Here is a 144,179-nt window from a genome sequence, read left to right as displayed (position 1 = left end):
GGAACGGAGAATTAAATAAAGGAGGGAGGAAGGGTGGAGGGAAGGGAGTATGGGAAAGGAGGGATGGGAGAGGATTTAAGGAAGGAAGGAGGGAGGAAAGCCGCTTACTTTGGAGCAGCCTCACAAAAGAGCTTCATTATCAGACCACCTGGCTAGTACGACCACCTGGATGTCACGGCCACCTGGATGTTACGACTATATTATCAGTGTTAGTTATTGGTTTGTTACGGTATTATGGATGTGACGTATGTGGGTGTTACAGCTATCTGGATGTTACAGATATGGATGTTACGGTTGTGTGAATGTTACGGGCCTATAGATGTTACACACACACACACACACACACACACACACACACACACACACACACACACACACACACACACACACACACACACACACACACACACCGTTCCTCTCCGTTGCCCGGGATTGCGTTCTCAAAGGAGCATCCACAAAAAATAGGGGAAAATGTGTACCCAGCGTATTCCTCGCAGATATTCCTTTTCCAACAAAAATCCAGTGTTTCCCAGAATATTCCCTGGATATTCCTCAGGTTATAAGAATGCTGAAAATGTCGTTCTTCTCGTCCCATTTACTAGCTTTTTATTTTTTTTTCAGGGGTGGTTTATCGAAGGGTGTGGGTGGCGGAGGTGAAAATAAGCTTCCCCCCCCCAAAAAAAAAAAAAAAAAAAAGAAAGGATAGAGTCTAGTGGTGCACTTTCCTCGTTGAAACACTACATTAATTTATTCATCTTCATTCTACATTAATTTATTCATCTCTTTCATTATTTTTCAGATACAAATTCTCGTTGACTAATACACTGCCATTTTATTTTATTTTTAGAGAGAGAGAGAGAGAGTAACAACATTATTATATCTTTCATTTATTTTGCTTACCACTTTTTTTTTTTTCCTCGATCTTCCAGGGGTGCGTTCTCCAAGGTGCGTCTGGCGGAGGTGAAGGAGGACCCGTCGACTGTGGTGGCCATTAAGATCATCGACAAGAAGGCGCTCAAGGGCAAGGAGGACTCACTCGAGAATGAGATCAAGGTCCTTAGAAGGTAAAGAAGAGGGATTAGGAAATGAAGTGCAGTTTTTATTTATTTTTTGTCATTTTTTGTTTAATTTTTAGCCTTTTTACTCCCGTCTCTACTACGATGGTTTGTTTTTTCTGTTTCTACACCCAGATTATTATTATTATTATTTTTTTTTTTCATTTTTTATTTCAGCTTAAATGGTCCCCTCGATGTGAGAAAGTTAATGGAGGCGAGTAGTTTTTTTTTTTTTTTTTTTTTTTTAACCCCAATTCTGCAACTTTTCATTTTTCATTCTACCACTTGACTATTAAACGCGTCCACTTATTTATTTTTTTATATATAGTTTATTTATACTCTTAACTTTTTTTTTTTTTTATCGCAATACGGATCTTTTATTATTTTGTTATCTCTAAGCGGTCATATATATTTTTTTCTACTCCCTTTTTCTACGACGTCTTTTTCGGTTTGATCACTACGACGCCAGTAGTTGAAGTACTAGTGGTGGTGGTGGTGGTAGTGCTAGTAGTAGTAGTTGTAGTGGTGGTGGTGGTAGAGGTAGTAATAGTAGAGGTAGTAATAATAGTTGTAGTTGCTGTTGTAGCCTCAGGTTCATCTGAAACGTGAACCCTTGTGGACTGCGGCCTGAAATTGCCCTCATCCTGCAGTCCACTATCTCTTTTTGGGGAGATAAGGAGGTAGTATAACCAGGCAGTGGAGTCGCCCAGCTATATCGGTGCCACCACGTGAAGGCAGTCTTACCCCCCTTCAGTTGGAAAAGCCTCCCCAAAGCTGAGTAAGATTGCCAAGAGATATCAAGAATTTAAAATGTCATCGGACTGAAGAGGTTAAGCTGAACAAAATCGTCTAGAGTCAGCAACCAGAGACAAGGACCTCATCGAAAAATCTCTCTCTCTCTCTCTCTCTCTCTCTCTCTCTCTCTCTCTCTCTCTCTCTCTCTCTCTCTCTCTCTCTCTCTCGCAGCTTAGCCTTTTTTTTATGTTAAATTTTGCTCTCCAGACGGTTTTTTGAGCTTACAATGGATTTTTTGAACGAGAGGGATAAATCTAATCTCCTCTGACTCTTTCACTGCTATAAATCCATCCTAAGGAGAATTTAATCGTCTGAGGGTAGCAGGATTACAAATAAAATCCACGACCTGAAGATTTTTTTCGGAATCTTTTATTAGGTGAATCGTGACCAGCTGTCTTTTTTTTTTATTTTCGCTTTTTCGATCGTTTTCTTTAGTATTTGTGTGCCAGTGTCATGTCTTAGGGATTATTATTATTATTATTATTATTATTATTATTATTATTATTATTATTGCAAGAATATTTGAGGATTTTCAGGTGGCGAATAATATCGTCTGACGTTAGTGTCTTATTTTATTTATTTTATTTTTTATGACTGGCTTAAATAACCCTGCTTCTTGGGCTTTTTTTTCGGCTGCTTGTCTGTTGTTTCGCGTCATATATATTCTTTTAAATTAGCCTCATCACTAAAAGACGCCTCTCTATACCTTAATATAATTTGACGAGCTGTGAATGAATGAATAAATGAGTAAATATCGATAAAAGTAAATGAAAAAAAAGTGTCAAGATTAAAAATAATGGGGACAGCGTCTGCCTTTCATCATAATAGGTCTCCGCGAAGATGAATAAAATAGTGTGAAGGTAGCGGGTATGTACTGTAGGCTACTGGAAAATGATGTCGTTGTGCTGAAGGGAATATCGAAAATTATTGGAATCCTTTAATTTTATGCCGTTTTTATTTTCATTTATTTATTATTCCTTCTTCCCTAACTTTTCACTCGTAATTTTTTTCGTTTTTATTTTATTATTTATCAGCTTTTTCCACCACCCGTAACGTTTCACTCCTATATGGTTAACGCCATGAATCTGTAAATTTTTGGCTTTTCTGTTTATTTATTTATTTATCAACATTTTCCCACTTAAACAACTTTCCCCTCGTAAGTTCTACCAAGTTATTAGCACCAGGATTCTTTTGTTAATTTGTAAGTTTTTATTCCCCTCTCAGTCTCGTTTTACCATTTAGTGTATTATTTTTATGAGTCATTTACACCAAGTTTATCGCCAGGATTTTATATTTATCTTTATCTATGTCTGTTTCGGTTTTATTGAGTCGTCTTCCCCTTTGTATAAATCTGTCTCCATTCGTAAATTAAGTAATTCGCGCCAGGATTATCTTAATTTTTAACTGAGTTTATTTTCCCTTTCCCTTGTTTCACTCCTCTTCCCACCCGTTTTTTGGCCGTTTTTTTATTTTCTCGGAATTCTGTTTTTCGCTGTATATATATTTTTCAATTTATGCAACCCTTTTCAATAATGGTTCCGTCGTACATAAATAATAATAATAATAATAATAATATCAATAATAATAATAATAATATCAATAATAATAATATCAATAATAATGATAATAATAAAAATAATCATCATGATCCCTTTAATAGGCTCCTTCCCCTGACCGACCCCACCGTACGATCTTGGGGAGGTATCGCATGGGACGCCCACGGGGATCGCGAAAAGATGACGAGCCCAAATTTGATCATGACCGCAAAAATTGGGTTTGGAATGGAGTTTCGCTGCCGCTGGAATATATATGTTTGTTTTTATTTATTTTTGGAGGGTACAATTTGTAGTGGTGGTATTAATAGTGGTATGGTAGTAGTAGTAGTACCAGTAATGAATTAGTGATATAGTAGTAATAGTGGTAGTAGTAGTAGTACATAGTGGTAGTGGTGGTCCTTAGTAACAGTAGTAGTAGCAGTAGTAGTAAGAAGTGGTAGTGGTGGTCCGTAGTAGTAGTAATAGTATTAGCAGCAATAGTAGTAAGTAGTGGTATTTGTGGTCCCTAGTAGCAGTAATAGTGGTGGTGGTGGTGGTGGTGGTCCTTATTAGTAGTGGCAGTAGCAGCAGCTGTTGTTGTTACAGTGAAAGTATTATAGTAATAGCATTTTAGTAGCAGCAGATACGGAAACTGCTGGCAAAATAACCACCTGGAGTAAATGGAGGGAAAAAAATATTCCTCATTGAAAATTTTTGGGCGGGTTACAGCCTGGAGACAGGTTTTGGCCATCATATTTACGCCTGAGGGGGGCGACGCTCCCTCAACTCTCTCTCTCTCTCTCTCTCTCTCTCTCTCTTTCCCCTCCCAGATTGAGTCGTCGGCGTAGATATGGCAGCCCCTCAGGAAATGTAAACAAACCGTCTTGACGTCACTGTCTCACCATTACGTCACAACTTCCCACTCTCTCTCTCTCTCTCTCTCTTCGATGACGTTCTTTTGTTTTTTGTCTGTACCACATCCAGACGATTTTATTCCGTTTAAGAGAGCCCCTAAGTGGTGAAGAGGTTAAAGAAGACAGTATCTAACCCCTCAGTTTCGAATAATCCCTCATGATATCCATAAAATCGTTTGGAGATGGCAACTGAAAAAAAGACCGACTATTTCATTTTATTTTTAAATTCTGTTTATTGATTTTTTTTGTAATTCAGCCCAGGATAGACTACGAATTGGAGGGGTTGGATAGCTTTTGTTTTTAATTTTTGTTTCTTATTTTTTTTTATTCAGCATAGATACCATTGACTGTGAATTGGAGAGGGCAGATACAGCCTTCATTAACCCCTTGATTCCGGTGGTATTTTGCATTTTATTCTCCATGCTTTTCATCTTGCCACCACCGGACGATTTCCCTCTTGCTACTGCTATAGGTCTGTCACACTAACCTGGCCCAGAGGCTTGACTTTTTGTAGCTTGTTTCACGTAGGTCATTGGCGGAGAAAATACTACTACGGCTCATCAACATCCTTTCCACAGCACTTCTTCGTGACTAGCATCTTATTCTAATGTTTAATCTATTTTTACAACTCTCAGCATTCTGGATGGAGAGATGGCGATTTTTAGGCCAAGATAGAGGAAAACGAAAGTGTTGAGTTTCATTTTAACTGCATATTTTTTTTTATCTGCTTCAGTCAGACTTTTTTTTTTTTAATTGACCCTTGCTACCACCAGACGATTTTAGTCATCCAGGGAAAAGACGTCTGGCAGTCATGGGATTCGAATCGTAACCCCTTCAGCCAGAGGATTTTTCTTCTGTATTCTTGTCGGTTGAGGAAGCTCCCTAATACCTTTTCCTAAGCGATTTATTTTGCTTATTACACGTTATTGTCCTACTTTGTGTTATATAATCCTTCCGATATCGCCATACTCTGCATAAATGACGTACAGAAGGATAATAACTAGTCATATCCAAAAATAAATCGCTAAGCAAGGGGTGTTAGGGAGCCTTCGGTTATACGAGCCTTTATTACTACGTTTATTTACCTTTCAAAGTACGAGATTTTTTTTTTCCCCAAACTGAATAAAATCGTCTGGTGGTAGCGAGACTATAAGTAAAGCTAAGACGGCATCGTAGTGAAGGGGTTAAGACACGGACGTAAGTGTTTGAACCCGTGTGCGTTTTTGTGTGTGTGTACGTTTTGTGTGTGCGTGTACGTGTGGTTTGTGTGTATGTTGTCATGTGCTGTACGTTGTGTTGGTGTTGTGTACGTGTACGTGTCCAGTTGCATGTAGGCGTGTGTTTTGTGTACCTGTGTGTGTTTCTATGTGTGTTTTATGTGTATTCGTGTGTATTTTGTTGTTTGTGTCAGAGTAGGTGATTGATGTGTACTTGTCTCCCTTCTGTTACCCTTGTCTGTGTATGTAGTTCTCTGTTTTATGTTTTTGGTTTATGTTTGTTTTATTCGTTTGGTGTTTTGTCTCATTATTTATTTATTATTTGACTGATCCTCCTTATTAACCCCTTCATTACTAGATGGCCTTCCTGAAAATGGAGTAAAATCGTCTGGAGGTAGCAAGAATAAAAGAAAAATGATATAGTTAAATAGTAAATAATATTCCTGTACAGTCAGAATCAGTCCATTTAAATCGCTAACCCCTTCACTACGAGAGGAAAATAATCGTCCCCCAAACTGAATTAAAATCATCTGACTTAAGATACTTTTTGTGCATACTAACGATAAAATTTTGGATATGTATGGACTAAAATAATGGAACGTGGGATAATAACCTGTAATAATGATCAGACTTTGTGTATTAAACGGAAAAAATATAGGACTCTCTCTCTCTCTCTCTCTCTCTCTCTCTCTCTCTCGAGGTGTTTTGAAAGGTCAGCTTTAATTGGCCACTCGCAATGCACCTTTTAAATCCGTCGCAACCATTGACCAGATTTAAACAATGCCCATTTTGTTTTTTATTTAATTGCATATATATATATTTATTTATTTATTTATTTAATGATTGTAAATGCTTTTCTTAATTACCGTGTTCATTTTTGGCTAATAAGCTTTTTTCCCCTCTCTTATTGGTGATTGAAGATGTAAGGCCTTCATTTCAATTTTTTTTTTTTCGTCGTACCTTGACGTTTTTAATTACCTCCCGCTGTGAAGGGGTTAGAAACAATATCCATCTAAGCGAATAATAGATAGTCTCCAAAGCTAAATAAAGGAGTCAGGTGGTATAGAAAAAATAACTTTTTTATATGAGTTGTTGGTCAGTTTGATCTGTTATGTGATACCGTTGCCACCTGATCCGCTCTATTTTTTCTTTAAACGTGCCGCTATCGTTCGACTCTATTGTTTCAGTACGATGACGTTTTTTGTTTGAGTCCTGTTCTTACTGTCTCCAGAGTATTTTATTCAGCTTAGGATGGACTTAGGGAACTGTTAGTGATACAGCTTTCATTAACTCCTCTGTTAGGGGCTCTCCTAGACTGCATAATGTCGTCTGGTAGCAACAAAAATAAAATGCAGAGGACTATCGTAACGACGAGGTATATTTTCTGTTAGTCTTTGTGCTGGAGACGGATGCCTTCATGTGGTGGCACTGATATAACAGGGCGGCTCAGCTGCCTGGTTCAACAAGCATCCCTCAGTTACCTCCCTATCCCCCTCAATAGGAGGATGATGGACTGCACGAGAAAGAGAATTCAAGGCTGCAGTCCACTGGGTTCACATTTCAGATGAAACTGTGGGTCCTACTACTACTACTACAACTACTACTGCGGCGGCTGCTAATCAGACATTTTGGTTGCTTTGCTGAATACCATTATCATTGGTATTTTATGCGTCATCTATACTCTGCCCACAGTAACTTGGCCTAGAATTATCATGGCTTCATTCTGAATGCTAACCTGCATCAAAGAAAATGACAAGAACCTAGCGCCAGTCACGGCCTTAGGCTGCCATTGAAGATTGGGGAATATGCTACAAAAAGACGAAAATCTCCGCCATGTTGAGGTGACCGAACGCTGGCAAGTTAAATAACAACAATATACGGTATTTCTATATATTAATTATGCGATACTTGCAAAACTAGAGGGGCACTCAGTGGAGCGCATCTCACCGACAAGGGCAACGTAATTTCCAAACCACTCTTCATAATGAGTTAGGTTTTGTCATCACTGATTATGGTTTCACAAATGTTTTCCTGATCCAGAATCTGTAATACTATCCGGATCGGTCACAAAAGTTAATCGCTTGTTCCCTGGGACATGGGCTGTCTACCCACCAAATTTGGTCCAAATCTCCCTTTCAATATTTGAGCAGTCCTGCTAACAAAACAAACAAACAAACAAACAGAGGTGAAAACATACTCTTCATGTGGGAGAGAATTAATAAATTGTTTGATCAGATATTATTATTTTTTTTTTACTCAGATTTTTAGTCGTAATACCGATGGGGTGTGGTAAATAAATAAATGTTTTATTCCAGCATGTTATATTTGTACACGTTTAATTTATTGGTAATTAGTTTGGTAGGTGCTTATTGGTAAACATTTCAATCATGGTAACCAGAGCCGTTAAGTATATACGGTATATATAAATAAATATCCAATAGCAATCCCGGGATTTATTGTACATCCATTTATTTACACGAAAAGGCTAATTAATTAATACCGAATTTGTACCGAGTGTTGGCATAGACCGCGCTAGTAAGGTTACGAGTAATAATAGTAAACAAAACAAATAATTAATGTTTATCACCCTTTGCTGTGATATTCATTACCTCTTATTTTCCGCACTGGACATTCGAGCTTGGAAGCGTGGAAAATTTGTCTCCGTAAATTAATACTTACTCGAGTGCAATGGTGAATCTGACGTGAAATGATTTTGATGTTTAATTGAATTATGTTAATTTTGACTTTCGGAGCAAGAATCATTTTCAGTATTTGCTTACTCTGATACGCAGATGCTACGACGAACCAGATCTGTGACCGTATTGACAACGCCGATTTAGTATAATGTGATGTCATTAAAGTAATTGTGTACAAATATTGCATACGTCGTGGTTTAAAAAAAAAAGAAGTCAGTGTCAGTCACTCATTACATACTCGAACGCCAAAAAGGAAAAGAAAAGAGAAGCATCAAAACCACAATTGAATATTGATGATAAATATTCCGGGGATCTTAATTTGCAAAAAGCCTTCTTTCCCTATAATAATCAGAAAGTATTACATTTTTAACACTCTCATCTCTTGTACTTCATTCTCGGCCGATTAATATAATGTAACGTTAGGTTATATAAAATACTGTATCCTTTTAACTCTAAGCTGGCCTAAAATCATCCTTCCATTTTGAATACCGAGTTGTAACAAGAGATGAACATAAATGGGATGCATGTCACGAAGAAGTGCTGTGGAAAGGGTGTAGAGCTGTCGCACTGCCTTTTTGTGCCAATGAGCTACGTGGAATAAGCCGCAAAAGGACGAAAATCTGGGCCAAATTAAGGTGAAAGAACTATAGAACTGTAGGCTATCGCTTAGCTGAATGTAATTGACTAGCATCAGCTGGAATGAAATACCAAGAGTTGTCTCCACCGTGAATGTGTTAATATCCCCAGCGTTTCTTTATGGCCAAACCCCATACTTACCGACGACGTGTAATAATGATAATAAAGACGTCAGCTGCTTTCCTGTCTGCTTTCTCCCCAAGTGACTAATTTTAGCTCTGCCTTTTTTCTTTTGCTTTTTTATTATTATTATTATTATTATTATTATTATTAGTATTTTTACTTTGTCTTCTCCCTCTTTTTTGTGGGAAAGTTTGGATGGCATGAATAAATTCCCTCGTCACTTTCTTTTTTTCTTTCTTTTTTTTTTTTTAGAGGTGGCACTTTTCTTGGCGGGAGTGAGTTTATATTGTGTCATTTGCATAATACTGGTACGTTTTCCTCCCCCACAGCAATTATTTTTTGAGTGTCTGGATTAGTTACATTATTATTATTATTATTATTATTATTATTATTATTATTACTATTACTTTTTTTCATTTTAGTATCTTTCAGTGCGATAAGTGTGTAATTTCTATCAAGCCTTTCACTTACATAAATCTGTCCTTAAGTTCAAAAAAATCGTATGGAGGAAGCAGGCATAAACTGGAAAACGACGTCACCGTACTGAAGGGGTTGCTATTTCCTTTTGACCCATTCACCGCGATGATTTTTTTTACGCTGTATGAATGACGATTTTATTCATCTGAGCAGAGACTTTTCCGTTTTTATTTATCTTTATTTATTTTTTACCCGTGAACCTTGATGTACCCTTCACCAACCCTTTCACCAACACGGGTCTCAGTTGAATAAAATCGTCTGGAGGGAGCGAGAATACACTAGAAAATAAAGACATGGCGCTATAAGGATTAAACCCACTTTAAATCCAATGATGTAATTTTTTCTTGCTGCCACCAGACGATTTTCTTCAGGGGGGGGGTTGATGAGGTCTTTACTAAACCCCTTCAGCTCGAAAGCTCTCTGATGGCAGAATAAAACCGTCTGGAGGCAACAAGGCTAAAAAAGAATAGGGGTTGGGCACTGTGAGGGATAATTGCGTTTCCCCTTAACCCTTTCACTACGATGATGCATTTCCTTCTGTTCACCGACGGACGATTTTATGCAGCCGATGGTGGTAGTTCTTGTATGGTGATTGGTGGTGGTGGAAGTAGTAGTAGTAGTAGTAGCCTGGTACAGTAGTAGTAGTAGTAGTAGTAGTAGTAGTGGTAAAGAATGTAGTAGTAGTAGTAGTAGTAGTGGTAAAGAATGTAGTAGTAGTAGTAGTAGTAGTAGTAGTGGTAAAGAATGTAGTAGTAGTAGTAATAGTACCATTAACTCTACTCCGCTGGGCGTAAAATTGCCGTCTCTCTATCTTGAGTGTTGAGCTGTTGCAAGAGATGTACATTAGAATAGGATGCCAGTCACGAAGAAGTGCTATGAGAAGGACGTAGAGTAGTAGTATTGTCACAGTCGGCCACTGAGCTACGGGAAATAGGATGCAGAAAATAAATAAATAAAAACAAAACGAAAAATCTCCCACCTTAACTAAAATATGGAAATAACAAAAATAAACTAAAAACGTTTTATCCTGCCTAAAGTCTAATATATTTCATTATTACATCAAAGGCCTTTTCAGTTTTTCGTTCATATTTATTTAACTCACTGAATCGGATGACGCATTTTCAGTTATTACTGTATTATTGTTATTGTTATTATTATTATTATCATTATTATTATTATTATTACGTCATTGAACTTTGGGAAGGACCTTTATCAGTGAAAGAGTTAGTGATGGCTGTATTTTTTTTTTTTTAATACAAGGAAGAAGGAACCAAAAGCCAGAAGCCAGCCAGACTGTCCCCTCCAAGAAAAAATAAAAACAAAACAACCGAGAGCCAAGTTCAGGATCCCTCCAATCGAAAAAATCTCTCCTCAGACAATAAATTTATCTGGAAATATCAAGAATGAAAATGAATATACTGAAGGTGTTAAAAAGTGAGTTTCAGCGAGCCAGTAATTTTTTTCTTCCTTACTTTAATTTTATACTGTAGTTTCTTAAAAGTTCTGTTGTAGAAAAGCAGCAAGTGTTTCTTTAAAATTTAATCTGAATTCTTGTGAGACTTTTGGACCTGACAGTAGCCTTTAAGAAGTAGGATATCTCAGTAACCCCCTTCAATCTGGTGACCTACGTTTTCTTTTATCTCCAGTCGTATTATTCTGTATCTCCAGACGTATTATTTTGTATCTCCAGACGTCTTACTCTTAATCTCCAGACGTATTAGCCTTTGAATCCAGACGTATTGTCTTTTGTCTCCAGTCGTGTTATCCTTTATCTTCAAACATATTATTCTTTATCTCCAGACGATTATATTTGCATGCCGAGTCTTTTCGAACAGGGGGTGGGGTGGGGAGGTGATACAGCCATACGTATCCCCATCGCCACTTGAGATTTTGTCCTGAGGTGCTTATAATCCTCAGGCGATAAACTTGATAGGAATGATAATAACGTCATCGGGTTGAAAAGGTCAAGGCAAATTAGCAACGACCCCTTTATTTATTTAATTAATTAATTAATTAATTTATTTATTTATATTTATTCATTCTTGCTACTACGAGACGATTTTCAGTTTTGTAGCTATTTTTCTAACTTGAGAGATTAAAGAAGCTCTTTAACACCTTTTTCTAAGCGATTTATTTGTTTTATGTTATGCCATATTGACCTGTTACATATATATCCTTCAGAAATACCATACGCTGCAAAAACAACGTATGGAACGATATCAGCCAGCCGTATCCTAAAATAAATCGCTAAGGAAGTGGTGTTAGGAAGACTCCTTACCCTACGAGACTACAACACTATTTTAAACATGCGTCATCGGAGTGAAGAGGCTGACCGCGGCTAGGGCAGGGTAGCACTTTATCTGTAATTGTATTCAGCGTTTTCCAAGGAGTTTCTGATCGTCTTTAACCTTTTCTTAGTATTTTTAAGTTTCTTGCCCTACTTCAAAGACCTCTCCAGGTTATTAATATCAGCCGAATTTTAGTTTCAGAGAGTAATGTGTCTTCACTTTTAAAAATCTGTCATTATTGCAGCCCCAAATGTTTTTCCTAATGATCCCTTAAAAATTTTCATTAATCCCTAAAATTTTTTCACTAACGATCCCTTAAATGTTTTCTGAAATGTAATTATTTTCACTGTCCCTGTAAATATTTTCTGTAATGTTCCCTTAAATATTTTCTCCAACAATCCCTTAAATGTTTTCACTAATATTCCCTTAAATATTTTCTTCAACAATCCCTTAAATGTTTTCACTAATATTCCCTTAAATATTTTCTTCAACAATCCCTTAAATGTTTTCACTAATGTTCCCTTAAATATTTTCTTTAACAATCCCTTAAATGTTTTCACTAATGTTCCCTGAAATGTTTTCACTAATGTTCCCTTAAATATTTTCACTAATGTTCCCTTAAATGTTTTCACTAATGTTCCCTTAAATAATTTTATTGATGTTCCCTTAAATATTTTGACTGATGTCCCCTTAAAAATTTTCATTGGTCCCTTAAATATATTCACTAATGTTCCCTTAAATATTTTCACTAATGTTCTCTTAAATATTTTCACTAATGTTCCCTTAAATTTTTTTCATTAATTTTCTCTTAAAAATTTCACTGATGTTCCCATAAGTATTTCGACTGATGTTCCCTTAAATATTTTCGCTGATGTTCCCTTAAATATTTTCGCTGATGTTCCCTTAAATATTTTCACTGATGTTCCTTAAATATATTCGCCGATGTTCCCTTAAAAATTTTCACTGATGTTCCCTTAAATTTTTCATAGATATTCCTTTAAAAAATTTCATTGATGTTCCCTTCAATATTTTCCCTACCCAAGGTCATGGTTGGAGTGGGTAGTTTTGTGTGTGTGTGTGTGTGTGTGTGTGTGTGTGTGTGTGTGTGTGTGTGTGTGTGTTGTTTGTTGCTGCTGCTTTGCAAAGGACTGTGCTCTCTTCATCTATCCTGTTGCTCTCACATTTATTATTATTATTATTATTATTACTTTTATTATTATTGTTTAATTATCTTGGTATTTGTAATCAGTTCATTTAAAAATAGTAGTAGTAGTAGTAGTAGTAGTACTAGTAGTTATATAGTAGTAGTAGGCTAGTAGTAGTAGTAGTAGTAGTACTATTACTAGTAGTAGTAGTAGTAGTAGTTTTCCTTTTTACATTCTTCTATTTACCATTATTATTTTCCTAATTATTCTATAGAGTCTGTCTTTTTCAGTGTTTTTTATATGATCACTTTAAATATTTTGCACAATATTTAATCAAGAATGTTTATACATGTTTAATTTAAGTTTTTCCCTCGGTATTTAATACGCAGTTTTTATGCTATTTTAAATCTGACAGTAAATGACTGCCGTTTATATTTTGTTTAAAGAAGTTTTACAAGTTGACCTTATCGTTATTTTAAGTGATACTTTAGTAGACAGTATGATAAATTATGTTTCCTTTGTTTTATGGATTTCAACCCTTTAAGTATGAGAAGCACTCTTTATGCTAAATCAGATCGGAACTCAAATTAAGCAAGCACCTTTTCTGACTGGGCTTGTGAGGGCACGTGGCCTTCCGGGGTTGTGACTGCGTTGGCAAAAGGCACAAAATTGGCTAAAATACCCCATCAGAGGACATCAGTCTGGACCAAAGTCGGCATCTCATCTGTTGGATCCCTCATGGTTGTGTGTGCAAAGCTGCGTTAGAAGCGTTTGCCAGTGTTCAGAGTTTTGGTACATGTACAGTGTATATACACACCAACTCGGTGCTCAAAGGGTTGAATTGTATTTTTATTTTAATTTCAGGATTTCAGTAATTATTATTACCTTTTTATTTTTAATGTTAGTATTTTTAGTTATTATATTTGTTATTTTTTTTATTGTTTGTAGTCTTCTTCCAGAAATTATTTTCATTACTGGCTGTACCAGTGTGGCTATTATTTACATTGTGTTGATGAGCTTTTGTGGTGGGAGGAGCTATGTTGTGTGTGCGCGTGTTGCCATGTGTCGCCATAACGCGGTGTGGACCCCTTTACAGACTGCACCACCCCAACATAGTGCAGCTGCTGGATACGTACGAGGACCGAGAGCACGTGTACCTCGTCATCGAGTTGTAAGTACCGTCATCACACGTCACCACCACACCTGCCTCATTACATCATCAAACATCACACGTCAGGCAACACCGCATCCACCTGCCATTTTTTTTTTTCCCCCTCCCTTCGCGTGCATCCATTACCTGTATTCATGTTGACACAGGAGGCTTCGTAGAACCTTCTCTTTAGCCCATAATTTTTCATATAGACCGTATTTATCTCTATGTATGTTGCTGACAAATATTAAAGCGTTATTGGAGAGATATTAGTAACACACAAGAGATTACTAAGGTGTAATGTGCAATGTACGGTAAAAAAAAAAAAAAGCTTCAAAGTTTCTTGCGTCGAGTACATGGCTTCTATGCCAGCCAACCGTTATTTATTAGTAAATCTGTCATAAATGTTTATTACTCTTCATTATATAGCTTTGTATGTAATAAAAACTTGTGGCTTCGTTAATGCTCATTGTTGATGAAATATCCTACTTGGTACAGTACCGCCAAGACCCCTCCCAGTAAGTGTGTTTATTGAGTACTTCTTTGATAATCGCACAGCTGCACACTTACCATGACAAACTCCGTAACTTCTTTCATTCTTTGTGAATAAAGGAAGTCATCGCTGTTGTTGATGTCTTGTAGGTTATAGAAAAGAATAAGGTTGGCCGTGGAGGCCGTATCAGTCACGGAAATAATGGCTGTGCAGTATAACATAACGTGTATATATATATATATATATATATATATATATATATATATATATGCCTCCTGCGGTACCAGGCCCTTCTCGTCTCTGTGGACAGAGTATCAGGAGAAATAAATTCATTTCCGAGGTGTACACGCCAAAGTAATACGTTTATTGGTTTTGCTATCATTTCATATATTTCCATCACCAATCTGCATTTTTTTTTTTTTTTTTTTTTTTTTTTTTTTTGAGCGTGGTGAGTTGCGGTGTTGCCACATGTGTGCCACAGCAACAGGCCCGGACACACCACCTCCCCCCTCCCCTCTTACAGAGATCGCCACTCCTGCCACCACAGCATCGCGACGGGGGATTTGCCGGGGAGGTGGTGGTTGAGGGGGAGAGGGGGTAGGGGGCAAAGGGGAGGATGATATTATTAACATGTTCCTCCAGGTTCACCATTCTCTGCCCAGACGAGGGTTGGCAGGGAGGTAGGGAGGCAGGTAGGTGGGTGAACCGCAGCTGTAGTATGGAGTGCAAAACTAGTCATTGGCCCCCCACTATTTTTATTTTTTCCTAGTACCTTTTCCGTAGCGACATGTTATGCTTATTACACTTCAATGTTCCCATGCATTTTAGATCTGTTTATCAACGAAATTAATTCCAAAAATTTGACACAAGAAAACATTAATTGTTGTATGCAAAAATAAGCCAGTAAAGAAGAGGTGCTAGCCATTCTTGTAAGTCAGCGAGAATATGGCCCCGTTTGGTCCAGTGTCAGTGTCTTAGCGCACATAAATTGGCTGTTTTGTGTGTACAGTATTAGTGTAGAGTTGTGCTGTTGTTGGCATTCCATACTGAGTTGCTACCACACCTCCATCCTCCATACCTCCACCTCACCCTGCCCCCTCCCCTCACCTCCCCAAACACACCTCCCCACTCCATATCATTTACACCACCCCCTCCCTTTAAAAAATAATAGAATAAAGTGGTTTCTCACTCAGTTTTTCATTCTTTTCTGTATTGCAGGCTAACGCACCCCAACATAGTACAGCTCTTAGAAACGTTTGAAGATAAACACAAAGTCTATTTGGTAATGGAATTGTAAGTAAACAACATCATGATGGCCGCCGCTGCACACGACGCGCTTTTGTTTTTTGGTGCATCGTGAAGCAGTTATTTATTTTTATTATCATTATTATGGTTATTTATTATTATCTTTCCAATTGGTCCTGTTGGCAGCTGTTTTGAGTTGTCTTGGCAGCCCCCTCACTACTACTTTTTTATTTTTATTTTTTTTTTAACTTTTTTCATCTGTTGACTTGAAAGTATTGTGGCGTGTTGCAGCCGGCCCGCCCCCTTACCCCCCCACCCCTTACCCTACCCTTACCCCAGACCCTACCTTCTCCTACTTTCTACTTTCCTTGGTACCCTATCCCCTCCCCCTCCTCCCCCACCTTCCTGTCTCTTATCCCTTCTGAGTTACTGTAGGTTAATTGGTGGAGATGTTACCTATGGTGGAAATGTTACCTACTCTTCGCCTCTCCCCAGTTCCCCCTTCCTTTCCCCTCTCCCACCCCCTTTCCTTCTCTTCCTGCCCTTCTGACTTCCTCTCTTCATTCAACCCTCCTTCCTCTCAGTTTTCCCCCGCGCCTTTCTTCCTGTGTGTACCTCCTCTATTACTTTATAACAAAATTAAGATAGAGATTTTCCAACCCTCCCCATTTCCTCAGCGCCTTCACACCCCTACCACCCCTATCTCTCCCAGCCACCCCCTTCTCTCCCTTCTTTCTACCCGTCTTTCGCCTCTTCCTCTTCTCCTTCCTTCTTGTCACCGTTCCTTACGTACTAGGGTGTGTAATGGGGATACAAGCTGCCCTCCCTCCCCCAATTCCTCTCTCTTCTAGTTTCCTCTCCACTTTTCTCCCTCTTTCACCCCTCTCTCCTCTCTGCTCTCCAATTTCACCCTTTTTCCCCACCCCTCCCCCATCATGGTCTCTCGAACTCTTTCTTACCTGAGCGACTTTGATGGGATATGACCCAAGTTCCCCCTCTCCTTCCGTCCCCGCTCCCAAAAAAAAAGGAAAAAATATTAAAGTTATTCATCCCATTCCCCCCTTCCACCCCCCGGTGCTGCCCTTCCTGCCCCCTCCTTCCTCTTATCCCTCCCCTCTTACCTACCTTTCCCCTTTTCCTCCGGCTCATCCATCACTCACTTCCTGCTCTCCCCACCCGCTCCCTACCCTCTCGCCCTTCCTGCTTTGTTATCTTGGTCTTTTTCTCGTAGGCTAGACACCCTACCTTATAACAAGCAGCCTCGAAAGGACCAATAGCTTTCTCGCTCATTGCTTCCGTTGTGCTCGCCTTGTTCCCCTTTCTTCACGGTTCCTCCTTCCTCTCGCCATTCCTTGCTTGGTGGGGTTGTGTGGTGGGGATATAGCTTGTCTTCCTTCCCTGTTCCTCCTACTCCTTGTGTCTGCCTCAAGCCGTCCCCCCTCCCAATTTCCCCTTCTCTTCTCCATCCTCTTCTTCCCACCCTCCAGTTCTCCTTTCACTATTTCGTTCACTCTCATACCTTCTCCCTCCCTTCCTTCCTTTTTCTTTCCCCAGTCATCCCCTTCCTTCCCTCCTCCTCTTCCCTCCTCCCAATCCACTCTCCCTCCGTCATCAGCTTTCCTCGCGATTCCCCCCCCCCTCTCTCTCTCTCTCTCTCTCTTTCTCTCTCTCTCAAATAATAACTTGATGGCCGTCCGTTCCATTCAAGCCCTCCTTTAAATCCCTTTCCTCCCCTCCCAGTGGCTTCCCTCCCTTCCCTATTCATCTTCTCTCTCCTCCCCTCCCCTTCCTCTCCTCTTTGCATCCTTTATTCCTTCTTGTCTCGTCTCTCCCCACTCCCTCGCTCTTCTTTTTTGCTCTCTACTTCCCTTCCGTCATCTTCTCCCCTCTTTCCACCCCAGTCACCCTGTCCCTCCCCTGTGTTTATCTTTTCTCCCCCCCCCTTCTCCTCTCCTCCTTTTCTCTTCCTTTCCCCTTCCCTCCTCTCTCCCATAACCCACATTATCTTTTCTCAGTTTCCTCCTCTCCCTCTCCATTCGTCTCCCTTCCCACCCTTCTCTCCTCTTTCACTCACCCCTTCGCTCCCTTCCATTTTTCTTCCTTCTGTCCCCTTCTCCTCCTCCCCCCTTTTACTCTTCCTTCCCTCCCTATCCCTCCCCAGATTCCCATCCCGTTCGTCATTTTCCCCCCTGTTCTTCTCACGTTTCTCTTCGCTCCCCACTTTGTATAATTCTGTAATCCATTCCCTTCCGTCTCTCTTTCCTTCCCCTTTCCGTCCCTTTCCCCCCTCCTTCCTCTTCCCCGTCGTCTCGCCGTTCCCTCCCCCTTCTCTTCCCCCTCTCCATCCGTTTATTCCTTTGTTCTTTGCCCTACTCCTTCCATTTCTTGTCGTCTTCCTTTTCCTTTCCACTTTCCCTTCTTCCAGTTCTTCTCTTTCTCTTCCCCATCTTTTCTCTCGTTTTCCTTTTCCTTCCCCCCTTTTCACTCCTTCCCCACAGCTTTCTTTCAGCCTTCCTCTTAGTCCTCCTTCCCTTCCCTTACTTTCTCCATTCCCCTCCTCATTTTCCGTCTTCCTCCCAATTCTCTTCTCTCCTCCCCTCCCCACCCCTCCCCCTCTGCATCCCGCTCCATATTATATACTCTCGCTGCCTCTTACCAGTATATCACACACTTTATTATATGATATCACACTCTTGGCATGAACGCACTGCTACACACAGTTTTAAGGACTTCGGTGCCTTGACGTCGTATGGTGTTTGTTCTGGCTGACCTCACACCATTTTATACAGCTTAGAAGACGCGCTCTCGTAGTGAAGGGGTTAATGAAGGCTATATGCAGCACCTCCAGTTCAAAGCGTCTCTTCCAGAAAAAAAAAAATAAATAAAATCACCTGAAGACGATTTTATTCAGTCCCAGAGACATTTTCTGTTAGGAGGAATTACGTATTATAGTCTTCATTAACCCCTTCACCTCGAGAGCCTCCCTAAACTGGATTTAATCTTGTGGGGTCAGCAAGAACGAAATAAAACACAGGACGTCATAGTAGCGAAGGAATTTATTTATACTTATATACTGTATATATCGGCAGAATTTTTACTCCAAGAAATTCATATCTCTTTACCTGCATGCGTTGAAGATTTTTGGCTATTAAATTTTTACAATATATATATATTAGCGTTGCTTTTTGGTAATGATGAGAGTTTGTTTATTGTTTATTTCTTTATTCTGCTGTTTGGCCGCATCTTTTTGGACTCTTGCATTGGCTGTATCTACCTCACTGTAATGCAATTGGCTATTTATTATTATTATTATTATTATTATTATTATGATTATTATTATTCCTGCAGTTATTCTGGTAGCATAATTTCATTGCTTTCCAGTCATAATTGAGTAATGCAGGTAGTACTACATTATTATTATTATTATTATTATTACGTGGTTTGAACTGCTCATTTCAAATTTTGATTGCATTTTTGACCTATTATTCGTTTTGATCACAGTGTTTTGCACAAATTTTCACTTTATTATCTAGAATGATAAAATCTGCCAAAATTTAAAACATTCTGATACAGCCTTTATTTTTTATTATTTAATGCATAATATTAAGTTTTCAGGTCATTCATAGTTGATATATACTGAAAATAAGTTGAGAGAGAGAGATGAGGTAGGCATGTGAGGTGTAACGCTGTGAAACGAGGTAGGAGTATGAGATATGAGGATGTGGAATGAATTAATAGTATGAGGTGTAAGGATGTGAAATGAGGTAGGAGTATGAGGTGTAAGGATGTGAAATGAGGTTGGAGTTTGAGGTATAAGGATGTGAAATGAGGTAGGAGTGTGAGGTATAAGGATGTGAAATGAGGTTGGAGTTTGAGGTATAAGGATGTGAAATGAGGTAGGAGTTTGAGGTATAAGGATGTGAAATGAGGTAGGAGTTTGAGGTATAAGGATGTGAAATGAGGTTGGAGTTTGAAGTATAAGGATGTGAAATGAGGTAGGAGTATGAGATGTAGGGATATGAAATGAGGTAGGAGTATGAGATATAAGGATGTGAAATGAGGTAGGAGTATGAGGTATAAGGATGTGAAATGAGGTAGGAGTATGAGATATAAGGATGTGAAATGAGGTAGGAATATGAGATATAAGGATGTGAAATGAGGTAGGAGTATGAGGTATAAGGATGTGAAATGAGGTAGGAGTATGAGGCGTAGGGATGTGAAATGAGGTAGGAGTATGAGATATAAGGATGTGAAATGAGGTAGGAGTATGAGGTATAAGGATGTGAAATGAGGTAGGAGTATGATGTGTAAGGATGTGAATTGAAGCAGTCACATCACCACAGTTATTATTATCATTTATCATCATTATTTTCTTTTCATATTTCGTCTAAATATTTCAAGTCAATCATCTTGAATTTATAAACTTAATTAATTTGTTTAAGTTACAAAATGACCAAAGAAGATGGGGGGTGGGGGAGGGTAAAGCCGGGGGGGGGGGTGCGGGCGCGCTGGCTCTCCTGGCTGCCTAGAGGTCTGCCCTGTCCAATTATCTATCTGTCTGTCTATCTATCTGTCTATCCTTTGTGTTTACTTCTGACGTGTTGGTGACGCTGTAGTGTAGATTAGTTCACACTGTATCCTCACCCTGCATCATCCTGCCTCACCCTGCATCACTCTCCTCTCTTTCAACACTCTTTCTCACCCTACCATACCCTTTCTCACCCTACCATACCCCTTCTCACACTGCCTCACACTACCATACCCTTTCTCACCCTGCCTCACCCTACCATACCCCTTCTCACACTGCCTCACACTACCATACCCTTTCTCACCCTGCCTCACCCTACCATACCCCTTCTCACACTGCCTCACACTACCATACCCTTTCTTACCCTGCCTCACCCTACCATACCCATTCTCACCCTGCCGCACCCTAACCCTTTCTCACCCTGCCGCACCCTACCATACCCATTCTCACACTACCATACCCTTTCTCACCCTGCCTCACCCTAACATACCCTTTCTCAGCCTACCATACCCTTTCTTAACCCTGCCTTACCCTACCACACCCTTTCTCACCCTACCATTCCCTTTCTCACCCTGCCTCACCCTACCATACTTTTTCTCACCCTGCCTCACCCTACCAGATCCTTTCTCACCCTGCCTCACCCTACCATACCCTTTCTCACCCTGCCTCACCCTACCATACCCTTTCACACCCTGCCATTCCTACACTCTTACTCACCCTACATAAACCGTACCCCACCCTTCTCACACTCTCCCTCACTCCTGTGCTTCTCTCCACCTTCTCCACAACTAAATCCTCCCTTAGTCTTTCTCTACCCTCCCTACACCCTTCCCCGCTCATCATATTCACCCTTCCTCACTCTGTCACACTCTCCCCCTACCCTCCCTTACCTTCCCCACACTTACACCCTCGCTCACTCTTCTATGCTTCCACTCACTCCTCACTCTACACCCTATATTAATGTCTACCCCCTTCGCCCTAGCAATTTCACACCCTTCTTCACCCTAAACTGCCTCACTCAGCGCCTTCCAATAACCTTATGCCTACACCCTTACCCCCCCTCTCTCTCTCTCTCTCTCTCTCTCTCTCTCTCACACACACACACACACACACACACACACACACAACCCTATTATTGATGATATTCTGTTGTCATAGCTACTGCATTCACCCATTCACTCACTCACTTCATTCAGTTCAGTCACCCACTTGTATTTTACTGTTTGCCATATATTTCCCCGCTTTGAATATACATAACTCTCTCTCTCTCTCTCTCTCTCTCTCTCTCTCTCTCTCTCTCTCTCTCTCTCTCTCTCTCTCTCGCGTCTCCGTCTCTCAAAATAGTAAATGAAATGCGGGGTGTGATTTCCGTGGAATTTTTGGCATTGGGATTTGATTTTTGTGGTGAGTGAGAGAGAGAGAGAGAGGAATTTAACAAAACAATGGAAAATTAATCCGGGAATAGCAAATGTCTTAATGTATGGACATGAAAGAGTGTAATGTGGAAACTAGAGATCAGTAGGATGGAAGAGAAGAGGAGAGGAGAGAGATGTTAGGTGGGAAAAGAAGGGAGGGAAGGGAAAGGAGACGAGAGTAAGAAGAATGGAATGGAAGGGAGAGAAGAGAAAGGAGAAGTAGGAGGGAAGAGAGATAAAAGGAGAGGAGAGAGAAGACAAGAAAAAAAGTCGGAAAGAAGGGCATGGAAGGGAGAACAGGAGATTAGGTCAAGTAAAGTAGAGGAAGGAAACTGGGAGAAAAGAGAAGAAAATGAATGGTAGGAGAAGAGAAGAGGAAGGAAGGCGAGAGAAGAGAAATTAGAGTATGAGGAAGGAGAGGAGAGGTGTTAGAAAGGAAGAGAGGGGATGGAAGAGGAAAGAAAGAGGAAGAGGATCATAGAGAAGGGAAATGTAGAATAGGTAAAAAGATTAATGAAGAGAAGAAAAGTTGGATAGTGGAGGAAGGGAAAGGATAGAGAAGAAGAAAGTGAAAGAAAGGAGGATGAGAGGAGAGAGGAGGAGGTTAGAGGAAAATAGAGGAGAGGGAATGGATGATTCAGAGAGGAGAAGAAGGAAAGAGGAAGATTACTTAGGGAAGAGTAGAAGGGAAGGAGGGGAGGGGAGGGAAATGGAGAGAACAGTGGAAGAAAAGGGGAGAGGAAAATGGTGGAGAGGGAATGGAATAATAGAGGAGAGGAAGGGAAAAGGAAGAGTAGGGAGAGAAAACATGCAGGGCGGAATGGGGAGAAGAAGGGAGGTAGGAGAGGGAAAAGAAAAATAGGGGGAAGGTAGAGGAAGAAGTGGGGAGGGAGAGGAGGGGAGGGAAGTTACAAAATCAGGATCAATTGTAAAGTGTATGACATCCGGTATCCCTCTTATCTCTTGTATTACTCTCCCTGCCTCACCCTCTTATCTTTCTCACCTCTTTTCTTCCCCTTCTTCTCCCCTCGCCCCTTCCCCTCTTTCTCACAGTCCTTATCTCCCTTTCACTCTCAGTCTCCTGTCTCCCTCCTTCACCCCCCTTTCCCTCTCTCCTCCTGTTTCCTCATCCTTCCCGTCACCTTCACCTACTCTTGCTCCCCTTCAAATTTCTACCTTTTTCATTGTCCTCCTCCTCCATCATGATCATCATCATCATCATCATCATCATCATCATCATCATCATCATCATCATCATCATCTGTTTCTCCCCTCTCCTAATTACCATTATATCACCTCTTCTTTCTCTTCCCTTCACTCATCATCATCATCGTCATCATCATTTCTTTTCCACTAACATTTTCATCTTTTTCCCCTCCCCTCCTTTCCTTTCCTTTCCTTCCCTTCCCTTTACTTTCTTTTCCTCCCTTCCCTTTCCCCCTCCTCTTCCTTCCCTCCCCTGCCCTCTCCTCCCTGCGGGCGTGTCAAAGTTGCCTGCTCAGACTTGCCACTAACTTTGTGACCACTGAGGCTAGACTTTGAGCACGTCTGCCACTCTAACCCACTTCTTTACTAACATTACTCCCACTAACACCGACCTCACTGCCACCACCACCACCACAACCACACTCACCAACATAACACAACCACACTCACTAACATCACTGCCACCACCACCACCACAACCACACTCACTAACATAACACAACCACACTCACTAACATCACTGCCACCACCACCACCACCACAATCACACTCACTAACATCACATAACCACACTCACTAACATCACTGCCACTACCACCACAGTAACTAACATTACTGCCACTATCGAACGAGTGAGACAAGATTTCCACTACTGCTTCCACATTACTACTACTACTACTACTACTACTACTACTACTTTTACTATTACTGCCACCACTACTCCTACTGCTGTTATTACCACCACCACCACGACTACTACTAGTACTACTACTATTGTTATTATTACCACTACTACTACTACTACTACTACAGCCACCACCACTACAATCGCAGCATTGACCACAGCTCCCAAAATCACAACTACCACAACTGTCACAACTACCAAAACCACTACAACATCCTCACCCACCACATATACCACAGTTACCACAACCATCACGGCTACTACCTGTACAACCACCACATTTCTCCCCACCGCCACAACTACCACAACCACACCACAACTACCAAAGCCAAAACCACCGCCACATCTACCACAATCACCACAGTTACCACCACAGCTCCCACAACAATGTTAGAACATGATTTTGTCGTTTGATCTAATTGCATATTTATTGTTTTGACAGTGGGGAAAACTGATTCTCTCTCTCTCTCTCTCTCTCTCTCTCTCTCTCTCTCTCTCTCTCTAATCCACCATTCCCTTCTCCTTCTCCCCCTGTTCCCTCCTTCCTTCCTTCAACTCCCCTTCCAGCATTAACCCCCTCCATCGTCTCTCCCCTACATCGCTCCCTTCCTCCCCCGGGCACTACCCCAACCTTTCCCTCTATATATATATATCCGAACACACATAGAAATGTGGTCATACTTCATACATATACATGCATGTGTGTTCCATGTACTGTATATACCTGTGTGTATACATGAACTAAAATACTTCATCAGATACGTACATGCATTCGTAAATGATACTTATGCAGGTGTACATACTGTTACATACATTTAACTATGTACACAGACATACACGTCCATGTATTGGATACTTTTGTAACAATAGCCTTGCACTTATGAGTACGCATATACATACCGGTATATTAGAAACACACACACACACACACACACACACACACACACACACACACACACACACACGTATATATGTATACATACACATGTATATGCTGAAACGTACATGTATACACCAGTGAAGAGGAGAAAGCCGCCTGGGGTATGCATATTTGACAAGCCTCTGAGCTGGCAGGTCCGGATGTGTATATTTGAACACCCATGGTATATATGCACATTTATGCTCTGTGCACACACACACACACACACACACACACACACACACACACACACACACACACACACACACACACACACACACACACACACACACACACACACACACACAGCAATATATTAAGTCAGGGTTATGATACAGACTCTCTCTCTCTAATAACGAATATGAACCATAACTTTAACCTCAAATACAAGTTCAGTGTCTGCTGATCTTAAATAACATAGCCTGGCTGAGCAAAGTACTGTAGGAGGAAAATGGCCAGACTGAGCATTGTGAACACTGAGCTGAGAATAATAATAACTTAACCAGAAACTGTGGTAGATAATTCCACAATTCCACCCAAGTATTGTTGATTACGATACTGGAGAGTTTGTATCGTCACTCTGGCCCACACAAACCCTCTCCATTAGCCCCCCAACCCCTTCAGCCTGAGGACGTCTTTTTTTATTTTTTTTTAAATTCTTGCTACTTCCTGAAGGTTACCTTGAGCTTTGGTGAGACTTTTCACAGTGGAGAAGTTTCGGCATTGTTTCAAACCCTTCCACTGTGGGAAGTCCCCCTTAATCTGCATAAAATCGTCTGGAGGTAGTAAGAATAAAATGCCAAAAAATCGTCTAATTGGAGAGGTTTTTATTACTGAAGCACAAGTCATGGCGAAGTATGTAACACGTCCCTTGTAGTGTTTAGATCTTATTTCAGTTATTCGTAATCTCTCTCTGTGATTATAAATATTCTCAACTTCATATTAGTAGTTCCCTTTTTAGTAGAAGCACTGGTATTGTCTTTAGTTAAGGAGTTGTATGATGTTTGGACCACTAAATTCTCTCCTTTGCACACACTCTTTAGTAGACGATTGGATTCCCTTTAGTATCCCTTATAGACTTACTTGCATTTGTCCATATTGTATACGTGTTAGAACTCTTTTTACTTACCTTTTAAACATCCCTCCCATTTCCCCTCACGGCTCCCCCTTTTCCCCTTCCTCCCGCCTCCTTCCTTATGATTTCCCCTTTGATAAACTTCCTAAAACTACATCTATGCCAAGGTAGATATTTTTTTTAAGGAATATGAGTGTACCTATGCGAATATTTTATATATATTGTTGGAATGGTGTTGTGATATTGGTGGTTCGTGCCCCTTTCTGCTCTTTCTACTTCACTCAGCATGTCTCAGTGTCGTGATCCTCTCTACATCCACTCGCTCTCGCTAAGGTATTGTTTGGTTGGCAAGTTAACGAAAAAATAAGTTTAATTTCATAGAGGATTGAAGCGAATAATTGCTGAAAAGAAAAAGAAATGAAGGGAAAAACATAAAAAGATTTTTTCCAGATATTTAACCACTTCACAACGAGAGGTCTCAACGAAGCTGAATAAAGTCTTCCGGCGATACCAGCAATTAAAAATAGGCATCATAGCCCTGAAGGGGTAAATTGACCTTGTTCCTAACCCCCTTCACTTCAGCAGTTCTCCTTAAGCTGAATAAATTGGTATCAGAAATGAAATATAAAAAAGCCCATCGTTGTGAAAGGGACTGATAAATTGTGTGGCAGCCAAACAAGGGAATTAATATTAACGAGAGCGAGTGTGTTAGGGTCACTGAGTATATTTATAATGGGAGGTGAATCCTCATTTATATAGGGCATTGTGTTCAAATATTTGGTCCTAGGTAATAGCATCTATAGTGAGTATGTTGCCTAGAAAGCCTAGGGTGTTAGATTATAGCAGTGTTTACCTGATTTTACTATCAAATATAAATTAGGGTTTTAATGGACCTAATTTTAGTGATAGACAAGCAGACCTAGAATCATTTGAGAGCTTTGTGAATTTTAGAAACAAACAAATTAATAGACAGTTGATTAATCACATTGGTAAGTCAAGCAGACTAGAGTATCTTAGAGAGTCATACATACTGTATTACACTTGATTATCGTCTCAGGGAGGTTACAGTCTTAACAAACCTAATTTTACACTCAGACAGAAAGACCAGAAACCTTTCACAGTTTACACGGCAACTTCATTTTAGATTCTAACACACCGATACATGTTAGATTCCTTCAATAAACCTACTTTTAGGGCCAAAGAAACTTGTATCATTTTAGAATGTAACGATTTCTAAGTGAGACAGATAAGCATTAAGAAGCAATTTTAGAAGCAAACAGACTCCAATCCATTTCGAATTATACATGTGAAATTCAGTTTTAAAGTCGGTCAAACATTTAAGTCTTTTTAAGTTATGCTATACAGGTAAACTTATCCTTAGAGTCGAACATACACTCTATAATCCTTTAATAAACCTCATATAGCCAAACAGAGACTCTGAACTCCATTTCTGGGTATACATGTTAGCCAAATTCTAGAGCCATTGAGACAGACCAGAATCCTGTAGAGCGATAGACAAAACCAGCATCGTTTTAGAGTTATAGCCTACATTTTAACCTGAATTTAGAATCAGGCAAACCAATTAAGAATCCTTTTGGATCTCTAAATATTTAACATCGCGTTAGAGTTACACAGATATACCAGAACACCTTAACATTTATTCATACTAACCACAAAAACACTGTTAGAGTCACGTGTGTTAACTAAAAGTTTAAAGTCAAATAAAAACATATTAAACCACTTCAGGCAGAGGACGTCTTTCACAAATTTTTCTTACTGCCTCCTGAAGATTTATTTTCTGTATTAAGAGATGTCTTGTGTAGGTTAATGAAGGTGTAATTAAATCCATTCTGCCATAAAATTCTCACCAGTTAAATAAAATCGTTCGCAGGTACTAAGAATTTAAGAAAAAAAAAAAAAAATAGAAGTAATGTTAGGCTGATTTTAGAGCGAGGCCAACCAGTGGAGCAGGAAATGACCTTCATATGTTGGATTTGTCTGTCTGTCATTACTTCCGTGTTTAGGCGACCCCTAACAGGATGCATTGTTAATCAGTAAACAAATGGAAATGTCATACATGTTCGCCAAGTCACTTAACCCCCTGCAATCCTATTATTATTATTATTATTATTATTATTATTATTATTATTATCAGATTCATTTACTCAGGTTAGGGGTGACTTCTGACTTGAGGGGTTAGATTTAGTCTTCATTAATAATTTTTTTTCTTAATAAAATCGTCCACAAAGAGCCAAGAATAACTGGAACAAGACGTCATCGAACTGCAGGGATTGAGAATTCATTACTGGGTAGGATATAGAATTTACCCGAAAAGGTTCTGAGTTAGCTCGAGTAATTATTTTTCTCATTTCCGTCACACACACTAGCACATTACAGAAGATGAAAAGAGGAAGGAAAAAAATAAAAGATATAATAAGGAGTGAAATAAATGCAGTTATGGAATGAAGTAAATGCAATATACGACAAAGCATGAAATCAGTGCAATATATTGAATAAAGTGAAGGCAACTTACTGTACTTTCTCATATCGACCACATTACATCCCCGGGGGGCTCCAGAAATGTCAGGAGAGATACTAGGAGCCGCCGCAAATATTTTATAAATGTCTTGCTTCAGCACTGTCTCCAGTCTTTATCACGGGATATTTTTAGTCGCCATTTCTAAAAAATTGTCTGGAGCTATTACGGACGGGTTATGGCATTGAAGGAATGATGATGAGAACGATGATGATGAAGATAATAATAATAATAATAATAATGATGATGATGATGATAATAATAATAATAATAATAATAATAACAACAATGATTGAAGAAAATGGTGATGTTTATGATGATGATGATGAGCAAAATTACTAATAGTGGTAAGCCGAGGGTACAGGTACCGTATTATAGAAAATTGTGAATAATGGCAAGGTAAAGGAAAAAGTTAGATGGTATTTGTTCTTGCAAAATCCTCTGGCAATTGGAGGCATATCATCGCAGCTTCGCCAAAATTATTAACAAGTCATATATCCTGGGATACTGCCCACAAAGTGTGGATGCAATTTGCCCACTTGATGCTGAGATGTTTTGGAAATAACCAGACACAGAAACACACACATAGACGCAGGCGATTGCATTATTACCTCGTTAGGTGGGCAGTAATAATAATAATAACAATAATAACAATAATAATAATAATTTGTGGTAGGTGGGGGCGCTCACTATTCACTCGATGTAGTGCTGCTGTCGGGTGTCTGCCCTTTCCTCTCCTCCATCCTTCTTTCCTTCCATCGTCTTCTGTCTTCCTTTACTTCATTCTTTCCTTGTCCTTCTGCCTACGGGTAACTATACACTTCCTCTTCTGTCTGTCTTTCCTTCATTCTTTCCTCTTCCTTCTGCCTGTGGGTGACTCTACACTGAGTGACAAGCCAAATGGCTTCCTGTACACCAGGAAACCATTTACTACGCTGAGTGGTAACCATATAGCCAAATTTTGGCACCTGGTGGTTTAGTGAGTAATTATTGCGCTCCAGTCGGATTGAACCGGTGAAGGTTTATATCCAAGGGGTGGTTGGGGTTGATTGCTCATGTAATGCCACTCAGGGATAAGTGAGGCTGGTCACTCTCATCTTAAATGCCGGGGCCAACTGCTTAGCCCCAGGCTCCTACGCTCCTCATAGGGCAATGTAGGATTGGATGATGGATGGATAATAATAATAATAATAATAATAATGTTTGAAGAAAGTAATGATAATGGTGGTGATGATGATGATTGTAATACTGATAGTGGTAGTTTCCCCCCCCACTCAGCCTGCCAATAAACTTACCAGCTATTGAATGGTGTGGGCTGGTATCATTGTCAGAGAGAGAGAGAAGGGGAGGGGATGTCCAAGTATCTCCTACTCCCTTCCTCCCTCCCACCCACCCACCCACCCACCCACACCCTTGGCCCCCCCTCCACACACCCCACACACACTCCACACACACCCACACACACCTCACACACACGCACACACGCACAAACACATTTACTCCCCTACCCTTCAGTAATTACCTCCTGGAGAGAGAGGAGGAGGAGGAGGAATAGTCATCATGAAAGTAATATTAGTATTTATATTACTGCTACTGCGTCGTCATCAGCTGCAGCAGCGGCAGCATTTCCTGCCCTGTGACCACAGTGCCCACTAAGCTTATAGCACACTTGTTTCCACCTTCTTCAGACCTTTGAAATTCTTGGCTTCACCTCACAATACTTGTTTCAAACCTCCTTTCACTGTGAGAGGGTGAAATTCTCTGGCCGGAGGAAAAAAAAATAAAAATAAAATAAATGAAAGAAGTTCCCATCTTACATAAAGCGGTCAACCCCTATATTATTATTATTATTTTTTTTTTTTTTATGATGGAGTATATGTAGGAGTGGCTCTGTCCATCTGTCTCTCACTAGTGATTTTCAGGTCAGATGCTTCACTCCTGCAGACTTTGGCTTTTTAAGCAAAGCCACATCACACCATACTGTGCCAACCTCACACCACACCACACCATACCATACCATCCTTACACCACACCATACCATACCATCCTTACACCACACCATACCATACCATCCTTACACCACACCATACCATACCACACCATACCATCCATACACCACAACAGCACACCTCATCATATCACATCACGCCACACCACACCACACCACACCACACCACACCACACACACCAACCTCCTTTACATCACACCACACCATTCCATTCCATTCCTTACCACACCACACCTCACCATACCACACCACACCACACCGCACTACACTACAGTACACTGCACCACACCATACCATACAACACCAAAGGCATTAACTGAAGGGCCCAGAAGCTCATGCATCTAGCACTTTTGCACTTATTATTTTGTTTATGGTATCACGAGACGATTTATTCAGCTTACAAAAAAAAAAAAAAGTAGAGAAAAGCTTAATGAAGACTGTATCCATCCCCTGTAGTAGTTCAAAAAATCTCTCGAGCTGAAGGAAATATTTTGGTGGTAACAGTTATAGAATGTAAAATTCCCCGATCAACTTGAAACTATGATATGGTTATTCCTGTAATTATTTGTGATGGAAATGAGACACTGTATGACATGAGAAGGCAGGAAAATGAATAGTGCAAGACTTTACTGCTGAGAAAGTAGTATATGACTAGTTGCTCTTGTTGCACAACCTCAGTCTATCTGGCTGAGCAGACCCATCAGCCACAGGCAAGCAATCTTCCCTTCAGTGAGCCAATGTTCCCTCGTGGTCAACAACGCCTTACTGTAATGAGGCACAGGTAAAAGAGTGGAGGTTTGGTTCCTGGATGGATGTTGCATTTGCATTTCTCCATAGTAGGCTCCACTCCACCCTGGTTTATGTTTACTGTATATGGTTACCACCTGGCAATGCAGGAAACCATTAGGTTTGTCACTCAGTGTAGAGCAGCCTGAAGTGGAGAGAAGAGCACTGGAAAGTGACTGGAAGGAAGGGAGAAGTTGGAAGAGAGGAGGGCAGACAAAGAAGCAGAATGATAAAGGTGAAGGAAGAAGTAGGCAGCACCACATCAAGTGAGTGGATGATGCCCCCCCCACCTCCCACCAGTGTATGATTTGTAGGTTGGAAAATACAGTGCATGACTTTAATCGGTAGGAAAATAGATAGTGTAAGACTTTAATAGGAAAATACAGTAGTGCATTACTAACAGGTAGGAAAATAGACAGCGTACGAATATGACATTAACGGGTAGGAAAACAAGCAGTGAATGGGAGTAATAGGTAAGAAAATTTGCAATACATATCCCAAGACATCACAAAAAACAATTATATTGTGTTTACAGCAGCTGTGTGTGTGTACCATCACTTCACACACCATGGCATATTGCAGTAGTTTATTCCTCACATCCCCTCCGTCGGGCTGTTTCTTGTGTTGTGAGGATGGCTCAGTGTCTTCAGTATCTACCCTGCATCATTTATTCATTTCGTACTCCAAATGTCACAGTTAGCTCACACTAGCCAACTGAGCCGTCCCTGCAACACACAAGATACGGCCACGTGAGTTTCAAGTGGAGCACTGTATACGGACCGTCCTGTATGTCCTAAGCAGAATAATATTGTCGGGGTAAAAAAGAATAAAAATTGAGACCCACCTCCTCTGTCTGAAGTTGTTTGCAGGATCTGTAGTCAGCATATTGCACACTATAAGGATCTGTAGTCAGAACATTACACACTATAAAGCTCTGTAGTCAGCATACAGTATTACATACAATAAGGATAGTAGTCAGCATATTGTACACTATAATGATCGGTAGTCAGCATATTACACACTATACGGATCTGTGGTGAGCATATTGTAAACTATAATGATCTCTAGGCAGCATATTACACACTATAAGGATCTGTAGTCAGCATATTGTACTCCATAATTATCTGTAGTCAACATATTGCACACTTTAAGGATCCATAGTCAACATATTATTTTCCTTCATACAGCACCAACGTCAGGTTACTGCATACAACACGCTATCAGCTTTAGGCATGGGCTCAGCCAAGGGGGGGAGTCCTGTTCCCCCCTCCCCTTATAACAATGACAAAATAAGCTGACCAGGAAGACAGTCATTTAGTTATTTATATTTATTCATACAGGTATTAATGATTGTTTCCTGGGTTGCTTACTTTACTGTTTAACACGATACTTTGTTTTTATTAACACATACTAGCATGATACTTTCCAAGCAGTTTTTTTTTTGCAAGATTAATGATTATCAAAATTCAGAACACCCCCCCCCCCCTAACAAAATCCTGGCTGCACCCCTGGCTTTAAGTCACTGCATACTCTGCTGATCAACACTTTTTTTTTTTTTTTTTTTTTCATTGCTACCTTTTCCATTGCATTTAACATTTCGTTAATAGGTATAACACCACTAGCTTCAGGTCACAGTAGGCTAAGTTATACATTTTCACTACAATCTCATATTCTTTCACTGTACTGAAACATTCATCTCTGTATATAACACCTGTTCTGTCCATATAGCAAAAATTCACGGTGTATAACATTTTCACAGCAAACAGCACTTCTTTGGTGGTAACAAAATTTCATTGTGTATAATGCCTTTCACTGCTGCCTACCCACACAACGCTCTGCGGACGAGGAGTAGCCTACAGGAGAATACACATGATAGAACATATTGAGTACATGTGATATTGTACATCGTATTTCATTAAGCACATGTGATAGTGTAGATTTAGATGCTTCATAACTGGTGTAATATATCTCTGAATTAAATCAGATGTTATGTGTAGCTTTAGTAAGATACAGATATTCCTAGTTATCAGCAGTTTTTACCCTAATAATTTTCTTCAATGTAAATGGAGGCTGAAGACACACACCAACTTATGTACATTATTAGTCTTCATTATAAGCTAGATTTTGAACTTCTGTACAGTGCTGTAGTAGCAGTTAATATCAACACTGAAATGACTCGTGCAGTGTTCTGGTGTTCGTAACAGTGACATAACACTAATGCAACTCTTGTACACTGTTCGTGTAGAGATAACACCTACATAACTCCTGTACAGTATTCTGGTGTTCATGTGCTGGCATCTACACTCACTTACCTCTTGTACTGTGTTCACATTGACATAACACCTACACATAATACCATTGCTGTATACTAACTTCCACATATAACACCTTTACAATGTTTTAGTGGTTATATGCACACATTTATCTATAACTCTACACCAACACATAATTCTTGTAATTTCTACTACAACCCACATAGATAACTCCTATATTAATATTATGACATTTATTTAGTTTTATAATGACATTTATTTAGTTTATTCTGTTTTGATATAAAGTGAACACTTGTAGTATTCATATAAGAACACATATAAGACACATGTTTATAACCTTTTTACACCATTAAAGTGTTTATATGATCATATACGAACACTATTATAATGAGTGTATTTTTTGTGTTGAAAGGGCAAGCCATGGTGCACACACACACACACACACACACACACACACACACACACACACACACACACACACACACACACACACACACACACACACACACACACACACACACACACACACACACACACACAAAATCAACTCTTTCTGACACTCTCCCCCATAACCCCATCAGCTCTTGTAACCCCATCATTTCCCTCCTCTCTCATAACCACAATTTTCTCCTTAATTTATTTCCCTGATCTTCCCCATAATGCCCATGATTTTCCCCATAACACCATGACGTATTCCTCTGATATGTTGTTCCCCATCACCCCAAGTTTTTCCTCTTCCCATAACCCCTCATATTATTCTAGTAACCCCGTAACCCAATAACCCCATGACCCAGTAGTGCTCTGCCGTCATAACCCTCTCCCACATAACTCCAACCCCAGCCTCCATAACCCCAACCCCCAAAACCCCAAACCCCAAAACCCCAAACCCCATAACCACAACCCCCATAGCTCCAAAACTTACAGTATATCCTCCCATAACCCCTTGTCCTGCCCCCAAAGCCCCCAAACCCTTACCTCATAACCCCCATAAATCCTGAACCTCTGGGTCTTATTATCCCATAGCTTCCTACCCCATAACACCAGCCACCGTAACTCCTTAACCTGCAGTGTCTGTAACCCCTAACACCCCTAACCTCCTGTACTGACCCAGTTTCTCCATAATTCTACATCCTCATGGTTCAGTTACCTTTTAACCCATTTTCATTATAACACCCACCCACCTTCTAACTCCAAGAATATTTGCTAGCTCCCCATATCCCAATTTCTCCATAACCCCATCTCCTTATAATCCACACCCACCTACTTCCCCCATGAAGGTTCCCAGTTTCCCCATAACCCGATCTCCATACGATCCCCCACCTCCCCAACCTCATGAAAAAAGACAACCTCAGCAAGACTGGGCAGCCCCAGCCCCATTTTCATTGTTAACTTTTTTTTTTATGGGGAGCTCTTACAAATAACCATCTTGGCACTTGTTTGTAAGTCCACAGGCATATTATGTATTTACAACTTCCAGCAGCCCTTTCAGTCCAAGTGCTTTTTTTTTTTTTTTTCATGTAATGTCCAGACAGTTTTATTCTGATTGAGACTCTTATAAACCTAAAGGTTAGATAAGCTTCCACCAACCCATTCAGCATGAGACATCTTTCCTAAGTTCAGTAAAATCATCTGGAGGTAGCAGAAATAAAAGATGTAATTGGCTTGAAGGACTTCAATCTGGGCAGTCTTTTAACGACAAACAGTATCCTCCGGTAGGCTTTTTCATACAGTTTTACACTGTTCACGCAACTGGGAAGCACATTTGTTGTCTCATGTCTACTTCTTCTAAGTCTCTCCTTTAAAATCAGATCACCTACAAGCTGAATCATTCAAAATTCCATTAAAATTTGGAAGGCATTCAACAGCCTATGATGACTTCAGGCAGGCTCGACACGGTTATGTACGTCAAGCAAAATTTCTCCAAATTTTAAAAGCTGTTTATTGTTTTTGCTTTAAAATCAAACATCCACCTACATACTGTACTGTATAATATATTTACAACCTCCATTAAACTTTGGGAAGCTTTGAAGAACCTCTACTAACTTCAAACAGGCTTTCCTGTGCACACACACTTCAAGCAATTCTCTCCACAGTTGGTAAAACTACTGATACCTTTCGTTTACAGTTTCTTAGCCTTTCCTTAGTGTTCAAAACTTCTACACTAAGAAGATCTTTAACTCTCTCTTAACATAGTCTTCCAAATACATATACAGATTAGTGGAATCTTCAGCATTTTATAACCTTCTGATTAATAAAGATAAAAGTAAATATGGGAGCAGACACCATGAGGCACTTAGCCTTGGTGATCATCTTCTTGACATAGGCCGCTGAGCCTGTGGTGGGTTATTCACCCAATATCTTTGGATACAAGGCTACTGCATCATCCAGATTAGTCACAGTTACCTCCCTGTGGTGTTACTCTAGGCACTCATTTTACCTACCAATTTACAGAGGGTTGAGAGATACCTAATTCCAGTGACACCAGCAGCCTGAACCATGATTTGATCCCTAGTGCTAACTGGCAGGCAACTTAGCTGTCATAGTTGCTGACTACTAGCCACTGCTGGACTACTTTGCCACTGCTGTTTTAATTCATATGTAAAGATCAGTTTTTATACTTAAAAGTCCTCTAATTTGCTCAGTGTATTATCTTCTACAGCATAGGTAAACAAACTAATGGAATCTCGCTCTCTCTCTCTCTCTCACACACACACACACACACACACACACACACACACACACACACACACACACACACACACACACACACACACACACACACACACACACACACACACACACACACACACACACACACACACACACACACACACACACACACACACACACACACACACACACACACACACACACACACACACACACACACACACACACAGTACTCTTTCCACAACAAATCACACCACAACACAGCACATCAGTGTAACATAATACAGTACACACACCTCAACACACAGTCTCATAAAACACCCACAGTCTTACAATCTTTTAAAACCACACAGACTTCCAAGCACACACAACTTCCCCAAAACCACACACAACCTCACAGATTCTCACACAACATCCCAAAGCCACACGCCTCACAAACTCACACACAAACTTCCCCAAACCATCCTCAACCCCAGTAACTCACACACAGCTTTCTGGAACCACACACAACATCACAGACACACGCAACTATCCAGGACGAAACAGTCTGGCAAAACCACATACTGTATAACCTCCTTAAATTACACACGGCCTCACAGATACACACAACTTTCCAAAACCATAGTCAGGCTCACAAACTACACAGCTTTTATCGCAAATCCACCCATGATCCCCCAGAGGTGCAAATAGCCATTCAAAGCCACATACAATCTTTAAAAAACCTTATGCAGCCTGAAAACAAGAGCAGTCCAAGATCGCAAACTTCCGCCAAGGCTGAAGTGTAAGCATTTTAAGCATTATTTCTTGAGTTAGAAGCAAAAATGTTGAAATTGCCACTATCCCACAATGGTAAAGAATCCTTTAAAAAAAATTAATGGATCCGGTTGATGATCTGGATCGCCACCAGACTATAATGACATGTTCCTTAGAAAATACCCTACCTCTCCAAAAAATTTCAGCAATATCCGTTCATAACTTTTTGAATATTCCGACCAACGGACAAACAGATAAACAAACCAATGCTAGCATAAACATAACCTCCATGGCAGAGATAAAAATCCTCAGATTATAAAAAAGGAATATTACATTTTTAAATCTAAGTACACACACTCTCCATGGTCTATACTAGACTCTAGAAATATATATACTTTGACTTTGAACCCCCCAAATGTCAGGAAACCCATCAAAATGAACCCCCCAAATGTCAGGAAACCCATCAAACACCAAGGTAAATAGCCACACAGCCCTCTTTAAACTGCCACCCAAAATAACACACCTTTTCAAAAGTGTGAGTACTGTACATACAGCTTTCTAGATCAGCAGATTCCACAAAGTACACCCAGGCATTCTGATTTGACACCTGAAAATTTTGGAGAACCCACTAAATTCCCCATAAAAATGACTACACAGCCCTCTTCAAATCCAGTTCCACAAACGTCACACAAGCTTCCAGTGCATTTCCTTATAGCTTCAGGAATTTACAAGCAAACTTATCATCAGTTCCTTGTTGTACATGAGGTATGTTTTTGCAGAAAGAACAAGGTGCATGAAATGATTCTGTATTGACCTTCCCTTGTCTTTCCTGTAAAAATAAATCAACACAGGGAGCTGATTGTAAATTTCTTTCTTAGTCTAGAAAGGCCCTCAGTTATCTGTAAAACTAGTGACCATGACTATAATTGTACTAACCTTCAGAGTGACGGGTGGTGAACTGTTTGACCGCATCGTGGAGAAGGGCTCCTACACTGAGAAGGATGCAGCTGACCTCATCAGACAAGTTCTAGAGGCTGTCGACTACATGCACGAACAGGGTGTTGTGCACAGGGACTTGAAGGTAGGATTGGAGGGCCGAGTACAGCCGAACAACACTTAATGAAGGTTTGGAACTGTTAAGCAGCAGAAAGTGTGACTTGTTATGAGTTTTGTACTTTTGTGTATAGGGAATAACCTTTATTTTTTTATTTTCTGCAACTGTCAGACAGATTTTATCAGTTTTATAGAGCAGGGTACAACGGAGTGAGAATTCTAATCCTCTTGGAACAGTAATAACATTTTTATTACATTGCTGCTGGTGCCAGACAATTTAAATCAGATTAGGAAAAATCTCTCGTGGTTAGGAGGTGCAGGGTTGTCATTCCTCAGCCCTTTTTACTTTAGAAAATACAGTATGATCTTCTTGGGCATAAGTTGTCAAGTAGTTATGGAGTTGCCCAGTAGTATGAAAGTATGCAAGTTCATTCCCAGGCTGAGACAGAAAAACAGTTGGACGAATAAATTTTGTTAAAACAGACTTTTCTGATTTTCCACAGAACCCACTGACTTGTGATGAACACACCCCTACTAATACCATCACACAAGTCAGAAATGAGACAACTCTAGCTCATTCGAGTGTTAGGTATTAGTGCTGAAATGGTGACATGTGAAGGTGGATTGCTTGACCTTGGGGAAAAGACTGTGAAGTTGGTGACCCCCCAAAATGGGGGAGTGAGGGGGATCACTCTGTATAAGTTACTGGACATAAGAAAAGTAGTGCATGGAGACTGGAGAAGGAACAAAGGTTTGTGAGTAATTTGGAATATTGAACAGCAAATGAACAGTATTGAGCGGTTTGCTGAAGGGGAGTGTAAGGGCTAAAGAGAAGCTGGAAAGAATTGAAATTGAGTGTGTGATATCAAACTTCAAGTTCATTTTGAACAGACAAGGCTTCGCAGGGTTACAGGGAGAGGGAAAGACTCAGCTTTGAAAGGGAAATTTTGAAACATTTAGAAGAAAGGGCAAAGTTACCAGTTTTACAAAACTGACTTATGGTCACTGCTGAATAGGCTAAGTCTGTCTTCAGCGACTGGTATAAGCAGTGTAGGCAAAAGCAACTATCCATGAAATTCTATCATGGTAATTGAATTCATCATCATCATCCGGACCTCCTTTCCCACTCAAGGGCAGGGTGAGGAGTAGCAATGTCCAGACAGCCTAGAATTGCCCAGTCCAATGGGCCACGCTTCCATTCACTCATCATTCAAGCCCCAGGAATCCTGTCTGTATCGGATACGCCAAAAACATTCACCACGTTCTGTAGCTTCACATCGTATCCGACAGAGTCAATCCAGACGCTGCCACGTTAAAAAGGGGTGCCAAAAATCTCTGATCTTGCATATCTCCTCACAAAATTCATCCAGCCAGCTCAATATCCTGTCAGTTCCCTAGCCTCACTGACTTCCAAACCTCTCTTCCTCACACATTCATCCACCATATCTCTCCACCTTCTCCTTGGCCTACCTCGCCTCCTCCCTCCTTCGAATTCGCTCAGATATACCCTCTTCACCACTCTGTTGTTATCCATTCTCTCCACAGGACCATACCATTTCAGTACACTCTCTTCAGTTCTGGTGTCCACCGACTTCCTCTCTCCGCATCTTTCACGAATCACAGTATTTCGTATCCTATCCACCCTCTGTACTCCACATACATTCCTCAGCAGACCCATCTCCATTGCTCTTACTCTTGACTTTTCATTTTCATGCCACATCATAGTTTCACATCCATATGTTAAAGTTGGCACTAACACTCCTTCATGTAAGCCTCGTGCAGCTGCAACAAGAATTACATTACACTAATAAAATTACATCCCATTAACCCTCGCCGAGTTGCAGACCTCATTTGGGTAACAGTGAAGGTCTACACAGGCTATGTTGCAAGTCAGGGGCACACCCAGGAATTTTCAAGGGGGGGGAGGCATAGTGAGGTGAGGTCAGGTAATCCGATAATTACCGGGAGGTCATATGCAGGTTTAGAGTCAGATAGCTGCTGGCTATAGTGTTACTCTTTGTTTGTACTTGCCAGTTTTTCATGTCTTGCTGTTATCGAAATAAAAATGTATAAATTTTTAAAGGACCCAAAGAGCTAAGGGGGGGGCCCGGGCCCAGTGGCCCACCCCCTGGGTGTGCCCCTGCTGCAAGGCACATAGGAGGCACATTTTGCATTGGTTATAAAACGGTGACTCAGGAAAGGTAAACTACCTTACAAATAGCTAGTGTGGCAGAAGTTAAATTGAATTAAATTACTGTAGATTAATTTATTAAAAACAATGTAATTCCATTCATAAAATGATTATGTATATTTTTTCCTACATATCCAGTACTTGCTATTATAAATAAATTTTATCTGTTTGTACCATAACTTTCTTATAGACAATGCTGCATGCTATATGGAGAAATAATAAGAATCTGCAGTATATTCATAAATCTACCATTTTATTGATTCAGTGCATGGAGAGCTTCCAGAGAAACAGTTTCGTATCTCATTTGTTGTAAATAAACCATTGTTCATGGAGCTACACCAGATCCAAAATTGAGGCACTTTAGACCCCATTCTCTCAAAACCTACATTTGGTGTCTTTGCCCCTTCAGAACTAAATGCCTTGTATGAACGAAATGAAACCATTAATTGTAAGGTGAGGCAAGTATTCATTAGACATACAAGTACAAGGGTATAGACAGGCAGATAGTAACAGAATGGGATGGATTGGGAATAGCAGGATTTAAGATCAAAGAGCCTATCTTTAATCTACCCACCCCTTATAGATATGGGAAATTAAATTTAAATGATAAAGATGAAGACATAATAGGTAAAGGTACCATTGCAATAATGTAAGTATGTTTATGCATTTCTTAGAGTGACTCATTCTTTCATATTAAAGCAGGACAAAAAATAAGATGGAAAGGAAAATTCTGAAGTGAGTTCATTTAACAACTTTTATTTCCAAGAACCCTTTCACATTTTTCCCTTGTAAACTTAAAAACACTGTGTGGAGGGTTTAAATAGGCAGTAGAAGAAGGAGAGGTGAAGAGGAGTGTTAAGAGAGGTTGCTGCAGTGCCATACATTTGTAAGTAGTTTCTTCTTGCTGCTTCCAGGTTATTTACTGTATTCCACCTAGGAGAGCCACTTGGTAGTGAAAGAATTACTGAAAGCACTATCTACCTCACCATTTTGAAAATATTATCTTAAACTAAATTAAATCATCAGGAGGTAGTGTGAATGTAGTGAAAAAAGCATAATCAAAGTGATGGGATTAACTTCTAGTCTTGCTATCACCAGAAAATAGATAAGAACCCTTGGATTGAAAGGATTAAAACTGAGAAGTTACAGCTTTTTCTAACCTTTTCAGTATGCATAGTCTTCTCCAAATAATAAGAAATAATGTGGAGATATGAAGAATAAAAGTATAACCTTGCTGAAGGAGTCAGAAAAATCATACAGGAGTTAAGTCAAGCCTTTCCAGCTTTTTATTTCATGTAACTAAGTCCTTGTTATGTTACATTTTTAAATGTTATTTTTTGCTTTTAAATCCACACACTACTGCAGAAGATATGTCTGTTAATATTTCTTTGCTGCCTATGAAGTTGATTTGCTATTATTTCCCCCAGCTTCACAGTAACATTATTATAAATAAGCTGTAACATTTTGGAACCCCCTCTCACTTAAGAGAACTGCCAGTATGTTAACTTTCTTCCATCTGGTGATGTATATTTTGGTTTATTCTTGCTACATCTAGACAATTTTTTGCAGGTTAGAAGTTTCCAAACTGGAGGGGATAGAGAGTTTAATGGTAGATGTTGTAGTACCAGGTTCATTGAAATATGATCCCCATGGACTGTAGGCTTAAGTTGTCCATATCCTGCAGTCCACCATCCTCCTTTAGAGGGTAAGGAGCCAGCTGAGGGATGTTTGTACCTGTATAACCAGGCAACTCCACCACCCATTTGTAATGATTCCATTGCATGAAGGCATCCAGCTCCTGCACAAGAAGAGTTAGATATAGCCTCTTTAAACACTGCAGTGTGGAAGATCTTCTTAAATTGAATAAAATCATCTGGAGACAGCAGGAATATAAAGTGAACTAACACATCATTGGAATAAAGGGGCTAAGATTAGGTTCCTCTTACCTAACTCCATCCACTTACATCAGAATTCCACTTAACTTTTCCCCCCTCTGCCAATCACCACTTCATCTTGGAAACTTGCCACAAGAAATTAAAAAAAAGGAATATGAGGCTTTTATGGAGGGTGATGAAAGGTCAGGCCCATTCATCCATCAAGCTTGTTGACTCTGGACCTGTTAATTATTAGAAAACATTGCCATAAGCGGAAAAGAGAGTGAGAGGAGAGGGGTGGAGAGAGGGATAGAGAGAGGTGGACAGAGTGAGAAGGAGAAAAGGGTAGAGAGAATGACAGATAGACACATGTACAGACAGAAACAGAGGTAGAGGATGCAGAGAGAGAGAAAGAGGAAGAACGATGGGTAAGGGATGCTAGAATAAAGTCAGGGAGAAAAGAAAAGCTGGGAAGAAGTGGGAAAGAGAGGGGAGGGAGGAAAGAGAGAGTAAGAGTGAGAGAGGTAGAATGACAGGAGAAGTGAGTAAAAAAAAAGAAAGTAGATCAGCGGTCCTCAAACTTTTTAGTGTGTGACCCAATTTGGAATATTTCAAGACTGTGACCCACAGGGTAAAAAAAGAGAGAGAGTACCGATATATAGCCTATCATAGTTATTATGAATATGCTAATAGGGAAATAAAGATAATAATTTCAATTAAGTAAATAAAATACATTGAAAGCATTAGGCGTATTCTATGTCCCGCGACCCGTCAAAATTCCTCTCGCGACCCACCTTTGGGTCGTGACCCATAGTTTGAGAATCACTAAAGTAGATAAACGAGAGAAAGAGAGAAGAAGTTAGAATTAATGAAGCATGGGAAGGATGAGAGCGGATTGGGCAGATAAAGGTAGATTGGAGGAATAGAGAAGAGAGAAATGAAGAGAAGTTGAGGGAAAAAGAAAAAGGTGAGGAAATGAGAAGGAAGAGAGAAGGGTGAAAGGGAAGGAGAAAATATATGAGAGAAACGTAAAATATGAAGGAGAAAGAAATAAGAATAATAGAAAATGACATCTCAGAAGAAGTGACTGGAAGTAAGAGATTAAAAAGAAGAAGAAGAAAAGAGGAAAAATAGGGATAGTAAAAGAATGAGGGAGGAAAACTGCATAAAGAATGAAAGAGTTATAAAATGAAGAATGACTGTACTTTACAGAGAGTGTGAGAAACAGGTACAATAAATGCAGAGAAAGGCTGAAAAGGAAAAGGGAGGGGGGGGGAGGCAAATAAAGAGAATAGGAAAAAGTGTAAAAATGTAATTCAAACGAAAAACAGAGAAAGACTATAGAGAACAAATAGAAACAAGATAAACCTGTAGAAATACTGAACCTTTCACAATGAGATGTCTCTCCTGTACTGAATGAAATGATGTAGCATTAGGAATAACAAAAAATCATACTGAGGAGGTCAGTGGAACTGTTATACTGTACAGGAATTTGCCTTCCTTCTTTATGAGAGATTTTGTTTAGGTTTGATAAACTGTCTATTGATAGCAGGATATTTTAAGTACTTCAGTATGATGATGACTTTTAGCTTTTTTCCTTGCCACTACCAAATTTTTCCCTCCGCTTGTGTGGGAACTCTTTAACTGAAAACCAAAGAAACAGTACCTATTAATCCCTTTGCCACCAGATTTCACTCTTCCTAAGGTGATTACTGTACAGTATTGTCAAATTTTTTTTCGGTACAAGACCTGCAATGTAGTAAAAAAGGACGTACTGTACCTGTAACTATGTTGGAGCTAAAAGACATCCTTCGGTTTCAGTCATTAACTTTATCATTATGAGCATATTCATTTTAATCAAGTTGCTATTAATAATTTTAATTCAACTTGAATTTGGCTTGGGAATGATGTTTTTTTGTTAAAGTGTTAATAAAGACTCTTTCTAACCCCTCCAGTTTGAAAAGGCTTTCCTTAGCTAGGAGTAAGTTATTTAGTAGCAGCAGGAATGGACCTTAAAAAAGATGTCCTAAGGTTAAGTGGGTTGATAGGGAAAGAGGAAGTGTGGGAAAAAAATTGTCTGGTAACAGCAAAATACATTTTAAAAAGGCACCCTTAGGATGAAGGGTGTTGATAGGGAAGGAGTAGGAAAACAGTGCACCATACAGGCATGTCTCATTGTTAGTGAAATTTGTTCCAAAATATCACAGCTTGTTGGTACTGTAAATTAGGGAAACTGATAAATCAGCTTGTGGGTATCATTGGAAGTGTAATAGGCCTTTTTTTTTTTTTTTCTTTAATAATGTACTCCTTGCTTGGTCCATTGAATATAATGATGTATATATTAGCCTATTTGTTCTTCTTCAGGTGATTTGCTTCAACTTAAGGTAGAAATTTGATAGTGAAGGGGATTATGATTGCTACATCTAATCTTTCCCATTCAAAAAGTCTCTCCAAAGCAGAATAAAATTATTTAGAAATAGTAAGAATAAAAAAAACAATATGGAATGAAGAGGTTAATAGCAAAAAAAGAACATTCCATGTAACGTACGATGAGCACTTACTATATACTCCCCCTTTCTCTGCCACTCCAGCCGGAGAACCTACTATACTTCAGCCAGGATGAGGACAGCAAGATAATGATCAGTGACTTTGGTCTGAGCAAGATGGAGGACTCTGGCATCATGGCAACTGCGTGTGGCACACCAGGATATGTGGGTTAGTGCACACCGTTGATAAATATTATGGTAATATCACCTGTAGGCAAGCAGTTTTCATACATCAGTCCTCCAATTTCTCGGTCTTTATCTGTCATTCTATCTCTATCAATCCACATAGATAAGTAGATATAGATATATACTGGTGCACACACACACACACACACACACACACACATTTATTTATTTATTTGCCTAGTGATACCAGTGTGATGGATGCCTAGGTCAAATGTTAGAGTGATGGAATGCTGTTCGAAAGGACACAAGATAAATCCCTGGCTGGAACAAGAAACAGTTAGGGAATTTTAATTTGGTGCAACAATCATGGCGCACTTTCTGCAAAATCCACCATCATGCCGCAATAAATCCCTGTTAAGTTTGACACATTATTCCTGAATGAGACTGCCCTACCATGTATTCAGTATGTGTGGTGGGTGTTAGTGCCTAGGTGTTGACAAGTGAAGATGTGTAATGCCATCTTTGTGTATAGGGAGGACTGCTGGGCCTGGAAATGGACTATACCAATGATGCAGTTTATCATTGTCCCTTTTAAGTGTGTGGAGGGCTTTGAGGAACATTTGTATATCTGATCTGGCTGTGCTCTCCTGGTAGGCTATATTTGTGACACAGATACACAGATATCACAGGTACAGAATACCTTCACCAAAAAACAAAAGTACTTCCAGTGAAGGACCAGATTAACAAACACACAGTTCAAGTTTCATAAGACATCTCATCCTTGCAGCTACATACTACACCACCCTCACCACAAAGAATAAAAATAAACATCTCTACACCACGCAGAATTCCATGAAAACATCACTCCACCATGACCCAGCATTGTAGTTCACAAACATATTGCCACCTAAGCCATCACAAACCTTCAACCAAACAAATCTTCATGGAACCCCCTCTGGATATTTATCATATTGTACTGAGTTTGCCCTTACCAGCAAGACATTATTTCACCCATCTAGATTATGTAGGCATCACCCTTTTCTCTTTAGTACAGTACTTGTGTAAAATGCAAGTCATAGATAATCAACTCTGCCCTCACTGTAATGAAATTCCTCACACCACAGCACAGCACTCTTACCCATCACGTACACTCGCTCTCACAGCACAAGCACACTTCAACATAACCTCAACAGAATGTCTGTGGGAGTGCATGGCTGAAATGGTCAGATTTCTTCAGAGCATTGAGTTCATGTCCAAGTGAACCTGGGACCACAACAACCCTCACTTTTGTCCGTGAATAAGACGTTAGGAAGCAGGATGATACTGTATAGTTTTTTTTTTTTTTTTTTTTTTTTTTTTTTTTTTTTTTTTAATGTGTCCGACTCTGGACATAGAAGTCGCAGCATGCTCCCAAGGCACAGTAGACCTCCTGCATGCCATACACCTCTACATGTCACCACTTTTGGTGCTAACACCCACCATCCATATTGAATACATGCTAGGGCTGTCTCATACAGGACTGGTGTATTGGTATTAGTAGGGCTATTTTTACGACATGTCAGCGGGTCGTCTGGTAGATCAGTAAAGTCTGCTTTTATGAAATTTAGATCCTTAAACTGTTCCCTACCCCAGCGGGGATTTGAACCTGTGTCCAGTAGGACTGCAGACCACCTCTCTACCAATTGAGCCACCATCTCCCATGATGATGGTCTGTTTATGTTTTTCTCCTCTCTCCCATTTTCTTTCTGATTGTTTTACATGTTTCATGTCCATTTGCACTGTGTCTCTATGTCAGTTTTCTAATAATGCATTTTGTCATCACAATATAATGTTAGATAAAATGTCAATCATTTACCATAAATTCTTATTGTTTCAGTTCTGCACTAATATAGGGATTAAGAAAAAAAAAAAATTAACCTTAGCACATCCAGAATGATGGTATGTACTGAGGTGGATAAATGAGGTCTGATTGAAAAGTATCTGATCTTTAGCTTTGGGGAAAAAAAAAACTGAGTTCAGATTTTAATCTCCATCAAAATATGCCCCTGGGGACTCAACACGCTTAGTCCAGCAGTCCTTTTATTGCAGGAAACATGTTGTAAAGTCAGTTTTAGGGATTGCCAACCAGATCTTTGTTGCAATTGACTATACTGTACAGGTATCTCATTTGTGTCTTCAAATCTCGAACCTTTCGGTGGCATCTTCACTTTAGGAAATAACTAAAATTTCCAGGGAACCATGTCAGGAGAGTAGGGAGCCTGCCGGAATTGTGTGATCCTATGTTCAGCCAGAAAATCTTGGATGAGATGGGGTGAGTGGGCTGGACCATGGTTGTGATGGAGCTGCCAGTCCTTCGCCTTTCACACCTCTTTTCTCTTGCGATGAACTGCATTCAGTAGGCAACGGAGAATTCCCGGATAGTACTGTACTCTTTATTGATTGTTTGGCCTTGTGGAGTGTACTTTTAATGAATAACATCCTGGTAGTTGAAAAAACACTCAGCATGTAGTTCACCTTCTCCAAACCTGCTGTGTGTAACACTCATAGCTTCGGTGCCAAAAGTCTACTAAATCTTTCTGATGGTTTCAGGGTGTGTGTCAACAAATTTTTGACAAAATTTGATGCAACATTGCTCAATTTGCTCGGTCATCATGGCACAAAACAAAAATATGACGAGCAAGAAGAACCCCCGTCCTCAAACACATGCTGCTCAGGAGTGACTGGGCTGAGCAGTAGTGTTGAACATATTCAATAATGCGCACAAAGATTCAAGGTGACATTGCACTGAGTCACATCCCCTTGCTCCTACTGGCTTGGACGAAAAAAAATATGGTCAGATACTCTTCAATCAGACCCCATATTTGTGCACTGCTTTGCATTGCTGTATACTTCATGTGCGGGAATGAAGAAATGGAAGAATGAATTCTGGGTTCTCTTAGCTTTATATAGGTTTATAATAAAGTATAGTCTCCTATTATATATTAGTATTGTAAAGTTCATTAATTCATATTTCATCAATGCATTGGTTGTTATGGCCATAGGCTATGCTTAAACCTTAATTTGTGAAGGAGAAGACTAACCCCAAGTTTTGATGATAGTGTTTGAAGCACATAACAAAGATAGAATGTGCCTAGTCTCTCTCTATTGTTGCTGACAGCAGTCTGTATTGTTAGGATGCAAGCTGATTATATCTAATAACCACAAATGTTCAGTATACTGTATTTATATCCTTCAGCATTTACGAACCAGGCATTTTATTACTAATAAGTCTTTTAACAGTTAGAAACCTACCTTTTGTTCATGAATTAACCTTTAAGCATTTGGCCATCAGTGTTGGAAGATAAAGTTTTTAATCAGGTTTTATTATGTAACTGTAGTACTTTTCATTCCATCCTACCCTCAGCTCCCGAGGTCCTAGCCCAGAAGCCATATGGTAAGGCTGTGGACGTTTGGAGTATAGGAGTGATAGCGTACATTCTCTTATGTGGCTACCCTCCCTTCTATGATGAAAATGATGCAAACCTCTTTGCACAGATCTTAAAAGGTGGGTCCACACTCTCCTATTGTTGCATCTCTTATGTGCAGATATAAAAGTAGAGGAATAGATAGATAGATAGATATTTTAATGTAAATTAAATATTACCTCTTTAGAAGGCAAGGATTTTTTCCAGTGTAATAAAATCATTGAGTGGTTGTGAGAATAACATATTTAAGTGGGGTCTTGCCATCTCAAAAATTTTTAATGACAGTTGTTAATATGTAGGATGTGAATGGTACATTTTGATGAACTAATAACTTGAATAAGTATCTTGCTTTGGGGGTGTGGAGATCCTCCTGGAATTCCAGCAAGAGAGGATGGCTATCACAGAACTTGCATCAAGCTGATGAGAAAAGTAAAATAGTTGAGACACTGTGTAGTGGGACCTCAGCATCTCAGAATTTGGGGTGAAATAAGAAAAAAACATTAAAAATCTAATCCATTCATTCATCATCCAATCCTACATTGCCCCATGAGGAGTGTAGGAGCCCGGGGCTAGGCAGTTGGTCCCGAAATTTAAGATGAGAGTGATAAAAATCTAATTTACTAAAATTTTGTTTGTGACCAGGTGTTGGAACTGCCGTATCAGTCACAAGTTTTTTATTCTCAACCTTAAGTCTAAGATCACTTTCCCCAGTAGATGAAATTCTTCAGCAGTTTCCAGAATAATACTGAAAGACATTGTCCTTTTGAAATTTCAGAGTATTTAACGTGTGGAACAGTGGAATCGCCAGAAAAGGGCTTTGCCCCCTTCTCCTCATTTTTGAAGACCTGGCCATGCTACTGAGTTCTCTACTATACTGTATACTTTCATTTGTGGATCATTATTCTAACCCATACTATGCAGTATTTAAAGTTAATCTATCTATCTATCTATCTATAGCCCGACGCCCTAATCCCGCAAAGGGTGGCCACAGACAAAACGCCTCCAAGTCACTCTGTCACCCACCATTTGACTCCCCTCCCCCCAACTCACCCCCCCCCTCCCTCATATACCTCTCAACTCCATCCCTCCACCTCATCCTCGGTCTACCCCTCCCTCTCCCTCCCTTCACCTCACCTACATACACCCTCTTAGTCAGTCTTTCATCCTCCATTCTCTCCACATGTCCAAACCACCTCAGTGTATTTCTCCTAATCTTTTCAACCACATCCACATCTACCCCACAACATTCCTTCACTTCTTCATTCGTCAGCCTGTCCATGTCACTCCACATGCTCCTCTCAAGTAACTCATTTCCACTGCTCTCACTCTTGACTTGTTCCCCTCTTGCAAGGTCCACACCTCGCTTCCATACGTCAGGGTAGGGATCACAATGCCATCATGCAGTGACTTCTTAACTTCCATAATCACCTCTCTATTTCTCATCACTGCTTTCAGTGTACCAACAACCTTTCTTCCCTGCTGTACCCTTTCACGTACTTCATCCCCCAAAGTTCCATCCTTACTCATCACACTACCCAAGTACTTGAATGCACTCACATTCTCCATATCCTCACCATCCAACCTCACTGCACACTCTGTGACTTCATTCCTCTCAAACACCATAACTTTACTTTTGTTTACATTAACTTTCAGCTTCCTCCTCCTACACACAGTCCCAAATTCATTCACCAAAAAGTTAATGAATTATAGAATACTATAATGACATATCAGATAGAGTTAGGATTCCGGGGGCATTAATGGTGAGTGAATGGAAGCATGGCCCGTTATCTTGAGCAAATTTGGGTGTCTGGACGTTGCTATCCTCCCCCTGCCCTAGGGTGGGAAAGGAGGTCTGGATGATGATGTAATGTTAGAGAGATAGTTGTATCGTCATTTAAAGTTGTTCATGATTCAGAATTAGTTTTTTAAAAGTCATACGTAAGTGTCCTTTGTGTCTGGTGCTATATCCCCTCAAGTATAAACCAGAAATTATTCAGTTGCTTAATAAAGTATCTTGTGAAGTAGCACATCCAGACTTCAGCTGCATATTTTCCGTACTTGTGAAGTGAAATGCTAATAAGATTCTGCCATTAATGCTCCATCCACTAACTTATGCCCTCCATTTGGCTGTATATCATTGTATTTTGAAAATGGTTAGTCCTGGAATTATCTTCCTCTGATTTGTAACATCCATCAATCCTGGACCCAGTCCTTTATTGCCCATTTTTATCAAGAGCATAGGAGCCAGGAACTAGACTGTTCATTCCAGACATCTAACTGTCATATTTTGAATTTTGTTCTTGGTAGCTCCAAACAATTTTATTCAGCATGAAGACTTTCAGCACCATGGGGGTTTGATTTAATCTTCATTAAATTTCCACTATTTGATACCCTTCATAAGTTCAGAAAGATCATGTGGAGGTAGGAGGAATAAAATAAAATGTATTGGAATGAAAAGGTTAAGGTGATGGTGAAGAGTCACACCTCTCTAAGCAGCATTGTGTGAGAAGATAATTTGAATGTATACAGGTACTGTACCATACAGTATTTGGATTTCTCAGAGGAGAACTGCTTTAATTTGTTTGAGAAAATGAAGTCCACTTGTATTTCACTGGCACTCAGTAAGCTTCATGTAAAATGATGTTGATGAGTTTACCCCCTGACAGGCGAATTTGAATTTGATTCTCCATACTGGGATGAGATCAGTGACTCTGCCAAAGATTTCATCCGGCAACTGATGTGTGTGGATGTGGAGAAGCGCTACACCTGCAAGCAGTCCCTCAGTCATCCATGGTATGTCCTAGACTGGAAGACTGATAGTGTGCTGAAAATCTATTATGTAAACAAAGTAATTGTAACAATAAAATGGGTGTATCATATAGGAGGCAGTTCTTGAGCTGTCCTCATTATATTTTCAAGCTATTGGATCCACAGAAAATTACAAAAAGGGCTTATAATAGTTTCATTGCTACCTTTAATGGTGATAGTAATAATAATAATAATAATAATGATGATAATAATTCATTCATTCATTCATTCATCATCTAATCCTGTGTTGCCCCATGAGGAGTGTAGGAGCCCGGGGCTAGGCAAGTTGGTCCTGACATTTAAGATGAGAGTGGCCAGCCTCACTCATCCCCGAGTAGCATTATGTGAGCAGTAAATCCCAGCCACCCCTTAGATATAAACCTTCACAGGCTCAATGCAACTGGAGCTCCCTAATCATCCACTAAACTACCAGATGCCTTAATATGGTTATATGGTTACCACCCAGCATTAAAATGGTTTTTTGGTGTAAAGGAAACCATTTGGCTTGTCACTCAGTGTAGAGTCACCCATAGACAGAAGGAAGAGGAAAGAATGAAGGAAAGAAAGACAGAAGAGGAAGGAAAGAAGAGAGGAAAGGGCAGGGACTCGAGAGCAGTGCTACATTGATTGAGTGGATGGTGAGTGCCCTCACCTACCACTAAACATCCATCCATCCATCTGTCATCCAATCCTACGTTGCCCCATTAGGAGTGTAGGAGCCCAGGGCTAGGTAAGTTGGTCCTGACATTTAAGATGAGAGTGAATCAGAAATAATAATAATAATCTATCTATCTGTCTATTGCCAGACACCATAATCCCGTAAGGGGTGGCCATTTTACTTTGAGTTATTTGTTTTATGTGGAGGGGCACTAACCCTCCATCAACCCACTTGTTGACATGTTGGGAGCATGTATGGTTTGGTTATATGGTTACCACCCAGCATTGTAAATGGTTTCTTGGCATGCAGGAAACCATTTGGCTTGTCACTCCATGTAAAGCCACCTGTAAAGGAAAGAGAAGCAATAAGAAGTGACAGAAAGATGGGAGAAACAGGAAGAGAGGAGGGCAGGCACAGAAAAAGAATGCTAAAGGCTAAGGAAGAAGTAGGCAGCACTACATCAAGTGAGTGGATGATGGTCACCACCACCTACCACTTGTATTAATATTAATATTAATAATTTTCACTATCATCATCATCAGCATCATAATTTCAGTAGTAATTATTACTATCATCATCATCATCATCATCATCATAATAATAGTAATAATAATAATGGAAATAATAATAATAATGGAAATAATAATAATAATAATAATAATAATAATTGGACAGTGTGGAGAGCTGTCATTAGGTGACCAAGACTGATGCTTGCAAGCATGCTGGAACCTTTATGAACAGTTCAATATGATGATCCCCCCCCCCCATGTCCTTTTGTTAATAAGAGCTAAGGCTTTGCCCCTGAGTAGAGGACTTAGGTTTTGGGGCGTGTAGCACTTTATGACCGGATACCCTTCCTGATGCCTGCCAGTGACCTGTGGGTGGACTCAGACCTCCGACCCTTTGGTCAGACCATTCCAACTCCCTGAGCCACGGCTGCTAGTTGACAGGAGAGCACTACCTCTCCTAGCATGGCAGCTTACCTGGGCGCAGCTTGAACTCACGACTCTTTGGTCCTGAGTCAGGCGCTCTGCCACTGAACTATTTATATCCCCAAGGACGCTTGTTGCAATGGTTTAATTTCAAAGCCCTCGTCAGTGATTCGGGCAGCGAGCGCGGTATGAATAAGTACATTCATCATCATCATCATTATCATTATCATCATCATTATCATTATCATCATCATCATCATCATCATCATCATCATCATCATCATCATCTAATCCTGTGTCGCCCCATGAGGAGTGTAGGAACCTGGAACAAAGCAAGTTGGTCCTGACATTTAAGATGAGAGTGACCAGTGTCACTCATCCCAGAGTAGCATTATAAACCCCAACCAACGCTTGGATATAAACCTGCACAGGCTCAATCTGATTGGAGCTCCATAATTACCCACTAAACCACCAAGCGCCACGATTTGATTATATGGTTACCACCCAGCGTAGTAAATGGTTTCCTTGTGTACAGGAAACCATTTGGCTTGTCATTCAATGTAGGGTCACCCATAGACAGAAGGAAGAAGAAAGAATGAAGGAAAGAAAGACAGAAGAGGAAGGAAGGAAGAAAGGAAAGGGCAGTCACCTGAGAGCAGCACTATATCCAGTGAGTGGATAATTTGCACCCCAACCTAATAATAATAATAATAATAATCTGGTCTTTTATTTCTCAAAAGCACGAGTTCTTCCTAAGGAATTCACCAGCTTTTGAAGCACATTTGCACCGTTACAGTTACAAGAATTGACTTTCATATACAACACAAACTTCATCACTAGAAATGGCAACAACAGTGATTTGCCATTTCTCCCCATTTACAGTACCAGTGTGGAGAAAGCTGTATTATTTTAAAACACATATAGTGTATCACCATATCTTTAGTCATAGTGCAAGAACCATATCTGGTTTGTCTGTTTCCAGAGCGTGCCCTTGATTGTGTAGTACTATGTGATTTATTAGGAGTTAACGTCTGTTGCTATATGGTACTGTACCACACCGTAGGAGATGGGCTTGTATACTTGGCAGATAAGAAAGGTTATGAGCACCTCTTCCATACCATTATATTTTTGGATGTACTGTAGTATGTTAAATATTTTCTTATATTTTATTTATGAAATCATTCATTCATCATCCAGTCCTTTGTTGCCCCTTGAGGAGCATAGGAACCTTGGGCTAGGCAGGTTGGTCCTGACATTTAACTCGTCACGTCCCGAGCTATTTCGCACCTCCGACACCCCCTAATCCCGAGGTATGTTTGAAAATTTTTATTTTGGCTAAAACCTCAGCATTTGGTGAGAAACATAAAAAATTCATTGAGAAATCGCTCACCTGAGGTTTAAAATACTCGATCCAGGTAGCAGTACCTCCTTACCTTACTGGGTTTTCTAACAGGCTGGCACCAAAGAAAACGAGTTCTATGGGAGGGTAACTATTTCACACAACTCATAAACAGTATTTATTTATTTACTTGGTACGAATTTATGTGTAGTATGAGAGTATATTGGTTTTCAAACAGTAATATAGGCATTATAAGCATTGTTTCACTCACTAACTCATCACCATTCCTGACCTTTTTTTTGCCACATTACCTGATCATCATTTCTGACTGTTTCTTCCTCTAATGCTATGTAAACTTTGTCCTCCACATTGTCATTGATTGGAGAATCACTCTGGCCCTGAATGTCTTTATTGGCCAGGTCACTGGTAACAGGTGAATTGCCGAGACAATGGCGTGCCGGGGGGAGGGGGGTTATGCGATGTAAGGCATTGTCCCTGCTTGGCATCTTGTAGAGGAATAGAGGAAGGTGTCCCATGTATACGGATGAAAAATCACGCGCAAAAATTGAAAATTGTGCAAATTATGAACCTTGCAATTGCGCAATGTACCAGTACATCATCGGGACTGGCAAATGCAAAATGTTGCAACGTATCCATACGTTGATGGGATGCCTCGGGTTAAGATGAGAGTGACCAGCCTCACTCATCTCTGAGTGACATTATATGAGCAGTAAACCCGAACCATTCCTTGGATATAAACCTTCATCATCTCAATCCGATTAGAGCGCTTTAAGTACCCACTAAACCCCCAGGCGCCAGAATTTGGTTATATGGTCACCACCCAGCATAGTAAATGGTTTCCTGGTGTATAGGAAACCATTTGGCTTGTCACTTTGTGTAGAGTCACCCACAGGCAGAAGGAAGAGGAAAGAATGAAGGAAAGAAAGACAGACGAGGGAGTGTAAGGTCACCCATTTATGGAATCATGCTGATATAAAAAAATATAAATACCATACAAGAGAATGATAAGATTCTGGTTATTGTTGGTGTTTTGCAAACCTTGGTATGTCTGGCCAAGCAGACCTATCAACCACAGGTATGCAACTGCTTCTATGGGACAGTCCTGCAGGTACACTACAGTATATACATCATGTAGGGATCCAGTGCCTCCATGTGGTAGACTGCACATCACCTGGGTCAGATCAGGGCCCTTCCCATGGCGGGGTGCCAGGAAATATGAAGAGGTTTGGCTCCTGGGTGGATATCACTGCTGCTTCATCCAGGGTGTACAGATCCACTGAGTTTAGGCTCCTTGTCATTGCTAGAATAATGTGTTATAGGGCATTGTTGTTGTTAATCCCAATCTGTCTGGCTGAACAGACCCATCAACTGCAGGCAAGCAACCGCCTCTGCAGGGCAGTCCTGTGCAGTGAACCGATGATCCTTTGCAGTAGACAGCACCTTGCCACAGCAAGGCATGGGGAAAAGTGTGGAGGGTTGGTTCCTGGATAGATGCCATATTTGTGTCTCTGCACTCAGTTCAAAGTAGCACCACAAGTAATGGAATAGGGAGGCTGCCAGAGATCGAGCAGTGTGGAGAGCCATCATTAGGTGATCAAGGCTGATGCATGTAAGCATGTTAGAGCCTTAATCAATATGATACGACGATAGTAGGCTCCACATTACCTCATTATTTGGTTATATGATTATCACCCAGCATTGTAAATGGTTTCCAGGGTTACATGAAACCATTAGACTTGTTACTCAGTGTAGAGCCACCATCAGTTGAATGAAGAGTAATAAAAATTGACAGGAAAGATGAGAGAAATAAGAAGAGAGGAGTATAGACATAGAAAAAAAAAAAAAAAAGATAAAGGAAAAGGACGAGGTAGACAGCACTACATCAAGTGAGTGTGTGTGGGTTGCCATCACCTACCAAAAAGGCAAAATAAGTAATGTTATTTTCTAAGGAAGAGGTGCTAGGGAGTCTCCTGAGGCCACAAGAGTATGAGCCCTGGTGTACAGTACAATTGTGGGGCAACATCTCCCATGACTATTAATGTTCATGTTCTTGCAGCCATATAGCATTCATCACTATGTGTTGATTCCACTTCTTACAGGATTTCCGGTAATGCTGCCAGTGACCGAAACATCCACAGCTCTGTGTCCGAACAGCTTAAGAAGAATTTTGCAAAAAGTCGATGGAAGGTAAACACTGATGGACAGCATGCCAGTATTCACATTTGTGACATCTTTTCATTCCCACCCCCACATCTGCTCCTGTTTTTACAATTCTTATTGGATTTATATTATTAAATATAACACTGTATATAGATCCTGTTCTCTTTTTTTCAGCAGTCACCCCCTTTTTCCCTTTCTTTCGAATGGGCCTGTCAAGGTCTTTTTAGGCATGCGTCACTCTGGCTTAATTCGCCCTATGAAAAACTTACTCATTAAACTATATTTTTGCTGGCATTTACGAGCAACTGTGCTTATATAAACTCTTGCATATTGGTGCATTTCTGTAAATTATATTGCATTGTGGATTTTTTATATATGTAGCATAATCCTTTAAAAGGGATTACTTTATGTGTTCTCTGTCTCTGTCGATTCTTTCTACTACGGGACAGTTTGGGTCACTATCGGGACTTGACAGGCCTCGCCTACTGCATTTATTCTCTTTCAGTATTCAGCTCACATCATATTCACTCTTACTATGTCTTGTGTTAGTGTTACTTTTTCATTTTCCTCTTGAGCTTCAAGATTGAGTCATTTTTTTAACATTAAGACAGCACAGTTGAACATTCCTGAATTATAATAGTACTGTGTATATTGTACAGGTTTAGTATTTACTGTAATATTTTGTGGTACAGACTTTATAATTTATTAATTTTTGACTTACAATTATTTGCTTTCATGCTGCTATGGTTGTACATTAATACATGGCTTGAAAGAAGCTAAGTACCTTGTTTTAGAACAGATGAGTTGAACAAATTATCATATGTTTCCATTCAGGAAGACTGTTTGCTTATGTCTTAATGTTTATAACTGTGGCTCTATATCTGGGTGGAAGTATGCACAGAAGAATACAGAAATGACTGCATACCTAGGTGGAGGTTTGCATAGAAGACGTGAGAGGCAGTTACTGTGCTTAGTCCTGCTCCTGCAATGTTGCCAGGTGTGTGCAGTGGCAGCTCTCACAGTGTGTTGAGCGTGTTATTGAGTTTTTCACTTTTTATATTAATAAGAGATTAGTTTGGTGTTTCCAAGTTTTGTGTCTGGAACAGTACATTATTGTGTATCTCATTTTACTGGTCATCCCTGAAAGTAAGCCATCAATATTCATAGTAGTTTGAACTTCTCAGTTTAGTAACTGAACCTGCATATTCTCTCAAAGGAATTTAAGTGGAAGATATAGCTTTCTTTATACAAATTTATATTGTTAACTACTAGTGGGAAATTAAAATACAGTATATCATTTGTTGTCAGATAATAATCTTCAGCTTTCAACTTTTTTTATCCATGATTTTCTTAGACTGCTAAAATAATTATTTGTTCAGTATACATTTGTTAGCATTGGCTTATTTTTTTCAGTTTACTGATACTCCTTAGCCTACGTTTTAAGGTAAATGAGGAGTATTTGGAACTAGATTGAAATTTTAAAATAGAAGAAATTTAATGTTTCTGAATGATCAGTAAATAAATCATTACTCATCATTTTGTTTGATATTAGCTCATATAATTTGTCAGATTACTTGAACACTTAAAGGAAGGGAATGGAAACCCTTCTGTAATGAACAATTAATGGCTTTACTTTTGTGTTTTCATGAAACATAATTATCAGGGTTTGCTGTTAAATCAAAACATTGAACTTCATATACATTTTTTCCCTGGTTGCAAGCCAGACACGAAGACTTTAGTTTGGGGAAACTGTTTTTAGATTTTTTTTTTTTTTCTTAGATAGAAAACTATTTTTCATGACCGACTTCACTGACTTGATGAATGACACATATTTTTTTCTGACAAAGTTGATAATATTTTAAGACTAAACTAAAAGACAGGATGCATACTATCGATATGGATGAAGAACAGATGAATATAAGTTTATCTGATAAGTCACATCTTCTGGTATGATAACATGAATGCAGTAGCAGTAATGGAACTCCCAAGATGTAAAGTTTCAGAGGAACAGATTGTGGAAGCAGTATGTTGTACCAGAAGTGGTAAAAAACAGAGATATCATGTACCAAGCAGGCACATTCAAAACCACGGAATTCAGACCAACCAAAAAAAATGTTACTAGCAAATTGTAACTATCAGTCAGATAATGCGCCAAGAATATTTCATTTTAAAATTGTGAGTGGTTGTATGACAGGAAGTGAAGGGGTATTATTTTTTGCTATAATTTTGGTGGTAGCTGCACATTAGTGTGGTGGCTCAGGGCCATGAGCCTGGGTGGCGGCCACACTGAGTCTGAAGGGCCGTAACTTGTCTCTTGCAGCAACTAATGCATGCAATCGTGATGGTTCACAAGATGCAGCGGCTGGCACTGTCCTCCACCAACATGGAGGTGGACACCCCCCCCTCCTGCCCCCCCATAGCGGAGGAGGCAGAGACACGGGGGCTTGAGGAGGAGGAGGAGGAGGAGGAGGAGGCCATGGGGCAGCCAGGTCAGCCACCCACCAGCCACCACTCATACTTCGCTCCACCTTGCTCAGCCTCGCCTTGCTTGCCTGTAGCTTACCTCTCCCCACCATGCCGGCCATTGGCTCAGCATAAATGCTCACACATACACACTACAGCACATGATACCAACAGACAAATGTCAAGGGGACACAAGTCAGAAATTGCATTTAGTAAGAGGTGATAGAAATGTAAGGTATTATAGTTTTCAAGTGAAAGTAATTGACTCATGGAACCAGCTGTCAGATTTTTTTTTTTTTTTTTTTTTTAATGAGGAAGAAGGAACCAAAGGCCACAAGCCTGCAATAACTGTTCCCTCCAAGAGAAAAACAAAATGAAGCTGTGTGTGCCAAAAACATTAGCAGATTTAAGACTTTTGTGACAAAATACTGGTAGAAGACTGGACATTATGAGCCTTATTCATTGCTGTAAAAATATAGTTGGGCAAGAACAGTTGAGTAAGAACATGCATTATCATCATCTTAAGCAGTAGCAGCAGCAACAGCAGCAGCAGGATTCCCCCTCCCCCCATGTAGGGGTGAGGTAGATGTTGGATTAAAAAAAGCAAAGAAAGTACATTTACTAAATGAAAGTGGGAGAGCTATCAACACTATCACCAATAAAATGCACATGAGAGTAACTGACATCATTCAGATCCACAGAATCCTGGTTCCACCTCACAAACATAACCAACTGCAAATGTATATACCATAGTTAAGAGTACACAGATAGTTAAAATTAATGTTAGTACACACACTGACTTAGAATGCATACACTTTTGCCCACACAGCAAATACTCTGCTACAGTACCCCGTGACCATGATGGTGTTGAGAAGAGGGCAGAGGACAAGGTGGTGTTGAGTAGGGTGGTGCATGGCAGGACTCAGTGTTAGACTAGGGTGTTGTTGCTGGAGCAGCATGTTGCGTCGCTGCTGTGACGCGTGACGCTGCATGACAGCACGTTGCCTGTTCCCTCACTCTACCCTCACCATACCACACTCACTCTCATCATTTGGAGAGCTAATACTAGTACTGTATTTCAAGCTTTGCATAGCTTCATATATTATTTAAATACACACCTTTATTGATGTGATTATTTTATTTGTTATTGTTTTACAGTAATATGTACTTCATATGAAAGTATTGGATTTGAAAGAATTAACTTTTATGTAAAATGACAGTAATTTCAGTATAATGTGCAATGGATATGAAACTATGGCAGTTAGTATTGTGAAATGATAAAGTCCTCAGACTTTCAAAGAGTCTCTCCACATGTACTACTTTGAAGCAGAGTGTGAGTTAGTGTGTACTGTACTATAGCTGTGCATTCCCTGGCATCTGACCCTAGATACTGTACTGTAGTACTTATATCCAGCATAGGATGGCCCATGCTCGTCTTCCACCAGTTCCCTGTAGTGCTTCCTGTCTCGCTTGTTCAATGTCAGCAAGAGTATACAGTATGTGTTTTTTAGCCGTACCTCATGCCTGACAAAGTTGTGGAATGTGGTGGTGAATACCAGTGGAAGGGCACTGATATATGTTATCTCTTTACAAGTTTTGACCTTTATTATAGTACAGTACATTACATTCTGATGTCTAGAATGGCAGGATCTTATTCTGCTTGTTCAGATAGGTCACATTATCCCCTTCAGCCCAAGGACATCTAGTTTTGCTATCTTCAGATGGTTTTGTTTTGTACAAAAGAGATTTTAAAAATGGGATTGGTTATAGACCAGCATTCATCATCTGGAGGTATTAGTAATAAACTAATGTATCATCATCTTGGAGGGGTTAATATGTTCAATAAGCCTGTGTAGAAATAGCTTAATAAGTTGTTGATAATGTTGAGATCATTTAATTACCTTTTACAGAATGGAAATATTATTGTAATTTGAACAGAAATTTGAAATTCTGTATCAGTATTATCTGTTATTGAACACCTGAGATAAGAAAAAGCTGCTAATGTAAAATTTATGAGTAGTACAAGAGTTGAAAGTAATCCAATTTTATTACAGTACATAGAAATAACCATACTTTATGTAATGCTTTGATGTAGAAACTAGCAACCAAAATTGTTGTTTTTATGTATTTAAATGATGTGTGTGTGTGTGTGTGTGTGTGTGTGTGTCACATATAATCACAGTCCTGTATTAGTTATTACTTTTAATCTGATAAGCACAATAAGTTACCCAAAATTTGCAGTGCAGTTTCACATGAATAGATTGAAAGTACAACTGACCACCAAAGATGCTTCACTTTAGAATTAAGAAGCAAAAGTAATATGTAGTTTAAAGACTCATTCAGAACTAGGGCTGCATATGTGTGCTTATTGATGGAATTTTTTTATTATGTGATTTATTCAAAAGTAAAACAAATGCACACTGCCAGCTACTAAAATATATATATATATATATATATATATATATATATATATATATAATTCAGGGATGTGCTAAAAAAAAAAAAAAAAAAAAAAAAAAAAAATCAACTTTTCCATACAACTGGTGTGTTATATTGAGGAAAGCTTGCAGATTAGCTGTATAGGTAGCAGTGGAACTATATTCGACCAGGTTTGTATTGATTTTATATATTTATATATTTTTTCTCCTAAGCCTCTTCAGTTTTGTGACATGTTTTATTGTTGTGTTATTGCTACAATATTTCCAGATGTTTTTAGTCAGATTTGGGAAGACTTGCACTGAGGAGGTAAACAAAGATTATATCTAACCTCTCCAGTTTGAAAAAGGTCCCCAGAGCAGAAGAAAATTAGCTGGAAAGAGCAAGAATACAACATAATACCATATATGTCACTGGATTGAGGGAGCTTTAAAAAAAAAAAAAAAAAAAAAAAAAAAAAAAAATGCTTATAATGAGGACTTACTGTATGTGAAATGTTAAATGTACTTATTTGATTCATAGCCATTGTTGCTATTAGCCCTTTTGGTACAATTAAATATTATTTTTGTATATTCTTGGCAGTGTTATTCAGATTAGCAATGACGTCATATACTGAAAAGATTAATCGATCTATCTATCTGTCTATTGCCAGATGCCATAATCCCGTAAGGGGTGGCCATTTGACTTTGAGTTATTTGTTTTACAGGGAGGGGCACTAACGCTCCACCAACCCACTTGTTGACACGTAGGGAGCATGTATGGTTTGGTTATATGGTTACCACTCAGCATTGTAAATGGTTTCTTGGCTTACAGGAAACCATTTGGCTTGTCACTCCATGTAAAGCCACCTTTAAAGGAAAGAAAAGCAATAAGAAGTGACAGGAAAGATGGGAGAAATAGGAAGAGAGGAGGGCAGGCGCAGAAAAAGAATGATAAAGGCTAAGAAGAAGTAGGCAGCACTCCATCATCCACTCACTTGATGTAGTGCTGCGTACTTCTTTCTTAGCCTTTATCATTCTTTTTCTGTGCCTGCCCTTCTCTCTTCCTATTTCTCCCATCTTTCCTGTCACTTCTTATTGTTTTTCTTTCCTTTACAGGTGGCTTTACATTGAGTGACAAGCCAAATGGTTTCCTGTAAGCCAAGAAACCATTTACAACGCTAGGTGGTAACCATATAACCAAACCATATGTGCTTCCTACGTGTCAACAAGTGGGTTGGTGGAGGGTTAGTGCCCCTCCCTGTAAAACAAATAATTCAAAGTCAAATGGCCACCCCTTACGAGATTATGGCGTCTGGCAATAGATAGATAGATTAATCTTTTCAGTATAAGACGTCATTGCTAATCTGAATAACACTGCCAAGAATAAACAAAAATAATAATTATTTGTAGCAAAAGATTAATGAAAGGTATATATAATGTCTGCAGTTTGAAAAGTTTATTCTAAGCTGAGTAAAGCAGTCTGGAAGTAGCAGAAATGAAGTATACTGTTGAATTGAAGGGGTAAAGTCGCAGCAAAGGCCATAAACTAATTTTCTGGACCATCAACCCTTTAAAACAGATATTTTTGCTTTATTCTGACTATGAACAGCTGATTTTCTTCAGTGTAGGAGAATTTTCAGACTGAAGGGTTTATAAACTGGATTCATTAACCCTTTTAATTTGAGAGACTTTTGCTAAACTTCAGTTAAATCATCTGATAGCGGCAGGAGTGATGAAAATTTCATGGTGTCCATAAATTATTCACCTGATTATGATGTTGAAAAAAGAAATTACTATAGAAGATATCTTTAAATGGTTGTTGCATTTAACAAAATAAAAAAATGTATTTGTCCATCCATCCATCCATCATCCAATCCTACGTTGCCCCATGAGGAGCGTAGGAGCCCAGGGCCTCACTCATCCCTGAGTGGCATTACATGGGCAATAAACCCCAACCATCCCTTGGATATAAATCTGCACTGGCTCAATTCGACTGGAGTGCCTCAATTACCTACTAGACCACCAGGCATCATAATGTGGTTATATGTTTACCACCCAGCATAGTAAGTGGTTTCCTGGTGTACCAGAAACCATTTGGCTTCTCACTCAGTGTAGAGTCACCCATAGACAGAAGGAAGAGGAAAGAATGAAGGAGAGAAATACAAAAAAGGAAGGAAGAAAAAAAGAAAGAAGGAGAGGAGAGGGCAAGCATCTGAGAGCAGCACTACATCGAGTGAGTGGATGGTGAGTGCCCCCATCTACCACTACTATATTACAAGCAAACATAACAGTTCCAGTACAGGAAATCTTCCCTCCTAACTATTCTTTTAAAACTGTCATCTGTCTGGCAGCATTACTTTACCTCATTAGATTTGCTCAGTTTGTCATTCATTTTGCACTGAGCAGTCATGAATCAGATTTCTTTTATGATGCTAGGCTATTATCCTCCCTACTATAAAACTTTAACCCTCTCAGCCTAAGTATATACAGGGTTTCCATAAACTGTTCGCCTGATTATGATGCTTAAAATTTTTACTGTGATAGATATCATAAAAATGTATGATGTTACTAATAAAGCAACTCACATAATATCTCTTAGGCTGGGGGTTGGATGACTGTAGGTTCCTCAGTGGAAAGCATCCTTCTCACTGGATTAAGCAAAATTGCCCTGTTCCATGGCCTCATCATTCCCTGGATCTCACATTTATGGATTTCTTTTTATGGGGCTACATAAATGACAAGATTATGTGCAAGGAGGTTAATGGCATCAAATAGTTAAAACATGGGACTGAAGAGGTACTGGCATTCATCACGCTAGACATGCTTCATAACACTTGGAGCAAAATTGACTTCCACCTTGATAATCTGTGTGCTTCCAAAGGTGCCCATGTATAAGTTTACTGAATTACTATGTGTGTTCTTTCCTATTTCTTCTGTCTATGGGTGACTCTACACTGAGCGACAAGCCAAATGGTTTCCTGTACACCAGGAATATTCATTCATTCATCATCTAATCCATTGATGGCCCATGAGGAGCATTGGAGGTTTATATTTATATTTTATTTTTATTTGTTTATTTATTTATTTATTTATTTTTTGTTAACAAGCGTCAGTAAATGACAGAAAATTTACCTGCTAAAGTTCCATTGTTATCTGTAAGGCTGATATACCATTGTCTTCCCAATTTAAAGTACCAGTCATGTGGAAAAGATTTGGTGTTTTGGATCACGTCTCTGATGTATAACAAGGACTGCCTGTATCTTGATAAATAAGCACAGTTCCAATATTTGATTATGTTTTTTGACATTTAAAACATGGCACAATTAAAAATAGTCCAGTTACTGATATTGAGTCATTTATTTCCTAGCTGTTTTCTGCTGATGCAGACGTGACATACCTACCAATTATCTTGTTAATGGTTACATATTTAGAAATGTGATCTTCTGTGTAACATAAGTAGTACAGGCAGTTCTTTTTATAAGTAAAGGGTGTGTTCTTAGTATAAAACATTACCCATGCAATTGGTACTCAGTGTTAGGGAAACTGGCACATTTGCTTTGAAAGGAACAGTGCGCATAAGCAGTTCTTCAATTGCACTGTTTTTCTTCTTTTACTGGGTACTAAAAGTAGATGAAGAACATTTAAAAAGTCAGGTTATAATGAGGAACCACCATACTGTACTTGTTGACTTGGTAGCCATCCTCTGATCACAACGTAAAAGAATACTTTGCTATGTCCAGTATTAGTTATGCACTGCAGGAAAATTAATAATAAAAAGAATAGCATTGTGTTAGTTGCCATACTCTCAAAATATTGACATACAATCTGACAGAGGTTATACTGTCTAAAAAGTACTGTGAATTAATTTTCAAGAAAATATTTACATACTAGTTGGGAAGTTATACTTCCCCTGAGTATAATACTGATTTTTTTTTTTTTTTTTTTTTTTTTTTTTCCATTATAAATTTAATGGGATTTTTTTTTATATATATTAAGAGAACAGAACAGAAACTCCTAATTTTAAATCTCTTAAACTTTATGTAAGTTTTTATTTTAATTAAAATTAATCCTACTATGTCATCTTCTCGCCCTTCTCTTATATGTACTGTATTATATTTGTTTACATGACTGACATCCAACCTTTCCTTCCTTTCCGCTTCCCAACAGCAAGCCTACCATGCCACGGCCGTCATCCGACAAATGAGGCTAATGGCTCTGAGCACTCAACGTGAGAAGAGGGAGAGCGAGAGCAGTGAAACCAACGCCAATAATAACACCACCCGCGCGCCCCCTAGAGGAGAGAATGCACACTAGCTGCTTGCCCTCCCAGCCTTCCAACCCCGGGCTTAGTTTTTGATTTGCTGTTCTGCATCCGGGAGAGTTTGTGTGAGGTGATCGGGCCGGCCTGCAGTCTACTGGTCATGATCGACGTTTGTTTACCCCTTCTCTACAATGATGGAGTTCTGTAGTTTATTCTTACTGCTGCCAGACAGATTTATTTAGCTAAGGCAGTCCACCTGGTAGTTAAGGGAATAATGAAGGATATACAAACTCTAATCACCCCAGTTCACAAAATCTCTCAAGTTGAATAAAGTCATCTGGAACAGAGCTAGAATAAACTGCAAAAATAAGTCATTGTACTGAAGGCTTAATATCTGTCTGTGTAAAGTTTATAGGCTTTGAAATACAGCCTAGTTTTAATATTTTTTGTGTTTTATTGATGGTGTTGGCAGTGCATTCTGATTCTTATTACGCTGTACTGTAATGTAAATATGTCTAAACTACAGGTATTTAATGCTGTGACGGATGGACATTGGGCTTATGTCATGTCATATGATTTTGCATCACTTGGATTACAAAATTAACCTCACCATATTGATCCTGATGGTAGAAATCCAAGTATTATTTTATGTTATCCATGTCATTTAATTCTTGCAACTGGCAGATGTCATTTTTATCTGTTCTTTCTACCCCCAAACTGTTGATTTTACTTTGGCAAGTCTTGCATCAGAGGGAGTAGGAACAGTTTCCATGGATCTCCTTAACAAAGAAAGGTCTCCCTAAAGCTACATAGCACAGTCACGTGGTAGTGAGAATAAAAATGGAGGTACTGTACATCATCTGATTGAATGGCTAAAGAGTAATTGAAGATATGTTACTAATGAAGAGTAACTGAGGCCTGTTAACCGAAGCCATCACAACCTTCTATTTGTGATTGATTCTAGAAGCTCATAGTTATTTTTGTATAATATTTACAAGTATTTTTCACTCTGCAGTCTTTTGGTAGCGACAATTTGCTATTATATCCCAGTTTGTAATGCCACACTTTTGCCATGCTGTTTCTAAAGGTAATGACCGTGAGTGAAACACTTTTTAAGACTTGTCTGGATCCTACCTTACCCCACCCTTGGGTGGGAAAAAGGTCAGGATAATGATGAGGATGTCTTTTGCTGAGCTCAGAGCTGTGCCCAGAACTTTGAATGATATGTACTTTTCTAGAGTTCTGATGTAGGTAACTCTCTATGGTTTATTGTTACATTTTACAGATTTTTTTTAAGACGTGTGTGATGTTGGGATTGTTTTTGTGATCATTTAATATGCAAAACATTATTGTATGCAAAAATGGTCATGTTCATTTAATGTTTCTAAATTTATTCAGAGTTGCTCTATGTTTCTTTGTCTGGATGTTTTATTGGCAGGTGTACATACTGGCATGTGTTGTACCTCAGTAAAGCTGGATAAGGTTTAGGGCACAGAGTTGTTACTTTAGCTTAGCTAAGGCTAATTTTATTTTTGGTGTTTGGACTTTTTAAAAGGTGTCTGAATAAAAAAAAAATTAATAACTTCTGTCCAACTAAGGACCCTCGTCTTTCATGCCATACACTTACACACACACACACAGCATTTTGACATGTTTGCGAAGAGTGGCAACTGCGTGAATCAATCTAGGATAATATTATACAGTATATATAAATTTAGTATACATACAAGTCTGTATTTAGCGTACTTTAGCACAAGTACGTTCAGTCCCGCTGACACCAAACCTCCTTGTTAATCAAAGTTCGTTCATTGTCTATTCAACACAATGCAGAGAACGTGATTTTGTAGGAGATCTGGTGGGTGGGAGGGGGGGGAGGGTGTAAGAACAGACACTTGAGCAAGGGAGCGCATGTGTATGTTTTGATCTACGCAAACTGTTTGTAAATTTCTAAGTGCAATTTTTGAAGAGAAAAGCTGTGTTCTATACATATATATGGTAATATACAAATATAGACATATAAATCTTATGTTTCTAGTTTTTATTATTAAAGTTTATATTCATTCTCGATGTTTATATAGTCAATTGAGCCTAGGGAGCAAGTTCTGGTTTTGGGTACAGTGAACTGACTAGTCTGTCTTTTCCCATGGCACTTATATTCAAAAAGAGAAACAGGAGGTAGAGTCAGGGTTATAATCTCTCCGAATGTTGTATAATATCTACTTAGAAATTGAATAAGTACATCACGTTCCCCTGTGGATGCATCAAATCAAAAGAGAGCCATCCATGGACAAAGGAACATACAAAAACCTCTCTCATTTAGGAATGTTAACCACCAGAGGTCAGCAAGATGTAGAAATGGTGGAATAATAAGCAAACTTGTGTCCCTGACTGTACCTTTGAAGATTAAATTAAAGTTGATTTTTTTACCTTAATTCCTCACACTGAGAGAAAAGTTGTAACACAAAGTGAATAATAATTAAAAAGCAAAATCAATAAACCAGTCCTTATGGAAACAATACTGTTTATGGAATCTAATGGGATTAGTCAATGGAGAAAGTAGGGTTGTCTAAATATTTTGAACTCTGGACCATTTGGCCTCCCTAAACTTATGGACTTCAGTGTATTTTAGATGTACACTGTGCCCTGGCCACTGACTGAAACTTAGGTCTCAAGACTGATGCACACCTCAGTAGCACAAAGTTCCACTGACTGCAGAGGCTCAAGTCAGACTTTCATTTCTTCATTTACTGTAGCATCACAGTGATTATTTACATCCTGTGAGTTTCCACAAGATTGTATTTGTGAGCTGACACCATTTTACTGTTGCTCAATGCAGTGTGAGTTGTGGAATGTATTTTTACAGGTCTGGTTCTTTAGCGTCATCGTTTTGTTTGGATTTAAGGACAGGGATCCTCATTTGATTCCTTTAAATATTCTGAGTTGAGCTTTCTGTGGCATTCAGTGGAAACTCAGTGTAGTGATCACCAAGATTGATGTATACTCCTGTTTTGAAAGTTTTCACCTGTACTAGCAGACCTTTTACTAGCTGGTAGGACAACACAGATTTGTAGCATTTGTAGAGGTTTTTCAAATATTGTAAATGGTAGGGAATAGCGGCTCGCCCACTCTTGTATTAACCTCACTGCATGATGACTTTAATCAAGGCGTCATTAACCCTTTGGCTGCTAGTTGCCAACTTTGCATTGTGTTTTGGCTAATGTCAGATGATTTTACTATGCTCATGAGAAACATACGTCACCAAAAATGCTGACTTTTATGATTAGCATTTTGAACAAGAGAAAAGAACATTGTGTTTTATTCCAGCGTCTGACAGACAATTATCCTCACCTAACAGAAAATTAGTGCAGCTAAGGGGTTAAGTGAAACATGCCACTGAAGGAGGTCCTGTCGGAGTGTATGAAATACCTTGGGACAACCTTATTATTAAGACAGAGCTGGAGTGAGAATGTTTCAGGAGGGCCATAAGGAAATGTAGGAAAGAGAGAGGTGGAAAAAGGAAGATCTGGTTTGTTAATGTGATTGGAGGTGAAGTAAAGGAAATATTGATCAAATGATGTAGTAGGAGGCAAAATAAGGGAACAGTTAGGGATGAAATTAGTAAGGCAGAAGATGAAGCTACAATGACAAAAAAAATAATATTAAAATTTAAGGTAAGAGAGAGGTAATGGTTCTAGTTGCGGTTATATCAAAACTACAAGTAATTTGGGCTAGTAATGTTAATGTAAAATACAGTATCATCTACTTGCCACCAATCCTCACTCACTCTCTTGTGCTATAAATCTTTTCCTGTGGTATTCATCCATGCCTTATCATTATTGGTCTGCATTCAGAGGAGTCAGATCTGAAGAAAAAGATAAATGAATTAAAGATATATATTTTTTTTGGTAAAAACATAAATGGCATAGCACTAATCAGATAGCCTTTGTTCCTAGTGGTGAGAATTTTCTAAGACCTTACATACAAATCACATGAAGCCACATCGATTGTCATTTCAGAAGTCACCACACACCAGACTTGATGAATGTACTATGATGCTGTCAAGTGGTGTGAGATGTTTGAACAATATTATAAATCTCATGGTATAACAAGTGACCCCCTAGGAAGATGTGTGTCAGTATAGTCCCTGACATATTTTCATAGTAAGTATGCAACCCAAGATGTTCACTCTTCATCAGTTTTTTGCATGTAAATAACACAGGTAGGCCAGCTAAGCTTATATGTTACTGCTGGATATTCTTTGCTAGCCATAGGTTAAGACTCCCTCCCCCCACCATGTTCAACTTCAAACGAATAGATTGGCCTCCTGCAGACTGATCACATGGCAGTCTCTTAAGGCATGAAAAATTAGAGCATTAAGGCATCTCACACTTGGTCATTTTGCAGACTTACCGGCCATGTGAGTTTCTGTGATTCATTTTTAAACCTCAGTGCGATTATGTTAATGCACGAACCCCGTTTACGAATAATATCATCCCCTCCACATATACCATGACCACCATTCAAACATATTGAATAAAAAAATTGTGAATATGGTAGCGCTCTGATGAGAGCGGACCAGTCAATTCCTCCGAGCCTTGTTGAACCTCATCATTCCAGAAGTTTTGTGGGTCTTGTGAAGTTTAGTGCACAGCTGTATTATTTGAAGTTTGTGGACTACTGTATTTTCATGGTGGATGATTTGTTTTTATTCATGTAGTATCTTGTGTTCATGATCAGCAGTCTTCATCCCTTCTACTACCATGACATTCTTTTTGTTATGTTTTTGCTGCAACCAGATGATTTAACACAGCTTAAGAGAGCCCTCAAACACTGAAGGGGATAAAAGAGGCTATAAATAACCACTCCAGTTTGAAATGGCTCCTTTAAGCTAAATGAAATTGTCCGGAGATAGCACAATAAAAAATGTATAAATAAAAGGATGTCAGCATAGTGAAAGGATTTAGTTAGACTTTGTCTTCAGATTTTTTATAATGCCCTGGGTTTTTACTTTACAACTATCTTTTTGTCATACTATTTATTACTATTTTCTATTATTGTTGTCGCTTTATTATCGCTGTGCGTACTTATATTTACTGTAGAAAAAAATTATGCCATTTTTAATACTATTTTGAGTAAAGATTATTTGTCTTTTTTTCTTATATATATATATAAACCCATATATATATATATATATATATCTATATATATATTATATATATATATATATATTATATATTATATATATATATATATATATATATATATATATATATATATATATATATATAAGATCAGGTAGAGCACCATGGAGTTTTGGGGTTATGTATAAAACATTTTTAAGCCTGTAAATGGTATATATTACTAATTATATTGTTTTAGAGTAGTTGATACTGTTAAAATATATTACAAGAAAAAAGTCTCCTCTTTGGAATAATACAGTATGTTAGTGGGGCTCAGAATGTTTTTCCATTGGAACTTTTTATAAATGAGGAATTCCCAGTAGAGCCTCACATACTCACATACACATTCACACTTACCTACAGTACACATGCAGAGACACAGTTTAGCTTGTATACTGTATTTGGGAGCTGAGATGGTAGCAGAGGTTGAGGGAGTAAAGATGACAAAACAAAATACTGAAGAAGATAAGAGAGTAGTAGAAGAATGAGGCTGAACTAACATGAAAAGTGGAAAAAGAATGGGAGAAGTGAGAATCAGGAGAGAAGAGAGACATAATGTGACTCATTACAATAAAACTAAAAGGAAATAAAGAGGTGTGAAAGAGGACAGCTGGTTTCATATGTAAAATATGTCAGTCTCTTATAATAAGGGGAAGAAAGTAACTCAAGAAAATAAGTGACAAATTTACTGAAGAAAGAAAAAAAAGAATGTAAGGAAGTAAATAGTGGGAATGAAACTTTGATCAAAGGACAGAGGAGAAAGAAGTGTAAGTGAGGATGAAATATTCAATAAAAAATAATAAAAGTTACTTGGAGACAGTTTAAATGAGTATGAGATAGTAAATTTATAAATAAGTACAAGGAAATTGTAAAAATGAAAGAAATAGTAAGCAGTGATACAATAATAAGATGGAAAGGAAATGCAAAGAGAATGCAGTATAGCAGTAAAATTAAATAGAAGCAAAAGAAGTATAAATGAGAAGTGAGTGTGTCCTCATTACTCCAGGTGTTTGGGAAAGAAGCTCCTCTGCAACACTTACAAGCTTTACCTTACTTGACCTTTTCATTATAAAAAGAATAATAAAATGGGAATTAATGTGCTATTTTCTTATCTATGTAACACTCTTTAAATCATGAAAAAACTGTACACCAAAATAAGTGATAAATTGATATAGTAGGTTTTTATGCAGTGCCTGTATTTGTTCTGAAACTTAGCTCTTAGGCAGGAAATGTGGCTATCAGTACATCTATCTCTATATATAGCCAGACACCATAATCCCATAAGGGGTGGCCATTTGTCTTTGAGTTGGTGGTTTTACAGGGAGAGGCACTGATCCTATGCCAACACATTTGTTGACAAGTAGGGAACACGTGGGTTGGTTATGTGGGTACCACCCAGCATTGTAAATGGTTTCCTGGCTTACAGGAAACCATTATGCTTGTCACTCAGTGTAAAGCCACCTGAAAAGGAAAGTGGAGTAATAGAAAGTGACAGGAAAGGTGGGAGAAAGAAGAAGAGAGGTAGCATTAAAACTCAGTATGAGAGTCTAACTTGTATGAATAATATTACACATTTATTTTTCCCCCAAATGGCTTCCAGCATGTGTTGAGAAGTAATTTGCTGGTTTTAGTCCATGATTAAATTTCCAGTCTACAAAAAACAATAACTGCACTGTGACCAAGCTATGTATGCATCATGGTGTCATTTATTTTTATTTGGACAGTTGGAGATATATTTGTATTAATAGAGTATAATCATCATGACCAGGAGAAAGGCATTTTTTTGCTACTGTACTTTGTCATGCTTATCTATCTACTTGTCCATGCATTATCCAGTCTTAGTGCTCCATAAGGAGCATGGGGGCCAGGTGAGTCTATTTAAACCAGAAATTTTATGTGAGAGTGACCAGTCATTTTTCGCTGAAAGAAATGTAAACCCTTCTTAGTCACATCCAACTAAAGTACAGTATCATAATCTATTAGACACCAGGCAACAGTTTGGCCATATGGATATTGCCAAGTGTTCCAAATAATTTCTGGGGCAGCAAGAGGCCAGTTACTATATTGGGTGGTAACCATATAACCACCCACCAGGTTTTGTTTATTAAAAAAAACACACACACACACACATACTGTATTATTCATGATAATCTGTGACAGTATCTGCATGAGATCAGTCAACTTCTCAAGTCTGGCTAAATTTGTTATTTGATTTCAGTGGTATGTGGTGGCAACCATCATCCACTCACTTAACGTGGTGCTGCTTACTTCTTCCTTAGGTGACTCTACAGTGAGTGACAAGCCTAGTGGTTTCCTGTAACCCAGAAAACCATTTATAATGTGGGTAGTAACTATATAACCTAATAATGGAGTCATGTGGCACAAACTGTGGTGTCTTAGGTAGGAACTAAACCTCCACATGCTTCCCCACACCTCACTGTGGCAGGGAACTGTCTACCAGAAGGGAACATTGGTTCACTTCATGGGATGATGCTCCATGGGGGATTGCTTGCCTTTGGTTGATGGGTCTTCTTGGCCAGACATAATGCAATTTCTTTGCTACTACTACTACAAGAAAGTACAGATTATACCACTTTCTGGTATTCAAATTTTTTGAGAGAGTTCCTGCAATCTTAATACTGTATTTTTATGCCTATGGGCAACTTTATACTCCCTCTTCTGTCTTTCTTTCCTTCATTGTTTTCTCTTCCTTCTGCCTGTGGGTGACTCTACACTGAGTGACAAGCCAAATGGTTTCCTGTACACCAGGAAACCATTTACTACGCTGGGTGGTAACCATATAACCAAATTTTGGCGCCTGGTGGTTTAGTGGGTATTTATTGCGCTCCATTCGGATTGAGCTGGTGAAGGTTTATATCCAAGGGGTGGTTGGGGTTGATTGCTCGTGTAATGCCACTTAGGGATGAGTGAGGCTGGTCACTCTCATCTTAAATGTCAGGACCAACTGCCTAGCCCCGGGCTCCTACGCTCCTCATGGGGCAATGTAGGATTGGATGATAGATAGATAGATAGATTTAAGTCTTGAAATATCTTTTTATGTATCTTCATCCACATCCCCTCTTCTTTCTGGCAAGATATTGGGCCAAGGACGTTTACCTATAAAAAGAAAAAAAGTTGGTTTGTTTTCATTTGATGGAATTGGCCCATTACCACAACTTGAATGCAGTCCAGCCTCGCTGTATGATTGGGTTGTGTCAAGTGACAACTGATTGTATGATGATGCCATTGCACTATGGGTTCAATGGGGATATATTTTTGGTCAAGGGTCACCCACCCTGAAAAGTCTAAAAACAAGTTTCCAGTTCACCTAAAGTAGTTCCTTAACTAGCCTGAGTTGTCACCATGAGTCTCCACCCTGAGGAAGGAAGCTGAAAACAGTCAGCTATGTATGTACACACAAAGAGGACAGGCTGGCACTGCCTGCATGCATATTATGCAAACATTTTATTACTTTCCACAGAAGGAGCTTAGGCAGTAAGGATATTTTTTCAGTTATTAAAAATGAGAATGAGGCAAAAATGGAAATGATAGAGCAGGAGTCAAAAGCAGGTGACTAGCTACGTACATAACACAAAGGAGAAAGACTGGCACCACCAGCATGTATATTTACTTAAATATGTTTTTGTGGTAGGTGGGGGCACTCACCATCCGCTCACTTGATGTAGTGCTGCTTTGGATGTCTGCCCTTTCCTCCCTTCCTTCCTCTTCTGTCTTTTTTCCCTAAATTCTTTCCACTTCCTTCTGCCTGCAGGTGACTACACTCCCTCTTCTGTCTGTCTTTCCTTCTTTCTTTCCCCTTCCTTTTGCCTATGGGTGACTCTACACTGAGTGACAAGCCAAATGGTTTCCTGTAAACAAGGAAACCATTTACTGTACTACACTGAGTGGTAACCATATACAGTAACCAAATTATGGCGCCTGGTGGTTTAGTTGGTAGTTAAGGCACTCCAATCAGATTGAGCCTGTGAAGGTTTATATGCAAGGGGTGGTTGGAGTTTATTGCTCACGTAATGTTACTCAGGGATGAGTGAGACTGGTCATTGTCATCTTAAATGTCAGGACCAACTTGCCTAGCCACGGGCTCCAATGCCTCTCGTGGGGAAACATAGGATTGGATGATGGATGGATGGATGGATTTTATTGTTGTCAACAGAAGAAACTACAGGCACTAACAGCATTTTGCTATTTATTATAATGAGTGAGATGAACAGATGGAAATGAGTAGAGCCAAAAGTTGGCAACTGGCTACATACTGTACGTAGTTAACGCAGAGGAGACAGGCTAGAGCTATAGTTCAGTAAATATTTCATTATTTTCCACAGAAGGAGTTACAGGCACTGAGAACATTTTGCTATTTATTAAAAGTTAGTTGCACACTTGCATTGCATTATTAAGATAGTGATAGTGGGCCAATGACTGTACATGCGAGAAGGTGATGTAGCACAATGCATGAAAGGAGAGACATGATCACTGCTGTGAGACATGTTACAGAGTGAGTGAGAAGCACAGGGACTTAAAGGAATGGCAGGAAGAAGGCAGCCTGCATGGATGACCCAGAGTGGGGTTCTGCACATGTAAACATCAGACAGTCATCTTGGCTCAGACGTATGACAGCTGGTTAGCATGATGCCACGTGGACACATAGGAGCCTCACTGAGAGGATCTTTCAGATCATGTAAGTGTAGATTCTTGAGCTGGCCAACCACCAAGAGGAAAGGGATTAAGGATCATTGTCAGATTGGAACAAACACTATAATGGAAATTAGTACAGTACTGTACTCCTTTTCTGTCTCCCTCCTACAATCCATGTGATCAAGGAAACCCACTGACTCAGTAAGCAACTGCCCCATGGGGTTATCCCATAGGTTTCTTACACCACTGACAATATGTCTGCATCATAGTACTGTGCAGTGCTCCCTTATGTATGTTGTGTTGTGTGGGTCTGTTTTACAAGCAGGGCACGTGTCATCTGCGATTCCACCCAACCCAAATCTTAGCTGGTGGCTGAGTAGGGCTGGGTGATGTCCTGATCAAAGCCTCGTTACAGATGTCAGGAGGGGGGTACCTTGTAATAAAGTGCTTTGATCAAGGTATTGTATTGCCCTGCATGTGAAGTGAGTATGTAGGTGTTCCTCCACTGCTAGTGTTGGGATATCTAGAGGTGAAGTGTTGCCATGGAAGGTTTGTGTGGTGATTGATTTATGTACAGGTACCTATGTGCCGTGTGTCTCTGGCATGTAATGACAGGGATGTTGCCTATTGGCACAGACAACTGCATAAAACTGCATCTCTTATAACAAGGTAGTCTCTAACAGGGAGGACTTTAGTCTTGGAGTGTAAGTGCACTATGGTTTTGATGCAGCCAGTAGTGATGCATAGGGGTTCTGTATGGTTTGCCAGATGTTGTAGTGAATATTAGATAAGATGGGAGCCCATGCCGGGAAAGTATAGGACATCACTGATCAAAGGTATTGTTTGCAGAGTAAATAGAGTATTTTTTTTGTTGAATCTTAATACTAAATCAAATAAAATGAAGTGGCAGTGGGAATTTGGGTTTAGTGTATTAATAAGTTGGGATTAGGTAATTTGTGGTATAGAAAGGTGCCCTGGTTAAACATAGCTTGTCTGAGTTGATGACTTTAACCCCTCCAACCTGCAGACATCCTTAAAAAATTTTCTCTTGCTGCCATTATATGGTTTTATTCAGTGAAGGGTAGAAGCACAACATAGCAAAGAGGTTAATGAAAGCTGTACCTAACTCCTGCAGCTTAAAAAAAATCTCAGTCTGAATAAAATTATCTGATGGTAGGAGCAATAAGATGAAATTGACGTCACTTGTGAAAAGTTTAATGTAGTGCACTCCAAGTTGAATGTCAGTCACATGGAGGGAAGAAGGGTGAACTTAATTGAAGACAACAGATACAGTACTGTGTGGCTGCAACACTGGATAAAAGAAGCTTCCCACAACCAACCAGCCAAGGACAAAGGAGAAATAAGCTTGTACAAAAGTCTGCCTGAGTGAGAATTGGTCAAACTGCTGGACTAAGTTTATTCTCCTCAAGTTCCTGTTCACCCATGTAGGACAAAGGGAGACCTGGATGTAAATCTGACTTTTGCAGGCCATCTAGTAGGGCAAGTTTGAGACTTTAGATTATCATGTGTCTGCCTTGATGACTATTGTGCAGTAAGTAAACAATTCTAAGCCTTAGTCATATTCTTCATCTAGACAACTTATGTCTGCTCGCCACCTTGTGGTGACCTCTCCATCTCCTCACTCCACGCCAATCAGACTTGTCAACCCCACACCACCCTGCCAATCCTTGTCCCTGCCATTCCTGCCCTGTACCAGCCTGTTTTCCTGCACCTGCACCTCTCCGATATCCGGTGTGCCCAACTAGTGGCTGACCTTTCTCCACCTCTAGTTCTTCCCAGGTGACTCCAAGTGCCTACTTGGTCCACAGAAAAGAGAGAATAATTTTGACACATCTTGAGAATAATTAATGCATATTGGAATTCCACTGGAGCTATGGCAAGAGGTAAGATGATCATGCTGCAGGCATATGGGGCACTGGTTCGCTTCCTGATCTCTGGCAACCAAGACGTCTTCCGTGACTGTGGGACCACAAACCTGACCACACTGACACCATTTACAGTGTACTGACGAAGAGCAGAGGAACTTGTGTGAGGGCCTCCCGATCTCATACTAACCTGATTGAGCAAAATAATGACTGAGGTGTCCGAGGATAGATCGCCTCGGAACACCGGTACACGGAGAAATCTTGAAGGAGGGAATATGTGGCGTGACAGAGGCACTGCCACTGAGACTGAGTGACCTGTGCCAATGGAATGATGTCCTTGAACATTACCTAATAAAAGGGATGGATGGTCTTATATATCTTGGCTTGCAGTAAATATTTGCCGTGATAAAATTTCAGACATTTCTGTTCTTTCCATATCCGTCCACCAGACATAAAGGTTAACGAGAACATAAAACTGCGAAACTATCTATCTATCTATTGCCAGACGCCTCAATCCCGTTTGGGGTGGCCACAAACAAATCGTCTCCAAGTCGTCCTGTCCCCCGCCATTTCACTGCCCTGCTCCCAACTCACACCCCCCTCTCTCATATACCTCTCCACCCCATCCCTCCATCTCATCCTCGGCCTCCCCCTCCCTCTTTCCCCCTCCACCTCACTCATATACACTCTCTTCGTCAGTCTTTCACTCTCCATCCTCTCCACATGACCAAACCACCTCAGTGTATTCCTCATAACGCTTCCTATCACATCCACATCCACACCACAAAGTTCCTTTATATCCTCATTCGTCAGCCTGTCTCTCCACGTGACTCCACAGGCTCCTCTTAAATAACTGCGAAACAATAAAATAAAAAAGGTCCAGGGAGAGCTCTATGAAACTGACATCTCTTTTTTCCCACTGCTTGTGACCCTCAATGTTCCAATCACAATGTGTCCAAGCATTGTAAAATAAGTGGATGTTTTTTGTTCGACATTTTTGCAGGTTTTTAGTCTTTGGTTCTTCGGAATTTACCACAAAAAAATAATACAATTACTCGGAGGGAAACATTTGTCGTTTTTGTGGTCATTACTTCTCGTGTTGTTTGAATCTCATTCATGGCCGCAGCTGCGACGGCGAGAAAGAGAGCAAGCTGGATATCCGGCCCTGATAAGAAAAGAGGAAATTAGTCATCTCTGTTTAAAGCACATCATCATCATCATCCATACCACTCAGTCTGCCCGCACCTACCGCACCTCCAACACACCCACCACCATGGTCAGTATCACTTTAATCCACGTGTTCTTCTGTTTTTGCTTCAGCCTGAGTTCTGTTCACATAGTGAAGTGCATAACCCCGTTAGTTCAGTGACATACTTTCATATTTTGTTCTTGCTGTCGGCAGATGATTTTAATAAAGTTAAAAAGATCTGCTATAGCGAAGGGGAGTTTTTTAAGGCTGTATCTAATCCCAACAGTGCGAAAAATCTCTCCTAAGCCGAATTATATCATCTGCAAATAGCAAAGAATAAAGTGGAAAATAAGCCATCGGTCTGAATGGGATAAAAATGAAATACTTATATACTTTTGTACTCACACCAAGCCCCTCTCCGACACACACACCACCTTGGGACGTGTGTGTTCTTACCTAATTGTATCTTTACAGGAATGAGTCAAGCTCGTATTGTCCCGTGTCTTAGACCATATTTATCGTACATATCCTTAAATTTGTGAATTGTTTTGGCACACACTATTTCATTCGGTAGTGCATTCCATTGATCAATTGCTCTGTTTGGGAAACTGAATTTCCTTACGTCTTTATCACCTCTCTTCTTATGCAGTTTTTTGCAGTGTCCTCTTGCTGATGCTTCTCCATATGTTAAGTAATCATTTATGTCTATTTTCTCCTTTCCTGATATGCAATTATATAGCATTATCATGTCACCTCTTTTCCTTCTCTCCTGTAGTGTTGGTAGATTCAGTTTATTTAGTCTTTCTTCATAGCTTAGGTCCCTTAAGCTTGGTATCCATCTTGTAGCGGCCCTTTGAACTTTTTCAATCTTGTCTATATGCTTTTTGAGATGAGGACTCCAGACTACTGATGCATATTCCAGGGTTGGTCTAATGAATGATGTTATTATCCTTTTTAGCATGTCTTCATTTATGTATGTGAATGCTATTCTCATATTTGCAAGCAGTGTATACATGTTCCGTACCTTCTCGCTGATGTGGTCAGCCGGAGATAGTCTGTTATTGATAATCACACCTAGGTCTTTCTCTCTTTCTGATGTGTATAGGGTTTTATTTCCTAACTTATAATCCCAATCAGGTCTTTTTCCACTTTTACCAAACTTGATTACATGACACTTGTCCACATTGAATTCCATTTGCCATGTACTACTCCATTCATGAAGTTTATTTAATTCTTCTTGTAGCTCCCTACAAGAGTCTGTGCTAGTAATTCTCCTTTGTATTTTTGCATCATCTGCAAACATATTCAGATAGCTCTCATTTCCAGTGTTACTGTTTATATCATTTATGTACACTAAAAACATGATTGGTGCCAGCACCGAACCCTGTGGTACTCCACTAGTCACTTCTTTCCATGATGAGTAGTTTCCTCTTAGTACTGTCCTCATTTCTCTTTTTATGAGAAAGTCTTGCATCCAACAAAACAGTTTGCCTCGAATTCCTCCTTGATGGTACAGCTTCCATAAAAGTCTTTGGTGTGGTACTGTGTCAAAAGCTTTCTTGAAATCTAAATAGATACTGTCCACCCATCCTTCCCTTTCCTGTACTGTGTTTGTTACTCTGTCATAGTAGCTCAACAGATTAGTAACACATGATTTTCCTTTTCTGAAACCAAACTGTCTTTCTGTTATCATACTGTGTTTTTCTAGATGATTTACCCAAGCTTTTCTTATAAGTTTTTCTAATACCTTGCTTACAACACTAGTCAGTGATACTGGTCGGCAGTTGAGAGGATTTTGTCTATTTCCTTTCTTGAATAAGGGGACTATATTTGCTTTTTTCCAAATATCAGGTAGTTTCCCTTGACTCAAAGATTTCTTGAAAATTAAAAATAATGGTTTACTTAACTCATTTGCACATTCTCGTAACACCCAACATGAAATTTCATCAGGACCACTTGCTTTTCCTCTGTCTAATCTACTTAACTCCTCTTGTATTACTTTTTCTGCTATTTGTATATCTGGTAGTATGTGTGGACATGCGTGTTCCACATAGTCCCTCTCAAAATTTTTTTCTTCTGTAAAAACTAATTGGAAATTCTTATTTAGTGCTTCACAAATATCTTTCTCTTGTGTATAAGTGATTCCCTCGTCCGTGATGGATTGTATTATATCTTTTACTTTGGTTTTGCTTCTGATATAGCTGTAAAACAGCTTTGGTTGATCACTACTTTTATTTATTATATCCTCCTCAAACTGTTTTTGGGCTTCCTCCTTATTCTTGTATAGTCGTTTCTTGCCTGTTTGTAATTATTATATGCCCTTTCACTATTGTGTCTTCTGTATCTATTCCACAACAAATCTCTTCTTTCTTTAGATTTTTTACATTCTGTATTGAACCATTTCTGTATTTTCTTATCTGCTTCTTTGTGCTGTGGGATGTAATTCTGGACTCCTCTTTCATAAAATTCACAAAAATTTTTATATACAGCATTTAAATCTTGTCCTCTAAGCTCATTTTCCCAATCAACTTCTAAGAAATACTTCTTTAGGTCTTGATAATTTCCCTTTTTATAGTTTAGTCTCTTTTTGTAACTGTCAGTGCTGTTTACTATGTCATATGCTATCCTGAAGTTATAATTTAGTACTGCATGATCGCTTTTGCCGAGTGGAGGGTGATATATTAAACTGTCAATGTCATTTTCTTGCCTAGTAAATATTAGATCTAGCACTGAAGGTACATCAAGTCCTCTTTTTCTAGTGGTTTCCCTCACATGTTGCGTTAAGAAAAACTCTTGTACGAGATCCAGGAGCTTTTGGTCCCAGCAGCTTTCTTGGCTATTTATATCTAGAGTATTCCAATTTATATTTGTACTGAAATCCCCAGTTAGTATAATTCTTTCCGATTTCTCTTCCATTTTATGTAGCAAGGATCTTATACTCTGAATTGTACTCTCTGCTAGGTCCTCATATTCGTCTCTTTCCCATGTGTTTGATTTGGGTGGCATATACAAATTGGCTACAATTACTTTACCTTCAGATGTGTCGATCTCTACTGCAATCAGTTCTACTTGTGATGGTATATCTAGGTTTATTTCCTTGACTTTTAGATTTTTCTTAGTTAATATTATAATTCCTCCTCCTTTTTTTAAATTTGTCTCTTCTCCATATATTGTATTCCTCTAAGTTTAGTATGTCATTGGATATCCTTGGTGTTAATTTTGTCTCAGTTAGGCATATTATTTGTGGTTCATTTTCTCTGACATAATCATTCACCTCTAGTAATTTAGATACCATTCCATCCACATTTGAGTACATCAACTTTATCATTTTGTTTATATACTTGTCATGACATGGTTCTACTAACTTCCTCCTTTTTCTTCCATCCTGTTTGTGTACCACTTTCGTACCTGCAATCCTATTACTTTGTAAAAAAATTTCTTCTTGTCCTCTTCTGATCTTCCCTCATTTTTTGTTTTCGCTTCCTCCCTTTTCTCTTTCAGTAATTCCAGTTCCTCTTGTGTTAGACATCTTTTTATCCATACATTTTTGAACTCCTCTTTTTCCATAAGATTCTTTGCATTTTTTAGTATCTCTTCCACAGTGTTTACACTCTGGAAAGTCACCTTTAGAGGTCTTGTCTTGCTTTTCTCGTATTTCCCTAACCTTTTGTGTTCCTCTATGTCTTTACTACAGATTTCCTCTGATACTTCTTTCAGTAAGTTCATTACATTTGCCATCTCCTTTTTGTCTCTAGTGATTTTGTTTTTAATTTCTTCCTCTTCTATACCAGTGATTACTATTGATTTATTTATTTCTACTGAATCTCTGAGTAACTTTGGATTGTTTTGGATTATTCTTTTCACTTCCTTTTTAATGCTTTTTTCCTCCACCCTTGTTTCCAAGTCTTTCTTTACTTTCACCATTTCAGCATACGTGATTTCTACATCATTTTTGTAGCTTTGCACAGCTTCATTCACCTGTGTTATCTTCTCCTCAATATCACTGCTCTGGTCCATAAGACTGCTTGCTTGTCTAATTGTCTCTGTGTCATTTTTTAACTCTTCCATAACACTCTCGTGATTAAATACTGTACTTCCCATTTCACTCACTTTCTTCCTAAGGGTATTCAATTCCACTGTTAGTTCACTGATGGTTGTGTCTTTCTTATTGGCCTCCTTTCCCAGTTTATCTATCTCTTCCTTTTGCAAGTGCATTTGCTTCTTTATTTCATCAATTTCATTTTTGAAAGCCATTTCTAGATTGTGTACACGTTCAACCAGTCTATTGTGAGTCTCCACTTCAACTAGTTCTTGGTAGAAATCGTCATTTTGCTTTTTACTTTTATCCCTTTTCTTTTCCAAATTTGTTTTACTGAAGTATGTATCCATTTTGTAATACTAAATGAACAGAGTATGTACTTACAGTGTGCACGCTTTCCCGGTCTTTCTGTAGTATAAACAAACCCAGCTGACTCAACGCAACGTGGTTCTTTGTTGTTTCAACCAGTCTTATTTAAACTTATTATTTCTTTTCCTTTTAATAATGAAAAATCATTTAGTCTAACCTGGTACAGAGCTTGACTCATTCAAAGATACTTAGTTTGAGACTTCTCATGGTAAAGAGGCTGATTATTACTTGGCTCAGCACCTGTAACCATGATTTCGTTTGGTTTGATGGCTTACGGTTTGTTTTGTATACTTTCATCCCATCACTATGTCCTTTTCATCTAACCCGTTCTGTTGGAATGTTTTTGGTAAATAAAGTCTGTAGGTTGCAAGGACAAGGTGAAAGAAAAGGGGGGGGGGAGGAGACCATTTTAATGTAGGCGTTGATTTCGACTCTAGTAGAGAAATGAATAACGGGTAAATAAATAGATAAATAAAGAACTCTACGACTAACTCATTGGAAGGATGTTGACCTCCTTGGTACAATGACACCGTTTTTACTTTATTCTTGCTGCCTCCAGACGAATTCTCTCAGCACTAGGGAAACTTTTGGAATTGTGGGGGCCAACCTTCATTAACCCCTTGAGTATAAATGACGTCTTCTCCATGTTGACTTTACTCTCCCTAGATGGTTTTTTTTTCGGGCCATGGGGGATTTTTCGAGAAGGATCGGTTTGGTATAGCCTTCCTGAACCTTTGCATCTCCTAAGCAAAATAAAACGATCCGGTAGCAGCAAGAATAAAATAAATATGACATCTCCTAGATGAAAAAATGAATCCTTTCCCTCCATATAAGATGACTCCCTTAAGCTGAATAAAATCGTCTGGAGGTACCAAGAATACTGTTAGACTTCATCATACTCAAAGGATAATTGTTTTGTGGAAGGATTTTGTTTCGTTTTTTTGTCTCCGCAGTGAGTGATGTAATGACCACAGGCATCATGACGTGATCTAAAACGCACACACACACACACACACACACACACACACACACACACACACATCTGCTTGGAACTTTTCATGAATCACTCGTCCGTCTCCCATGCATTAATGAAAAACAATCACTTTCACTCAGGGTGAAACATATGAAGCTGGGGATGTGATGATGATGATGAAAAATTTATTATTAGAAAATCTTTAACTCGCAGACTTTGGGGAGGTTGTTGGTGGCGAGTACAGTCTTCTGTCGTTAGCATGGATAAGGACACATAGCTAGGATTTTGAAAACGGGGCGGCCAATTAAATTACGGAATGGCCTGAGAGCTCTTTCGGGGGTATGGGTAAATTCTTCTGGAAATTTGGAGTGGCTGCTGGGTTGTGCAGGCATTTTTCAGGGTTGGCCAGTGCCATCCCGGCCACCTATGTGACTACGCCTCATACACAGAAACCTTGAAATTAATTACTCCGAAAATTTTCAGACTGGAACATGGCGAAGACTGGCGGTGGCGATGATGAAGATGATGGTGGTGATGGCGGCGGCGGTGGTGGTGTCGGGTAAGGACTGTACGGCAGCGAGGGGACAATGTCGTCTGCATACACAGCGCTACCAACTAGACCAAGGCACCACCCACACCTCGCTGAATATCTCATGTTATTGTCACGAACCAGAGGTTAGGAACAGTCGCTGGGCCTGCCACACAACTTGAACGCTAAGTCGTGACTGGATGAAATCTGATAAGCCTTAGATGAGGCAGGAAAGCCTACCTGGGTGCCTGTAGCGTGTTCTAGGTTAGCCTGACAAAGATCTCTAACCTCTGTCAATTCAGGTGATGGCCAGGTGTAGTCAGACTGGGGGATTAAGTTGACTAGTAACCAAAGAGACTCATCCTTACCTAATGACTGTGGCTCATCGAATTTCATGCAACCACGACTTCATTATTCAAGTTGCAAGTGACCTAGTTACGTCTAGTGAAAACAAACTGATCATAGTGCAGTATAGTTATCGTTATAATTACTGTTATTATTCATTTGTTTATTTATTTATCTGTTTATATTGCAATTAACAGATTCAACCCAGGAGCTTGCTTCATTTTATATTATTGTTATTTTCAGACTTTATTCAGCTTAACGAATGACCTCTCGGAGCGAAGGGGTTAATGAAGGTTTTCATTGTTCACCATATCTAAATAAGCTCGATTGGAATCAGCAAGAACCAAATTTAAGTAGATGTCGTCGTTGTGAAAAAGTTGACTGGGCTCAGAGAAACAATAGTAAACCTGCCACCCCTTCAGCCCGAGGTTGTATTTCTCTCTCTCTCTCTCTCTCTCTCTCTCTCTCTCTCAGCTTATGGGAGACATTTCGAACAGGAAGGGTTAAATACAAGCTTCACTAACTCCTTCCCTACGAGACGTCTTTTTTAAGCTGAATAAAATGGCCTGCAAGCAACAAGAATAAACAAAAAGAAATAAATGTCATGGGTGTAAAAGTGAATTTACAACACTAGGTGATTCCCAGAACATTCTTGCTCAATCCACTTTTCCCACTGTCTACTACCTCTCCCTCCTCACAGGAAGTCCATCTGGGTAGGTAGCTTTCTCCAATCTCTCTCTCTCTCTCTCTCTCTCTCTCTCATAGTGAAGGGGTAAACAGCCTCCACTAACCAACTAACCGAATAACTTCACTACGAGGCATCTCTTCTGGTAAATAAAGTCTGTAGGTTGCAAGGACAAGGTGAAAAAAAAAAAAAAAAAAAAAAAAGATCGTCAGGCCTTTGCTACCTGGACTGAAATATTAAAAACGAGGCCATGGGAAGGCTGAGGGGGACGTCTTAACACATTCCGGCTTCTATGATTCACCCTTGTCTGCATAAACTGTCTGGAGTTGACCTAAAGAGGAGAGTAAGTTGTGGCTGACGTGACATGAGAGGGTTAAAACAGAGGCCTTTCCTAATGTGAATAAAATCGTCTGAAAATTCAGTAATAATACCTCATGGGGCTACATAGGATTGGATGATGAATGGATGGATAACAATAAACTCTTGGGACACAGGGGGTTTTCTATGGACCAGTAAAGCCGCGGACATAAATAACGATACACTTAATAAGTATAAGTAGGCTAATGAGACTGAGCGATGACTTTCGAAACCTACTGTAGATATGCAATCTGAGGAACCTAACATTATTTATTTATTTATTTTTTTTCAGAATACAGTGTGAGTTTACAATTGTTTATATAAATAGCAGAACTTCAATACAGGGTGGTCCTTAAACAGAGCGGCACTTGCAACTCACCTCGCGATATCCTATGTGTTGCGGGGACGGCTCAGTCTTCTGGTATGGGCGTGGAAGATGAATAAATGTTGTAGGATAGACATACAATATCACCTTGGGCAAAGGAAGAAGTGTTATATAAGGACCACCGTCTATTGCCCGAAATTTTATGGCAACACTTCAGGTCGGTAGCCGTCTGATCTGTTACCTTATGGGCTCGGGTTCTATTCCTTGTTGGGTAACCTAGGGGAAAAACAATAATGATTACCCTTTCACTGCAGGACGTATATAGCAGACTAGAGGAGGTTGCCAAGTCGCGGTGCTCTTGGGTGCCTTACACTGATGACCTTAAGGTGAATGTCTCTGCCGTGCACATCGTTGGCTGCAGCGTTGAAGAAGAGGTGAGGCAGATAGAAGGGTAGATAGGTAGACGGATAAAGGGAAGGAGAGAAAGAAGGGAGGGAAAGAGAAGAGACTGACCTTATCATGGCGACTTGAAGGTCACCTTTTTTGGAATTTATCATTATTATTATTATTGTCGTTATTACAGTATTATTATAATATTATTGTTATTATATTTGAACCTGCAGCTTCAGGCAATGGCATAGAGTAAATGGTCATCTCATTTTGTTAATAAATATCTCGACGGGAATGTCAAGGAGATAATAACAAACAATTAATATTACCCCAACCAGCCCTTGCCCTCAGCGGTGCTGAAGCTGGCGCGGAGGACGGAGCACCTGGAGATACACGTGAAGGACTCTCCCAGGCTGAGGTTGTCTCCCTTCCACCCTGCCAACACCTTGTCCTCCCTCAGCGTCACCTTCATTAATAGGTCGGTGTTTTGTGTGTGTGTGTGTGTGTGTGTGTGTGTGTGTGTGTGTGTGTGTGAAGGAGGGGGGGAAGTTTTGGTCATAGGTGTTGTCGATGGGCTACTACTACTGCTACTACTACTTTTATTATTATTATTATTATTGTTATTATTATTATTATTATTATTTATTATTATTATTATTATTCTGTTGTTATTATTATTATTATTATTATTATTATTGCCGAATGACAAAGACACAGGAAAACACACACACACACACACACACACACACACACACACACACACACACACCTATTTGTTTGTTTTTTATTATCTCGTTTCATCCGTTCATGTTTGCCATTTCCTGCTCTCTCTCTCTCTCTCTCTCTCTCTTAGTGCCGGAGCCTCGTTGTGGGGACCAGCCTAGAAAGGCCTCTGTCACTGAGTTACTGTGGGACTGCTTTGAAATTAGCCCTTTAAAGCCCCCTATAGAGCCTCAGAGGTAGCCACAGGGACCTTCCTAAAACCCTTCCCAAATTACCCTTAGAAGTACAGTCTTTAAAGTCCTGAGAAGGAAAAAAAAGTACTTCAACTCTTCCTTCCACTTCCTCGTCTCTCCGCAGCAACGTAAGCGGCATTCCTGAGGGGGTGGTGGCCGGAGCGAGGGCGGTGAGGGTGGCGGTGGAGGGGGGCACGGTGGGGGTGGTGGAGGCGAGGGCATTCTACTTCCCCACAGACGTCCACGTTAATATATCCTTCACCAACACACACATACTGACGCTTAAAATGGTGGGTATACGGTGATGTAAGTAAGAATTGATACGAAGACAGATAGACACTAGATAGGCAGATAGATAGATAAATAGGTAGATAAGTAAAGAGGATGCATAGTTGTGCAGACAGTTGTGTGGGTAGGTTGGTAGGCTGCCAGACAGATAAACAGATAGATGGATAGACGATTAAATAGATAAAGCTACTATAATTGCTAGTAAGCTTACATTTTCTTCAGTTAGTGCAGCATCTCTTCCTGATGCGCACGTTTTCTTCATAGCACTTCTTCGTGACTAGCGTTATTTTCTAACGTTTATCTATTGTTATAACTAGCATTCAAAATGGAGAGATGGCAGTTTTAGGCCAAGTTAGAGTAAAAGGAGTATAGTTAAAGTGAATATTATAGATAGCGTCGATATCAATAATTCTCCCCCCTCCCAGGCAGCGTTCGAACTACCCCCCAGCGCCTCCCTGCTGCTCTCCGGGGGTCAGGTGCTGGGGTGGGAGAGGTCAGGCTACTCCGGGGGTGGGGCGCTGGTGATGGAAGGGATGAGCATAGGAAAGCTACTGACCTCTGCCATCAATATACGTAGCCTCCACACCCTCACCATTACCAATTGCACCATGGCGCATCTCTATCACGGGGCACTGGCTTATACTACCACACGCCATGGGTAAGAGATGTTTAGTTCTGGATTTAATTTACACGCTTCCGAGATGCAGTTCATTTCTCTCTCTCTCTGTTCTCATTCTCAAACGTATGCATTATAAGTCCATAGTCGCAGCCGCCCGACCATAAAAGGCGCATACACCATGAAATTATCCTTGCAAAAACTTTGAATTTCAAGTTCAGTTTTCATCAACCATGACCAGGTGTACACACTTCCAGGTGAATAATGTATATGTGGGAGTGGGGAGGGTTGGGGGACGAAGCCTCCCCAGCTAGGTTTTTACGCCCGTTCCAGTAGGCAACTGCACAATAGTGTCTTGTCGGGAAGCTTTGGCTAAGGTAGTTCCTGTACACCCTATCAGTATCATTATGAAGCTAGTGACAATTTAGAAGTAAAATAGGTATGAAACAAAGATACTTGACAGCTGTAGGTGGAATTATACCTTTTATTGGAAATGCATGAATGATTATAGACTAAGCTGATTTTCTTGACCGAGTCTGTCATGATGTTCTGCAGCACAACTGTCCAGATACTTCGATAAAATATGAAACTCAGGTAAAGCTCTGTGCACATTAGCACGAAGAACCGTCAATTACCACGCAAAACTCGTAATGGGTCTGTTTTCTCGGAGATCCATGAATTAACATACGATCAGTTTCCTGTCGTAATTGATTGTTGTTTTCGAAGGGTCAGCAAGGATGATGAAAGAAAAATCCCATGTCTATTATCCTTCCCACGACATCTTACTTACGAGAGGCAATAGGTTTGCTTGTGCATTTCGGCCAGACACTGGCATCCAGTTAGATTTATGTAATCACGCCGTAAAATACCAGAGTAGTGAAAAGATAAGCTTTATTAATCGCATTTACCGAAAAATGTATGAACTGAATATTGTTGATAATAATTATACAGAAAGGATTTGTTCAAACTCGACCCGACGATCTGAAAACCCGAACACGATGACGCCATGAAGAAATTGACATGAAATAAATAAACAAGGCACCTGTGTACTTTCGTGCTGTTAGGCATGAACCACAACGTTTTCGAATTATTTTTGTGGTAGCATGGACGTTAATTTGAGTTGGAATAATACAAATGAAATACTTAAATGATGAATAGGCATCTTGTAAATATCCCACGCCACAGTCGAACTGTCAGACGAACACATCGGGCAGCCGCAGGACGCCGAAGGCCGCGTGGGAGGAAGGGTAATTGGTGAGTGCGGCTGCTTTTTTTCATAGTTTATCTTATTTACAGCCAGTTTCATGATTAAGTTACTGTTTTGGAATAGCGGTAAGAGTGGTGAAGGGTTGGCCCATTATGAAATCACGCTAGGAGCTGAAGATTCGATTGTATGTGACGAGAAAAGGGAAGTTTGCGTTGACTTGTTCAGTACCATGTGCGTAGCAGCGCATACGTTTGATCAGTGGACATGTTTATACATATTTATGGATCGGAAGTCACACATATTCAGGCGAGAGTATGCCAGCAGTCAAATGTAATCGTCAGTAGAACTTCTGGTAATTTTGGCCTGATTCTTTGGATTTATTTGAGATGGTCATTCTATAAAAAAGGTCCAGTAGCTGTGGTAATCCAGACAACCTGTGAAAGCCTCATTTCAGTAGGCAATATGGAAAGACCGCACCCGTTTGGTAAAGAATTACTGAGATGCTTTAGGCATTTTGAAAGATTTTTAGAAATCAACTTACGTTGCGTAGGCTAGTGGTACGGTACGTAGCATTTGAGAAGATCAAGAAGCAGGCGGTCACGTCAGTCATGCAAAGTTTTATCAGAAATTATCGACCTTCATGTAACTTTGGTTAGTTAATGATTTCGTACACAGTTCACTGCATGCCCTGCCAAATCAGAACAAGCAAACGAAGAAGTAACAGATTTTGTGGTAGAACGGTTAGGTTAGATCCAGAAAAATACAGTATACTGCACAACCTGGGGGGTGTATTGGCAACTAGTAAAAATTTACCGAACTGTTGCCACAGTAATGGCCTGTAATCGTTATAGTTCATCACAAGGCTTTAAACCAAGCATCATTACAAAGTTTTCCCGTCAACAAGGATCACTAATGCCGCTACTGTAGTATATGCTGTAATATATGTACTTGTCCTAAGTAGTTGACAATTGCAGTACCACGATACATTGCGCAGACGTATTCAGCAATATTTTTAGGTTTATGCATGTACTGTACTACAGTTAAGCAGTGTAGAGGATGTTGTGCTGGAAATACTGTTGCGACATAATATGGAGTGGTGACAATTAAGTGTTAGATACGCGGTATACTTTCTGAATTACACCCAACCTACAGACACCGAAAATAATATGTTGGTACTGATCTAAGGCAGTTCAAAACAGTTTCTCTTCTATAAGCATTCGTCGCAAATACTTTATGTAATATGTGGGGCAGGTCCAGAGAGATGTTCTGCGAGTTGCTACTGTATCTCCGTCTATTATTGCATCCACGTTAAAATGAACTAACTTAACCATGGTTAATTTAGCCTAACAACGTAACAACATAACCTAACAACTAAAGCTAACCATACCTAACCTACCTGAACTTAACCATATTTAACATAAACTAACCTATCTTAATTTTAACGTAAATGCCATAACGGACGCAGCTATAAGATAAGGACAGCCTCCTCCCCCCCACACACCTTATTCAGTACGGTAAATAAAGCACATTTGCTACGGATGTGTACAGAAGTGAACTTGCTTAAAAATTCATAAATTGTGAACATACCAATTTGTTAGTATTTCCGAAATAATACTACTTGGGCCAGCACAAACATGCCCACTGGTTTAATGTAAAATTTGCCCAGTTTTAAAGATGGAGTAATGTGAAATTATAGACGGGGGGAAATGATGCCGGACGGAAAACTCTTTACGATTTTGTGGACATGATGAATTATGAATTTAGGCATCCAGGTGTGCGATTCTGGAACATATTTTTTTGCGGGAAAGGGAAGGGAGAGTGTCGGGTCTTTCCACATGTCTCCTGTTACTTACAAAACAGTTTGTTAGTTTAGATAGGAAAATCATCTTGGATTTTTTTTTTTTTTTTGTAGGAAGATACACGAGAGCAGAGTGCAAAATCATACCGTTTCTAGTTCTTAAAAAGATAAAAAATAAAAAAATAAATAAAAATCTCTAAGTTACGACAAGTTTAGATTATTATTATTTTTTTTTTTTGTAGGAAGATACACGAGAGCAGAGTGCAAAATCATACCGTGTTTCTAGTTCTTAAAAAAATAAAAAAAATAAAAAAAAATAAAAATCTAAGTTACGACAAGGAATCGGTCGGAAATGTGCTTGAGAATCCCACACCAGACATTTAAATGCTTCCCCCGTATGCCACATACGTCTTCCTGTCAACTATTTCAGGTCGAAAGCTCCAGAAAGTTGTTTTGCATGGGAACGAACAAAAAGCAAAAATTGGTAGAAACGTAAATTGTGAGCGATTTCAACAGTTTACAGTGTACTACAGCCACGAAAACTGAGTAGGCTACCTATAAATACTGTATACAAGTATAACTGTTACCGTACTTGATTTGCATGTTATGTGGGGTTAGTTTACACCAGGTTAAGATATTTTATAAAAGTTTTAATGAAACCAGGAAAGTATTATTTTTATAAAACATGAAATTGGCTGTGAAGATGAAAGGGAACAAGCATTAGGTTTTGTCTGCCTGTTATGTATTATCCGAACAATCATTAGTCTTTGCATCTAATGTTCGTGTTTTCCAGTATGTCTTTCTAGGTTTTATATATATATATATATATATATATATACACACACACACACACATATACACGCGCGCGCGCGCGCGAATTTTAGCACGTTTTCGCCCTGAATCCTGATTTTTTATTAAATTAAGCACAATTATTTGACTGGCTTTGGTATTTCGTCGCACCGCTTACCGGCCTTGGTTGCCGGGTCTGCTTGCTGGTCAGACCGGGGTTAAGCAAACCGGGGTTAAGCAACAATAACAGCAACAGTACTATGATGCACAGACAGCCCCCTAAAATTGTCTAGTAGTAGTAAAGATAAATTATTTGGCGTCCTTGGACAAAAGTTATTAATATCGACATAGTTTGCATCAAGTAACACACAAAAAGATACTAAGGCTTGAAGTTAATAAGCATACCCTGGAGTGGGTAAGATAGTTTCGAAATATAAGGCAACGAGAATATGGCTTCTGGACAGCATGAGGAAACCATATTAGAATATACTCAGTGATTCAGAGTTAGATTATGAGCTTAGCGAACGGTGTAGCTTCATGACAACAGGCTCTTTGGATTAGTTGGTTTGCTTATGACTTTGTTAGGTCATTGTCAGTTCGGCCTGTTAGCTCAGTTGGTTAGAGCGCCGTGCTAATAACGCGGATGTCGTGGGTTCGATCCCCATACGGGCCAAAGGTGGGAACTACCAACAAGTGGTTCATTTTGATTACATAGGGATAGCCAAGCATGACGTGTGATGTTAGAAGAGCAGCATTGCTATCACCTTGTTGAAGTCGGGTGGTTGGCAGAAAAATAGGATGGAGTTTGAGAGGAGGGTTGAAATTAAGTTACTGTTAACGTTCTTTTAATTTTCCGTGTCCCAGGAACAACCCAAAAGTACACGTTATGAGAAATCAGGGACCTTATACCAGGTGGCGTAGGAGGTTTCTTGGTATCTCTTCACGAGTGATTTATTTTGCTCACAACATAATATTCTCGTATGTTATTTCGTTTAGATATTGACTGTACATCAGTGACATGAAATGTTATTAGGGTGTAATGTACACAATTAATAGCAAAGGAAGAGGCTGTAACAAATTATTCAGTCACCAATAACACGGAACTGGATTTCAGTGATGAGTTAAGGTATAACTGGTCCGTTTTCACTAAGCACTCTCATGACAGCTGGTATTTCTACCGTCTTTTTCCCCGCTCTTGTAATGGCAGGAACAGGATGATATATATTGAGTTAACGGCGCCGTGAATTGGTCGTAAGGAGGAATGGGATGTTTTCTGTTACTGCATTTTGAGAATAACAGGAATTAGCAGTCACTGTTAAAGGGCTTTGGAACTTCACCAGATATTCATTGTAGTGAGTTTCTGTGAATTCTCGCTTACTGATTTACTAATTTCTGTAATGATCGATAATCAAAACCGTATATAAAAATAGTATATACTTGAAACTCAGTTTTCATAGACTACAGACTTGGAAAAAAAAAATGTTTATAAGACATTATTGCAGTGCTCTGTACACAGTTTATTACACAAAATACCAAATGTATCATGCTTCTGTCGTTTGCCTGCTGCGTTACTCGTGGAGAGGAAGCCCTAACAATCTTTAAGGAATGGAAGCTGGTTGAGATATATATATATATATATATATATATATATATATATATATATATATATATATATATATATATTTAATCCAGATTTTCCAGAGCCGAACTTGTTTGCTGTAATTGACCCGTTGCAATGTTGATTTCAGCATATGCTCTGCAACTATTGTACCGTAAGTTAACCATAGATGCCTCTGTGTGAAGTAAGGGACAAAAATGGGATAACAATTGTTTTTTTTTTTTTTTCCTTGGATTCTGATTCCAGCGCTGGTGCCAACCCCCAGAATCATTATTAGTTCTTATTAGCTGTCGAAAGCCATGCCAGTGACTCACTAACCACGCACTGCTGGTAAACCAGGCGTGGTTCATTTAATCTTTATTTATTATTTATGTATTGTCCGACTGTGATTATCTGGTCTGCAGAAGGCAGGTCTGATGTGTCGCTTAGGTAGGTAGGGAAGATCTAATGAACCTTTCCGCAGCTTTCTGCACAAGATTGTATACGTGGCATTGTTTCACGTAAGCTATTGCTAGGCCAGTGTCTTGTAGGTACTTTATGCCAGACAGCCATGCAAGTGAACAGCAGGAAACTTCTCCATATGGGAACTTCAGAATCCATTATGACCTGTTCAACTTTTGTCAGGTGCAAGTAGCAGCTTGATAGCCTGAAACACTTCCATAATCTTATCGACGATGTGCACTCAGTATTGCAAAGGCCTCTGACACCCATTTAACAACGCCTTGAGACTTTATGAACAGGTGAACCGGGAGTTGATATAATGGTTGTCACACTAATTTCAGAGCCCATCAGTTTATCACTGTCTCGTAGAACTCGGCAGGTAAAATTACTAATTGGTGGCCATGACTATGGGGCGTGCTATATTCATTGCTTATTTTGATGTCTTTCGATAAAGTCAGGGTGCTGTGACAAATAAGGCGATAGGGGCGGGGGAGGGGAATCAAAACATAGTATGAGTTAGCAGTTTGAACTGAATTGCCTTTCAGTGAAATATACTTGTGACGTAACGTGTTGGTGACGGAAATGGATATGGTGGCAAATCGGGCTGGTGACGAAACTGGCTTTTGGTTACGAATCCGGCTGGTAACGAAATGGGTGTACCCTGGAAGATCCAGCTGATGAACACACGAAAGAGATTAAATAGGAGGAGAATGTGGAGACTGGATGTGAGGAGTGCATGTTTAGACAAGGATAACTGGAGGATCTTGTGCCATGTGGCCACTCTGGAGGGAGCTCCTGGGTGGAACGATGCATCAGAGCAAAAAGAAAAGTAATAGTTAAAAAAAAAAAAAAATAGGCTACATCTATAATTATGACCCTTATATTTAGCTTGAGATTCCTGACCATGTCAGTAGTGGCTACTCAAAAAAAAAAAAAAAAAAAAAAAAACTAACATATCGTCTTCATTTATTTTCTGTTCAAATACGACATTGTCCATATATATATATATATATATATATATACACGCACACTATATTGCTTAAATAATGATTTCAGTGTCATACAGGTACTAGATTGATCAGCACAGGAAATCTACTTTTGTGAATAATAGTATAACGTAGCACACCGTATGTATTCACATATTTTCGTGTTAGTGATGCATAGCATACTGTAATGAGTTCACGGCCAGGCACTGGGGGGAACAAAACCCCCCATTGACCCCCACTAAAAGTTTAGGGGGGCAAATTCCCTCACCTCCACTTCCGGCGCCCTTGTAGATGCGGCCATTATTAGCTCTTTCAGAACACTGTATCTTTCCATAATCCAGTAAAATTGAATGGAGATAGCAAGAATAAAGTTAAAAATGTGTCGTCAGATTGAAGGGGTTTATTGTCGACCAGCACCGCTACGGATGCTTGACGGGACGGCAGCCTATTATTTGTACTTCTTTATTTGTTTATTTACTTTTATTTACATATAAAAATGCACACTCGCTTTTCCGTCCGTGTTTTAGTTCGAAAGCAGGATGATTTTTCAGGCTTCCATTTTATCCAGATATTCGCGTCATTTGGGGATTTCCATTCAACAATATGCCTTACACAACACATGGGAAATATTTGGCTAGTATTATAAATGTCCGTATGGGCTGGGATAAAGCAACTTTCAGTATCTGTTGGGCGGCTACTTTCATTTAACCCTTTCACTCCAGTGGTGCTGAAGAGGGATAGTTTCCTGTGGTGGCACTGGTTATATAAGTGTCCCTCACCTCCTCCCTATCTTTCTGAAAGGAAGATGGATTTTAACAAATAGAAGTGATTGTCTGTACCCGTATAACTGACGAATAGTAAATATTGCACAGTTGCCCTATGTAGTATAGGTTATTGTCAGTAGCTCCTCAGGTGATTTTAAGCTTCCATTATATGGTATGTGGGGATCCCTCCGTCTTCATTTGATGAGCTTCCTTTAGGTGGCTGTACTGAGTGACAAGCCAGATTTTTCCTGTAACTCGGGAAACCACATTAGATTGGGCCGGGTAGTCTGGTGAGCTAAGGCGTCCAAGTCAGACGGGACCCAATAGTCTGTCTGAGGAATGGTTGTGGTTTACTGATCAAGTACGGTAATGCCACTGAAGGGCAGGCGGAACTGGACACCCTTGCCTTAAATGTTGGATTAAGTAGATTAACTCCGGGCCTCAGCGTTCCTGCAAAAGTGGCCTAGATGGCAGAAAGCTAGGTACTTCGTGTTCTCCTCTGTGGGCATCTTGGTAATCAAAATGAACCCCTGTCGGTAGTTTCCACCTGTGGCCCGTATTCGTGTTCTCCTCTGTGGGCATCTTGGTAATCAAAATGAACCCCTGTCGGTAGTTCCCACCTGTGGCCCGTATGGGGATCGAACCCACGACATCCGCGTTATTAGCACGGCGCTCTAACCAACTGAGCTAACAGGCCAGCATTTCTTACGGTTTTACCTTCTTTTCTTTGACTTAACCCTCATGGTCGCCTCCAGCGTTTTTGTTCCTGCAAAAAACAGACGATTTTATGCAGCTAAGTGTTAGTTACCATTAACCCTGTCATTGCCAGGACAATTCTGATATTCTTTTCCAGCTAATGCTAGACGGCTTTGCCCAGCCATGTGAACAGTAGGACACTGAGTGTTTTTTCCTGTTTGTCGGAATTTATTTAGCAAAGGAGGGCTCCCTGTATAAATATATAATTTCAGCCAATAATCGGATGCGATAAGTGTTTCTACATTCTGTGGCGGATTTGGGAGCACGCCATTCTCCTTGACGTTTCCGTTTCAGATGCTTCATTTCGTACAGTATTTAGCAAGTAAGGGTGGGGGGCGGAGGGAGAGATTCTCCGCCTCTATAGCTCCATATGTACACGTTATGACGAGTTAACCTAATCCAACCTAACCTAAACTAATCTAATGCGACAAACGTTGATGCGATAGTGAACGGTGGCAGTCGCTGTAGAATCCCCACCACATACTTGCCAAAAAAGTAAAGCAAGTACGAGATTAAGATTCCCCTCACTCCCCCAGTAGTTCGGTCAGACACGGTCGAAAAATACATTATAAATCGTTGGTAGATGAGGAGGAAAACTTCATATATAACGAAAATCTCCTAACGAAAACAAACAAACAAAAGAGAGAGAGCAGCAGTATCATAGAATTAGCTATATTCGTGAGTTGGTTTAAAAAGAGGGGTATAATTGTGTTAATAACGTGGATGTCTTGGGGTTCAGTCGTCACACAAGCCACAAATGAGGCATGTCGGTGGATGGAGGTTAAGTTTGGTTACCTGTAGGATGTCTAATCTTTCGTTTTCATCTGACGGAACGAGGCCACTCCCGTGACAGAAGTTCCTCGTTGTGGCTACATGAATTTTGTTGAACTTAGTTATGAGGTAGGAATGAGTCTCCTTGATTGCTGGTTTGAAGGATCCTCAAACTTGACTATATTCAGCCATCAACCAAGCTGAAAGGGGGTTTAGTAACGCAGGTTAAAGGTACTGTAGTAAGAACGACATCGAGGGAAGTAACATTCATAGGTGGAAGAACCACATGAAGAAAACTGTTCGTTGCAGAGGTATGACAACTTTTGCCCGACTTGGTCTTCTAAATTTGAAGTATGTGTATAATGCGGGACCCTCTCGGAACAAAGATGTCCGTCAGTCACTCTGACGTTTTTCGGATGATAGGCTAGTGAAGTTAAAAGGTCCTGAAGCTCCTGCACCTATACTCCATTTCACCGAGTCTGGCACCATCAGTGATGTCCTCAACACCTATAACGTTGATAAAGGTCCTCAGAACTGGATATACCTTTCTATATTGCCTTTATATATTGGTTCTCAAGATAAAACATAGAGGTTTACCTAGTGCTGAGGATTTACATCAACACTGCATGCGTTGAGGACATCACCGATGGTGCCAAACTTGATGAAATAGAGTATAGTACAGCATCTTGTTTTAACTTACGACCAAAATGAACTTCCTGTCGGAAGTTCCCACCTGTGGCCCGTATGGGGATCGAACCCACGACATCCGCGTTATTAGCACGGCGCTCTAACCAACTGAGCTAACAGGCCAATGAAATCTTATGGATTCCCGATTTTCCTTTAAGGTTTCGATTGACCTTTTCGCGTGTCCAGTACCTTTTAATTATTACTTAAATTTATTGTAGTAGTTAGATGTAGACATCATTGACTACGGTACTTCATTTCGGAACATCTTCCTTAAATAAGATCATCTTGAGGTTACCCAGCTAAACTAGCGAAGACGTCGTCGTATTGAAGGGGTGAATTCTTGGAGGTCGGGTCGCTTGTCCCAGCTGAACATAATCGTCTTGAGGTAACGTCTTTGAGTGTACCAGCCGTCTTTAAGGGGCTAACTCCCGTACGAGTTTTAAAAATAATTTATGCTCAAAATACCGCCACACGCTGATAGTAGGCCTTCTGGTTGCCAGGCTACTCTGTGAACATGGGAAATTGGATTAAGGATGACTTGAATTATAATTTTGCGATACTCATTTATCATAGGTTGGTTTTGATAATATGGGCACCGAGTTCGTTTCTGCGGTAAGGAAGGGGAATAAGAGTTTTCACCTTCACCTATTGTGTGCTAGGCTAATGCAGAGTTGACTGGTTGTCATTTTATTTGGTGTCAGCATTCTTAGTAATGAATATGGAAAGACCATCACTCTTCTAATATTCTTAATAATAGAAAACATATCAGACTAAAGTTGTGTAAACAATCTTAGAAAACGGATGCGCTTGGGATTTCAGCGGTAGCGTGGCCGAGCGGTCTAAGGCGCTGGTTTAAGGCACCAGTCTCTTCGGAGGCGTGGGTTCGAATCCCACCGCTGCCAGTAGCTTTTATAAACTAGGCTGTGAGAAGATTTTGCACATACTATTGTGTGGGTAAATGCTTACGATGAGAGGTGGTGGAATTTGTGCAGTTTTTAAATTAAAGTATAATTTGTTCATAATTCTTTTTAGCACAGTGTTTGAAGTCCTTTCACGTGACTTCAGAAATGGACTCCCGTGGGAGATGTACGCCGATGATTTGGTGTTGATTGCTGAGAATGAAAAGGAGGCCAGGGAAGGTTTTAGGAAGTGGAGAGATGGTATGGGGCACAAGGTCTTGAGAGTAAATGCAGATAAGCAAAGGTGATGGTATCCAAGGTTGGTGGCGGTACTGTCAGAGAAGAGGGAGAGTGGCCATGTGTAGTTTGCCATAAGGCGTGGGAAGCAATTCCATTTTGTGCAGTGTTTGTGACAAGTGCGTGCGTAAGAGATGTAGTGGTTTGAGAGGTAGACTGCAAGATAATGCTGATTTCATATGTGGGATCTGTCGGGGAGAGCATGTGGAGACTCAGGTGTGAAAGGATTGATCTTGCTGGTGAGTCTCTCGAGTGTGTGGAAGAGTTTTGTTACTTGGGATACCATCTTTTGTGTTGGAGGTGGGGCTGGAGCCAGCTTTGTGGCTAGATTGAGGAATGGTTGGAGGAAGTTCAGGGAGCTGTTGCCTCTTCTGACATTGAGAGGGCTCTCCCTCCATGCTAAGTTATCTCTTCATCTAGTTTGTGTTATGAATGTAATGCTGTATCGTAGTGAGACCTGGTCAGTAAAGGAAGAAGATATTCGTTGGTTCACACATACAGAAATGAGAATGATTAGGTGGATGTGTAATGCGTTCTTGAATACGAGGCATGGGGGGCTAGATTTACGATGGAAGAGTTAAGAAGGAGGATGGGACTGGATCGAATTGGTGTTCTGATGAAGAGAGGTAGATTGAGGTGGTTTGGGCATGTGGAGAGGGTGGGGGATAACAATCGAGCGCAGAAAATGAGAAGTGTTAACGATGGGGGTAGGGTTGCGAGAGACTGACCGAAAAAGACCTGGGACGAGGCCGTAGAATGTGACCTCAGGGAGAAGGAACTGAATAGGGAGGCCACCAGAGATCGAGCAGCATGGGGAGCCGCCATTATATGACCAAGGCAGACGCATGCGAGCATGTTGGAACCTTTATAAATGAAACGAAACGATTTTTAGGAAACACTGGAAACGACACGGTAATGGTTCGGTATAATTTGATGGTCATACTTGCATTGGGCGTTGGTGTGTCACCTTTCATTCTGCTTCTACAACTAGTACAGTATCATGTTCTCATGCCATTTGATAAGTGTTGAAAGGGAAGTGTAATACTACATTAATTCATTTTCGGAATTGAAAAGCAAGGCATTCTTTGTAGAAACTTAGGACTTGAGCTTCTGAAGAAGTACGTGGTGGGGGTGTAGCTCAGTGGTAGAGCATTCGACTGCAGATCGAGAGGTCCCCGGTTCAATCCCGGGCGCCCCCTAGTGTAGATTTTACCCTATTTCTTGGTTTTGGTCTTACAAAGGTGGAAAAAAAGGTAGGTAGCCAAGGCTGCGATGGCCGGGAATCGAACCCGGGTCAACTGCTTGGAAGGCAGCTATGCTCACCACTATACCACCATCGCTTAGTAGCATTGATTAGTAATGCGGTTAGTAAGGCGAACAGCTTTATCTTTCTTAAACTTCAGAAGACAGGTGTTATTAGTAGGGTAGGACGGTGTAGTCTATAGTGGGATGAAGTTAAGGAGTACAAAGGAAAGGAAACAGCAGCAGTCCCTCGCAGATGTTTGGTACATTGTTCCAGATAAGCAGCTGGAGATCAGTAGCCTCACATATTTGACATTGGTATGGAGCTGTGTCAAGAGTGGGAAGAGGTTGGATTTATCTTGGGATACGTAGCTATGGAGGTATATAACCCTACACAATAGTCACTGGTGGTAAAGAAGGAGGATTTGGTAGAAACAGTGACCATCATTTGCTTATTTACGTGTAAATAAGCCTGGAACTGCAGACTTTTGTATCAGTTATGTTTAACGCTTGAAACAGTTACGATGTCGCGTGGTAGTGGTGAGTGGAGAATAGTCACTGAGGCTAAGAGTTATAGTAACTACCATGAAAACTTTTTTTTTTTTTTTCCATTATGCTTACTTGACAAATCTTCCATAAAGCCATTTCATTTATCTTTATGCTGAAGAAGTTAGCATCAGAGAGTGTTTCAGGATTATTCGTACACTTTCAGAAGAAGCAGGCGTATATTTCTGTAGTTACTGTAGGTATCTGAGATTACCTACGCCTTTAAAGTGAGAAGTGTAGTTTGGAATGAAGTGTTTGTGACATTTTGAAATGAGGATGTATTATCGTTTGTCAACCACACACACACACACACACCCCAGGTACGTGTTAGGCTGTAAACAAAGCTGGGTGCTTTCCTCTAAGTGAAGGATACCGGATGTTTAGTACAGCATACCAAGCCCATAAAAAGGTATCCAAGCTCTGCCGTGACCAGGATTCGAACCTGGGTTATTGCGGCCACAACGCAATGTACTAACCACTATACGATCACGGCCACTGGCTTGGTTGAGTTAGGCCGGTCCGCGGGCCTGGAAAAAGCTGTTGGGGGGGAGGCACCTGGACTCAAATTTCCCCACTTTAAACGATGTGGCTTTCCCATACAGAATAAATAGGTTCGAATAGACAAGGATAAGTTAGATTAGGTTTCTGGTACTGGTAAACTAAGTAAGACCGAAAAATTGTTGGGGAAAGCGCTTGGTTTGAGTTGATGTCGATGTAAAGATATTGTGGGATTAAAAGGAACGAGAACTTCAATGATGGCAGTGGGAAGTGGCCGTGATCGTATAGTGGTTAGTACATTGCGTTGTGGCCGCAATAACCCAGGTTCGAATCCTGGTCACGGCAAGAATTCCACTCCTTTTTTTCCAAGGTCCTAAGAATCTGCCGTGCTGAAGCGAAACCTAAGTCGAATGAGGTAGTAACCTAGAAGTGGGAATTAGATTTTGCTTCAGCTCACACTTGTTTTGTCTTTAAGAAACCCACTGCAGCCTCAAAATTAACCCTTTCAGTTCGGTGACTTGTTTTGTTTTTAATGCTGATAATTCCAGTTTCATTCATTTCAGGAGAAACTTCAGACTTGAAAGGTTACCTGTACCATCATTAACCCCTCCTTTCATCCACCTCACACGCACTCCTTGTCCTTTCATCCACCTCACACACACTCTTTGTCCTTTCATCCACCTCACATACACTCCTTGTCAGCGTCACATTCTCCATTCTGTCCCCATGACCTGAGTATTCCGAACACCCCAACTTATCACATCAACGCCGAAACTCTCCCAGACTTCATCAGTTGTCTCTTGCCACCACGTACTGTAACTCCACATGCTCCATTCAAATAACTCAAATCTACTCTCATTTCAACTCCATGTATGACTTACTTATGTTAGTGTGGGGTTCACAATACTGTCATGCAACGACTTTTATAATTCCATGCTCACCGACTTATGCGTCAGCCTCCTGGGTGAACGTACAGCTGCATCCTTTCCCTGTTGTACACTTTCTCACATATCACCCTCTAAAACTTACGTCTTTGCTCATCACGCTACTTACTTTAGGTACATGACGGTGTTCACGTTCTGCATTTCCAGACAGTTCAGTCTCACAACGCACTCCGTGAGTTCTTGCTTCTCAAAAATCATAGCTTTACTCTTACATTCACTTGCAAATTTCGTTTCATACATGCACTTCAAAACGCATTCACCAGTCCTTGCACCTCTCACTCATCTTCACCTCAGCAGAACAGTATCATTAGCAAACAACAGTACAAGTAATTTTCACAATCTGCCCTCATTAAGGACACTTCGACATCTACTGCCGTACCTCTTATTTCTTTTTATAAAGCCATCTATAAACACTGACATATATACTGGACAGTCACGGAGACATGAGGCATATCTTTAACAATCTAGTGTTAAAATATAAGAACTTGCTCAATACAGCTCCCAAGCTCAATGTCGCCCGAACCTCATACGTACTCTTGTACAACAGCATCCATCGGTTTTCCATCTCATATTCATATAACTACCCGATTCCTTGTCTGTCGACTCATGTGCATTTTCCAAAACCATGAAGGCAGCATGCAAGGCCTACCTTTTTTAAAGATTTTTCTGCTACACATCTCCGTCAGCAATTTGATTTATGCCTCCCTTGCCTAAAACTCCCCGTCCCTCTCATACCATATCTTCGGTTCTCTCTCACTCTTTCCGTAACTGTCCTGCAGTATCTCTTCTCAGCTACAATGAGAAGACAATTTACTCTTGTGATTGCCACACATTCTTCTCTTCCCTTTCCTCGTCATTTCTAATGACAGTATACTGTAGCTAAAGTTTGTGATTTGGGAATGATCTTAGCCTCTACAAGACGATGACATCTTGGATTCTTAATGTCACCAAACGAATTGTTGGAGCGAGTGAACACTGTCAGACGTGTAGCAGGGACTGTAGGGCATGGCAGAACATAACACCAAAGCTGTGTTATCTGGGAAGTTAGAGCAACAACGGATCAACTTACGTCATTGGAAAGCTTATGGGAAATGTTAGGTGCACTTACCGCAAGTGGATTCTCTATAAGAAAAAAAAAAAAGCCACTTTGTTTTTAAAAAACGGGAGATTAAGTACCATTTTTTAAACAGACCTACTCACATCGCTTTACAGCGTATGGAAAAGTAATGTGCTACTTACGTGGCTTTTCTCAATTCGCCACCCTAAAGCAGAAAAAAGGAGCTAAATTGAACACCAGAAATGAGACATTTTGAAAACTGAACTTCAGTGGACCTGAAGACGTCGTTAGAAAGCTTCTTGTTTGAATAGTTGAAGGTGTTACATGAGTGGCTTTTCTCAGCAACCTTAGTTCCTAAATATCAGGCAAGTGGGATGACACACTTCTCTTGGCTAAAATTAAATTGTGTAATAAATGTGGACGCGCATAATATTAGGGGAGATCTTTTTTTTAGAGGAGGAGATAAGAAGTGTTCACTAACTGGATCGCCACTTAGGTCTCCCTTAACCCCGTCAGTCCTATGACATATTCTCGCTGCCCTGAGACCGTTTTGTTCAGCTTAGGAGAGACCAAAGTGGAGAGGTTAAATACACCCTTCATGAACCTCTCCCAAAGTTGAAAAAACATTGTCTGATGGTAACTTGAATAGAATGAAAGATACGTCGTCGGTATCAAGGGGTTAAGATGAATAAAGTCGCCTGTTGGTAGAGAGGGTGAGGGAATGGTGTCGTCATAAACAAGGGATTAAATTCATCACTCTGTATAGGTACCTTAAAATATGAACAGTGAACCCATTTCCTCCTGGGGTCGTGTTCTTGTGGGCTTAAGAGGCTGTCCTAGCACCCCTTCCGTGGCGATTTATTTTGAAGATTTGCTGGAGAGACTGTCCTAGCACCTTTTCCTTTGGCAATCTGTTTTGAGGATTTGCTGAAGAGACTTTTTTTGAAGATTTGCTGAAGAGACTCTCCTAGCACCTCTTTCTTAGCGATTTATTTTGAAAATGTGCCGAATGGCTGTCCTAGCACCTCTCTCGGCGATTGATTTTAGAAATTTGCTTAAGAGGCTCTTCAAGCACCTGTCTTGGCGATTTATTTTACGGGTTACGCCTTAGAATTACCGCCTTTCAATTCGTAATGCTTTGGTAAGTGAGGGGAGATTGTAACGCTCTATATCCCTATCATCGCCATAAATTATTCAAAATATTGGTCCTGACCTGGTTTTCCCGGCGGCGGACACTTAAGACGGTTAGGTAGTGTCATTTCAGGTGTCCCCACGATCATGCACCCAGTCTAGTCTCATGCGCTCAGACACAGTGGACTCAGTAGGCTCATGTGGGCACCGTGTAGTTAATGGCGTATCATTGCATGATGTTGTGCTGTTTGCGTTAACAGCATTCATATTCCGGAGGTCTTGTGTGTCGGTGTGGGGGATTAATTTAACAAAAGAAAAGAAAAAAGTTATACGTCGGTATTAGGGATTAGTTTAGCAAAAAAAAAAAAAAAAAAAAAAAAAAAATTGTGATAATATATGTTTAAAAAATGGATGAAAATAAAATGTCGGAAAATGAAATAAAATTACAAAAAGCAACTATTGTATATTCTCAGACTATGCATCACATACCTGACTGTCTTCTGCTATAAACAAAAGTCGTATATCCACCAGTGTGCCAGAACTCTTCAAATCCTACCTCCCCAGTCCTCCAACCTTCATTTTCAATTACTTTGTTCATAGTATTCTTCTGCCTTCAGTCAGTCAGCTGAGGGCAGACACCATGAGGTGCTGAGCCACGGTTCTCATCTCCTCATAGGTGTGAGTCTGTTGCGGTTTACTTACCCCACCCTCCTGAAACACTGGGCCATTATATCATCCAGCTTACTATAGTTAGTTTGTTTTCATCTGATGGAATTAGGTCACTCCAACAACGTGAATACTAAGCCGTTGTTGCATGAAATGCTGTGAGCTTCATAGTTATGAGGTGCGAATAAGTCTCCTTGGTTACTAGTCAAAGCAGCCATCCAGACTGACCACACCTGGCCATTAGCCGAACTGACAAGGGAGCTAGGGGTCTTTGTCAAGGTAAGGTGTACGCACAACGTTATACAGGTGTTGTTCTATAGATATTAGTTAACCTTCAATAACCCGTTCACTGACTAGGAAAGGCCTTGTATACTGTGAGGAAAAATCGTCTGTCGGTAGCAAGAGTGAACCGTTATTGAAGTTATGGGGCCGAAGAGGTTAATGAGGTAGAAGATATGCACATTTAAGCTTCAAGTCCTTATATATAGGGTCGTTATCTAGGGCGGTGTTTTCTGTCAGTGTCAGGACGAGGTGGCCGAGTGGTTAAGGCGTTGGACTGCTAATCCAATAGGGTCTCCCTGCGTGGGTTCGAATCCCATCCTCGTCGCATGGTGTTTTTTACATTTTGTGTGTTATTGTATGTACAGGTATACAGTACAGTATATAAATTTTTGTGTGGGGGGAGGGAGGTATGGGTGTGTTCTGTAATACTTATTCGGTGTCGAACTTTTCACTTTATTCTCGCTATCTGCAGACGGTCCTAAGTGGAATGAAATCGTCTGAAGGTGGCAAGATTATATTAAACAATGCATCATCGACGTGAATTAATTCCTTTAGTACAATGACTTATTGTTTATCCTTATTTAGTAATTATTGGCTCTATGGGTAGGGTAAAGAGTGGCTAGACGAAGTTCAGGGAGCTGTTTCCCCTCCTGACATTGAGAAGGCTCTCCCACTGTGCTGAGTGATCTTGATATGCGGCATGTGTTAGGAGTGTAATGCTGTATGGTAGTGAGACCTGGAGAGTGAGGGAAGGGGATACTCATAGGCTCAGACGTACAAAAAAAAAATGACTGATTAGATGGATGTGCAGAGCGTCCTTGGATGCGAGGCATGGGGGAACTAGGATTACGACGAGTTGAGGAGACGGATGGGACTAGAATATATCGATGTTGTGCTGAGGAGGGGCGGATTGAGATGGTTTGGTTATGTGGTGAGGGTGGAAGATAACAGTTGGGTGAGGTAGGAGAGAGATGCTAATGTCAGGGGTAGGGCTGCGTGAGGCAGACCGAAAAATAACTGGAACGAGGTCATAGAATGTGACCTCGGGGATAAGGCACTGAATAGGGAACCTGCCAGAGATCGTGCAGCGTGGAGAGCCGCCATCAGGTGACCAAGGCCGACGTATCCACGCAAGATAGTGAAAAAGAAATAGAACCACATGAAGGGAGAAACTGGTAAAGACGGGATTATAGCGAGCTGGTGTGGGAGTGGCAGAGGGAGTAGAAAGTGAAGTAAATGATGCAGGGTAGACATTAGGAGTAGGAAGTGAAGTAAATGATGCAGGGTAGACACTGGGAGTAGGAAGTGAAGTAAATGATGCAGGGTAGACATTGGGAGTAGGAATTGAAGTAAGTGATGCAGGGTAGACATTGAAAACACTAACAAGACCTTATCCGCTACACACGAGAAATCGCTTGGTGGGATGGAAGGAGAGCGTTGTATAATATGGATCGCCCTGTATGCTGATCTCACCTTTTCAACTCGTTCCCATTGTCAACTTAGGGTGACGTAGAAGTGCTTTTGGCGAACCGTGCGTCACGTGAGAGGTTAATTGTGGCTGCTCTTCACGTGAGCCTCTTGAAACGGGTGACATTAATTTTTTGTTACCTTCAGATGTTTGTTTATTTTATTTATTTATGTATTTTTAGCTGAGGGGGGGAAATAGGGAGGCGTCTTAACCTGTTATATGCTGGTGATCTCTCGGGACTTTTTATAAAATCGTCTTGGGATAGCAAGGATGCGATCACACACACACACACACACACACACACACACACACACACACCGTACTGCAGGGGTTGAGACATTCAGAGGCCCGGTATACTCACCAAGGCACTTCATTTTATATACCGTCAGACGATTTTATTTTGCTCAGGAAGACCCTCTCATGAAGGTGTTAGAAGTAGTTGATCTCTGTTAGACCCCTGAGTTAGATGACGTATTTTCGATGGCGTTCTGATCGTCTAATTTTGTTTTTATTTAGAATAAGAAACGTTTTGAATGGAAGAGATGAAGAAATTATGATAATGAGGAAAATGTAAAATTAATGTAATGAGAGAGGGGGGGGGTGCAGGTCTTATTATAATTAACCTGTCGCTGCGATTCTTGACTTGTGTTTTAATTGGCTGTCGCCTTATAAATTTATTAACCTGAGAAAAACCCCTCACTGATAACGAGTTGAAATCAGTGTGGACTTCTTTCACTGCCGTGGTAGAACTTCATCATCGTTAGGCTATCAGCTTGAGGGTTTTCACTGTAGGACGAATTAAAGCATCTCTCATCTCCCCACCCCGACATAATTCCTACAACCTAAGGAACTCTACACTGACCTGTTGGCTTCTGCCCTGTCCCGTCCAGTCCAGGCAAATTCCAGGCAAATTTGAGAGTTTCACCTCACTCTTGTTCTCGTCTGCTTCATCCTCTCACTCCTGGCACATGATAGCTGTCCGTCTGTCATCTCGTACGCTGGGCGTTACTTGCCCAAGTCAGCCTCCGTTCATAAGAGTTACTTTTGAAAACCTCTGACGATTTTATACACCTGAGAAACTCGATGCAGCAAAAAGGGCCTAATTTTGGTTTCCGGACGGCATTCATTTTGCAGTTACTTTATGTAGCTGATTCTAAATTATTTGTTTGTCCTAACTCCTGTGGGGTACATTCAGGTTACGAGAGACTGCTCGGAGTAAAGGGATATAATCTTCATTAACCCATTCTACACACGGACGTACTCAGTATTGTATAATGGATAGTGATAGATTAGTAGACATCTTTGCTTTCCCACCCGTATTGTTATCTCCGCCAACGAAGTTGGAGGAGGTTATGTATTCCCCTATATTTGTCTTTTTGTCTGTCCACACGATATCTCCAAAAGTTCTCAATTAATTTCAGTGAAATTTTGTGGAAGGGTGGGCCATGGGCCATGGAAGATTTGATTAAATTTTGTGGGCGGATCCGGATCCCACCGCACTATGTCTCCAAAAGTTCTCGATGAATTTCCGTGAAATTTTGTGGAAGGGCGGACCATGGGCCAAGAATCAACAGCGTAAATTTTGGTGCGGATCCGGATCATATGTATCTCGCACAATATCTCCAAAAGTTCTCAATGAATTTAATAAAATTTTTAGGAAGAGTGGGCCATGGGTCAAGGAACAGTTGATTAAATTTGGGGGAGGATCCGGATCCTGTGTATTCCACACAATATCCACGGAACCGGATCTTTTTTAATGACAGTGGCATTGGCTGAGGTATGCTCTGTGTAAGTGCTTTCTAGGTGTAGCTGTATCATTCCTTTAGATAGGAGCCGCTGATGGGCTAACCGACCAACTGACGTTATCGCTTTTGCTGATTATTTTTTAGTCATTAACATGGTAGAAAGATAGGTGATGTATGGCTGGTACTTACCGAATTGTGGGTCAATATTCGCAGGTTGCATAACGACGGAGGGGTGTAAGTGTAGCCTAGATAGCTCAGTTGGGAGAGCGTTAGACTGAAGATCTAAAGGTCCCCGGTTCGATCCCGGGTCTGGGCAGTGTCATTTTTGTTCTTATTCGGCCCAGGATGTCTTTTTGTACATGTACTACCACCAGACATGTACTCTGGGAAATGTTTATCGATCTGGTGATGTTAGAGGTAGCCCTCAATTACCCCTTCACTGTGAGAAGCCTCCCTTTTTCGTCTTCCAGCAGCAAGGGTGCGAAAGATATCCCGCACTTGACTAAATAGGTTAATTCTTTCACTGTGACGAGCGACCTTTGTAATTATTTATTCGTCCCCTGATGATTACCTTGGGTCAGGAAATCCCACAACAGCGTATTAAAGATGACATAAACACGGGCTTTTCACTTCATTCTGGCTGACTACACGCGATTTTATTCCGTTTAGAACAGTTCGTATTCCAGTTGACGCAGGAGACTTCGAAGAATTTCTTCGCAGGCGATTTATGGTGAATGTCACACGCCTCTTTAGATCTGTATATTTTCATTAGTGTAATCTATATACGTAGAGGACAAAGGAGCATATTAATGGCAAAATTCAAAGTTGTTACTTTAGAGTCTACGAAAGCTAAGCCGACGAGAACACGGCCCTTGCATATGTCTGTAAAATCAATATAGCCTAGAGAGAGAGAGAGAGAGAGAGAGAGACGGGGTTAACCAGGTACTATGAAGGTGAGAAGGGGAGTATGTAGTTAATAAACAGGTGAGGATGTGGTATGAAGTCCCCAGTGTGACAGATCGCGGCTGTCTTGTGACGGTAAGTCCAGCTATAGCAAGGATCATATTTCCCAGAGACGGGTGCACGAAATTAGTCTCATTAACCACATAACGAAATTAGACCCTTACGTTAACTACATAAGATGTGTTATGTTACATTAACTCGTATATTTATTGAAAATAATATAAAATTGGACACTGGTACTTAAGCTGGCGTACAATTACTTTCAGTGGCCTGTTGGTCTAGGGGTATGATTCCTGCTTTGGGTGCAGGAGGTCCCGGGTTCAAATCCCGGACAGGCCCATGTTTTATATTTTAAATCTTTCTTAGGCTTTGTTTGCATGAGTAAGAGCATTGCAGTTTTGTTTCGGAACGTATTTTATATACAGTAGGTGTACAAACTTGCAGGCCTAGGTGAGGAACCCGCCATCCAGTTGATGCAGAGCTACCTTCAAGTGACTCTCATTGAGTGATAATCCAGTTGGATCTCAGTAAGCCAGGAAACTATTCACTGTTTTGGGCGGTTACCATATAGACGAATCATAGGTAAAGGCACTCCAGTCGGATGGGACCCATAAAGGTTTACATCCAAGGCATGGTTGGAGGATTCCTTACGGAGTGCGAATCTGGAGAGAGGGAGGCTCATGGTCACCCTTGCATTAAATGTCGGGACTGAGTAGCCCCAAACCCCTTCGTACCTGTTGGGGCAAAAAAGGTCTCAGGGATATACCTTTGCAAACTGAATAATCCAGCTCGTCCATTTTGGGATCAGGTCTGCCCACATTTTCAACGATGCACTACTGTGCGTGAGTTAGAGCGCAGGTGAGCGAGTGGGGAATGCGTGTGAGTGTGAGTGAATGGGTACTGAGTGAGTGAGTGGGTAGAAACTGAATGAATGAATGATTGAGGATAAATAAATGAGTGTATGGGGATTAATGAGTGAATGAGGAATTAGTGAGTACTGAATGAGGGAGGGAGTGAATGGGGGAGTGACTGATAGAGTGGGGAGGTGAGTGATTGAGTCGCAGAGTTAGTGTGTGAGGAGAACGAGTGAATGCTGGGAAATGAGTGAGTAAAGGAGTGGAGAGTGAGTGAGTGGGAAGTTATCAAATGAGTAATTGGGGAGTGATAGGATGATTGGGGTGTGAGTGAGTGTATGAGTGAGTGACCAAGAGAATGAAATTAGTGGGAAGGGAGGATTTAGTTAAGTGAATGGGATGGATTGAGTGACATAGGATTAGGTAGGTAGGGGTGAGGGAAGAGGAGAGGAAATGGATCTACAAAGAATGACTGGGAAAGGGTAAGTGGGGTGGAGTGATATGGCGAGTTGAGTGGACGAAGTGAGTGTGGAGGGAGGGAGGGAGAGAGACGGGAAAGGGTGGAGATAAGAGTATGAGAAGGGAGGGGAGGTGGTGTGGGGGTAAACTTATGAGGAGGGAGGAGGGGAGGGGAGGTGGGGTGGGGGAAAAATTATGAGGATGGTGGAACTTGGAAGGGAGGGAGAGAGAGAGAGACTGGGGGAAAGGTGTGTCGGTGGTGTGGGGATAAAGTTGTAAGACGAGTTTTAGTCATAGGGAGAGAGAATGAAAAGGAAATACTGTGAGTGGAGAGGCCTTCGATTTAAGCAGCTAAACACTAGTCTGCAACACAAACCTGTCCATCCAGGGAGTTCCAAATGCGCACTGTGTTAGGAAGGAAACACCGCTGAAACTGGCTAGTGCGACACCAAACCGACTGGAAAGATAGCGGGTGCGCCGATGATGACAGACGTTTGGCCCTTGAAGTCTCAAACTGCTGAGGTAGGTGGCAATGCATAGGGTGAGCAGCACTGGACCAGATCTTACGCTGTACAGCATGCACAAACTACATACAGCACAGTGATGTTCAAGATTACACAACACTTCACCATCGCACAGGAACTTCGCAGTGTGAAAGACCTTGTCGATCAGACGAAGATGCCACCCTGCGGATGATGCCCACACTGGTGCATAGTACGGTACCCAAGGGGGGGGGGGGAGGATGAAACAACGAAAGCAATTAACAGAAATAAAAGCGTCAGTGAAGACCTTATATGCTTTGTTCAGTATTTCATTTTTTTTTTTCCAGTCGGGAGAGTAGGGGCCCAGGGCTAGGCTACTTAATCCCAGCATTAAGGTAAACGTGACCAACCTCATTCGTCCCGGAGTGGCATTATGTGAGCAATAAACCCAGACAGCCCCTCATATATATATATATATATATATATATATATATATATATAATATGTACAGATGATGATGTATGTCTCTTGTACGTGGAACCAGGATGAAAGCTGAAAATATGGGTTAATGTGTGACCCATTTCATCGTGCATACAATTGAGAAGACCCATTTCATCGTGCATACAATTGAGAAGTCTTCCACTTTGATGGGATAATGACGGCTAGAGATGATGATGATGATGGAACCAGATTTTATTTTATAAACTGTCTGCTAAACCTCGTAAAATGCGTAACCTCCAGTAAGTGCATGTATGTATATGGGTGTATTTTTATTGATCTAGGTCCTTGTGTTGCAGGGTTGAGGTGGGTGAGAGCTCTGCAACCATCACGGGCAACCGAGTGATCAGTGCCCACGGGTCGGCCTTTGTCAACCTGTGCTACATGACCCATCTGCATTGGCGGGACAACTCATTCTCCAACATTACCTCACCTCCTCTTAGGTTACAGGTACGGTCTCTCTCTCTCTCTCTCTCTCTCTCTCACACACACACACACACACACACACACACACACACACACACACACACACACACACACACACACGATATCCATTCATCTTCGAAAATGACCTTCCATCACATCTTGCACAAACAAGAACCACTGCACTACGATTATGCCGTATTTAATTTAGTGTATCTGCCTCCAGAGTATTTTTAACTTATATATGACGTATCGCTTGGGTGTTTATGAGGGCAACATCTAACCCTTTGAGTTTGGAATATCTTTCATAAGCTTAACAAAACAAAAAAGTTTAAGATACCATAGTAAGACTTGTACGTAAAAGTAGTCCTTGGGCAGATGGGAGTGTGATCATCAAGTGTTGTTTATTAATTTGACCGTATATCAAGTGTTGTTAATTAATTTGACTTTTGAAAATGATTTATTGATTTTTTTTCCTGTGGATGTAAGTGGATAATGTTGATTGATGTATTGCAAAAGGGTTGGGTTGAATGATGAATTTTTATCAGGATCTAATTGTTTTAAGTGATTATCTTACACACATACATTGTTGTTGTTGTTACAGGATTATCAGAACATGAATCTATCAGGCAGCAGATTAATATTGCCGCTTTTGCAGTTCACTATCCCCCTTTCAGGGAATAGGGAGTGAGTTGGGCATTTGCATAACTGGGCAGTAAATCTACCCAGCTATTTTGGTGTCATCGCACGTAGTTGCCCCTCGCTAGCATCGATTTATCCTTCCAGAATTCAGGCGAATCATGATTTTTTTTTTTTTTTTTTTGAGATATCTTGATTTTTTTCTTTCAATGTAAATTAATTATGTTGCGTTATGGATGGATTTTTTTTTTTTTTTTCGTTCAGGACCCAACTTGCAGAACACAGAGGGACTGGATGAATGTGGTTTTCCTGACATACCTGAATTGCTTCAATTGTGAAGACTTCAAAGACTTGGATAATCAGGTTTGTAGCAAGTCTCATGTGCCACTAAACTATACAGTAGTCATGAGATGTAGTGTCTGCTTACCCCTCAATGACTTCCCCGGACTGGAGTAATAATGTAGCCAGTTGATATTTGAAACTTTTCCAGACCACACAGTAGAACAGTCGGTATAACTGTTTCATTGCGAACTGTTCCTCTTCCAGTCTAGCAGAGATACCTGAACACTAACAGATCTTCATTCTTTCTGAATCCGTGGCTACGACTTTCTTCCAACCAGGGCTAGAATTAGAGGTTGAGCAGAAAGTACTCACAACTGTGCCTCGCGGCAGTGTTAGTATATGTCGGATTATTTCCAAGGGCTGGAATGATGGATGGGCGATTGTATGTCCCATTTCATTTGTCATGGAGTTGATAGTTCTCCCATTATTATAAATTTTTTCGTGTTTAGAGATAGCTTTAAAAATGGCTTTCATATGGGTAAATTACTTAATGGATGTTACAAAGATTTGTTGTATACCTCACCCCATGTTTATTTACGAATAAGAGTTGAGATGATGATATATATGTAATAGACCAATCTTTACTGTAGTGTAGATGTAATAGACCTGTCTCAGTAATGATGTAATTCTGTTGCAGACATGTGCCATATACCAGACAGGTGTTTGCCTCAACTGTAGATATGAGCTCGATGGTTGCAACAAGCCCATCCTTCCTTACCTAGTGGAGAGTCACTGCCGTTCCCTCCCTAGTGTTGTGGACGCCCTGCAGACAACATGTGGCTTCTCTGCTGCACATTCCTCACACCGCCAACCCAAGGCTCTTACAGGTGGTGTGGGGCTGATGGTGAGGCCCTCTGAGGCTGTGATTGTAGGGGTAGCAGTAGTTTTGGGTCTGGTAGCACTGAGTAACTGATGACATTTAGCCTTCTGAGAAATTTTGAAAATATGTTTTTATGATCCTAGTTACATCATTGTTTGCTTGTGCTAGGTGCTGGTCTAGTTGTGGGGTTGTAGGAGTAACTCTAGTTCTGGGTCTGGTAGCACTGAGTAACAAATGAGATTTAACTTTTTGATGATTGTGAAGGTATGTTCCTCGCACAAATCGTCCCAAGCACCTTGCCACCGGTAGTGGACTAGCCTAGTGGTGGTGCCTTCCAAGACTTTTGTTGTAGGAGTAACATTGAGTAACCGGTGTCAGACATTTTGGTTATTGCTGAGATGTTGTTTCTGTGCAAAGAGGGTTAGCTTGGAGTAAGTTAGTGAGTACCTGTGCAGACGGTCACGTGAATCATTACTGTGCTGTTTTTAAAGGAAACTATCATGTGAATCCTCGTACTGTTTATGAAACTGATATAATCAGTGCTCCTGAAGTGAGAAAGTGAGAGACAAGAGCAATTTAATAATGCTTGCAGGTGTGTTAGATGCCAGATAATCCCCCTCACCCCCCCCCCCATTATTTGACCCGAACTCCTAGCAAAACACCTTGCACCTTGGCATAACAGTGGTATCATCATACAGAAGAGTTAGGCAGTCAGCCATGTGGATGTAGCCATTTTAGAAGCAGTCCTCATAGGTAAAGGTAACTGCAAGCTCTCCATCATACTTCGCATGTAACTCAGGTTTTGACAAAAAGCGGTCAGCTTCAGGCAAGACGTGAAGTTAAGTTACAAGTCAGTTGCCACTTTTTCTTGGAGCCTTTCCATATTAAGTAATTCAGCTCAACCAGCATCAGGTTTCAAAACCAGTTCCTTTTCAGCTCGTCAGTAAATTTCACCGCATCTGAGGGACATTCACTGCCCTAATAATCTGTGTAACCGTAATCTCGTTTCCTTAAGGAAATATTGTCCATATTTCAAATCCATTAACTTCATTGACCGCAGACTTTTCCATGAAAATACCAGTTTAGAACATTTCTCTGTGACGAGGGCAAGGAGAAAGATGAAATGTGCCTTTTATGATTACCACGATTTGACAGGGTCAGCGTAGGGGGATTATTTCATATGGTCCATATCATATTTTGTATGCAGCTCTTTCAGGACAAGTAACCAAGTAGATGAAGTATGTTTACATGGTGAAACAACGTTTTGCCTTAGAGATGGCTGGTTGACCCTGCTGCCGGAAGGGAGTGGGAAACTTTTATGTGAACACTGTAGAGCTCAGTTATTGACAGCAACACATAATAGGAATGGATTGTGAGAGATCCAATCCTTGTCTTCCAAGGTATGAATCATGTCTCCATCTGTCATACCTTTGCAAACAATTCACTTTCCCTGGATATCTATAAGAAAAAAGGCCTTACTGAACGACAAAAATTTACAAATTTTCATACACTGCTGATACCATAGAGGAAAGATATCATAGTGTTCTCATGAGCATCTGTATGCTTGTTTTTATTACATTTGGAATTTCCTCACAGAACTGAACATCAGTACTGTGCAAGCATTGCTCTAAATACAAAGAACAATTATAAGTCTTTGATTTTTGCCTAGTTATAAAATCCCTGTAACTTGTTGCATCATTTTTGAGTCAAATGGAGACCCAGTGATGCATCTGGATACACCATTAAACTCGACTTTAGACATGGTTGTTTTTTCACCGCGCTCTTTTGCAGTGATTACCTATCTGATCAGTTTAACTGAATGGTATGAGAAATGGAAGGCAAAATCCAACAAACTTAGGCATGCTAGATAGGATTCAGAGCATCAGCCTGTTCATAATGACAGATCTCACTGATCAGGTTACTGACATCTCATTTACCTGGGCAAGACTTTGTCCTCACTGTATGATCTCAGACTGTAGCCAGTCATGAGAAATCCACTATCATTACTAACCCAGTATTATTTGGAGATGAATTTCATAGCAAGGGTAACTTTTCTTTTGTATTTGTTGATTGATGGAATGGCTTCATCCCACAGGTGTGTGAAGTGCATCTCTTATAAAAAATACAGAATATGCTGATGCTTTTGCTTTTTGAGGTGGATCCAGTATTCAAAGACCTGAATGATATATGAGTAATTTGAGTGGCCCATTTTACTGGGGATGCTGTTGATTTTTTTTTTCCATTTTTGTTGTGGACCATATCTCACCTCGTCTTTTAGGTGCAAATTATGAATGGGTTTGTACTGATGGAACCAGATTTTTTTATTTGTTTATATGTCAAACTTTATTATAAAAAGTACTGTACACTCAAGGAGAAATGTAATTTTGAAGTTAAGACGAACGATATAACGATTTTGACACTCGACATTATATTTTGCTGTCACAGTTGCTTGTGTCTCAGTGAAGCACCCCAACCTAAAAGGTTTAATAAGAGTTTGTTAAATACCATGAGTTGAGAAGAAAAAGTTGCATGCATAGTACAGTATGGTGGTATTATAATTATTGCTCTGGTACAGTACAGTAATACACAGTGGAAATCATTCATTGGGGTTTAGATCAGATGTTTTGGGGATCGTCATCTCTGATCTTCGTAATGCAAGTTCTGTTGCATAAAGTTGTAATTAAGTAGTGATTATACTTTCTTTCATTTTGTTCACAGAATAGGTAAGGTACTGGTATATATGATTTTTTTTGTCACTCCAGCTTTAGATAATAAAGAAGGGGGTCAGGTTGATGGTAAACAATGATACCTTCGTTTATTAATAGGGTTTTACTTACTATTATACACGAAAAACATGAAACAGGATGAGTACCGTCAAGGCTTTCTCAGTTTAATGCATTATTTTCTAGTGTGAAATTGTTGTCAGGATGATGATAGTATTAAAGATGGAGGTGATTACATTGTTTTTATAGGAACCAGATTTTTTTTTTAATGATCAACCTCTTGTACTCATATAACCTTTCACCCACCTGTTTCTATGTTGTTTGTGTACTTTTGCCAGTCGCATGATGTATACCTGTACTTTAGTATGTAGTTGTTTTACCTTGTGTAATTGTGTTCTTAGTGTGGTGTAGGGACTGAGACCCATTTTTGCCTGTTGCATGTTTATTGGTAGTGAAATAGTCAATTGTGTGTCCCATTAACATGCATAATCCTTAGTTTGTGATTGAAGTAGTATTATCGGAGTTTGTACTGATGTGGTAATAGACACCTTGTTGTTTTAGACTGTGTATTGATGGCCCTTGTCACTGATCGTGTTATTTCTTCCATAGTGCTGTGTCTTTCTTTGTTTTCTGGACCTTACCTCACCCCATCCTTAGGTGGGAAGAGAGGTGAGGATATTGATGATAATGTGTTCCTGATGTTTTGAATGGCTTCCTGAACGTTTGCAAGGGATGTAATAGGGTGGTGGGGACCTGGGAGTTGAGATAATGATGACCCCTTCCCTATTTACAAATGAGGATGAGAATGGTTATTAGGGGAGGCAGAAATAAAGCAGTAAGGGATAGGGCAGGGGAACGTTTCTGTGTGTGTGTGTGGTTTATATCTCGAGCTCCTACTCGGAAATAATGTTTGTTGGTCATTCAGGGTTGAGTTTAGCATAGTAAGACTCAGACATGTTAGAGTTCTTAGTTTTCTGTATGTTTCTGGCGTACCATAGAAATCGGACAGGCCCCACTGGAATCCGAAACTTAGCTGCATAGTGTAGTCTTCTAGTATCTCTCCCGCTCTCTCTCTCTCTCTCTCTCTTTTTTTTTTTTTACATTGCTCAGGCATAATATAGATTCCCTCATTAGTATGAAAATGACAGCAAACCTCTGCAGCAAGTTTATTTTGAACTTTCTTAAAAACTTACCCGTTATGCCCCTCGTCCCACACTGCCACAGTCTCCAACAGCAGTAGTTCAGTATAGGAAGGACGTTGCCCAGTTAGTTGTTGTTCTCATGGTCAGCCTTTCGGTGTGCAACGAGATCAGCTCAGGCGTTGTAAATAAACACTGGCCTCTTAAGTTTGCTGTCATTATTTTCCATACAATTACATTTAATGCTAGCCAGCTTCACAGTTTTCATAAGTACCTGAGTTGTACAATCTTCACTAACAGCACTGACACGGAACTAAACTCAAACTGAACTGAAATTCCTCTAGTCCTTTGCCCTTCCTTATGTACCGTAAGCTCCCTATGTATTAGAATCATCTACCCCATTCTCGGGGAAAGCAACAGTTGCCAACTCGGAGACATCCAAAATGTCCAGAGTTTTCTTACATTTACTACCGTCTGATTTTTATTTTTTACCTGGTGATTTAGTTCCTTTCGATTTTTATTTGTTCTAGTTGATTTTTTTTTTTAACAGGTGATTCTTTTACTACCTGACAATTTTTTTTTTTTCATAATGATTTACATTTTACTGCCTGACGATTTTCATTTGTACTTTCTGATGATTTAGTTTTACAACAAGACGACTTTTATTTTTTTCCACGTGATTTTTTCTACCTGACGATTTTTTTTCTACCTGACGATTTTTATTTTTACTACCTGACGATTTTTATTTTACTCGAAATTTTTGTACTAGACGAATTTTATTTTTTCTTCCTGACGATTTTTAGTTTTACTCCCTGACGATGTTTTCTACCTGACGATTTTTTACGTTTACTGCCGGACGATTTTCGTTTTTACTACCCGACGATTTTTGTTTTTACTACCTGACGATTTTTGTTTTTACTACCTGACGATTTTCGTTTTTACTACCTGACGATTTTTGTTTTTACTGCCTGACGATTTTTATTTTTCTGCCTGACGATTTTAATTAAGCATAGAGCTCCCCAGCCATTAAGGGAGTAATTAAAACAATGTCCAGTCGCTTGCGTTGGAAAAGCTTCCCCTCATCGGAATAAAATCGTCTGGAGATAGCAAGAATTTAATAGATATTGTGTCCTTGGCCTAGAGATTAAGGTACGTGGACAAGTAAAGGCAGCGTAGGAAGTAAAGATTCTGTTATCACTGAGAGTTATGTCTGTTGATGATAAATAGTAACAAACCAAATGACAATAACAGTATTCGATGCATTACGAACGGTTTTCATATCAGTGTTGTCTGCTTTCGGATATCCCACTACATGCGACTGTAGTTAGTAATGTCAGTGTTGTTTAGTATGTATCTACAGCGCGTTAAAACTGATAAAAATGTAAGTACTAATGTGTATTTTTTCACGACTTTCTTGGCTAAGGAGTGGGGTTCGGTTCTGAAATTATACGGTTCGGCGCGGAATCTCGCTTGGATCACCACGGACCACTTCCTTATGTGATTTTCCAATATACAGAGCAAAAATTTTTACTGACAAGACACTGAGATTGTCCTTGGATAGTTTAGAACCATAGGAAATGCTAGTAGTACCAGTGCTTATAATCTGTACCTGCTGGCTCACTCACGACACAAGAACCAAACTCGTCAATATATAAGCTGATAAATATAGGCTATCCAAGGCTTCCACAGCGATTGACGCCATTCCGTAACTTTGATTTTAACCTTTAATCGAACTACCAATAAACGAATTAAAAAAAAAAAAATGTCTTCCATCCCCTCACACAGTATAGGATATGTAACCAACTTTGATCCAAATCAGATCAGGCAGCCATGAGAACACCTCGTCCTGAAAAACACCTTGACTCGTTTCCTTGACTTTGATATATGCACCAAAATCAAATTGCTTCACACACACACACACACACACACACACACACACACACACACACACACACACACACACACACACACACACACACACACACACACACACACACACACACACACACACACACACACACACACACACACACACACACACACACACACACACACACACACACACACACACACACACACACACACACACACACACACACACACACACACACACACACACACACACACACACACACACACACACACACACACACACACACACACACACACACACACACACACACACACACACACACACACACACACACACACACACACACACACACTGTATCAGGCAATCGTGAAACTTTTTTAAAACATAGATGCCTAAAAGCGGACCCAAGACATTGATGACATACACAGAAGTGGACCTAGACGCGATACAAATGCCTGTAGTGTTAAGTATGTAACTCTGCCGGGACTCACTTTCACCTCCCCCTCCCCCTCCTCCCCCAGTCCTCCCTTCGACTTGATCCCCGTACAGACAAATGAGGTCATGGTGTGGGATCCGCTACAAGAGGATTCAATTCCACTCCTGTCACCAAACTCATTAAGATTCCGTTTTCTCCTCTTCCGTCTCGTTTCAACTTTCCTCCCTTCCTCCTCCTCTACCATCACCTTACCATCATCATCATCATCGTCGTCATCGTCATCCCCCTTTTTTTTTCTTCTTCTTCTTTTCGTTTTGTCTCCCCATTTCTTTCATTTTATCTACATTTTTTCCTCCCATTACCTTCCATTCTCGTCTTCCATCGTTATTCTCGTCCTCCTTTAATCACCCTCTCCTTCCCTTTTTACCTGCGTCGTGAAGTGCCAGGTTAATGAGAGAGTTTCGTGCTTCATGTTTTCCCTGAAGAAACTTTTGGACTACGTTATCTACACGTCCATATTGGTCGTCCTGTCCTACAGCTCCCATCGTGGCAGGGTGTATTGCCCCGCCCTGCGGCATCATCCCAGCCCATCTCATCCACTCCTCTATACCTACCACACATCCTCCCCCCCACCCTCTCTCTCTCTCTCTCTCACTTTGTCTCACACACACACACACACACACACACACACACACACACACACACACACACACACACACACACACACACACACGCCTCAACCTTGGCACGTTCTTACCCACAATACCTTATACAGCCTCATAATCTGTCCTCTTATTCAACCGTATAATCCGGCCCCCCCCCTCCCATCTTCGTCTCCTCACCCCCTCCAATATTGTCAGGAGTCAACACCTTGTTTACCACGCCGTGTGTCGGTCTTTTAACGGGTACGGAAGACCGTATCACGTAACCAGACTCCCGCGGCACTGAAATTCACGGGAACCCTTACGTACTGCCAGTTTCACATCGCAACTTGAGATTTGTTTTATTAAGCAGAATTTGAGAGAATAAATGACATACGATCGATTCCTGTCGTAACTAAAGATCTGTTTTATAAGGATTTGTAGTGTCACGCAACAAGACTGATCGACGTACGCACCTTCAGTGTGCTTATAGCTAAGATTAGCCTTTACGCTCCCACACTGCCCAGGCATCCTCAAAACACACCTTCCCGGTAACCCAAGATCAGTTCCTGGTACTAAAGATTGGTTTTTGTAAGAGAGGCGGAGGGAAGAAGAGATGGGTGTAGAGGCCTGCCACGTCTCTCGTCTTTCCCTGCTAAAGCCTAACATAGCTGTGATGGAGAGTTGATTGTAACTTTTGTGTATGCGGGTCCTGGGTTGAAAGTCACGGATTTACGTTCATTTTCCTGTTGTAAGTCAAGATTTAAGGATGAGGCTTTAAGAGACTAGGAAGTTTAAGTCTCTCTCTCTCTCTCTCTCTCTCTCTCTCTCTCTCTCTCTCTCACACACACACACACACACACACACACACACACACACACACACACAATATTTCACGAGCAGAGTAGCATCGGACGAGCGTGAAGGAGCAGAAGGAGGGCAGCGTTTTGCAATATTCCGGAAAGGTGTCTGTTGTTAACCTGTTTTCCTGGATTCTCGCAGCCCAGGTATATGCTTCATTTCATATCTCGATCCTGTTTTGAGCCGTTGTAGGGGAAATTGATTTGGGGTCGTGGGTGTTTTGTTACGATATTATCCTTGTTGTGAGGGCTGGGCTGTATGGTGTATTTTTCACGTTTTATTGTGTTACGATTTATTGCCTGTTGGTCGTATGGGATATTTTGTCAAGTACTTATATAACGGACAGTGATAAACACCACAATCGTCTATCTGGATTCTTAAAGTAATAGTACTTAATAATGCAGACTACCAATGACAGTATAATAGTCCCAGTGAAGTGATAGTATAAGAAATACTAATAATAGCATAGCAATGACAGTATCAGTAAGACTATAAAAAGATAAAGGTGATAGCCAGAGGCAGTACTAATGATGGTATAGATGTATGTACAACTTTTCTCCGACCCCTTAAGACTAGTTCGAGCCTTGTCGAAACGAATGGCTTTTCGTCGATTTTATACAAAATTGGAGGATCCGCTTATGGACAGCAAATGACAAAATTTACTATATTCCATTTCACCGAGCCTGACACCATCAATGATGTCCTCAATGCCTGTAACACTGATAAAGGTCCTCAGTACTGGATATACCCTTTTGTAGTGCCTGTTTATATTGCTTCTCAAGGTAATAAATAGAGGTTCACGTAGTGGAGAAGATTTACATCAGCACTACAGGCGTTGAGGACGTTACTGATGGTGCCAAACTTGGTGAAATGGAGTAGGTTAGGTTTAAGCACAATAGGTCAAACGTTCTGGGCAGAGGGTAACGTTAAAGTTGTTCATAAGTTGTGAGATTGATATTTAATTTACTGTTTTGAAACACCTCCAACAAATCTATTTAAAATCGGAAAAAAACTGCTCGTTATTTCATGACTGGAACTAGTCTCACGGCCTGTGTAATAATAGTTTTCCTGTGAGAATAGTTCGAGTGTTGCCAAAACGAAGACGATTTCTTCAATTTTAATCAAATTTGGTGTAAGGGTTGACAGACAGCTCATGATAAAATGTGCCGGGTTTGAGCACAGTAGGTGAAACGTCCAGGCCACGTTAAAGCCGTTCATAAGTTTTGATATTGATGTTTTGGATATTGGCCTGAAACACCGTAAGGTATGATGGGTTACCCTGAAAATCTACACTATATCTGGTTAAAATAGGTTGAAAACTGTTCTTTATTTCATGGCCGGGACTATTTTTTTTTTTTTTCATGTCCGCAGTGAGAATAGTTCCGGCCGTGTCAAAACGAGGAAATTTTTCATCGATTTCTAACTAAATTTAATGGATGCGTTGACGGATGGTTCATGACGAAATTTGTTAGGTTTGTACCAGTGATTGTGTTGGAATTACCAGTCATTGTATAGATAATGCCGATGGTGGAAAAGGCATTACCAGGGGTTGTATAAAGGGCAGCGATGATAGTGTAAATAGGGATAGTACGCACATTACCAGTGACTATCTGTAGAGTTTTCGGTGGTAGTATGAGCAGTGATAGTAGATTATTATTATTATTATTTTACTGAACAGACGATTTGATCCAGTCTAGGAGATACTGAAGGCTATATCCAAGCCCTCCATTTTGAAAAGTGTCTCCTGAGCTGAGTGAAAGTTTCTGTTATTAGCAAAAGAAAAAAAATGGGTGAGCAAAAAATGTTATGGTATTAAAGTTAGGGAAATGCAGTACCAGGGACGCCTTTCCTTCCTCATATTCATTTTCACCCCATTTCCATTTTCCTCCTGGACAATTTTTACACTCCCCATTTTTTTTTTTTTTTCCAGGCTTTTTACTTTTTCACTCAACTCTCGTTTCTTCTCACCCGGCATATTTCCGGTTCTCATTTTTCGTTCCCCGTATTTTTTTTTTTTTTCACCCATTCTCATTACCTCCCTCCTCATTCATACCTATCTCACCACGTTGACTTTTTTTTTCTTGCTGTAAAAAAAAATATCACGAAAGAGAAATCCTCCGTCATTAAAGTGTAAAAAAAAAAAATGGGATGATACAACTCTCTCTCTCTCTCTCTCTCTCTCTCTCTCTCCGTACTGGCATTGGGCTGTGACAATTCCACCACTCAGCATATGCAATACAAACTTCTTAATTCTTCCTACAGCGATGAAACGGGGGGGGGGGGAGGTTAATTATCCTTACTTAAACAAGGGAATCAGGCTAGGGTGATGATGATGATGCTGATGCTGAGGAGGATGCGGATGATGATGCTGATAACTAAGGTGATAATAAAGCTACTGATAAAGGTAATGATGATGATGATGACCCTCTTAAAGATGATGACTCTAATGATGGCTGGAAATGATAGTGATGACTGTGACGATGATGATGATGATTGATGATGAGGGATGAGATTTTTTTTTTCCAGGTCTGATTATTCTACTTCTTTCCTTTTTTCCCTTTTTCTCCTCGCTTTCATTATGTTGTCTTCACCCATTTCTCTCCTCTTCTCTCTGGCTTTTCCTACTCATTGACTTTCAGTGTTTTTACTTTCTCTCACCGGTGGTCGTTTGTCAGTGAGAGAGAGAGAGAGAGAGACAAAGAAAGAGAGAGAGAGAGAATGAGTGGTGTTTCCTCTCCCCTCTCATGCACCTTCAGTTTCTTTCTCTCTCTCTCTTTCTCTCTCCCCTGCCCTACCTTGCCCTGCCCCGCCTTGCTCTGCCTTTCCCATCCCTTTCCATTCTCGTTCATACACATAACTCTCTACCACAGTACCCACTTTCCCAGCCTCCCTCTTTCCCTCCAAAACCCATTCTCTTCCCCGCCATTCTCATTCTTGTCCTCCAGCTCCTCAACCCTCAGCCACTACTCCCCAACCTTCCCCCTCCTCATTCCCCAACCTTCCCCCTGACTCCCCATCCCCTAGCCAGTTCTAGATGATTTCCTCTTTCAACACTTCAGCCCATTCTGTCTCCACTTCTTCAATTTTCAACTCTCCTCTTCCCCCCATTCCCCAGCCTCCCCCCCTTCCCCACTTTTTCCGTAGTAATAGTTGCATTTTGTTTCCTTCATTCCCCAACCCTCCTATTTCCCCATTCCCAAAGCATCTTACATTCCTCATCCTTCCCGCTTTTTTTTTTTTTTTTTTTTTTTTTTTTTTTTTCTCTAGTTGCTCCCCTATTTTTCCTATAGGCGTCGTGCCATTTCGTGTACTTTTCGCCAGATGCCAATTCTTCTCTCTCCTCCCCACTCCCAAATCTTCCCCCACTCCAACCTCCCCCCACACCTCAGCCTTTCCCCGCTCCCTAACCTTGCCCCGCTCCCTAACCTTCCCCCACTCTCCTGTCCTCCTTCCCACTCCCCAACCTTTCCCGCCACTGGCCAAACTTCTCCCAGCTGCCCAGCCTTCCCCGACTCCCCAATCCTCCCCTCACTCCCCACCCTTCTTCCCCGCTCCCCGACCTTCTAAGCAGCTCCCCAGGCCTCCTTCGCTCCCCAGGCCTCCTTCCTCCCCGACCTGCCCCCGCCTTGCCACTTTTTCCGTGTGCCTAGTGACTTTTGTGGTGGCGGCGCCGTAAGAGTAATTACCCCCACTTAACTTGTCGCCCAGGACGTTAATTAGCTTAGTTTGTTGCCTGTTAACTCCTTCCTCCTCACCTCCTCCCCCTCCTTCCCCCTCCCCCCCGCTGCTGTTGCTGCTCTCTCTCTGTTGCTCTGCCGGAGGGGGTGTTGCAGGGAGGGGGAGGGTGTGGTGAGGGAAGGAGGTTGGGTGTGAACGAGGGGAGAAGGAGGAATGGAGAGGACGGGTGTGGATGGGGAGTGCGAGGTGTGTGGGAGTGGGTGGGGAAGAGAAGGTGGATGTTGGTGTGGGAGGAATGGAGAGGACGGGTGTGGATGGGGCGTGCGAGGAAGGTGGGAGTGGCTGTGGTTTGTAAGTGCGATGGAGAGAAGATGGAAAGAGGTGTGGGTGTGAGAGTGATTTCTGAGGATGTGGGGGTTAGGGAGGAAGGCGGTTGTGGGTGTGATGGGGGTGGGAAGGGTGCGAGTGTAGTCCTGAAGGGGTTGAGGAAAGACTGGGGAAAAGAGGAGGGAAGAAGGGCGGAGGAGAAGGGAAAAGGATTTAGATATTTGGAAAAGGGAGGAAGTTTGGGGAAAACGTGGGAAGAGGGAACTGAGGTATGGAGTGAGGAGTGCAGAAGAGTACCTAGTATTTGGAGAGGATAAGGAGGCCTGTTGAGGGAGGGGGAGAAATGTAGGGGAGGGTGTGGACTCTGGGGAAGAGAAGGGGGCGAAAAGAAAAAGAGGGAAGGATATATATTGGAGAGTACGTAGGAAATGTAAATAACAAGAAGCCAGTTGACATTTGATATGGTTAAGAAGGAGAGGGGGGTCTGGGGAAGAGGGAGATGAGAGAAAGAGGGATGTGGGTGTGTTCTGGAATGAGGAGAGGTCGGGGAAGTGAGAAAGGAGAGGAGAAGGGAGGGAAGGCAGAAGAAGGGGGTGAGTGTGGTTATGAAGATGGAGGGGTCGGGGAATTAAGAGGAGAGAGGATGAAGAGGAGGTTGGGGAAGAGGGGCAATGGAGGGAGGTGAGGGAAGGAGGAAGGGGGGGAGGTTTGGGAGGGGGGGAAGTTGGAAAAGAGGAAAATGAGAGGCGTAGAAGAATATGGACGTTGCTCTGAAAGATGGGGAGGCTGGAGAGGACGTAAAGAGAAGAGATGGGGAAGGAAGAAGAGGAGGATGCGAGATTGGCTTTGATATGGAGGGATGGGGAAGACAGGGAGTAGAGTAGAGAGAGGGGAGAGGTGAGGGTGTGGTAGGGAATGAAGAATTAGGAAAGAAGGGATGTGGGGGGAGAGGTGTGAATGTGGATTGGGGTGGTGTGGTTGGGATAGGAGAGAGAGAAAGAGAGAGAGAGACCTACTTCCAATCCTTTGCCCTTATTCCTTACCTTCCATCTGTACCCTAACCCTATCCCCTCCCACACCCCCTCCCCCCTATTTTCCTACTCATTACCTCCATACCTTCTTTCTTCCTAGCATTTGTGCTCCCCCTGCTTTCCCCTATCTCCCTTCCCGTCCCCTATTCCTTCACCTATGATCTGTGCTGCTCCTGCTCCCATTCCTACCTCCCTTCCCATTCCCTACCCTTTCACTTACCCTCCCATCGTACCCCTACCCTTGTCACGGTCCTCTCTGGAACTATCAACAAGACTCTGACTTATTAATATTCACACGGACGAGGACCCATTGTTCAATTTTCTGGTCTGCCGGGCTTCTGTGTGTGCGGGGTCAGGGCAGGTCAGCAGGACAAGGTAGGGCAGGACAGGACAAGGTAGGGCAGGGCCGGGTGAAGTAGGACAGGGTAGGATAGAATACGACTAGACTGGACCGGATACAAGACAAAGCTGGGCAAGACAGGGCCGAGCAGGGTTGGGTTGAGTAGGATATGGTAGGATAGAAGGTGATATGATTAGGTAGGAAAGGTAAGGTGGGACGTAATAGGACATGATAAGGTAGACTGAGGCACGAAGGGCTGCAGTGTAGAGTAGGATAAGACAGGGCAGGGTGGAGTTGAGTGAGACAGGATAGGGTAAGATTGAACAGAATAAGGTAAAAGATAGGGCAGGGTGGAGTTAAGTGAGACAGGATAGGGTAAGATTGAACAGACTAAGATAAAACAGAGTGGGGGATGGATGGGGTAGGGTAGAGCAGGGTAAAGCAATAGAACCCGCGTAGATTAGGATAAGACAAAAATGTATAGCGTGGTGACAAGGTAAGGTAGGACAGAACAGGACAGAAGAGAAAGAGAGGAACAGGGAAATACTGGGAATGTTTGGGAAGCCAGAACAAGAGAAGGTAGGGCAGAGCAGGACAGAGAAGACAGAAGAAGCGAGGACATGGTAAGGGAGAACAGGACAAGAGATGCTAGAACAACACAGGGCAGGGCGGGACACGACAGGGCAGGGCAGAACAGCTAAGGATAGGGTAGGACAGAGCAGGACAGGGCAAAGCAGGGCCAGAGAGCGTAGGACGACTAGAGAAGATAGGAGAGGACAAGAGAAAGTAGGATAGGACAGGGAAGGGCCGAACATGACGAGGGAAAGCAATAGGGAGGACAGTGAGGCACAGGTCAGGTTCAGAAAAAAAATAACTTCTCACTAAATTAGTTCAAAGGGTGAGAACCGAGTGAGTGGTGAGGATGAAAGGAGAGGGAGTGAAAGGAAGAGGGAAGGAGAGAAAATGAGAGCAAAGGGAGAAAGTGAGAGGAAAGAGGGAGGAGAGAAACTGAGTGAAAGGAGAGGAGAAAAGAAATAACGGTGAGAGGAAAGAGGGATGAAAGTTAATGGAAGGAGAGATGAAAAGAAGTAAGGATAAGTGGAAGGAGAGAGGAGTGATGGTGTGAATGGAGACTGAGAGGAGAGGAGGAGTGAGGCCGTAAGAGAGGTGAGGTGAGGAAGGAGAGAGGAGAAGTGAGGTCCTGAAAGAAGGGAATAAATGACAAGAATTTGGGGGGGGGGGAGTGAAAGAATTAATAAGGTTGTTTTTGTCTGCCTTCCTCTTTCCCTTCGAGAGAGAGAGAGAGAGAGAGGTGGGGGGGGGGATGAACGCCTGGGTTGTCGTGAATGAGGCTGGAACTTGGATGGGGAAGAGGGAACACCACAACAATGGGGCAGGGGCGCCTCGCTTAGGGCAGGGTGGGGGGGGGGGGCTGGGTGGCAAGGGGAGGCCAGGGTGTGGGAATGATGGAAGGGTGTTTAATGTTAGGTAGGGAGATTGGTAGCATGATGGACAGGATGGTGGAGGTTTGGCAGGGTGATAGAAGCATGTGTGACGTTTGATAGGGTGAAGTAAAATGTTGGACATGATGATAGGATGATGGAACGGTGATGAAAGTTAGGCAGGGTGATGACAGGATAACAATAGGGTGGTAGAGTTTTGCTAGATGGACAGGATGGCAGGACGATGGAAGGATGGTGAAAGTTTGCTAGGGTTACAGTGACAGGCTGGGGTTTATTAGCGAGGAGGGTAAAGAAAGTTTGGCAGGGTGATGATGATGATGATGATGATGATGATGATGACTCTGGATCCATTTATAAGAGTGATTGAAGATGATTGTACAAGTGCTAATACGACCTCCTTATCGTTTTTCAGGCCTACCGATGAGCCAGCCACTACAATACATACCCGTGCATAAATCTACCCTGCTCACCTCAACACGAAAGCGGTGGGTGGGAGGGAAGGAGGGGCGTGGAGGTGTCAGCCAGTTCAGGTAAGCAGGAAAGTGGCATGCGTTAGTTTGAAAGCACAGAAAGTTCATGTTAGGTGTTGCAATTTTAACTCTTGCAATTAGCCAGGTGTTGCCTTTTCTACCTTTTTTTTTCCAGTTAACCAGGTATTGCATATTTCTTTTACTTCTTTGCAATTAGCCAGATGTTGATTTTTTTTCCCGTTTTTTGAGGTTAACCAGATTTTTTTCTTATCTTTTTTTTTTCCTTTAGTTGGCCAAGTGTTGCTTTTTTTACACCTTTTTTTGCAATTAACCAGATTCTTTTTTAATATATATAGTTTCCACTACGTTTTCATAATTTTTGCAGTGCACCAGATTTGCGTTTTTTCCCCACTTTTTTGTAAGTACACTACAATTTTTTTTTTTTTAGCCCACGTCCACTGGAAACTCCCTTCAGTATTTGTTTACTAATGTTCCAATGCTAAAGATTTACACGGTTGACGTACATACTTAAAAACAATCCTGATATAAAACAACAGCATTCTGCATAGTAGCGTGTTGTTGTTGTTGTTCATGATTCAGCTGCGGGACGACGTAATTGAGAGAGAGAGAGAGAGAGAGAGGAGAGAGAGAGAGGAAACTTCCCATATATCGTTGTTCTTCCCAGCAAATAAACATCTTACGCTATGAAAAGGAATCGATCGTAAGTCAGTGTGTGAATCCTGACCCAGAGAGCAGAGTAATAATTGCCCATCCTTTTGGCGCGTGACCCAGTGAGTAGGCAGTTAGTACAGAGGTCATTCAAGGTCACTTCAGCTCCATTTAGGCCCTTCGCATCCATTTACGCCCCATCAGGTGAAGTGAAGGCCTGTTGTATCTATTGTATCTATCCAGGTGTAAGTCAGGTTAATTAGGTGGGATAATGTCAGGTAGGTACAGTCGGCATCAAAAGTCCTGTCGTCATCTCCAACGTTTTATGAATTTCGAAAAGAAGCAGGAGACACTGATTTTTTTTTTTTTTGGGGGGGGGGGCACAGGATATTGTTATCAGTGTCGTCTGCAGTGAATTTACAAAACTAATTTCCAGAGTTCATGGAGGGGGAAAAAATAATAAAAGAAAAGCAGGACACGAATTCTGATACCGACTGGACAGGCACACACAAAATCTTCCCAGTTGAACGAATACATAGCGGGAAAATCGAACCATCTGAAACACGCACCAATAAAGATGGGGTTTTCACTGTATTTCGCTAGTTGTAATTTTTCTTCGGGCGGGACTGGCAGGAGAGTTGTTTTTCTAGGTACATGGGGGAGCAGTATTTAACTCAGAGGTTTTATGCATGACCCTATCTATAACTACACACATAATGAGGAGTTGTGGTGTCAAATATGCCCCATTGTAGAGGCGTTTGACCCAAGAATGTTACTAGATTTGAATAAGTTTAAGACGCACCTGACTGTCTTGAGAAACTGCCGAAAAAAACCTAATTAGAAATCTCGTCAGTCTCGTTAGATAATACTTGGGAGACAAAAGGGTGTATTAACCTATCCTTACCCCGCTATGCCCATGTTATGCTCGTATTTATTCAGTATTATGTTCAGCCTCCTTAGCTCATTGTTATCAGGTGGGGAGAGTTCATTGCGGACGTCACTGTACCGCTCTCGACATCAGCCGACGGTAACCTTTTGCTTTTAATTTATGAGTGTTTTATGTAATTCACTTTAAAAAAGTTGAAAAATGCTCAGAAAATGCAAATGTTAACAATTTTTTATGTGTAGTTGTTCACATAGTGTTCAGAGCAAAATATAACGATAATTGTTGATCAGTTGTTGTCTTTCCAAATTGTGAGGAAAGCATTAATAATAATGATAATAATGATGATGATGATGATGATGATAATAATAATAATAATAATAATAATAATAATAATAATAATAATAATAAAAATAATAATGATAATAACAGTTGTGGTACTCGGGGCGTCCACCATCCACTTACTTGAAGTAGTGCTGCCGTCAGGTGACTGTACTTTTAGTGATAACCAGATAGTTTCTGTAGCCCAGAGGACCATATACTACGCTGGGTGGTAACCATATAACCAAAGAGACTCCATATTGTTTGGTGGGATAAGGTACACGATTGTACAACGTTAGAGAGTTAGAGGATTGGAGACGTTAGGTTTAGCTTTTATTAACCCCTTCAGTACTTGGCAGGGGAGGGGTAGGGGAGGGTGTAGGGATAGGGGAAGAGACAGGGAACAATGTGAGGGGTCAGGAGAGGGTCAGAGAGACAGGGAGGGAAGAGGTGGTAGGGGAGGAGGTAAGGGTGAAACGCAGGTTATGGAAGAAAATTTGGTTGAGGTAGGGAAGAGGTGATAGGGGAAGGGAATGGGGGTGAGGAAAAGGGGCTGTGGGGGGAGGGGAAAGGTGATAGAAGGATGGGGAGGAGCTCGGAGGGGGAGTGAAGAGGAGGGGGACAGAGGGGGTAGAGAAGAGAGTTTGAGAAAGGGACAAGGTGGAGGCAGAGACAAGGGGTGCTTTGAGAGAGTCAGGGGGAAGAGGCAAAGGGGGAGGGAAGAGATGCTGAGGAATAGTACTTGGGGAGGGAGAAAGATACAGGAAGGTGCCGGATAGGGGAAGAAGATGTGAGGTAGGGAGAGAAGGAAAGGAGGGGTAGGTGGGTAGGGCTATAGGAGGAGAGGGAGGGTGGGGTAAGGGGAGAGAGGGTGGGGGTAATGGGGGGTAACTGATACAATTTGTCGGCATCAATTAAGAGAGTCTAGGGGGGGCAGAAAAACCCCAGTAACCGAGTTAGGACTCAAGCTGAAAGGGGGTTGGGGAAGAGGGGAGGAGGGGAAGAAGAGGGGAGGAAGAATGCTGGAGATGAGAGGGGAGAAGGGGAAGACGAGGAGGGGGAAGAATGTTGGAGACGAGAGGGGAGAAGGGGAAGAAGAGCAGCGGGAAGAATGCTGGAGATGTGAGGGGAGGAGGGGAAGAAGAGAGGGGAGGAAGAATGCTGGAGATGAGAGGGGAGAAGGGGAAGAAGGGGAGGAGGAAGAATGTTGGAATTGAGAGGGAAGAAGGGGAAGATGGGGTAGAGGAAGAATGTTAGGAATGAGGGGGAGAAGAAGGAAAAGAATGGGGGAGGGGAGAGAGGAGAAGAGAGGGACGAAAATGAAGTAATATGTGGAGGAGGAAGAAGAGGAAGAGTTTAGGTGAATGACGGGAAGGAAAAGGAGGAGGAGGAGGAGGAAGAATGTAGGGGGCATGAGGGAGAAGGGGAAGAAAATGGAGAGGTGGAGAGAGGGAGAGAAAAGGAGAGAAGAATGTCCGGAGAAGAAGGAGAAAGAAAAATGAAAGAAGTGCAAAGTACGTAGAAAAATCGGAAATAAAAGGGGAGAGAGAGAGAGAGAGAGAGAGAGACTGATAGCTTGTCAGTAGCCTTCATACGAGATGTCACCTCTCTTATTCGCAGTCTCTACCCCATCTCTCTCTCTCTCTCTCTCTCTCTCTCTCTCTCTCTCTCTCTCTCTCTCTCTCTCTCTCTCTCTCTCTCTCTCTCTCTCTCTCTCTCTCTCTCTCTCTCTCTCTCTCTCTCTCTCAAAAGTGTCCTGATTTAAGAGTCTTACTTTTTCTCACACGGGATTTCTTGCTCTCTAACTTTGGTCTCATTCACTTTCATTCTCTTTTTCTCTAACTCACTTACTTTAATTCACTCACAGTTCGCTAACTTATATACTTTTCCACTTTTTTTTTCCTCTATCTCACTCACTCTAACTTTTATCTCACTTTCTCTAACTCACTCTTATCTCACTTTCTCTAACTCACTCACATCTCACTTTCTGTAACTCACTCTTATCTCACTTTCTCTAACTCACTCACATCTCACTTTCTCTAACTCACTCACATCTCACTTTCTCTAACTCACTCATTTACTCTGACTAATAATTTTGACACTAATTCACACACACACACACACACACACACACACACACACACACACACACACACACACACACACACACACACACACACACACACACACACACACTAACCCATCCACAGAGTCACGAACTTTCTAACACGCACTTTGACTCTCTCTCTCTCTCTCTCAAGCTGAAGAAAATCGTCTGGCGGTAACAGGAATATAAGAGAAAAGCAATACTGAAGGATTTAACAGCCTATATATGAATATGCCTCTGTCTGTCTGTTTGCCTGTCGCTCTTTGTCTGTCTGTCCGCCTGTCTGTTTAAATGTCTCGCTTACTGGCTGTCACTAACACCTACCATTTCTCTCTCTCTCTCTCTCTCTCTCTCTCTCTCTCTCTCTCTCTCTCTCTCTCTCTCTCTCTCTCTCTAATCTTGACACAATTTCAGTCTCATGTTTTACACTCTGACTAGACATTTTCTCTCTCATTAGCAAATTGTTACACATAACTCACTCACTTCCTCGCTATTCCTTTTACACAATACTCTCTCGTTCTGCACACACACACACACACACACACACACACACACACACACCAAGAGGACAAATATGATAGCTTAAAACTGAAATAAAAAAAAATAAAGGTATAGAGCGAAATCAGCTCCCTAACTTTACTGTCTTTTAATATAATGTTGATAATGATCTTGGTTTTATTTTTTTCAGGCACACATCAGACGGTTTTACTTAGCTGGTGTGTGTTTGAAATCAGAGGGTTTAGGTGGGAATGTGAACATACTGGATGGAAATGGGTAGATAAATGGACAGATAGATAGACAGATAGAGACAGACAGACAGGCAGACAGATAGATTGATAGACACAGATAAAGGACAAGGTAAATTGTAATGAAGCGACATGTAATATTTTGTCACTGTCATTGTTCCTTTATAATGACTGGGAAATTCTCTCTCTCTCTCTCTCTCTCTCTCTCTCTCTCTCTCTCTCTCTCTCTCTCTCTCTCTCTCTATGTCTCTCTATCTGTCTATCTCTAATCCGAAACAGTTGCAGTCTGTTGTTTGTCTTGCACAGTCTGGAAACTATCAGAAGCTAATGAGATCTCGCTAAACTAATCAGTGCTAATATTGTGGATTCGAATCTCGCTTCAGTGTTTCGAACCCCCACGTGTGGAATTACAATATTATAGCTCAGATCAGTATTATTTTACAGCTTTTTTTGTACTCGAAATTGTGTCACAACATATTCTCTTTTTCTTTTAACTTGGACGAATATTGCCATCTGTCCGTCTTAAGAAGTATTAACGCTGGAATATGAATCTTGTCACGATGGGATGCTGTGGAAAGGATGAAGAGTCGTATAGGCTGTGAGCTCGTGAAATAACCTGGGAAAAGGACGACAATCAGGGCCAAGTTAAGGGGGAAGAACCGTAGTGAGTTTTGGCTAAAATAACTTGTAAATTTCACGTGGGTTACAATGGTTCAAATCCCGCTTCATTAGTTCAGAGCACCAGACGTGGAAAGGAATTTTGACCGCATACTATGCGTGTTCCCTGCCTTAGCTCAGAAGCATCATAACGTTTATCACTCATTATCCATTCACTCGGAGTCTTGTGTGGTATTTTTGTACGTTATACCAGTTCCAACACAAGTACTATGGTCCTTTCACCGCAAGAAGTCCGTTCAGGGTGGGGCCCACCTGGTGAATCACCTCTAGCGATGCTGCCAAATCAACCGTAGTACATGCCTCTCTCTCTCTCTTATTTCCCATCTATGTGCCATTTGAAATTGTTTTTTATATTCTGTATATAGTAAAGGAAGCTATATAGTACACTGAGTATCACTTTTTAGAATTATAACAACGATTTGAATGAATTCTATGACATGTGGCAGAGCTTTTTTCTCATGTTGCCACGCCGTAGAGTTGCCAATTTGACCACCAATTATCGGATTATCACCTACCCCCATTCCACCTCTCTCTCTCTCTCTCTCTCTCTCTCTCTCTCTCTCTCTCTCTCTCGTCAATATAACAGAAAGTTCTGATGACGAAGAAAATTATGATTAAAGATCAGAGAGAGGATTAGGCCTTCAGGGGAAACCTCTTAAAAATAAAACGCGCCTAGACTTTTACCTCATAAGTGGTGTGGAAAAAAAATTGGAAATAAATAATACATATACAATATATATATATATATATATATATATATATATATATATATATATATATATATGTATATATATATATATAGAGAGAGAGAGAGAGAGAGAAACAGGTGTGATGGGGGTAGGTTGGGAGACAGAGTGATAATCCGATAATTGGTGGTCAAATTGGCAACGTCGCACTCGGGGGAATTCCAAATTCTGCCACACCCTGAACGGACTTCTTGCTGTGAAAGGACCATGACAGCAGCAAGTGAAACAAGGTATCCTGTGCTTTAGTTAACACACCCAGCCCATAACGACAAAACCTTCTTCATCCAGCATTTCCTTTCTGTGCCTGGATGTAAAACCATTGTTGCTTGTGTTGTTGGGGAAGATTGGAACTTGAGAAAAGGTTAATTGTCTACCTTAATTGCCCTCGTGTCGTCGGTAAGCGCTAATCAAAGCCTTCTTCCTGATCGAACTAGAATTTCCATCATCAGACACCCTGGACCAATCCACGGTTTACCCCGATCACGTCACCACTTTTTTTCTTTATAGATCACTGCTGACACTCCTCATATATTTTTTAAGATTTACCTCATAATCTGTTGGTATAGAAGGAAACCAGGGGCATGAAACTGAGAAATACTCCGAAAAACCCGATGTATGGGTATTGGGAGAGAAAATGAATCTGCTGTTTTGACACTGGGTGGTGACCTGGATGTAACTGTAATGTGCTTTATTAGATTATTGGTGCAATGGTTAACGTGATGGGCACGCAGAAAGGTAATATTATGGTATCCTGATCCTGATAGTTAAGTAATAATAATAATAATAATCCATCCATCCATCCATCCATCCATCATCCAATCCTACATTGCCCCATGAGGAGCGTAGGATCCCGGGGCTAGGCAGTTGGTCCCGACGTTTAAGATGAGAGAGAGAATAATAATAATACAGTAATAACGTATGGTAGCAGGAAGAAAAAATTAAAAGCATCATGTTAGAAGGGTTTAACAACAGAGTAGTTATGGAGATGCAGTTGTAACATACGGAATTGAAGTGGTAAAAAGCTGATATCTGTTTAACCATCTGTCTCTCGATCTGTCTGTCTGTCTATCTATCTATCTATCTATCTATGTACGTACATTATATATATGTTTATTAATATTTATATATAGCATATTAGTATAAGGAACACACACACACACACACACACACACACACACACACACACACACACACACACACACACACACACACACACACACACAGTCTGTACACATCTGTCTGTTCTCTCTCTCTCTTTCTCTCTCTCTCATCAGACCCAGAAACTCTTCCTGTAGCCTCCAGCAGCCCCAAGTTTAGTTCAAAGTAGCCTTCGTATTCTCTTATAACCCCAACCAGCCCCCACCAGCCACCCACAGCCCCCACCACTCCTCAGTCTATGTCCCCAGCCCCAACAGTCAACCCAACAAATCCTCTTAACCCCCCAGCATCCCTCCCCAGCGTTCCAGCCCACAGCATCCCTCCCCAACCCCCACTATCCCTTCCCAGCCCCACCATTCCTCCCCAGTCCCTAGGATCCCTCCCCAGCCTCTAGCATCCCTCCCCAGTCCCTAGCATCCCACCAACACCCCTCCCCAGTCCCCAGCATCACTGCCCAGCCTCCAGCAACCCTCCCCATCTCCCTGCAGGCCCCTCCATCCCCCAGTAGGCCCCCCTCCAGCCCCCAGCAGCCCTCCCCAGCCGCCAGCAGCCCTCCCCAGCCCCCAGCAGGCCTGCCGGTCCCAGCTGAACAGTGTCGTTTCGGTCGGGACAAAAAACCTGCTTTAATTAGGTTCCGCTTCGACTGCCAAAAGAGTAGCGCTTAACAATTACCAGGCGAGGCATGATTAATACTGGTAGCACGCTGGGGTGGTAGTTGTGGTGGTGGTAGCTGTGGTGGTGGTAGTTGTGGTGGTGGCAGTTGTGGTGGTGGCAGTTGTGGTGGTGGCAGTTGTGGAAGTGGTATTTGTGGCGGGGAAGGTAGGTTGTGGTGTCCATCGTAGGGGTGTTGGTAATGGGTGTGGCTGTGGTTGGTGGTTGTGGTGGTCGCGTTTGGTTGATGTGGTAGTTGTGGTTGGGGGTACATGTGTCAATATATAGCAGAAGTCATGGTGGTAGTTGTAGCAGTGGTAGTTGGTGGTGGTGGTAGATGTGGCGGTGATGTTTGTGGCAGGTGTTGAAAAATTGATAGTTGTGGTAATAGTGGCGGTAGTTGTAGTCGTGGTGATTGTGATGTAGTTGTAGTAGCTGGATGGTAGCTATGACAGGTTGTATCTGTGGTTGTAGTTGTAGCAGGTGTTGTGGTTGAGGAAGTGGTTGTAATTGTGGTAGGTACAAAAGGCTCCATAGCTTGCTGTGGTGATGGTGGTAGTTACAGTGGAAGTTGTGGCTGTTGTAGTTTTAGCGACAGTGGTAGTTTAGTTGGGGTAGTTGTAGCAGTGGTGGTAGCTGTAACAGTGATGGTAGTTATGGTAATGATGGTAGTTTTAGTAGTGGCGGTGGTAGTAGTTATAGTAATGGTGGTAGTTGTGGTAATTGTAGCGTTGGTGGTAGTGGCGGTAGTTGGTGCATGAGATGGGAGGTAGATGAAAGTAGTGAGGCGTAGGAGTGAGACAGGTGTAGTGGCCCGAGGCTGGTGGTGGGGGTGTTGCTTAATGTTGCACTGGAGTCACACACACACACACACACACACACACACACACACACACACACACACACACACACACACACACACACACACACACACACACACACACACACTAGCACATAATGAGACTTAACACCACACCATCGCATCTAACACCATCACACTTAGCACAGCACTGAATACCACACCACCACTCTCCACACCACACCAGAACACCAGGACCGTCTGCACCAGTCCACACCACACTAGAACATTACAGCATTCAGCACCATACTACTCTTTTCAACACCACACTACCACATTCATCGTCACATCACCACGTTCAGCACCACAGCAACCCACCGCCTTGCCACCAACACCACCACCACCACCACCACCACCAGTAAAGGGTAATGTGAGTAGAGAAAGAAAAGTATATTGACAGAATGAGGGATGATAAGGAGTATTAGCATGAATAAATAACATGAGGCCAGTTGACTATACTCTGTTCACTCTTACATGGCATAAAATTCACATCTCACCATCTTGAATCCTGAGCCAATGTAGTTTGTCGTGTATTAATTTCTGATTCACAACTTCCTTGATTCTTGCCATAGTCGTAATCTGCTATCGTTATCTCCTGGCGCACCACAACGACACATTCCATCGCACAACGGGCCCCTGGACAAAGTGGAATTAGGGATGCTGTATATATGACCTAACGCTGCATCCTGTGAGGGGTTTCAGTCCCTACTCAGTAACGACCCTTCTTCCCACGACACCACCAGTCTTCCTTACGTACTCGCACACCTTATCACTCCATCTTGATTTTTAGTTGTCCTCTCCTCATCCCACCCACCTCATTATCATATATTCTCCTAGTCAGTCTCTCACGCCACCGTCTCTTCACATGCCCAGACCACCTCAGAGTGATGATCTTTACATTTTCATCATCATCATCATCATCACCACATCCTCTCGAGTCCTTTCCTACAACACCTTATCCCCCCATGCCAGTCCACAGGCACATCTGAGTTAATTTGCTTCAGCATTTCTCGCTCTTGATTTATGGTGGTGAAATTGTTATGTAACCGAGCATTAATTCCCTTGCTGCCACGACGCGTTTCTCTCTCTCTCTCTCTCTCTCTCTCTCTCTCTCTCTCTCTCACAGAGACTGATGATCGCCAACGAAGTTGACCGGAGACAGTATATTATTCAGCGGTGTCTGTTTGTTTGTCTGTTTTAGCACAAGATATCTAAAAAAGTTCCATTCGGATTTCAACTGAATCTGGTGGATAGGTGCACAGTGGGACAAGGAACAGGTGATTAGATATCGGGTTGAATCCTGATCCAGATGCAGGAATCAACTACTCGTATATGGGGGTCGGTGGAGGTATGCACTGCCTGAGATTGTGTGACAGGGCAGACTAAGACCGTAGTATTAACTGACTGTGTGAGACTACAAAAGTGTTCGTCTGGTAGGAAGGAGGAATTACAGCAGTAAACCATGAGTTTTATTGGCGTTGGCAGAGGTATGCGGTGTCTTAGTGCATTCCAGTTCAACATTTGAGACTTTTATAAGCAGAGAGGTCAGATGCAGCCAACATTAACTCGTTCACAACAAGATATCTGCCTTAAGGTAAATAAAATCGTCCGGTGATAGGTGTATTTAAATTAAAAGTGTTATCGTACTGAGGGGGTTAATTGTATCGATAGTTTTATCCCTAACATGTTTCTGGCAGCTTGTTCCAGTGCGATTTTTACAGTAATTAAGTTGTGAATTTTCCTTTGAGTTTCATCTCAGCATCTTTCAGCTGTTCAGATAAGCTGTCGAAATTGACGTCGTCGAATTTATGTAGAATTTTATGTATTGGGATTGGATATCCTCGAAGTCTGCGTTTTTGCTGGGAAACGAAATATATTTTTAAAGTTATACTTCTAATGATTAACAAGTCGCTGAAGGGTGATTGCAAAGAGAGAATGGAATGAGGGGGTGGGGTAAGACGGAGTGGCGACAGGGGGTGGGATGAGGGGAGTGGTAGGGAGGGAGGATGGTAGAAGGCATGGAGGGGGAAGCGGAAAGGAGTTTAGTAATAAGTAAGATTGGGGAAGGGTGGATGGAGGTGTGGGGTTAGAAGGAGTGGGAAGGGGGTGATGCTAGGGGTGGGGAGTGTTGACTAAAGGAAGAGGGAAAGGAAAACGAGGAATGGAACACACGAGAATATATCACTGTAAGCAGTAACATTTTTTATCACCAGCATATGCATCACTACAGCAGGACACTTTAAAATCTAGAGAATCACAGCCAACGCAAATAATACCACTGACAACCATTAAGAAATCTGTAACAATGACATAGTTAGCTCTAAAACCGTTTCTTGTGACGCTTCTGGATGTTCCCTTCTGGACGATTGTGATTGCTAGGTAACCCATGTGATTTGAACAACTTCCTCCTCCTCCTTCTCCTCGTCTTCCCCCTCCTGGAGAAACACCGCGCCTTGCCTATATCGTGGAATGGGAAAATATAGATGGAAAATATTATGAATACCATTTTCCATCACACCTTTCGCTTTTATTCAGGTTAGAAAACGCAGCTGACAGAGTTATTAAAATGGACAGTCGCCTCTTATTTTGGTGGGAATTATTGTTATGATGATGATGATGATGGTGATGATAATGATGATGATGATGATGATGGTCGGTAATAGAAGTGATGGTGAGAACGTGGACGATTGATACTTGTGATCGTGATGAAAATGTCGAAGATAGAGCTAATGCTAATGATGATGGTGTTGATGGTAATAAGGATGTTAATGATGATTGCGATGATGTTGACGATGTTTACAAAGATGGTAACGATGATAAACAGCGTCAAACCAATCCTGCCATCTAACACCCCCCATTAACAACATCCTGGCGTAATCCTCTTAACACAGGTAGGCTAATAATGATAGGAATGTGAAGTGATAACCAAGGATTAGGTTTTAGGTTAATCTGGTTGTACTACAGGTAAGCAGGTTCATTTGTCGCATAGCAGAAGGGAGAGAGGAAGGGGAAGGGGAGTGGGTGGGGGAGAGGAAGAGGGAGAGGGAGAGGGGAATGGGTGGAGGAGTAAAGGGAATGGGTGGAGGAGGAAGGGGAGTTGGTAGGGGAGGGAGAGGGGGAATGGATGCGGGAGAGGGAAAGGGGAAAGGGGTGAGGGAGAAGGGGAGGGTGTAAAAGGTGAAGGAAAAAGAAGATGGGGACAGGATGGGGGAGAGGGGAATGGGAAGGCGTGCAGGAGAAGGGGGAGGGGGGAATGGCTGAAGGGAAAAGAGGAAGAGGTGGGAGGAGGGAAAGAAAAGGGGAAATGGACAGGAGGAGGAGGGGGGGAAGGGGGAATTAGAGGAGGAAGGGTGAAAAAGAGGGAGGGAGAGGGAAGAAAGGTGGGGATAGAGGTAGGGGGTGGGAGTGGGTGAGAATAGAGTTGGATGGGGATGAGAAAGGGAAAGAGTGGGGGGAAGGGTGAGGGGAGAGAGGGAGAGAGATATAGAGAAGAGATGGGGAAGGAGTGGTGCGTGGAGAATGGGGATGGGGATGGAAGAGATGGGGAAGGGAAGAGGGTGGGTGGTGTGAGGGAAGGGAGAGGGGGTGACCTGGGGGTGTGGTAGTGTATAACAGAGAGAGAGAGAGAGAGAGAGAGAGAGAGAGAGAGAGCATATCCAGCCTTAACTCTGAAATCAACTATCTTAAAAAAAAAAATTAAATTCCTAACATATCGATATTACTGTGGGTTCGTGAGAGAGGGGCGGGGAAGAAAGGAGTTAAGGTATTGGAGAACCGTTTATACTGAAGGCACCAGAAGAACGCCCTGGGAATGTTGGGTTAGGGAAAAAATACTCGTGCTGAAAGTCTACCATTTTCACGAACCCACATATTTGCGTGCTTTTTTTTTTTTTTTCTTTCTTTTTTGTGGCGTAGTGGATGGGAAATATTCACCTCTTCCGACCGAGTTTTTAAAAATTGTGTTCTAGTGGCTACTGGACGATTTTATTCAGCTTGGAAGAGTAGTAGTAGTAATAGTAGTAGCAACAACAACAACAACAACAACAACAACAACAACAACAACAGCAGTAGTAGTATTAGTAGATTTACATTTGTTATACAGTAAAAAAGAACACAAGGCCTACAACCAGGAAACTTATTCTGAAAATATAAAAAAGGCTGAACAGAACAGAAAATCAAGTTCCGGATTTGTACATTTTTATTTAAAAGATTGGAAATTATGAGACAGTCAGTCAGTGAAGGGCAAATAATTTGAAAAAAAATGTAAGAGAATGTAATCGTGTTCTTCCTTTACATTTTGAAGGTCTGAATGATGAATTACATGTGGAGCAAAAATTAAAGATGCGAGAGAGAGAGAGAGAGAGAGAGAGAGGGAGAGGGAGAGGGAGAGACGTGAATTAAGAAGATGAAGTTAAGAGTAAGAAGGGATATGTAAGACGCAGAGAATCGCAAGAAAAGAGAGAGGAGGAAAAAGAAGAATATAAGGAAGAGGAGGAGGAGAAAGAGAGGAGGAGGTCACTGCGATGGCTCGGCAGACAATTAGCAAGGAGGAGAAGGAAGGAGGAGCCAGAGGGGAGCCAGAAAGGAGGAGGAGAGGGGAGGGAGCAAGTGTCCTCCTCAGGCCGGGTCTCTTTCCACGTCGCGGGCCAGGGAGTCAGTGCCACAGCAGCCGCGGGAGGGGATGCACGCTGCCTCTCCTGCTCCCTCTTACACGCGGCCTCGGCTCTAGCGGTTCTTTGAGTAGGCCTCCCCACACGGCTCCCAACCTCCCTCCCTTTGCTCCCTGCGTCTTTCCCTTTGTTCCTTGTCGCCCTTTGCTCCCTCTCTTCTTTCCTGTGCTCCTCACTTCCCTTCTTATCCTTCTTTTTATTTCTACCTCACTCCTTTTGCTCCCTTCTTCCCACCCTTTGCTCCCTTAACACTTGGGCTCCCTACGTCCCTCCCTTTGCCTCTCCCTTTGCTGCATGGCATCCTTTCCTCCATTCGTTCTTCTCTTCCCTACTTCTTTCCCTTTGCTGCAAACGACCCTTTCTGTCCTATATCCCTGTCTTCTCCTTTGCTCCCTAACTTTCTCCCTTTGCTCCTTACTTTCCTCCCTTTCCTCCATACCTCTTTTTCCTCTCTAGGTCCCTCTCTTTGCTCTCAACTTTCTACATTTTGCTCCCAACTCCCTCTCCCCCTCACATCCCTTTCCTCATTACGTTTCACCTTTTTCTCCCTCTGCACCTTCCTTCCTTCATCCTTTTGCTCCTTCCTTCCTTCCTACCTTTTCTCCCTACCTCCTTCCTCCCTGTGCTCCTTCCTTCCCTCCTCCCTTTGCTCCCTACCTCCCTCCACAGTGAAACCCGGACTGCAGTAGCCAGCCTTGAAAACCCAACGCGAATAAAAAGTGATAATTCCCCATACTCTCTAGACGAGTTATTTGAAGCGAGTGAAACAAGCATTTTTTTTTTTCTTCTTTTTTGGAAACTGCCAAGCCCTCACTCACTAAGCAGATATAGACCGGATTAACCACGAGAGCTTACCCGGAGACCAAAGGCTTAAGCCGTCTTGACGCTCGGGACGAAACGAGACTAAAACTTGGACGAAAAGATAAGGAAAGTACCACAAGAGGAGACTCGAGAAAGACTTGTTAGCCTTTTTCCTTCCCTTTTTTTTTTTTTTATTGTTTCAGCCTTTTATTTTCCTTTCTTTTTTTATCTCTTTGCTAATTTTTATTCTCTTTCTCTTTCTCACAGTCTTCGTTCTTTCTTTCCTCTCTTTTCGCCTTCATTCTCTTCTCACATGTCTTCCTTGTGTTTCATTTTTATTTTTCCTGCCTCACATCGTCTTCCTCTCGGTCTGTCTTTCCTTCCTTCCTTTAATCAGTGTTTCCTTCATTTCACTCTTAGTCCTTCATCCCTTCTTCCCCAGTATCCCGGTTTTTCCTTCCTTCCTTCCTTTCTACCTTCCTTCCCTCCTGTATTCCTTCCTTCATGCATTCACCGATTCAGCACTTCTTAAATATATTACAACTTTCTCTCCAGCACTGCATGGCCAAGATACAGGCTTCCAGATCATTAGACTTCCTTCAAAAAATCTTTAAATACACCTGAAGATACTCAAAATAACTCGCAGATCACCAGAGCAGTAGTTTTAAGGACAGACCCACTAATTACTTGCTTGAAGAAGGAGCGAGTTTAGGATTACTTTGAAAATGATTAAACTTTCAAATATATACTTAGAGGTACACTATTTATCTAGGCTGCTTAGAAATTACGTAGCACTGAATTTAAGTCATGGCATTTTTTACGTTGTTAGGAAAAACGAATGAAGTTAGAAATACATATACTTAAAATATTACAAGTATATTAAAAAGGGTAATCACCAAAATAATAAAATCAAGGGATGGCCTTTTTCGCCTGCTTGAGAAATGATTGAAACTGAGAATACTTAACATGCTCATAAATATTACTAAGAATGTACTTAAATATAATGAGAAGCTTAGAATATATACACTAATAAATCATAATTATAAAGAATCACAATTTTGCTTGAGACGCAACTTATAAAATACTTATAAAATACTTTAACATCAAGAACATACACAG

The 144,179-nt window shown here is 40.9% G+C and overlaps 2 protein-coding genes and 11 non-coding genes across 14 annotated transcripts in view; 9 read left to right on the top strand and 4 right to left on the bottom strand.

The window, feature by feature from the left end:
* Nucleotides 1-66,205, top strand: part of CaMKI (Calcium/calmodulin-dependent protein kinase I) — a 178,224-nt gene extending 112,019 nt beyond the window's left edge. The window contains exons 2-10 of one of the 2 annotated variants that reach the window (XM_080265993.1): nucleotides 930-1,064; nucleotides 13,978-14,052; nucleotides 37,567-37,705; nucleotides 44,334-44,457; nucleotides 47,818-47,958; nucleotides 50,545-50,671; nucleotides 55,736-55,823; nucleotides 58,117-58,285; nucleotides 64,844-64,988. In XM_080265993.1, coding sequence (XP_080122119.1) covers nucleotides 930-1,064; nucleotides 13,978-14,052; nucleotides 37,567-37,705; nucleotides 44,334-44,457; nucleotides 47,818-47,958; nucleotides 50,545-50,671; nucleotides 55,736-55,823; nucleotides 58,117-58,285; nucleotides 64,844-64,908 — 1,063 coding nt within the window. In that variant the 3' untranslated portion in view covers nucleotides 64,909-64,988. Of the gene's footprint in view, nucleotides 1-929; nucleotides 1,065-13,977; nucleotides 14,053-37,566; nucleotides 37,706-44,333; nucleotides 44,458-47,817; nucleotides 47,959-50,544; nucleotides 50,672-55,735; nucleotides 55,824-58,116; nucleotides 58,286-64,843 lie in introns of both variants that reach the window. The other variant, XM_080265994.1, reaches the window with a different exon arrangement.
* A 10,459-nt stretch (nucleotides 66,206-76,664) lies between these two features.
* Nucleotides 76,665-136,744, top strand: LOC145391351 (uncharacterized). The gene is made up of 10 exons (XM_080265949.1): nucleotides 76,665-76,790; nucleotides 83,710-83,901; nucleotides 85,782-85,901; nucleotides 86,196-86,335; nucleotides 86,938-87,107; nucleotides 87,531-87,759; nucleotides 111,865-112,015; nucleotides 112,892-112,990; nucleotides 113,607-113,813; nucleotides 136,568-136,744. Exons 1-10 carry the CDS (start codon nucleotides 76,665-76,667, stop codon nucleotides 136,742-136,744), a joined length of 1,611 nt encoding a protein of 536 aa, XP_080122075.1.
* On the top strand, nucleotides 92,111-92,184 carry TRNAI-AAU (transfer RNA isoleucine (anticodon AAU)). The gene has a single exon. It is a non-coding gene; the product is annotated as a tRNA-Ile (tRNA).
* TRNAI-AAU (transfer RNA isoleucine (anticodon AAU)) lies at nucleotides 95,944-96,017 on the bottom strand. The gene has a single exon. It is a non-coding gene; the product is annotated as a tRNA-Ile (tRNA).
* Nucleotides 97,584-97,657, bottom strand: TRNAI-AAU (transfer RNA isoleucine (anticodon AAU)). The gene has a single exon. It is a non-coding gene; the product is annotated as a tRNA-Ile (tRNA).
* On the top strand, nucleotides 98,355-98,436 carry TRNAL-AAG (transfer RNA leucine (anticodon AAG)). The gene has a single exon. It is a non-coding gene; the product is annotated as a tRNA-Leu (tRNA).
* On the top strand, nucleotides 99,858-99,929 carry TRNAC-GCA (transfer RNA cysteine (anticodon GCA)). Its single transcript has one exon. It is a non-coding gene; the product is annotated as a tRNA-Cys (tRNA).
* On the bottom strand, nucleotides 99,999-100,070 carry TRNAG-UCC (transfer RNA glycine (anticodon UCC)). The gene has a single exon. It is a non-coding gene; the product is annotated as a tRNA-Gly (tRNA).
* TRNAH-GUG (transfer RNA histidin (anticodon GUG)) lies at nucleotides 100,940-101,011 on the bottom strand. Its single transcript has one exon. It is a non-coding gene; the product is annotated as a tRNA-His (tRNA).
* TRNAH-GUG (transfer RNA histidin (anticodon GUG)) lies at nucleotides 101,290-101,361 on the top strand. The gene has a single exon. It is a non-coding gene; the product is annotated as a tRNA-His (tRNA).
* Nucleotides 105,340-105,421, top strand: TRNAS-GCU (transfer RNA serine (anticodon GCU)). Its single transcript has one exon. It is a non-coding gene; the product is annotated as a tRNA-Ser (tRNA).
* On the top strand, nucleotides 108,553-108,625 carry TRNAF-GAA (transfer RNA phenylalanine (anticodon GAA)). Its single transcript has one exon. It is a non-coding gene; the product is annotated as a tRNA-Phe (tRNA).
* On the top strand, nucleotides 109,540-109,611 carry TRNAP-UGG (transfer RNA proline (anticodon UGG)). Its single transcript has one exon. It is a non-coding gene; the product is annotated as a tRNA-Pro (tRNA).
* Nucleotides 136,745-144,179: the final 7,435 nt, after the last annotated feature.

This window comes from Coenobita brevimanus, chromosome 18 (genome assembly GCF_032717465.1).
Source record: "Coenobita brevimanus isolate Jiangsu-jjx chromosome 18, ASM3271746v2, whole genome shotgun sequence".
Lineage (NCBI taxonomy): Eukaryota > Metazoa > Arthropoda > Malacostraca > Decapoda > Coenobitidae > Coenobita > Coenobita brevimanus.
Note: the sequence above shows the minus strand (reverse complement) of the source record. Positions and strands in the feature narration are given on the sequence as shown.

Bases quoted from the DNA above. Each gene is read 5' to 3' on its own strand.
- LOC145391351 (XM_080265949.1), top strand. From the start codon at position 76,665: ATGGCAAGAGGTAAGATGATCATGCTGCAGGCATATGGGGCACTGGTT. The intron at 83,902-85,781 runs GTTAGGAACAGT...CTTTCACTGCAG, and splicing joins GTTATTGTCACGAACCAGAG to GACGTATATAGCAGACTAGA. The intron at 87,108-87,530 runs GTATACGGTGAT...CCTCCCAGGCAG, and splicing joins ACTGACGCTTAAAATGGTGG to CGTTCGAACTACCCCCCAGC.